Source organism: Pituophis catenifer, unplaced genomic scaffold (assembly GCF_029215685.1).
Source record: "Pituophis catenifer annectens isolate HBS135680 unplaced genomic scaffold, rPitCat1.0.hap2 SCAF_1, whole genome shotgun sequence".
In the NCBI taxonomy this organism is placed as follows: Eukaryota; Metazoa; Chordata; class Lepidosauria; order Squamata; family Colubridae; genus Pituophis; species Pituophis catenifer.
In genome coordinates, this window is record NW_027256881.1 from 313,307,730 (window position 1) to 313,423,961 (window position 116,232).

The window sequence follows — 116,232 nt, forward strand, 5'->3', positions numbered from 1 at the left end:
ATTGGTCGCATTGGTTGATGATCTCTGGAGAGCTCGAGATAGGGGTTGCTCTTCTATCCTAGTTCTATTAGATCTCTCAGCGGCTTTTGACACCATTGACCATGGTATCTTGCTGCACCGGCTGGAGGGGCTGGGAGTGGGAGGCACTGTTCTACAGTGGTTCTCTTCCTAACTCTCTGACCGGTCGCAGTCTGTGTTGGCAGGAGAGCAAAGGTCGACTTCAAGACACCTTATTTGTGGGGTGCTGCAGGGGTTGGTCCTCTCACCTCTTCTGTTCAACATTTATGTGAAGCCGCTGGGTGAGCTCATCCGTGGTTTTGGGGTGCAGTGCCATCTTTACGCTGATGATACTCAGCTGTACATCTCCACCCCAGACCACCCCAATGATGCCCTTGCAGTGATGTCCCGGTGCCTCGAAGCCATGCGGATCTGGATGGGGAGAAACAGGCTCCGACTCAACCCTTCCAAGACCGAGTGGCTGTGGCTGCCGGCATCCCGATATAGCCAGCTGATACCATCGCTGACTATTGGGGGCGAGTCATTGGCCCCCACGGAGAGGGCTCGCAACTTGGGCATCCTCCTGGACATGCGGCTGTCTTTAGAAGAGCATACGACAGCCGTGGCCAGGGGAGCTTTCTATCAGGTTCGCCTGATTCGCCAGTTGCAACCCTTTCTAGATTGGGACTCCTTATGCACAGTCACTCATGCCTTCGTCACTTCCCGTCTGGACTACTGTAATGCTCTCTACATGGGGTTCCCCTTGAGGTGCACGCGGAGGCTTCAACCGGTCCAGAATGCAGCTGCGCGGGTGATATTGGGAGCGACATGGCGCTCACATGTAACACCTCTCCTACGCGAGCTGCACTGGCTCCCGGTGGTCTTCTGAGTGCGTTTCAAGGTGTTGGTTCTTACCTTTAAAGTGCTCCATGGCTTAGGACCTGGGTACTTATGAGACCACCTTCTGCAACCAATAACCTCCCACCAACCAGCACGCTCCCACAGGGTGGGCCTCCTCAGGGTGCCATCACTAAAGCAATGTCGACTGGTGGTTCCCAGAGAAAGAGCCTTTTCTGTGGGGGCACCTACCCTTTGGAACAGGTTACCCCCAGGGATACGAATGATCCCAGATCTTCGTACTTTCCGTCGTGCACTTAAGACCTTTCTATTTCACCAAGCCGGGCTGGCATAAATCTCTTCTAATTGTTCTAAATCTTTATGCTGCAAATTCTTAACCGATGAACCAAATTGGCTTAATCATCTTATATTCACATTTTATATGTATGTTATTTTAACTGTTCACCGCCCTGAGTCCTTCGGGAGAAGGCGGTATAGAAATTGAATGAATGAATGAATGAATGAATGAATGAATGAATGAATGAATGAATGAATAAATAGTAACCCAGTTTTTAAGTGAACCTGTCTTCCCCATTGACTTTGCTTGCCAGGAGGTCGCAAAAGGGGGTCACATGATCCTGGAACACAGCAACCATCATAACTATGAACCAGTTACCAAGCATCAGAATTTTGATCAGGCAACCCTAGGGTTGTTGCAATGGTTGTAACTGAAAAATGGTCATAAATCACTTTTTTCAGTGCTGTTGTAACTTTGAATGGTCACTAAATGAACTGATGTACAAGTTGAAGACTACCTGTAGTGCATTTTGGTATGACAATTATTTTTTTCTTCACAATTTTTGCACCAAACTCAGGCTGATGGATTTTAGAATAGTAGTGTGTTTGTTTGTTTGTTTGAATAGATTCTACAGATCTGAAGTTTACTCACTCCTGATTTATGGAAAAAATTAAAATTCTGGAACAAAATCCTCTTGTTTTAATTTACTTTTTGGGTTAGTGGTGGAGTTCTCCAGATTAGTGGTTCTGGAATACTTTTATCTGCCTTCCCCAGAAATGCCGTCTGAGGCATGTTGGGAGATCATTGCAACCATGGGCTTATTCCAAGTCATCTAGAGCCCAACTCAGAAGAGTGATTACAATTTGATGTTCCCTTTGTCATGATTGGATCACCCCTTCATTCCTATGGGATTCTCTAGCAACACCACCTGCTACCAGTTCTGAAATGCGCGCGTACGCGTATGTCACATGCGATTTTGGACTCTCTGTGCATGACAGAGGGTCAAAAACAGGTTACTGTAATGACGTCTGGGCAGGTGGGCAGAGTCTTGTGCTGCCACCGCTACCGGTTCTCTGAACCACCTGCTGCCGCTACCGATTCACCCGAACCGGTGCAAACTGAGGTTGGCTTCAAATTGTAGTCGGGTATAATAAGGGAAAGATTCGGAGGGATAAGAAGATGGAGTAGCCGTAAAATGGGAACAATGTAGCCAGTGGTGAAATGTAAAATTTGTTACTACCGGTTCTGTGGGCGTGGCTTGTGGGGGGGTTAATGTGACTGGGTGGGCATGGCCAACTTTTTTATTTTTAAAAGCATTTTTTCGGCAGAAGAGGTAGAAAAAATGCTTTTAAAAGTAAAAAAAAAGCCTCTGATGATTGCGCGGCTCAGCTGGGCATGGGGGGGGCAGGGATTTTTGCTACCAGTTCTCTGAACCACCCACCGCCATCGCTACCAGATCGGGCGATCCGGTCTGAACCGGGAGCATTTCACTCCTGAATGTAGCCAAATCATTATTTCTCCTCAGTTGGAGATGAAGATATAAGTGGAAAGTCAATTTTTCTTCATTTTCTGATCCCAATTTGACTAACATTATTTTGGCTTTGATTTTTTCTTTGTTTTAATTAAAAATGAAATCTATTTTAAAAATTGAAATTTATTTTTTTTAAAGTGTTTCCATTGTGAAGGAATACTGGTCAAATTGGTCAATAGTCAACCAAGTCTGGGTGTCTTAGTGTGTGTCATGTAAACAAGCTCAAAATATTCTCCTATTGGGAATAAGTATAATTTGGACATTCTGTGTAGTTATCCTAGAATTTAGAAAGAATTCTGGAATTTAGAAAGAATTCCTTGTCATTTACTTGTAAGCGGTTCCCCAACTTCTATTCAGCTTTCATAGTTGCAATTTCATTCAAAAATACATAGCTCAGTTATATAGCTATTTTCTTACTTTATGCTAAGCTATTTTTCATAGTTTGCTGAATAAGCCATAATTGGCGGGAGTCACACATGAAAAGCAAGACAGAAATCATAGCTCAGTACAATGAACAAACTTAGATTTTGTGATTTATAAACCAAAGTTTACAATTTGCATTATTGGATTGATCCAATCAATAGCGGTTTATAGTATTTAGAAAACAATGTTCATTTTGCCCAATGCTGTATAAAAGGCCATTGATGCTCCCAGGTATGAATTAAATGTCACAAATAACTGTGCTACAAGTTAATTCAGAAACAAGTCCCATCTCTTAAATTAAGTTTTATATCAGTGCTTAATTACTACTTGGTAGTTGCCAGAATACAGTATCTGGCTCTCTTCGAGCTATTCTGCAATTCAGGAAGAAGCTGAGGCAGCAAGAAAATAAAGGTTTCTCCACATACAGCAAAGACAGTTCCAAAGTTGTTCCTAGCTTGTTAACCTTCACTCCGATATTGAGGAGTTGCTATGAATTCTGGGGCCAGCGATTTGGAATCATTCCTTCATCTTTGTCAAGATCTCTCAAGGAACACTGCATAAAGATTAGTTCTGTGTTTGGATCTCACATCTGTCCCAACCATAGTGATGCAATTACATTTTTCAGAATCCATTAAGGGTTAACCTTTGCTTTACCCTTTTCAGCATAAGCCTATATGAACTTAACAAACTTATTGTGAGATGTGAATTTGGCTGAAGTTAAAGCTAAGCAGAGATGGGTTTCAGCAGGTTCTGACTAGTTCTGGAGAACCGGTAGCAGAGATTTTGAGTAGTTTGGAGAACCCGTAGTAAAAATTCTGACTGGCCCCAGCCACATCTATTCTCTGCCTCCCAAGTCCCAGCTGATTGGGAGGGAATGGGGATTTTGCAGTAACCTTCCCCTGGATTGGGGTGAGAATGGAGATTTTATAGTATCCTTCCCCTGCCTCGCCCACCAAGCCACACCCACCAAGCCATGCCACACCCATCAAGCCACACCCACAGAACCGGTAGTAAAAAATTTTGAAACCCACCACTGAAGCTAAGGTTAGAGCTGCCTGATCTACAGGGTGTAAGCGTTTCTTCTTCGACCCAGAGGAAAGTCCAGAATAGAAAAAGAAACAGCCGCGGCATAAGTTGAAACCGAAGCGATTCCCACACTCCTATAATTAAAATGCAGACTGAAAAGCTAGCATACTAAGCATTCATCTTTTCTTCTTATGTACACTGAGAGCGTATGCACCAAGACAAATTCCTTGTGTGTCCAATCACACTTGGCCAATTAAAAAATTCTATTCTATTTCGTGATCTTTCCCTTTAGCGTGGTCTTTCTTATTGGCATCGGAATCAAATAATGCCTCGGGGGAGAATTGATTTTAGGATTTTACAAATCCTAATTGCGATTCACGTGTCTTCGGATGACTCACTCGCCAAGGACTCGATGGAACTTCGCCGCAGAGAAAAGCCGCTTTTCCCAGCCGCATAATTCCCGACTACACTTCCCAGGATCCTCCGGGGCGGCGCTGTCGCGAGGAAGGCGTAGTTAAAAGAACGGCGTCGTGGACGAGGCGGGGCTCAGTGCGAAGTTTCAGAACTCCGCTGCAGGGAGGCTCGGGAGTGCTTCGAAGTACGCTCCGTTCCCCCCCCGACAGCCGAGAAGCCCATCATCAGCCATGTCGGATTCGGGCGGCGGCGGCGGCGGCGAGGACGGCGGCGGCCTGGAAGCGGCCGGCTCGGCGGTGCAAAATGTGGCGGACGTGTCTGTGCTGCAGAAGCACCTGCGCAAGCTGGTGCCGCTTCTGCTGGAAGACGGCGGGGAGGCCCCGGCCGCCCTCGAAGCGGCGCTGGAGGAGAAAGGCGCCGTGGAACAGATGCGGAAGTTCCTCTCGGACCCGCAAGTCCACGCAGTGCTGGTGGAGCGCTCCACCCTCAAGGGTGAGTCACCCGCCGCGGGACGCCCCGGGGTTGCGTTGAGATGGGCTGCCGAAGGGGAATTGGCGGGGAGCGGAGGAAAAGAGCGACGGGATGGGGAAGAGAGCCGGTCTCGCCCAGCGGTTAAGCCCGCAGCTGCGCGGGGTTGGAAAAGGATGGAGAGGGTGTGGCCGCAAGCAGACAGGCGGCGGCTGTCAAAATGGCGGCCCGGCTTGTTTGCTCCTTTGTCTGCAGTCGTCGGCAGGGGAGCTGCCTCCGCCCGGAGGACTCGATGTCAGCAGCCCCTTCCCTTGAGGAGGGTCCCCGCGTCGCCTTGCTCCCCCTGTAGTAGTGGCCGTCCGGCTTTTTGCAGCCCTCAACCGTTAGCTCTAGAAGAAGCCCGACGCCGCCCTGGCCCGAAAGAGTTGTCTCTCTCTCTGCCTCTCTCCCAACTCCCACCCCGGCCTTGAAAGGATGTGTGTGTCCTTCGTTACATGGCTTTTGTCCCGCTTCGTTCTGGCGAATGCTGGCGGTAATTAAATATTTGCCAGGGCCTTAAAAGGATGGAGCCCCAGCTGACATAATAAAACACGGCTGGCCGAATCGGCCATGTTTGTTTTTATCAATACCGTAAATTATAGAGCCTTGGTAGCACAGTGGTCTAAAGCACCCTGTTATTAACACAGCTGCCTGCAATTACTGCAGGTTCGAATCTTACCAGGCTCAAGGTTGACTCAGCCTTCCATCCTTTCTAAGGTAGGTTAAATGAGGACCCAGTTTGTGGGGGCAATAAGCTGACTTTGTATAAATATACAAAAGTATGAAGGCTATTGCTTAACGCATTGTAAGCCGCCCTGAGTACCCGGAGAAGGGCGGCATATAAATCAAATTTTTTTAAAAATCAGTATTTTGTTTTTGGAAGCTGATTTACCCGCCAGATTATTTTCGCCTCCCAGCGTGGAAGTATTTGCTCTGAATGGTACTAACCTTTTGCTCACAATCCATGGCTGCTTCTATGACTCCTTGTAATGCTTCATACATTGAAGCAGGTTGTTTTCCCTGTAAATTTGGGGCATAGCCATCTGGGAGAGTTCCTTTGATCTGCCAAAGCCTGGGAAGAAGAGATCTGCCCCATCGCTTACTATCACTTTTAGGTGTGTCGAAGGATTCTGCCTTCCTTGAAGGCGGAATGAATGTAACAGTTTGATCAGTGTATGGGTACCGGTAATTAAGATGCAAGAGAAAATTGAAAGTGGACAATGGTACCTATTTTGGAATGAATTTTTAATAAACCACTCAGGATTATACTGCACTCTGGCCTTACAGTGAGAATAGTGTCATCAGATAGCTAGGAAACCAAACAATCTAATTTGCTTTGTCAATCTAGAACAGTGTTTCTCAACCTTGGTAGCTTGAAGATGGGTGGACTTCAACTCCCAGAATCCCCCAGCCAGCAGCACTGGCTGTGGGATTCCGGGAGTTGAAGTCCACCCATCTTCAAGCTTCCAAGGTTGAGAAACACTGATCTAGAATCAGTCATTGACCCTTCCACCTTAACGCTGCTTTAACTGATGAGTTGAAATATCTGTATTTTGCACAATAACCTCAGTTACATATTGTTTGTGTGCATTTTCATTGTAAAATATTTATAAGATTAAGAAATGTTTGGGGAAACATACTAATATTATGCATTTCCTAATAAATACAAAAAGGTTCTCAAGATGGAACACCAATAAGGCCCCCATAACATTATTGCAGTTGCATATGCACAGCAGTTTAAATATATATATTTCCATGGCTTACAGATAAGTGTCTTGCGATTAAAAGTATATTACTATAGCATAAAGGCAAACTTTCTGTAAGTAAAATTCAGTTTCTTTGTCCAAACATTTATTGGTTTTATAAAAGGTTAGAAATGAATATAAATCTAAAATCACACATTATGAAAGGCTTGGTTGAAGAGGGGAATTTTAACCTTTCTAAAAATGAAAATATTAATGGCCAAATACAATTACTAATTGATTAAATTTGATAACTTGGGGATGATAAGGAAGAATACAATCCAAATATCTGCAATTTCTTTAGGCAGGTTTAGAAGTTATTCAGGAAACTTCTAAAAGGAGACAGTTCCTTTGTAAAATCAGAAGTAATCATTTGCAGTATTTAAAATATAGATAGGTATTATTGAAATTTCAGAAAGTAGTTTAGAATGTTTTTGCTTTATATAAAAATACTAATTACTCCAATACAGTAAACACATGCTTTCTTCTAAATGTTCTTTGTGGTTGAAGAATTGTACAACTGTTTGTAAGCATTCTTTATTCAATTCCATGCACTGTTAATATGGTCTTTTACAAATAAAATAATTTTGATAAAGTTATTATTGACTTTGTAAATAGATTTACAGATTTTGTTGGAACTATCTTGTGCACTACATTTTAAATCGTGGTAATAATATAATTTATTAAATCACCCTTCTTATTGCCAAATGAACCTGTAATGAAAAGTAAGGAATTTTTAGCTTTCAGTCTTTCTGATAATCTAGGAAGAGCCTTTTTTTTAATGTGTTGTGCAGTAATTGCTAATATCACTTAAATGAGATCAACTAATATTAAATGATAATCAAAATAGTGCATTTGAATGCATTTTAATTCTGTTCATTACATCACTGACAAATGGCTATATCAAAAGTCTAGACTGTGTTTTTGTTGTAATTTAATAGATCCTTTGAAAATGCTGCAGAATGAGTTAAGAATCATATCATGCAAAGCTCTTAAGCTTATCAGGCAAATCTAAATTGTATGTCCCAAATTACTGACCTGAGATATAATACAATTTTGTAAAGTTTAAGCTGCAAGTTCTGGTATTATATTCACTCAGTATTTTATTTTCAAATGAACAGTCATGGTAGCTAACAAATATTTAAAAGGTACAGTTAAAACCTGAAATATTTTGTCAGTGCTTAGAGAATTAGGCCAGTCATGAAACCCATAGTAGTAATTTTCCTAGTCTGGGAGCAATTATAGGAAAAAAGTCTTCTCTTGTAACCCAGATAGATTCAATTCTGATAAAACATTTTAATGTCTACAAAGATTCATAATAGGACATGGTTTCTCAGATAATCAGGCTTAAACCATTTGGGGTGTTAAAAATTAATGACCACACCTTAAATTATGACCAATAAGCGATTGGTATGCAGTGCAGATACTTCACTACAGTAAAGACTCATGTAATCCTTATTACAATAGTTAAACCAGTCTCTGCATTTTGCAGTTTTCTGAGACTTTTCAGGAGTAATCTGATAATCAAGATGGGATTTTTGGAAAATTAATATCTGAATGACACCAAAATTTAATTCTCTTCTTTAATAAATTTTGTTTATTTTATTTCATTAAAAATTAAAACTTGATTTAGAATAAGCTATAAAACAGAAATAATACCAAATTATATTGGAGCACTTTAAAGAACAGTCTGTTTTTAGACACAAAGTATGTTGATTTCTGACAAAAAGTTATGCAGAACAATGGAGCATCTTTACTCCCTGGAAAGGCATCTTGCAGGATTTTTTTTTCTTTCTAAAACACAAAAGTCTAGTAAACATTACTAAAAAGTATTTTAGCTTTTTAATAAAAGAATAAGAACATTTGTCAATTACGTCAACTGAATATTCCCTTGATACTATGAAAAATGCTGAAAGTTCACTTAATATTTTTTTCCTCCAGAGATGTATTGTTCAAGCTCCTTGCTCTTTTCTTTCTGTTTCCCCATTTGGGTGTGTCTCAGAGAGCACGTCACTGTGCTGCATTGCAGTGGTGTCATTACTACAGCATTGTCAGCTAAGAAATTGATAATCGAGTCCCATTTTCCTTAAACTATGTTATTTTCCTGTATGTTTATAAAGAATCCTCTAATATTTGAGAGAATTATAACTTCTTTTAAGTGTAAATGTTATTTGTATTGAATCTTGATAATACAGAAGAAAACTCTTTATTTGTAAACTGTAAACTGTAAACTGGCATAGTTCAGATGCAAAAATATTTAGTGAAAAGACAATTTATGTAAAATAGTATAAATAATAACAATAAACAATTCTAACTTTAGAATCTTCATTTCTGGAGCCTTGCCCCCCCCCCCCAAACTTCCCAATCTCTTTAGCACTTTCCTGGCTTTTACACTTTTCTGAATTTAAGCCAGTACAAAGCAAGAAAAAATAATAGTCTTCAGTTTTGAAGAGATCGTATGACCCCAAGTTTGAGGTTTTAAATTACTGAAACATACTTGCTTTCTGTGTATGAGGTAATGGAAAGTGTTCTTTTATGCAGTGTGTGCTTAATGATCTCTTTTTAAAAATCACATGACTTCTTGTATTTTTTAGCTTTCTAATGTTTCCCTTTGTTCATTTTTTTTTTATTTTTCATATATCAAAATAAAAATGTATTAGTGGAGAAACTGATGGTAGTAAGGTTTCTTAATTCTTTGCAGAGGATGTTGGTGATGAAGGAGAGGAAGAAAAAGAATTTATTTCTTATGGAATAAGCACTGATATTCATTATGGTATAAAATCAAACAGGTCAGTCAAGATACGTCCTGTAAATATGCTGGTCAATATGAAGTCTGTGCCTTTAAATATGTCTAACATACATGCCTACCTGAAAATGACAGATCAGTATTCGGTGCAGATCATAAATAAAATGGAATTAAATTAAAAAGACAGAATTTCTGTTAGTCAATTAGAAGACAAATTAAAAAGCAGGATTATTCTACTCCTCTCCCCTTTGAAGAGTGAACTTTACAGGTTGGTTGTACTCTTATTATTTAGCCTTAAATTTAGATTTCTCGTGCCAGTATTGTAGTTAGATGATTCACCAATACCAATGAAGCATATCTCACTTTCTGACACAAAAATGTTAAAAGTGCCAATCATGACATATGTCATATGAGTAATGATCTTAATTTCCTATAAGGTCTGAATTGAAAAGAGACCTGGATAATCATCCTGCAATCAGAGACTACATTTATTTGGCTTTTTTTTTTGTCCAAGGCTGTAAAGAATTATATAGGAATTATATAATTATATAGAAAAAATAGGGTCAGGATGCTCAATCCCCTCCTTTTATAATGGGAGTCAATTACTTAGTAAAACTGTTAAGCACATCAAAGGCTTACATAATTATTTAAGGGTTTTATTTTTCTCAAAAATTGAAAATTCTAATAATTTGATGCTGAATTGTGCTATTATCATTTTAGGTTGCAGCACATGATGGTTTGGCAATTCACATTGGGAAAGCTTTCTTGTCTGATCCTGGTTTAAATGCTTTTTTAATAGTTTAATTTTTGTGGTCAGACTACCAGAAAATTCTATGGTTCTAGGCTAGATGGGAAGTCAAAACTTCCCCAGAAGAAGGCAGTGTCAAACCATTTCTATATTATGGCCAGGAAAACTGCATGAACCTGTTCATGGAAGTCAGTAGGATTGAGCATGGATTCAAGGATAATTTACTTCTCAACAGACAAATTGCTGTTATTAGACATGGGGCCTTTCAAGTAATTTGGTAGGATTTCATTGTTTCAGTTTTGTTGAATGCCACCCAATCACTTACTTGTGAGCTGAGCAGCCATATAAATTAGATGATGATTGATTGACTGACTCAGACAATATAAAATAGGTTCTGTGATACTACAAAAGTATTTAACCAATTTTTAGGTTTTGATATCTTTATTTAGTATTGTTATTAGCTAGTTGAGTACATGTTTGAAATGGAAATAAGATACAAACTTAACAAAAAATAAAACTGCCTAGAACTTGAATGTCTTCAAGTTAAACTGAGTAAATGCTCACTAATTTTTTTTTTTTTTTTTTTTTTTTGTAATCTATAGTTTGGCTTTCATTAAGCGGACACCAGTAATTGATGCAGACAAGCCTGTGTCATCCCAGCTCAGAGTTCTCACTCTCAGCGAAGATTCTCCCTATGAAACTTTGCATTCCTTCATTAGCAATGCTGTTGCTCCGTTCTTTAAATCTTACATCAGAGAATCTGGCAAGGCAGACAGGTAACTACTCTAGTTGGTACAATTTGTATTTCTGATATGGATGAGTGAATTAAAAAAGAAGAAATATGAGAAGATATGTGGAAAATTATTGATAGTCAAGATCCTAACTGTTAGAAGACATTTTAAGAGGGGGTGGTTTGTTGTTGTTGTTGTTGTTGTTTTGAAAGATTAAAGTTTTCAAACTGCATTTGATGCTGCTCCCATGGCTCCTTATAGGAAAGAGGCAACTTTCTCAAGTGTGTGATTCCCTGTGAAAACGTCGTAACAGCGGTTAATTGTGTGGCACATCTCATTCTTTTATCAAGTTTATTTTAAATTGTAGTAATATCTTACCTATGTTTGTGTTGGTGGGCAACATATTCTGGATTCAGTGGTGAAATCTGAACCAGTTTGCTATTGATTTGCTGGTTGCTCATGCGCGCCAAAAGGAGACTTGGGAAGGTAAGTAGAACAGTGCGGGAGGGGGGATCAGCTGTTCCGCACAATTTAGCTTTGCTAGAAAGCAGGATTTCCTGCTTTCTAGCAAAGCTAAACCACGCGGCACAACTGATTGTCAGAAATACCGGTTCAACTGAACCGGTAGCTTTTTTTTACTACCGGTTCACCCGAACCAGTAGTTTTTATCACTACCGGTTCGCCTGAACTGGAGCGAACCAGTAGCATTTCACCCCTGTCTGGATTGCATGCATATGTATTGTAAATGTCTTAATTATATATGTAGATTTTTATTTAGCCTGTTTTTGTATTTCTCCTAAGGGATGGGGATAAAATGGCTCCCTCAGTTGAGAAAAAAATTGCAGAACTTGAAATGGGACTTCTGCATTTGCAGCAGAATATTGAAATACCAGAGATTAGTTTACCAATTCATCCAATTATCACTAATGTTGCCAAGCAATGCTATGAACGTGGAGAAAAGCCAAAGGTTACAGATTTTGGTGATAAAGTTGAGGACCCAACTTTTCTCAACCAGCTACAATCTGGAGTTAACCGCTGGATTAGAGAGATCCAAAAGGTAAATTGGGAAATGTATTATTATTCTTATACATGCATAAAAATGTGAAAACGCAGTTGCCATTTCTTTAGCTGGTGTTGGTCTCCATACTAATCAACTTTTTTCCCAAGAACCTAGGGTAGCATAATATATTAGTGTAGTTTATATGCAGATCCAAGCAGTGTGGCCTTTTGTAGGTGACAGAAATTTTGTCAAAATGTATAATTTCTAAATGCCATTCAATATATTTATATGTATAATTTCTAAATACCATTCAATATATTCTGTGCCAATGGACAGATCACTATGGCCAATTTATGCTATAATATTTCAATTTTCAGACCTTGATACTTTGTGATCTTATCCTATTCTTTGTTTTCTATTCTACTAAATTCTGCTATTGCCACATTAACTCTCCACATTTTCTAGTTTTCAGCCACAGTTAAATCTAATGTGTTAGATTTTATCAGTTTGTATTAATATATCCCACAATATTTTAACCTCATTTTTGACTACTTTTTGAATTTTACCAAATTTTTATTACTTGCATACAATAAGTAAGGAAGGTTTTCTGGTATAATTGATTTTCTGTAGATAAGTTGGTGTTCACAAGTTCATATTGTTCTGTTCACTGTTGATATATATTAAAGCGACTGAAGCAGAATAAGGAAAACAAACACTATACACATCACACAAAATTATGGCTTAATTCATTAAATATGTTTCTTCATTTTGTTTTTCTAGGTGACCAAATTAGATAGAGATCCTGCATCAGGTACCGCTTTGCAAGAAATCAGCTTCTGGCTAAATTTGGAACGTGCTCTTTACCGTATTCAGGAGAAGCGTGAAAGCCCTGAAGTTCTATTAACATTAGATATTTTGAAACATGGCAAACGTTTTCATGCTACTGTTAGCTTTGATACAGACACAGGTAAGAGCTATCCAGAAACAGAATTTAGCAGAAGTATTTTTTTTTACTGCTTACACTTAAAAAAGCAAATCCATATTCTTTTTTTAACACCCAGGTCTGAAACAGGCATTGGAGACAGTTAATGATTATAATCCATTAATGAAAGACTTCCCTCTAAATGATTTGTTGTCTGCAACTGAACTGGATAAAATACGACATGCATTGGTGGCAATATTCACTCATCTGAGAAAAATCAGAAATACAAAATATCCTATTCAAAGAGCTCTGCGCTTAGTGGAAGCCATTTCAAGAGACTTAAGTTCCCAGTTACTCAAAGTATTGGGGACACGAAAACTGATGCATGTTGCCTATGAAGAATTTGAGAAGGTAAGTCTTGCTTACATAAACACATGATGAGGGAACAGGCCAAACATTGGGACAGAATATTAGCTTCAGCTCAGAAGACACACAGCTTATTTCCTACTGCACAAAAACCGTAGCATTGAAGCGAATTACTCATATTGACTGTGTGGTGATTCTGCATAACTATTTTAAAGATAGCTTTCTCACAGATTTCAATTTACAACATTCTGAAATTTTGGAGACATAATCAAACAGCCCTGAAATAGTATTTGTTCCATAATGGCTGATTACTAGTTATGTCTCTCTGTAAATCAAGAAGATGGATTTTAAGTAAACTATGTAGTGCATAATAAACTAAACAAAAAAATTAATATATTAATATATATAATTAAGATATATTAATTTCCTTTATTCAATACTATTTCAGGTCATGGTTGCATGCTTTGAAGTCTTCCAATCTTGGGATGATGAATATGAGAAATTGCAGGTCCTACTAAGAGACATTGTGAAAAGAAAGCGAGAAGAGAATCTGAAGATGGTATGGCGTATCAATCCTGCCCACAGAAAGCTGCAGGCTCGACTTGATCAAATGAGGAAGTTTCGGAGACAGCATGAACAGCTAAGAGCAGTCATTGTCAGAGTCCTACGGCCTCAGGTAATACATATTGCCATTTTTGTTAAAATATTGATAGGTTTTTCAAACCTTAAGCATGCATTTAATGTTGCAGGTGTTTGTTTCATAGGCTTCTGTGAAGACTCTTTTTAATTGAAAAGGGTATTATAAACCAGCTTCCCAAAAAATTGTTCGAATGGTGAAAAAACCTCTCCCACAATTGGCAAGTGAGGATAAATATTGCAAAAACATAGTAAAATAGATGGTGAAAACTCATAGCAAGCATGCTGGCATCTTGAATTTAAATGAATAGGTCATGGGTATTTTTTAGAAACCTTGTTGAATATTAAGACCCATTTTTTATTTGAGTATTAAAAGCCTACTTTTCTGAATACTGAATATCCTATTAACTGCTATGACTTTAAATAGGTTACCGCTGTGGCCCAGCAAAATCAGGGAGATGTGCCTGAGCCTCAAGATATGAAAGTAGCAGAAGCATTGTTTGATGCCGCTGATGCTAATGCAATTGAGGAAGTAAATCTTGCTTATGAGAATGTGAAAGAAGTAGATGGCTTGGATGTTTCCAAAGAAGGTACAGAAGCCTGGGAAGCTGCAATGAAGCGATATGATGAAAGAATTGATAGAGTTGAAACCCGCATTACTGCTCGCCTCAGGGATCAGCTTGGCACAGCCAAGAATGCCAATGAAATGTTCAGAATCTTCTCCAGATTTAATGCTCTATTTGTTCGGCCACATATTAGAGGTGCCATCCGTGAATACCAAACACAGTTAATCCAACGTGTGAAAGACGACATAGAATCACTTCATGACAAATTCAAAGTTCAGTATCCTCAAAGTCAAGCTTGCAAAATGAGTCATGTTCGAGATTTGCCTCCTGTCGCAGGGTCTATAATCTGGGCTAAACAGATTGACAGGCAACTTACAGCTTACATGAAGCGTGTTGAAGATGTTCTTGGGAAGGGATGGGAGAACCATGTAGAAGGACAGAAGCTAAAGCAAGATGGAGACAGCTTCCGTATGAAACTCAACACTCAAGAAATATTTGATGATTGGGCTCGGAAGGTTCAGCAGCGAAACCTTGGTGTCTCTGGTCGCATTTTTACCATTGAGAGCACTCGTGTGAGAGGCAGAACAGGAAATGTCCTGAAGCTAAAAGTTAACTTCCTTCCAGAAATAATTACACTATCCAAAGAAGTCCGTAACCTCAAGTGGCTTGGATTTCGGGTTCCTCTTTCAATAGTCAACAAAGCTCACCAAGCCAATCAGCTCTATCCTTTCGCTATCTCTTTGATTGAGAGTGTTCGTACATACGAACGTACTTGTGAAAAAGTAGAAGAACGAAATACCATTTCTCTCTTGGTTGCGGGTCTTAAAAGGGAAGTGCAAGCTTTGATTGCAGAGGGCATTGCACTGGTGTGGGAATCTTACAAACTTGATCCTTACGTTCAGCGATTGGCAGAGACGGTCTTCAACTTCCAGGAAAAGGTTAGTTTATTTTCATACTATTTTCAAGCCTGGGGTTTTAAATGGATGAGTGATCCAGTAATGTTTCAACGAGAGCAAAATATAAGATTGGGAGCAGGAAATAATCTTTTAAAAAACCTCATTACATCTTCTGTTTCTGAAGGCATTTCTCTAGAGACCAAAGTAATAGACATATCAATTCCTAAATATACTAAAAAGGTGACTACACTAGGTGATTTAGCCGATACAATTTATGCTACCTTTTTCCCCCTTCCTAGTATTTTCCTGCAAGTGCAGGATCCACTTTTTGGATTAACCAAGTGTTGTCACAGAAGCCTGGTGTCATGGGCTGGGAGAGATCCAAAATCATCCAGCCGACTTTCATGCCTAAGGCGGGATTAGAATCACAGTCTCCTGGTTTCTACCCTGGTGCCTTAACCACTAGATCAAACTAGCTCTGTAAATTATGATGATGATGGTATCCATTCAGTCAACTCTTGGCAATTCTGTTGGCCAGATCTCTGCACACCTTCTGATCTTGCACTGTGTCTTTGAGTTTTTCTATACTCCAGCTGGCATCAGCTTGGATCGTGTCCGGCCACCATGTTCTTTGACAGCCTGGTTTCCTTTTACCACTTACTCTTCCAAACATAATTGCTTTGTCCAATGACTATAAAATTGTTACGTAATTACATTTACAAAGTTTGGGGGAGAAAGATTGTTAAGTACTAAAGGCTTATTTTCTATCTTCTAGGTGGATGACTTGCTTATCATTGAAGAGAAAATAGACCTGGAAGTCAGATCCTTGGAAACATGCATGTATGATCACAAAACATTCTCTGAAATTTTAAACAGAGTTCAGAAGGCTGTGGATGATCTGAATCTTCATTCATATTCCAATTTGCCAATTTGGGTGAATAAGTTAGATATGGAGGTAAGCTTCACTGGCTGTATTTCTTCCTAAACTCTCTGAGTTATATCTTGGGGAAAAACATGAATAGGTGATTGAATCCATAGTTCTCTTTATTTCTATTCTAAATTCCAAGTTGATACACTTACCTGAAAATAGCCCACACTGTAACTTAGTAAAGCATATCTGCAAACATACATAATAGTACAATGTTACTTATGCTTAAATCTTTTTAAAATTCAATCTATTTGCTTATGATTGATAATACTATTTTTATTAGTTTTTCTGTTCAGATGATAACATGCATAAATGGATATTGAAGAGTGACTAAATGTTCTATGAGCTAAAGGCAATAAGAATTGAACAAACAGCCAGTTCTAGAAATATGTTTTTCCTTGGTTATTAAGTAGAAGCTAAAACTATTAAGCTACGTGATCCAATATAGCAGTGGCAAGGGTATATTTTGTGGGTGGTGAATGGAGGTTCCTAAAATTCTTTCAATTTTACTTAGGCACCTTTTCTAAACTGTTCAGACTTATTCAAATCATATTAAGGGTAAAATTTTAAAACTGTCAAATTTTATTCAATAACCCACAAATAATGTTTGGAAATATTATTCTTAACCACATTTTACTTTCAAATTTAAAGGGATTTTCTGTTCTCCAAATTTTTCAGTGGCACAGTTTTCATATAATATTCAGTCATATTGATACTTGTTTTATGTTAAGATAAATGCAAGTAGAAAAATAGGGACCACCTTTGGTGGGAAAGTAACAGCGTTTTGTGCACCTTTGGCATTTAGTCATGCCGGCCACATGACCACGGAGACATCTTCGGACAGCGCTGGTTCTTTGGCTTTGAAACGTTCCCGCCCCCTAGAGCGGGAACGACTAGCACATATGTCCGAAGGGAACCTTTACCTTTACCTAGTCCCACTTAATGGCCACAATTGAAACTGGCTATTTGGTCAATAAGCAACAGTCGTTAAGTGAGGCTTCATGCCACTACATAGATTTATAACCTCACTTCAGCTGCAGTTGTTGAGTGGGACACTATGTGACTATGAATTGCAGTTTTACTGTCAGCTTCTCCATTCACTTTGCTTCTTGAATCCGGCTATGTGTGAAGCGCACAAATGACAATCACATGACTATGGGACACTGCAACTGTTATAAACATCCACTAGTTGCATAGCGCCCAAATCTTTTTTTTTTTTTAATAAAAAAGTTTTTATTTTCTGATCAAACAAGTATACAATATAAACAATCATTCAAACTATCATCAAGAAAAAAAAATATCAATCCTTGGTAAACTCAATCTTCAACCCCTCCTCACCACCCCCCACCCCCGACTTCCCAGAACAAAAACAGGGCATAGGTTTCACCAAACATTCGCTAAAATAAACTAATAACTGCAAGATTTAATAACTCCCAAGACCCCTTAACTCCCCTTTTACAATTTCATCAACCTCCCTTTTTATAGACTCAAAGTAACATATAATCCAATAACTCTAAAAGTTTTAAAAGCATTAACAAATATTAAACATTCAAACCTTAAAAATTCTCTTAATATATCAATAAAGTATTCAATTCATTTGCAAAAACATTTTCCCCCTCCCACTTTTCTCAAAGTTCAGATATTTTGAAATCTCATAACAAAAAATAAACCTTAGATATTCAATAGTTAAATTTCTACATTTTTAAGTTTCTAAATTTTCCCCCTTCATTATTCCTCCCTCCAACTTTTAAAATTTTAAAAGATCAACATAATTAACCATTAATACATAAACTAGAAAACCAAAAAGGATTAATCTTAACATTCAACCATTAATGCATCGTATTTAAAAAATCAATATTTAACTTTATACTTTTTCCCCCTCAGTAGTTATAACACCTAAAACATAATCATTTTTAACCATGAGTAGAACAGCTGCAAAACCAAAAGGAAAGGTTAATCTTCCATTCTTGCTTTCTTTTTATATTTTTTCCAGTCTTTCTGCATCCCTCCTACTTCTATTTTGAGGAGGTTTTTCATTTTAATTTGAGGTTGATGTAACTGCAAAGATTGTCCCCTTTTTGAAAAAATTTCCTCTGATTTAGAGCCCCCAAATCGCCTCTTCTTGCTTATATAAATCAGTTCATTCCTTCGTCTGTAGGACCAAAGATTGTCAAGAGTTTGTGAAAAAAAGTTCAGTTGTTTCTTTTCTATTAAATGTATAAATACCACTGGCAAATCTCCTTCATCTTCTGAAACTTCGAAAGTCTGGTCATTTACTACTTTTTTCCAAACCAAGTCGTAATTTTGAGAGATTCTATCAATTTTTTCAAAAAGAGCAGAGAATAAGCTCGAAAATTCTTGAGAAGATTCTTCCACCTTCTCTGCTGCAATCAGAATATCTCCTGAATTGTCATCATGCTCCGTACTTGTTTTTGTCTCCTCAGTCATTTCTGTTGTTATCCCTTTAAGAATTGCTATTTGGTTACTTATAGCTGCAGTATGATTATTCATGGCTTCTTTTATAAATTCTGTAAGTTCTGCATCAAAATCCTTATAGCTCTGTAAATCAGACAACTGTTTCATTTCTGACACCTCCAAATAGCTTCCAGCACTTTCAAGATCTCCTTTCTTGGAAGCCATTTTATTTTAAAAAGATTTTCTTTCTTCCCACAACCATAAAATCATAAAGTCAAAGCCATCCTTTTAAGCAGCTTTCAGCAATTTCTTTATAAATCACCAAACGAAATAATCTTTTCCCAAACAGCTCTTCAAAATCTATTCCAGCAACTTAAAGCCAGTCTCTGAGCACGAGTCTATTAGCAAAGACTTTCCAACTTTCACTTTTAAAATTGCAACAAAGAAACGCCATCTTTACTTCCAGCTCAGAAAATCCAATTAGAAACATTGTATCCCCGGAGTTAAGTATTATACTTGCAAAAAGCTTGTCCTCCTGCTTCTGTTCCGCCTGCTTTTTTGAAATCATTTAATCTTCTGTTTGACAGCAGAAATTGGACGCAACGCCTAGCTCTGTAAAAAAAAAACAGAGTCCCCCCGGATCCGGAGCTTCAGTGGGCTGAACGGGGAGCTCTCGCCCTCCTAACCCCTGGAATTAATCCAGGGGTTTTCGGGGAGCTCTACCCTCACCCACCTGCTCTCCTCCCCTTCTTTTCCCGAAGGGGAGATTTTCAAGCCGTTTGACAGCTGATTAGCGCTGTCAGAACGGCTCAACGGGATCAGAGGGGCGGCGGTCTAAAAAGACCGTCCATGGCGCTGCAGAGGCAACCCGGAAGCTCCATAGCGCCCAAATCTTGATCACACGACCATGGGGATGCTGCAGTGGTTGTAAATGTGAGGACTGGCTATAGAATTACTTTTTCTGTACCATCATAACTTCTAACAGTTGCTAAAAATGGCAGTCACAGACCTAAGTCATTATGACTCCGTGTATTATGTGAACTGTGTCTAACTAGCCCTTCTGTTGCACATTCTGTAGCCCTTCAATGGAACCAAACAATGCAATGCAAACAAATTTCATTTAAAATATGAATAAAAATAAGCACTGTTGTCAAGTGATACAATTGTTGAACATATTTGCATCCTAGATTGAGAGAATACTAGGAGTTCGTCTGCAAGCTGGGTTGAGAGCATGGACACAAGTACTTCTTGGTCAAGCTGATGACAAAGCCGAAGTAGATATGGATACAGATGCTCCACAAGTCAGTCATAAACCAGGTGGAGAGCCCAAAATCAAAGTAAGTGAAGTGTTCATTTTTAACTATATCTGTGCAGTTTGAATACTATTAGTATCTGTTTATCTGTTGAAGAACACCAGTAGTAATTCAGTTGAAGTTTATTCATATTTGCACAAATGCAGTAAATATAATTTTTCAGAGAAGCTATCTTCCAGAGTTCTACTAGAAAATTTCTAGCATATTTAAAGTTTGGGGATAAAAGAAAAGTGAGATGCCTGTGTTCTACTACCCTGTATCCCCTAAAGTAAGACATCCCCTGATAATAAGCTCAATCGTGCTTTTGAGTGCATGCACTAAAATAAGCCCCCCTTCCCCCCACTGAAAATAAGCCGGTATTACTAGTCAATAGCTAAAAATTTTAATACTTTCCTTAAACATTCAATCTGGTTTCCAGCATGTGGATTATGTTAATTTCTTTTCATGTACCTCACATTTATTCACTTGTTGTGTTTATCTCACTGAACTTGCTTCAAACAAATGGAGATACAGTTTGAAGTAACATGATCTATCACATTGTAACCTATTCTCCAACTATAACATTGGAAGGTTTTTAAAATGAATATTATGCCTTTTATCTAGTATAGCAAAACTGAACATGGCTTTATACTTTTACAGAATGTTGTACATGAACTACGAATAACCAATCAGGTGATCTATTTGAATCCACCAATTGAAGACTGCAGATACAAACTCTTCCAAGAATTGTTTGCTTGGAAGACAATAATACTCTCACTTCCTAGAATCCAAAGTCAGAGATACCAGGTAAAACATACAGACATGTGCACACACATACATTTGACTCAAAGAATTCTTGAGGCATTCAAGAATTTTGGTGAAATTGCTAATTGTTTTAATTTTTAAAAAAATTGTTCTGTATTTAATTCTGGATTTGATTAGGTTGGTGTGCACTATGAGTTATCAGAAGAAGAAAAGTTTTATCGTAATGCTTTGACACGGATGCCAGATGGTCCTTCAGCTCTGGAGGAAGCTTATTCTGCTGTCAAGGGGATTGTAACAGAGGTGGAGCAATATGTTAAGGTAGGATTATAGTTCGTTTCTTGGGGGTTCATTTTGAGATAATGTATCAGTATTCTGTGTGGTTGATGTTATGATTGATTATTGATGAATGTTCTGCCTTTATGCTCTTACCATGTACATTAATTTTATAGATTGAAGAATTTGTATTTTGTTTTTGGAAGGACTTAAAATTCATAAAAGTAGTTTTCAATTTGTTCAGAAGTGATGACTTCCCTCTTAAAATTGCTTAAGTTTTCTTTCTGTGTGTGCTTGGTTTATAGGTTTGGCTGCAGTACCAGTGTTTATGGGACATGCAAGCTGAAAATATCTATAACAGACTTGGAGAAGACTTAAACAAGTGGCAAGCACTGTTGGTTCAAATCAGAAAAGCCAGAGGAACCTTTGACAATGCGGAAACTAGGAAGGAATTTGGGCCTGTTATCATAGATTATGGAAAGGTAAACATTTCCAAACATGCTATTGAGTAATATTGTTGGTTTGTTAATTTAGTACCTAATCAGATTGTAAAGCAAATTTTGAAAGTCAAAAACATAGATATTGCTGATTTTTTTAGTTACTTTCCCTTAACATATGCAAAAAGAAAAAAGAAACAAAGAGCGAGAATGAATGAGGAAATGCAATATAAATATAAAAATAAGGTTTCGTGATAGAGATAATAGATAGAAAGGTATAGAATAAAAGTATCATTATCTTCATTGTGTAGGTTCAATCCAAAGTGAACTTGAAGTATGATTCTTGGCATAAAGAAGTTCTCAGCAAATTTGGTCAAATGCTCGGCCAAAATATGACAGAATTCCATTCTCAGATTTCCAAGGTAAGAATATTCTATAGTAAATGTGATGGTCATTTATTATATTAAGTTATCCTAAACAAAAACAAAAAGAAGAGGTAAATTAATTAATTTATCCTATGTAATACTATACTTACAGATAAGATAAAAGTGTTTTTTTCCATAGTTTTTATTGATTTGGGAATCATAGGGGGAAAAAACAGTAACAGCGGCATCTCCTTTCTGACCTATCAATTTTTAGAGCAGGCTTCACTGTTGTAAGTTATTCTGATGTTTCCTGATATAATTATAAAGCTTTGTGCTTTATTCCATTTCTTGTAGTCACGTCAAGAATTGGAGCAACATTCAGTGGATACAGCTAGCACATCTGATGCTGTCACATTTATCACATATGTGCAGTCACTGAAACGCAAAATCAAGCAATTTGAGAAACAAGTTGAGGTAAGCTTATTTGGCATATTTTTTTAAAAAAAAGTTTTGAAAAGATACATCCTGATAATAAATTCTTTGTCAATTTTAGACTTTTAAAAAAACATACACCTTATTTTTCTTTAAGGGAAGATGGATTGTTTATATTTTTAAAACTTTTTAAAAAAACATTCACCTTTTCAACTAATAAAATGATTAAGTTCTTCATATTATAGTAGCAGCTGCTAATTTAAAATTCCAGCTTGGGTATCTTTTGATCTTACTATATATCTTCTTCTTCTTCTTCTTCTTCTTTTTTTTTTTTTTTTTTTTTTTTTTGACCATATAGCTATATCGTAATGGCCAACGCTTGCTTGAGAAGCAGAGATTCCAGTTTCCTTCATCCTGGTTGTACATTGACAACATTGAAGGAGAATGGGGTGCTTTCAATGATATTATGCGACGAAAGGATTCTGCCATTCAGCAACAAGTAGCAAACTTGCAGATGAAGATTGTTCAAGAAGATCGAGCTGTAGAAACCCGCACAGTGGACTTATTGACAGATTGGGAGAAAACAAAGCCTGTAACGGTAAGTTTCCATTAATTCAACCACTTCTTTTTTATCTTTTAGCTTAAATATGCATTTGGAGATCTATTTATTATTTTTACTCCATATTAATGGCTTTAATATTGTTTTGGGGACTCGGTGGCTAAGAAGCTGAGCTTGTCAATAGAAAGGTCGGCAGTTCAGTGGTTCGAATCCCTAGTGCCGCGTAATGGGGTGAGCTCCTGTTACTTGTCCCAGCTTCTGCCAACCTAGCAGTTCGAAAGCACGTACAAAATGCAAGTAGAAAAATAGGGACCACCTTTGGTGGGAAAGTAACAGCATTCCGTGCACCTTTGGCGTTTAGTCATGCCGGCCACATGACCACGGAGACATCTTCGGACAGCACTGGCTCTTTGGCTTTGAAACGGAGATGAGCATTGCCTCCTAGAGTCGGGAACGACTAACACATATGTGCAAGGGGAACCTTTACCTTTACTAATATTGTTTTGGTGACTCTTCTTGATGATACCACAAACCTATAATTAATTTTGGTGCTCTGGTTGAACACAGTGATAGAAACAATAGACCTAATACAATGTTCTTACTACCTGAGAAGTATACATTGTTTCAAATACACATCTCGTTCCCTGGGTAGAATTCCACAATACTTAATAGTTTCTCACTGTACACCTATACAATCACTAGGGCGGTAGCCTACTGGCTAAAAATGACCCAGATGGATGCCAGCAGACTCCCTAAAATATGTCTAGAGGAACAGCAGATTTCAAATCCTCAAAGGTATTCCTGGCTAACCCGGCTGTCAGAAATATTGAACCAATATGGCGTAGGGTTCCCGTTGTGTGACACACTGAACCAAGTTAAACAACGGATTAAAGATATACATGGGCAAATGGACATGGCAACCCTTTCAACTAATCATTCCCTTAAACTGCTGACAGCAGTTAAAACAACTTTCACTCTGGAAAAGTATTTACATTTAGAAATGCCATCAGTGGAGAGACAGTTATTTGTTAAGTTTAGATTCGAACTTCTAGATACCAACGTTAGATTCGGCCATTATCGGAAAATCCCGTATGACAAAAGAATATGCATATGTGGGGTAAACGTCGTGGAAGACACGGCGCATATAATATTCGAATGTAGTCTCTATCAAGAAGTAAGAAAACAATATCTGTCCCCAATTATAAATAAATTTCCCCACTGGAATATAAGCCAAAAATTAGCATTTCTGTTGAGGGCTGACTCTCCTCCCCTGGTAAGAGCGATCACTCGATACCTTAAAAGAATGACGGCAATACGAGCCAGTTATATCAAAAAAAATTTTTATCGATTGTAAGGAAGATGAGCTCAGTTAGAGAGGAGCTATCCTATTTGGGTTATTTAGTCTTGGCAATTTAGCTATTGAAATTTGATATTATAAAATTTTAATGTCATCTATCATATATTTTTAGATTGCTATTTTTGTAACTGTTTTATCTTTTTCCCTTTTTCTTTTCTGTTTTGTTTGAAAAGGCCTTCGGGCTATTCAATAAACTATACTACTTAATAGTATCCTCGGAATACATAAGGTATATCCCAAAATTAGTTAAGGGTGTTTTATAGCAGCTGTAAAGTTAAAATATAGAAAGTGCCAGGGTCAAATTATTTAATAGTGACTTCTAAAGTAACATATTTTAAATTTTATATTAAAATTTTGTAATTTCTTTCTTAAGGGCAACCTACGTCCAGAGGAGGCTCTCCAAGCACTTACCATCTATGAAGGAAAATTTGGAAGATTAAAAGATGACCGTGAAAAATGTGCAAAGGCCAAAGAAGCTCTGGAGCTTACTGATACAGGACTTCTCAGTGGCAGTGAAGAACGTGTCCAAGTAAGAAAAATCAGTTTGAACTCCAAGAATTGGAACATGAATGTTTTATAGTTATGAGATTCAAATTAGAAACACATATAAACATATGCCCTGCTATAATTACAGTGGTTCTTCAGAAATCATATTTTATCACTGAATCTATGCCTATTTTAATGTATTCAAATTTTTCACTTTTTCATCACAGGTTGCCTTAGAAGAGCTACAGGACCTTAAAGGGGTCTGGTCTGAACTTTCAAAAGTTTGGGAACAGATCGATCAAATGAAGGAACAACCTTGGGTTTCTGTACAACCCAGAAAGGTATTACTTCAGCTACTCATGTGAATGTAGAACTGGGGGGCAGGGGATGTCATCCATTCTTAAATATATAATATATCCTTTTTTATGTCCCTAACTCTTACAATGTAGAAATTTAAAACTTTTTTTTCAGATGTGTGGGAAAACATTCATTAGAACAAATTGGATAATCTCTTAATGAGAAGCCTAGGAACTTTAGTATGCCTGTTAAGAGTCCAAAAGGATAAATCACTGAACTTCAATCACTTTTCTTCTATTATTTAACCATATTAGAAACTAAGAACCTCTGGAAATAACCTATTGATGACTGATACTGCATGTCTCCATACTAGTTTCTTTTAAGTTCATACTTCCATCAGAATTGACTTTTTCAGTATAGCATTATACGTATTTAATATGAATATTGGTTGGGAAGGGTATTTGAACATTGCACCCATTTTTGGTGTTACATCCTTTGATTAACTTTTACTACATTGTTTATTGCCTATTGTTTTATTTTTAATACTTGCCTTACTACAAACTGTTCTGATTTGGCATATCCATGTCAAAATAATGTTTAAACAAGCCCAGGCTGGGGCCAGGACATTGATGGGGTATGGTTTTGTTTGATGTGTTGATAATATTTTTAGGGGCCTTGGCACAGTTTCTTTTGAATTGAATTGCTTTAATTTGGTTGTGTTCACTTATCTTCCCAGAGTTGTATGGGTAGTTGAATGATTATAGTAATTTGTTAAATGAAATAAAAAAATAAATAAATAGAAATGACACTATGGCCAGAGGGAAAAAAGTGGTTTTTAAAAAATGAAGAGCTGCTTTATGAAATGAAACATTTCAGTGATCTAGATTTTTTTAGATAAGTTTTCTTTCATTATTTTACTATTTACATATAGTTTATTACAAGAGCATTATTTTGACATCACCTCTGTTTTATTGGTTTGTATCTTAGATAAGACATCAGCTCCTTTTTTTCAAAAAGATTGGAACTGGATGATTTGAGTTAACTTTAACTAAGGGGGAGAAAGCCAGATGCAATTTTAGAGGCTCTTTGAGCTACAACTTTAGTATACACCTAGCCTTGCAAAGTCCCCTAAGACTCCAGAGTAGATTTGGAAAATTGGTTTGGTATATCTACTTTCTATCAGTTTGACAGTAGTAGATAACAATCATGTAAGTAGGGTTAGAATAAAGCCCAAATAAGACTGAGATATTTTACAGTGAATTAATTGATCATTTATATTTGCAAACCATAATAGGTATACAGCTGGTCAGCATCACAGATAAAGATTCCTTTAATTTAAAATATGTTAATAAGTATGTAATGAAGTATGAATTCATAGATTCATAAACTTAAAGATTTGCAATTTTTTCCAAATTGTTCTTGTTTTGACAGCTCCGCCAAAGTTTAGATGGCTTACTAAACCAGCTGAAAAATTTTCCTGCTCGGCTACGTCAGTATGCATCCTATGAATATGTTCAGAGACTTCTGAAGGGTTACATGAAGGTAAGGTTGCTTTTGAAAACTACTTCAATGTAGCTGTAGGTTGATTTTAAAAGAATGATTTTATGCTTTTCTTTTTTCTTCCAGATAAATATGTTGGTAATTGAGCTGAAGTCAGAAGCTCTTAAGGATCGTCACTGGAAACAATTGATGAAGAGGCTACATGTCAATTGGGTAGTTTCTGAACTAACTCTGGGGCAGATTTGGGATGTTGACTTGCAGAAGAATGAATTGATTGTGAAGGATGTGCTACTTGTGGCACAAGGAGAGATGGCACTGGAAGAATTCTTGAAACAGGTAGCAATTCATTTTTAATTTTTGTACCATTTCATAAATTTTCAATATATATACTAGTGATTTTAACAAAAATATGAATTAATTGTATTTTGTATCAGGTTTTTGTAAAGACGTTTCATAGTCCTTACTACTCTAAGCTCTAGGTCTCTTCCTTTTGTTTGTTTTGTTTAAAGATACGTGAAGTATGGAATACCTATGAGTTGGACTTGGTCAACTATCAAAACAAATGCCGTTTGATTCGTGGTTGGGATGACCTCTTCAACAAGGTCAAGGAGCACATCAACAGTGTATCTGCAATGAAGCTTTCTCCATACTACAAGGTAATGACTAGCTATATTTATTTTATCTTCTCCATATCACAGTATTTCTGAACCGTATATGTTAAACCATGCTTCAATTTATTCTTGAAAAAGTTTACAAGCATAAGCACAATGTGCAAGCATACAAAACTATATATATGATCATTGGAAGACCCCTAATAGCAGTAAAATGTGGCAGCTAGGCTACTCACAGTGAATGACAGACAATTGTTTCCAATCACAGCTCACAGCTTGAATGGTTTTATTGCCCAGCTATCTGAATATCTACTTGTGTCACTAGTTTGCCTGTTTTTTAAGATCTGTAAGAGAAACATCATTTGCAGTGCCTGTTTAATGAAATGTAGCAAAAGTACTGCACATTTTGAAAAACAATTAAATTACTTTGGCCGTTTAACATTCTAATTTCTGGCTTGAAATTGGCTTTAAAAGTTTTAATATTTATTATATTTTATTGTATATCACATTGTGGTCTTTATGGAGTTACAATCAATACTTCTACTGAATAAATATTGTTTTATTGTGATTCGTAAATTAATAGATGCCTTTATTAGTAGTTTCAGCCTACTGTGAATTTGTTTCATTAATTGAAGCTTATTATTTATTTTCAGGTATTTGAAGAAGATGCCCTTAGCTGGGAAGACAAACTGAATCGAATTATGGCACTGTTTGATGTCTGGATTGATGTCCAGAGGCGATGGGTTTACTTGGAAGGCATCTTCACAGGTAGTGCTGATATCAAACATCTGCTGCCAATTGAAACTCAGAGGTTCCAAAGGTAATGGTCTGACCCCAATTGTGGATGTAAACATGAGAATGTTAATATTGTATTTAATTTTGGAGTTTTTATGACACAGTTCAACAGTAATAATTATGTCACCATTGCAACAATCTCTACATATTTCCCTGTAAAGTCCACTTGGAAACTGGAACGGTACAAAATGGTTCCTGGTGTTGGCTACAGGACTATATATAATAATGATATTACAGAAACTGTATTAGCTACCAATAAGTTTCTGAATGCAGTTGAAAATGCTGATTTTGACCTATAAAATCCTAAGTGACTTGATACCTAGTATTTGCAGAACTGTATTCTTATCGTCCTATATAATCCTGTAAAAGTTCTATGGAATTATCACAGAAGAGGCTACTAGTTGTTCCCGACATCTATGATGGCAGGAGATCCTGTTTTTTTATTATGTGCTAATTTCTATAGACCAGCCTCCCCTTAGATCAGTTGTTAGTGTTCCATCAGGTTTATGTAACAACAGGTAGTCCTCACTTACTGAAAATTAATTAAGTGACTATCTGAATTTACAATGAAAATAGAGATTTATGACTCACCTGATCCCAATTCAGACACTTGGCAACCAGTGTACTTTTACGATGGTTACAGTATCTCTGGGTCATGTGATCAACATTTGCAACTTTCAGAACAGGCTTCACCAAGCAAAATCAATGGGGATGCCTTCAGGAAATTGCAAATTGTGATAATGTGACATCACATTTAATGACCACAACCAGAACTGAGGTAGTTAGTGCACTCACTTGGCATCACATTTAACGTCCACACCACTTAAGTTGACGGTCCCTATTGCAGTTGGTAAATAAGGACTGCCTGCATTTTTAGATCCAAATATTTTAAATTTTGGTTTATTTACTGTGAATGGTTTAATTTATATTACATCATGATGATCATTTGTTAACTGATCTGAGTCTTTGGTAGTCTAGTGGTATAAAAATATAAGTAAATATAGTGGAAAATATTATATGTCTCGTGCATCAGCATTCTCTCCTCTTGGCTTTTCAGCATCAGCACAGAATTTCTGGCTCTCATGAAAAAGGTATCAAAATCTCCCTTGGTGATGGATGTTCTGAATATTCAGGGGGTACAGAGATCTCTGGAAAGATTAGCAGACTTGCTTGGAAAGATCCAAAAAGCTTTAGGAGAATACCTGGAGAGAGAGAGGGCTTCTTTCCCTCGGTAAGCAATTTAGTTCAGAATTAATTGTCCATCTACATAAGTGTAAATGACTTCTAAATTCAATAAGCAATAGTTTAAGTTTTTCTTTTGCTTTGATTGATCAATTTGCAATGGAAAATCACAGATGGTTTGAGTCTGAGCTTCATTGTTTTGATGTGTGGATGTTGAAATACTGAACTTTATTCTTAAGGTTCTATTTTGTTGGTGATGAAGATTTGCTTGAAATCATTGGAAACAGCAAAAATGTAGCAAAACTGCAGAAACATTTCAAGAAGATGTTTGCAGGCGTGTCGAGCATTATCCTCAATGAAGACAACACTATTGTTCTAGGAATATCATCACGTGAGGGAGAAGAGGTATAAACGTGTTTTCTGGATCTGGTGGCATAAAACATTTTTCTCTTAAAACCAATAACAAGCTTACAATTCTGTTTCCAGGTGATATTCAAAACTCCTGTGTCAATCACTGAGCATCCCAAGATCAATGAGTGGCTCACACTTGTTGAAAAAGAAATGAGGGTAACACTTGCCAAACTTCTTGCTGAGTCTGAAACAGAAATTGAAATCTTCGGCAAAGCAACTTCAATTGATCCAGCTACTTACATCTCGTGGATTGACAAATATCAGGTATTTATTTATTTTTACTTTCAGCATTATAATAGGATAAAATGCTTTGAGAGAAAGGAAGCCGATAACACTTAGACATTTTTTTAAAAAAATTCTCTAGGCCCAACTCGTCGTCCTTTCAGCTCAGATTGCCTGGTCAGAAAATGTGGAGTCTGCTTTGAACAGCATAGGGGGAGGTGGTGATAGTACCCCTCTGCAATCTGTGCTAACCAATGTTGAAGCGACACTGACTGTGCTTGCAGATTCTGTACTGATGGAGCAGCCTCCTCTCCGCAGAAGAAAACTGGAACACCTGGTAAATCATCATCTTAACTAATTGCCAGACATTCATGTTACTTTACATATGCATTTCATGATCTAATAAAGTTTCAATTATGTGCCCATACTAAGATTGATTATTGCTTTTTCAAAAGATCACCGAATTGGTTCACCAAAGAGATGTTACAAGATCATTGGTCAAGAGCAAAATTGACAACTCCAAATCATTTGATTGGTTGAGCCAGATGAGGTTCTACTTTGATCCTAAACAAACTGATGTACTGCAGCAACTATCTATCCAGATGGCCAATGCCAAATTTAACTATGGCTTTGAGTACCTTGGAGTCCAAGATAAACTGGTACAGACTCCTCTCACTGATCGTTGTTACCTGACAATGACACAAGCTTTGGAGGCCAGGCTGGGAGGATCTCCATTTGGTAAATTGTTGCTCATACATTCTTTTCATGTCAAGATTATGCTGCTATTCTAGAGCAGAAGTAATCTGCCTCTTTTACATCTGAACAGGACCTGCTGGAACTGGTAAAACAGAATCTGTTAAAGCTCTTGGACATCAACTTGGACGATTTGTTCTTGTTTTCAACTGTGATGAAACATTTGATTTTCAGGTATATCATTTCCATCTATAATTAGATTATTTTAGAAAAGTTTCGAGTTGCATCTCTATCTCAAAAGTGCTAGGTGTTTTTGCATAAGTCTAGAAATACTATAATGTTTACATGATAGGCTAACTGTAAAGCCCTCACTGATTAAGATCAATTGAGTCATCTCTCCACAATTTCCAATCTTGATAATTTGAAAATTAAATTCAACATAACCCACTTTTAGAAAATAAATGAACTCCAAATAATATAATTCGTATTTTTAAGTCACATGGATTGTTGGAAAAGAACAACAATCCCAGCCAGTTTTATTTGTTCATTTTTTGATTTACAGATAGACATCAACCTACAATCATTTGATCAGTGACCATTCCAAGTTATGATGGTGCTTAACGAATGGTGATTGTGACCGGTCCCCAGCACATATGATCATAATCTGGGTACTTAGCAACCTGTTCACATTTATGACTGGTTACCAAGCACCCTACTATCAGGTGATTGTCATTTGTGCCCTTTTCTGCTGGCTTCCCCAGAAAGTCACTGGGAAGCCAGCGGGGAAGATCACAAGTCACTGGGTGTAATGGAATGTAGTAGGATAGATTTCCAGAATAGAGGAAGTGCGTTAAGAGACAATGTAGTCCAGATATTTTGTGTGAAAGAAAAAAGGTTAAAACAGGCCCCTCCCTGAGAGTTCTCAGAGTATTGTTCAGATAGTAAAGTGCTTCAATTTTGCAAGATTCTATCTTTGGTGCGGAAACGTTAAATAAATCAGCTTGAAAGAATCACCACATGTCATTCTTGGTTTTTCATTGTACAGGGTTAGGATCCCCACCTATATATCCTCCCTAACTTCTCTGCATTTGGACCGTACAGCCACTCATCTACCTCTCAACACCTCAAGCACCTTACCTGGCCCACACAATACCTCTTGCAGCCTCTTGCAAGTCCTCCCTGACTCGCACATTTCAAGCAGGCCCTGACTCATGCTTCAAATGCACCTCCAAACATGTGCCGTGCCTCAAATGCATCCCCTTGCATCGTCCCTGACAATCTCACACTCCATCACTGTATCCTCTTCAAAATAGGACAGGTAGAGATAAATGGATAATGAGTCCCTTAAATATCCTAGTCCTATACTTTGAAGAGATTTATAGATAGCAACCAATATATTGAATTATACCAAAAATTAGACAGGAACCAATGCAGCTCAAAAATCCACAAAGTAACATTAGGTGTGCTGAAAAAAGTAAAAATTGCATGCCTATAATTGCTTTTTTATTGCATTCTGGTACAATTGCAGCTTTCAGATGATTTTTCAAAGGTGGGGTATATGGGAGAAGAGAGACCATATAGACTTGATTTAGTCCAGCTCTTCTCCCATTCCAAACTGCAACAAGGCATCGAGTGAATTGTGCACCAAACCTTAAGAATAGCCCTAAGCAGTCTTTAAAATCCAGTAGGTTCCGCCAAGCACCATGAATATATCAGTGAAATAAATTCTGCCTCCCTGTGGCAAGGAGCAGCTCTGGAACACTCTAGGGTGATCAGAAACTAATCAGTCCATGACAGAATGATGGCAGTATCTATTAATTCTAAAGCCTGACACTCCAGCTGGAAAACCAAATTCAAAGCATGAGCATCATTGTGATCAGGCCTTCAGTGACTTGGGTCAAATCCATACCTGTCATGGTGGCCATGAACAACCACCTTGATTCTTTGCCTGGAAAAGCAGGTTGAAGTCCCTCAGGACCATAATCCTGCAGAACACCACCACCAATCAAACCACAGAGTTTTGAAGTTTAGGGAGGAAAAATGTTATACAGCAGGGAGGCTGGTACAATAACTACAATTCCAATTGTATCCTAGAATCTAAATTAACAGACGGGATCTTGCATCCAGTTATCTGTATCCAGTATCCAGTAATCCATCTGTATCTAGTAATGCTCTCTACATGGGGCTCCCCTTGAGGAGCACCCGGAGGCTCCAACTGGTCCAGAATGCGGCCGCGCAGGTGGTTATGGGAGCGACGTGGCGTTCCCATGTAACACCTCTCCTGCGCGAGCTGCACTGGCTCCCGGTGGTCTTCTGGGTGCGCTTCAAGATTTTGGTTACCACCTTTAGAGCGCTCCATGGCTTAGGACCTGGGTACTTACGAGACCGCCTTCTGCCACCAGTAGCCTCTCACCCGCCAATACGCTCCCATAGAGAGGGGCTCCTCAGGGTGCCGTCGGCCAAACAGTGTCAACTGGCGGCCCCCAGGGGGACAGCCTTCTCTGTGGGGGCACCTGCCATTTGGAACGAGCTGCCCCCGGAGATACAGAGGGTCCCCGATTTACGCACTTTCCGCCATGCCCTCAAGACCTTTTTATTTCAACAGGCTGGCCTGGCCTAACTTCCTCTTAATTGTTAATTTTAAATTTGTTTTAAAACAATAGGGGTGTTTTAATCTGTATGGGCCAAATTATTTAATGTGTTTTTATATGGTTTTTTAAATTTTCTAGTATGTGTGTTTTATCTTTTGGCTGTCCACCGCCCTGAATCCTCCGGGAGTAGGGTGGTATATAAATCCAAAAATAAAATTAAATTAAAAAATAAAAATAAAATTATTTTGTGCCTAAATTTTAGTGTAAGGGAAGCTCCTGTATATGTTTATTATTGTTTTATTGTTTCAGATTTCTATACCGCCCTTCTCCTTTCGGACTCAGGGTGGTGAACAGCCAAAATAAAACATTCGTACACAAAAGTTAAAATAGATTTAAAATAATTAAATAAAGTTTGGCCCATAATTTAAAACATTTCAATTAAAATCAATATCAAATTTTAAAACCAACCATAAACCAACCATAAAATCAGGACAGCCCGGCTAACTGAAAAAAATAGGTTTTAAGGGCCCGACGAAAAGTCCGGAGGTCTGGGATCACTCGTATCTCTTAAATATCTCTAATATTTAACAAAAGACTCAGACAATATAGCGGTTATGCCTGTTAAAAACCATGGGCAAAATGCCCGATTTTATAGATGATGAGTTACATCTAACATCTTACCGTTCCTTTTCAATTTCATATATGTGTATATATATATATGTTTCTTTTCTTTTTCTCTCTTTAGGCAATGGGCCGCATCTTTGTGGGCCTCTGTCAAGTAGGTGCCTGGGGCTGCTTTGATGAGTTCAACAGACTTGAAGAGCGAATGCTTTCTGCTGTTTCTCAGCAAGTCCAGTGCATTCAGGAAGCCTTGCGTGAACACTCAAATCCAAACTATGACAAATGTATGTATTTTAAAAAGAAAAGCTATTTTTTGCAATGCTTTAGAAGTTTTTCAAGTATATAGTTTCTGTATTTAAATACTGTTATTATTTTATGAAATATAATTACATTTTTGAAACACCAAAGTTAATATTTTGTTTAAATCCATTGGTTTGTAATATAATATAGCAATAGATGTATTTATAAAACTTTTGTGAAAAGAGGTATTTTATTCAAGAAAAAGTGCTATACAGTGAGAGAAAAAGAAAGGAACCTATTAGACCATCTAGAGGACACAAAAGACAAAAAAAAATCTTAGGAAATGGAAAAAGAAAAAAGCCACTACATATACATACACATACACATACACATACACATACACATACACATACACATACACATACACATACACATACACATACACATACACATACACATGATACCAGTAATCTTCCCCAGCCTTTCTGGATTCCTTTTCTGTCAGTTTTGAAAGGTGGAGAGATGAAAAGTGTACTTACTGACAGATGCTTGCTTTCAGCTGCTGCCCCCATTACCTGTGAATTGCTGAACAAACAAGTGAAAGTGAGCCCAGATATGGCAATCTTCATCACAATGAACCCTGGCTATGCTGGTCGATCAAATCTCCCAGACAACTTGAAGAAACTGTTTCGTAGTTTGGCCATGACAAAGCCTGATCGTCAACTGATTGCTCAGGTGATGTTGTATTCCCAAGGATTTCGGACAGCTGAAGTGCTTGCCAACAAGATTGTCCCCTTCTTTAAGTAAGTATCATTGTTAACAGAGGGATGTAGGATGATTTATTCTTGGATAATTATGTTAAATCAGATGCTGGCATTACCATTCTTATTTTATTATATGTAGATCATATCACATGAAGAAAGTAGTTCAAAATTGCTAACTAATTGCCTACATTGCAATGTATTTTCTAGAGACAGATGAAAAGTATCTGAACTACTTAATAAAACAGCTTGAAACATTGTGAAGTAATGTTCTAGAATGTGATAATAATGTGTCTTCATCTCTAAAGCCAATGTTTTTATTTAAACATAGTGGTGAGAGTGACATCTTTATATCCTTAGACTGTGTGATGAGCAGCTCTCTTCTCAAAGCCATTATGATTTCGGCTTGAGAGCTTTGAAAAGTGTACTGATCAGTGCTGGCAATGTGAAAAGAGAAAGGATTCAGAGAATAAAACGAGAGAAGGAAGAGCGTGGTGAAGTTGTTGATGAAGGAGAAATTGCTGAAAATTTACCAGAACAGGAGGTATGCTCTACAATTTTAATGGGATGTGATGCGGTGGCTAAGACACTGAGCTTGTCGATCAGAAGGTTGGCAGTTCAGCGGTTTGAATCCCTAGTGCTGCCTAACAGGGTGAGCTCCCATTACTTGTCCCAGCTTCTGCCAACCTAGCAGTTTGAAAGCACATAAAAATGCAAAAGGAAAAATAGGGACCACTTTGGTGGGAAGGTAACAGCGTTCCATGCACCTTCAGCATTGAGTCATGCTGGCCACATGACCACAGAGATGTTTTCAGACAGCGCTGGGTCTTCAGCTTAGAAACTGAGATGAGCACTGCCCCCTAGAGCCAGAAAACGACTAGCACGCATGTGTGGGGGAACCTTTATAGTTCCCTTTACATAACCTTTACAGTTATGTAAGACGCTGATCCTTAAATGCAAAATGCAAAAACATACAAGAATTTTGAATTAATTTGGATTGCAATTAATATTCAGTACAAGTGTGCATAGCATTTCAGGTTCAATTCATTTTGAATTCAAAGCACCCAGATTGGAGTGCAGAACAACTGTTATGTGTTTGAGGCTTGGTTTTGAGTTTTACACACTTCAAATACAAGGTAGCTGGCCTATGTTTGAAAATTTCCAAAATGATTAGAAGAACCCATTATTGTTTTCCACTTGAAACAGATCCTATTTTTGCATGCACTACTATTTGCATTCTTAATGCTCTGAACTACTATAAATGTTAAGTTAAGTTAAGTAATTTGTTTAAACAAAAATGCATCTGGACCAACCATCCAAAAAAATAGTATTTGATAGTATCTCAAGTTATCTTAAAAAAAACAACGAAAATATAATATCCAGTTTAAACTTCAGTATAGTTACAATATCCAGTCTTTGAACTCTGCACTATTAAATAACTACTTTGCTTCTTAGTTTGTCTAATAAATGTTTTTCCCATGTAGATTCTGATCCAGAGTGTCTGTGAAACTATGGTACCAAAACTGGTTGCAGAAGATATACCACTGCTTTTCAGTCTCTTGTCAGATGTGTTCCCTGGCATTCAGTATCACCGAGGAGAAATGACTGCACTGAGAGAAGAACTTAAGAAAGTTTGTCAGGAAATGTACCTCACATATGGTGATGGAGAAGATATTGGTAGCATGTGGGTGGAAAAGGTATGGCTTTGCAACCGTTATTGACAACATAATATAAAATCTATGAGATTTGGCTGTAAATAGTCCTCTAAAAATTTAAACAAGATTATTGTAACCATTGTCATTCTAAATTAAAGATCATCTCCCATTCTACTCCTTTTTATAGGTTCTTCAGCTCTATCAAATTACCCAGATCAACCATGGCTTGATGATGGTCGGTCCTTCTGGAAGTGGAAAGAGCATGGCTTGGAGAGTACTTCTGAAAGCTCTGGAGAGACTAGAAGGGGTGGAAGGTGTTGCACATATAATTGATCCCAAAGCTATCAGCAAAGACCATCTCTATGGTACTTTGGATCCCAATACCAGAGAGTGGACAGATGGGTTGTTTACCCATGTCTTGAGAAAGTAAGTGTGAAATATATAAGATGTGGTGAAAGTGAATAGAAAGATTCCCAGAGAAGGTGTTTAAACTGATTCAACATTTGCCTAACTTGTCCTACGTTCTTATCTTATTTAGAATTATAGATAATGTGAGAGGGGAACTACAAAAACGACAGTGGATTATCTTTGATGGAGATGTTGATCCCGAGTGGGTTGAAAATTTGAATTCTGTTCTGGATGACAACAAGTTGCTGACATTACCAAATGGGGAACGTCTCAGTCTTCCACCAAATGTAAGCCTATCTATAGTAAATTCATATTTAAGGTGGAATTTCCATGCGATTTAATGTAGCTAAATGTGGACAACAGAGTATCGGAATATTGACTCAATTCTTATACAGCAGCATGCTGATGTATTCTGCTTAGAAAAAAAAAATCAAAGTAAAAGCCTTTCTGAATTTCAAATATCAAAGTGCAAAAAAAAGGGTAACTTCAGAGTTACCCAACTCATGGGAAAGCAACATTGATAACTTGATTAAAAAGAGAAAAGAAATAAAATGAACCACTCTGATCATAAGATGCTACTAGTCTGCTGCAATTTGCCTTTTTATCGTTCAACTACAACTTAACAAGGGAAAATGGTGACTTAATGTCTATAAAGCTATATTTATGAATACAAGCTGTATGATAAATGTGAGGAATCTACACTATTCCCCAATTTATATGCAGATGGTCCTCACTTAACGATTATTTGGATGATCAATAATTATTATAATTAATATAATCAATGATCACTTGACCATTCGAAATAGCAATGGCATTGAACAAAGGGACTTAGAACCCATGCCCAAAGTTAACAGCTGTTGTAGTGCCTCTGTGGGCACATGATTGTAGTCTGGGCACTTGGCAACCCATTTGCATTTAATAATTGTTTGCCAAGCATCCTGCGATCATGTGATTGCCATTTGTAATCTTTCCTGCCAGCTCTCCAGAAAGTCAGTAGGGAAACTGGCAGGGAAGATCGCAAGTCAATGCAAGCTGCCAATAGGAATCTCCCTGGTTTATGGAGGCTGGCTATAAAGGGTCCATGACAAAATCCAACCAGTATTTTGGCACAGAGCATTCGCAGCACAGGGCATTCACAGTCAGCCCCCAAAGACGAGGATTCCACCTGGTTTCTGGGGGCTGGCTGAAGAAGAGTCAAAAAATTGAGATGGGATTTTCATCCACGAAGGATTTACAGTCTCAGAGCAGGGAGGCAGCGTTGTAAGGCAAGGAGGATGGGAGGCCTCGGTGGTGGCAGAGGCACTGGGAGGCAGGCTGTGCACAAGTATTTACCTGCTCAAGCTTTTAATTTCGACAGAGAGAAACTTTAGTTTATGAGCAGGGAGACACTTGCACATGGCCTGCACCATGCCTCTAAGGGTCTTCCCTGAGGAATTCCACGCACCTTACCTTGGTCTCCATCTGCTTAATGACTCATGAAATCACGTAACAACCAGGTGTTGAGACTGCAATTGTTGAGCAAAGAGATCATGTGATATCCTACTTAATGATCACTTCACTCAGTGATCATTCTGGTCCCAATTGTGGTCCTTAAGCGAGGCTTACCTGTAGAGATATGGCACAAGTAATCACACAGATTTAATCAGTACACATATATCAATAAAAACTTCAATATCAAATTCCTGCTTAAAACCTTTACCTACAGAAATAAACAAGGCTCTTGAAAGAGGCATTCCTGTTGCTTCTTTTACCTGAGTTTCTGTAGAAGGTTCAACCAGTTAATTCTGAGGCTGTGGGAAGATATTAAATCTCACTTGTTTCCTATATACTAAAACAGAGAGGGGCTTAGGCAGTGTCTAGCATATATGTATATATATATATCTTTGGTTATTCGGGTTTTCTCCCATGTAAAATTGGAAATGTCTTGGCGACGTTTCGACAAAGTCTCATTCGTCATCTTCAGGCTGGTGTTTTCGGCTTCATGCTTCTAGGAGCAATGAAGCCGAAAACACCAGCCTGAAGATGACGAATGAGACTTCGTTGAAACGTCGCCAAGACACTTCCAATTTTACGTGGGAGAAAACCCGAATAACCAAAGACCTACATACAAACACCCGCGAAAACCTCAGAAAACATACACACACACACACACACACACACACACACACACACACACACACACACACATATCTGTTCCTTGGGAATATTTAGATTCTGTGTCCAGGATGAGTCTGCATTCAGAATGTCTACTCCTTCTAGCATGTACAGTCTGGAGTGCTGTACATGCAGCTTGGCTTCCCAATATCTTGAAACAAAGCTCTCCCACTGAGTTTGCTTTAGTAGCTTTCACTGCCCATGGCAGGAGATTCTTTCTCTGATTCTTTGCTTTTTGCTTACCTTAAACTCAAAAGGAGGAGAGGGTAGTTGAAGAAGGGTATTTTGAACAGAAACCATAAAGAGGTCTGGGTTTAAATGTTTTCAGAAATCACCCTTTTGTTTTTTTCCATAGGTGCGCATCATGTTTGAAGTTCAAGATTTGAAATATGCCACTCTGGCCACAGTGTCGCGATGTGGCATGGTTTGGTTCAGTGAAGATGTTTTAAGTACTGACATGATTTTCAATAATTTCTTGGCCCGACTGAGAAGTATTCCTCTGGATGAAGGTGAAGAAGAAGCTCAGCGCAGGAGAAAGGGAAAAGAAGATGAAAGTGAAGAAACAGCCTCTCCAATGCTGCAGGTAAACCTAGGAGGTCTAGATTTCCTTTACTTCACTACACAAATTAGTAGTTGTCTAGCTCTGTTTTCTGGTATGGTAATTTCTAGCTGTAATGTTACTGAAATGGTTCATTGACAGATTCAAAGAGATGCAGCTACAATTATGCAGCCATACTTCACATCTAATGGATTGGTGACAAAGGCACTTGAACATGCTTTTAAACTGGAGCACATTATGGACCTCACCCGACTACGGTGTCTCGGTTCTCTCTTTTCCATGCTTCACCAAGCGTGCCGCAACGTAGCACAGTATAATGCAAACCACCCAGACTTTCCAATGCAAATAGACCAGCTAGAACGCTACATCCAGGTAATTCTTGTTTGCCGCCCCACCCGCTCACCAAAAGACTATAATCCTGAGGCAATAAAATTATCGGGCTTTTTAAACTCCTGCTGCTGGTTTCCATGTGTTTCTTAAGTACAATCCTGTTTCCTCACATCAACACTGATGATTTACTGTCATTTCAGAGATACCTAGTGTATGCAATCCTGTGGTCGTTCTCGGGAGACAGCCGTCTGAAAATGAGAGCAGAGCTAGGTGAATATATCAGAAGAATTACAACAGTGCCCCTGCCTAGTGCACCAAATATACCCATAATTGATTATGAGGTAAAGACAATTATATTCTTATGGTACTTTTCTTTAAATATCAACCTTACTGTGACTGCTGTTCTGATTGCAATGCTTGAAAAAAATGTAATCAATACCACAAATCAAATACAAGTAGTCCTCAACCTATGACCATTTGTTAAGACTGTGGTAAATGAATAGTGGTTTATGACCAATTCTCGGAGTTCAGCCATCCCATCACCTCATGGTCACATGATTGTGATCTTGACTCTTGGCAATCGGTTTGATAGCAATGATCTACAAACAGTGATCCACAAAAAGTCAATGGGGAAGCCAGCAGGGAAGTCTCAAGTCACTGGGAAAGTCTCCCCAACCCCGCAGCCTTTTCCAGCTCCTCTGCATTCATGCCGGTTATTCATAGATCCCTAACTTCGCCACACCTACTTTGTACCCTTGTGCACACCCTCACATTCTCATACACCCTTCCCAGCCCTTGGCATCCGTCCTTCACACAGCCTCCTCAACCTGCAGTGTGCCTCCCATGCATCCCCACATACCCTCCTTTTCATGCACTCTCTCACAAATCCTCCTTCACATATCTCCCCTACACCCTCAAGCACTCTTCCCAATCTGCGCCTGTCACACAACTCTGCACACACTCCCTGACTTACGTTGTGCCTCTCCCACACCTTCTTGCGTATCCTCCCCAGCCCTCCCCTATTCCCCTCCCATGCTCCCTCTCCCATTCAGCAGCAGCCACTTAACCTGCTTTCAGCAAGGGAGTCACAGCTTCCTTACAAACTTTGGTTGTAGGAAGAACTTTGGTTGTAAAGAAGACAGCAGGAAGTTGCTTCACCTAATGATTGTGGAATTCAATTAACGACAGCAACTGGGACTGCTGCCAGTTCCAGAAATGCTTTACAACCATATCACTTAGCGATAGGAATTGCTATCATAAGTCGAGGACTAGATGTACCGTATTACAAGTAATTCCAAAGGCCTAGCAACAGTGTATAAAATATTTGTTACTTAATTTACCATGCACACCTCTATCTTTTGAGATCATGCACTTAATGAAATTAAGTTTTGATACTAATTAGAGTATCAAAAACATTCCTGGATTTGTTGCTTAAGCACTATAAAGTGATATATGAGAGTAAGTAATTCTTTAAAAAAATATCTCGTTGGTCATTTTGTGTCTATCTTGATGACATGTCCTCTACACAGAAAATAAAGCCTCCTCAGAACTGGGAGTCATCCAAGTACATTTTATTTGGAATCATTTTAAAAGCCTTTTCAACTTGTTGATAATTTATTGGTGACATTTCTTAATTTTTGAACAATTAAAAGTTCAAGTTAGAGTTAAAATCTTTGGCTGCAACAAAAGCAGAAAGTAGCAGATTCTTTTTCTCTTCGTATAGGTCTCCATTACTGGCGAATGGGTGCCTTGGCAGTCAAAGGTCCCACAGATCGAAGTTGAGACTCACAAAGTTGCAGCTCCTGATGTTGTTGTGCCAACGCTTGACACTGTCCGCCATGAAGCATTGCTGTATACTTGGCTTGCAGAGCACAAACCACTGGTACTCTGTGGCCCACCAGGATCTGGAAAGACCATGACTCTCTTTAGTGCACTCAGGGCCTTGCCTGACATGGAGGTATTTCTGCATTCGGAATGTTTGAAAATATTTTAGTGAGTTACTCTTCCTTCTAGCAGAAGGAGAAAAATAATTCTTTAATCAGAAAGTAGTAGTTCCAATAATGATTGAGAACTTGTTCCAGAGCTCCATTCATTTCATTCCAGAAAATTGGATGCCCTTGATTATCTCAATGGATCGATTTTGAGATGTATTGATCATTAGTCACTTAAGGTTTTAAAGTAAAACCGACACACTGAATTAGAATCAAAAAGAGGAAAAATTGCTGATTCAAGACTGTTAAGATCTGTTCTACATGCTCAGTTAACACAATAGAACTACTGGTTATAATTATAATAGCCATATCATCTTCAAAGGACATTATAAGCTGATGCAGAATACTGCCACAGTATGAATTAATGTGGCCTTGTTATACATAAAATCGATATTGGAACCCATTCTTCAAAAACCAGACTTTTAAAACATACACATAGCTTAAAATATTTATTTTGAAATAGTCAACCATCAACAATAGATTGCAGCATTTTCTAAAATGTTATGCAGGAGAAGGATGTTTTTGGTTCTTATTTTTATTTCCTGTTCTCAAATTGTTTTTGCCTTTCCAGGTGGTTGGCTTGAATTTCTCCAGTGCTACCACTCCAGAACTACTATTGAAAACATTTGATCACTATTGTGAGTACAGGCGTACACCTAATGGTGTGGTACTAGCTCCAGTTCAGCTGGGAAAGTGGCTGGTCCTCTTCTGTGATGAAATCAACCTGCCAGATATGGATAAATATGGCACACAGAGGGTCATATCCTTTATCAGACAGGCAAGTATTAATAAGTGAAAAAAATTAGATTTTTTTGTGAATCAGGATTAAATTGCAAAACAAAAGGCAATGTATGGGGTACAAGCAAAAAATAGAAAAGTGTGAAGAAAAGGTATAAAGTTTTTACTAAAAGATTTAATTAAAAAAATACTTTGTCTCCATTTTTTCTGCTTTTCTCCATGCTTTGCATATAATGTTTCAAGGTGTTGGTTCTCATCTTCAAAGCGCTCCATGGCTTAGGACCTGGTTACTTACAAGACCACCTTCTTACGAGACCACTTTCTGCCTCTGATAACCTCCCACTGGCCAACACGCTCCCACAGAGAGGGCCTCCTCAGGGTGCCGTCTGTCAGGCAATGTCGGCTGGTGACCCCCCGGGGAAGAGCCTTCTCTGTGGGGGCACCCGCCCTCTGGAATGAGCTACCCCCAGGGATACGACTAATCCCGGACCTCCGGACCTTCCGCCGGGCCCTGAAGACTTTTTTATTTCAGCAAGCCGGGCTGGGTTAAAAATCTTTTAATTGGGGAATTTTATGGGTAAGGGGTTTTAAATTGGAGAAGCCAAAGATAATTTAATTTCGTTTTAATGTATTTTAATATTTGTATTGTGTGTTTTTAATTCTGGCTGTTCACCGCCCCGAGTCCTTCGGGAGAGGGGGCGGTATAAAAATTTAATAAATAAATAAATAAATGTGTTTCCCAAAAGGGAACAGCATGGTATGTCCATCTCTTTTCTAACCAAGACTCTTAACTTCATCAGATGGTAGAGCATGGAGGTTTCTACCGTACATCAGACCAGACCTGGGTGAAATTGGAACGAATTCAATTTGTTGGTGCCTGCAACCCACCTACAGATCCTGGAAGAAAGCCTCTTTCACATAGGTAATATGCCTATAATACAATATGAATGTTCATGCTAACTTAGTCTGATGGGGTTTGTATGAAGCACAACAGTTTTAAACAATGCACATTTTAATGGCACTGAACAGAGGAGTCAATAGCAAATCTAACATCCTCCAACTGCTTTCTCCTACAGCCAAGTTTTTAGTTCTCTATGTAATATTACAGAACCTGTGCCCTGTTGATGCAATATAATACTGCATTCCTGTAGTTTGGACTCTGGAATGATATTTTCATTAGAAAGTCTACTCACAAAGAGAAAGCAACGATGAAATATCTCATCCTGCATGATTCTCAGGACCTTCTGTGAACAATTTATTGTGGAGTATACTTGTCAATTCTTGGAGTCCATGTAGTCCAGGGGTGTCAAACTGGTGGCTCACAGGCTGGATGCATCATGCTCAGGTCACACCCACCCTAGTTCTGTGAATGGGAAAAAGTCACCAAATGTCACATGACGGCAATGTGATGGCGCAAGTTTGACACCCATGATGTACATTTTTTGTGTATGTGTGCCTTGAAGTCTGTCTTGATTCCTGGTGCCTGCCTGTACAAGTTCCTGAAGTTTTCTTGGCAAGATTTCAGAGGTGGTTTGCCATTGTCTCCTTCCTTGGACTGAGAGAGAGTGACTGCCTCAAGATCATCCAACTGGCTTTGTGCCTAAGGCAGGACTAGAACTCACGATCTCTTGGTTTCTGACTGACTGACTGCACCAAATTGGCTCTCTATTCTAATAAAATACTATTAGATAGTTTTCCTAAATTAATCCCTTTGAATATCTTTTCAGATTCTTGCGCCATGTTCCTGTTGTATATGTGGACTACCCTGGACCAGCTTCACTCACTCAGATTTATGGCACTTTCAATCGTGCTATGTTGAGACTTATTCCATCTCTCCGTACATATGCTGAGCCCCTCACTGCTGCAATGGTTGAGTTCTACACAATGTCACAGGTAACAAGGTTGAAGGTTTTTCATAGATTTTAATTAAGTGATTAAGTGGTTGGGAGGGGAAATGCTAGTAAGGACACATTGTATATATATGTTTTTTCACACAGGAAAGGTTTACTCAAGATACTCAGCCACACTATATCTATTCACCTCGTGAAATGACTCGGTGGGTGCGAGGTATCTTTGAAGCTCTGAGACCGCTGGAAACATTGCCTGTTGAAGGACTCATTCGAATTTGGGCACATGAAGCCTTGCGTCTGTTCCAGGACAGGTAAATTTAGGGATGCAAAGTTATATGCTTGTTTTAATTTTATTTGCTAGTATTAGAGTTAAGACTCAATAAGACTTACTGAGGTTGTAGCAAATAAATATTCTGTACTAGACTTCAGTTTAAAAGAATTCCCCTTTTTAAAAAAAAAAATTATAGGCATGTCTTTGTAGATGGATCCCCTAAGAACTGTCCAGAAAGGATAAAATCTAAATATTTTCTAGGAAATGCATGCTGTCAAAACCTTTCCTTTCTTTTTTAAGATTTTTCTAGAATATTTCCTGCAATGTAGTTGGTAGGCAGACGATTGTGAGGATTGTCTTCAGCCTTCTTCCTTCTTCTCAGAGCTCTATTATGCTGTTATTTCCCTACTTTTATCCTGGTTAAGTCCTGTCTGCTTCTTCTCTCAATCTCTGTGTTTATCCAGGCTTGTGGAAGATGAGGAGAGACGATGGACTGATGAAAATATTGATATGGTTGCTCTGAAACACTTCCCCAATATAGACAAGGAGAAAGCCATGTGCAGGCCCATTCTGTACAGCAATTGGCTTTCAAAGGTAAAAGAAAAACTTAGCTTCTCTGTGGTTGAGTTGTACAATGTTCAGTTTATGGCATAGAGATATCTTAGGATGTGGAGAATCTTTATTGTAAATAGGTATTTTCAACTAAACACAATTAGGTATATTTAAAAGATGTAAAATTACTATCCTGTATCTGCCATTTATACAGAAATTTAAAATTCTGTCTGGAAAATTTTTCACTTATTAAGTTGGTCAAAAAGGATAATAACTACAGTTAATCCATTCTGTTCTGGTTGAGGCTACTAGACGAGCAAAAACCAGAACTTTATATTTCCTTGACACCCAAAGCAATAAAAGAGAAAGTAAAAAAGAAGTCTGTTCTTAATAGATACATGCCATGTAAACTTGATTTAGACAGCTTCTTTGGTGAACACATAAAGATCACCTTTTTAGTTTTACTCTGGTATGTTGGTTTGAATATTAGTTGACCAGTTTTACTATGAAATGTTTGCAGAACTGAGCTTGTGTAGCTGAACATGATTCTTGACATGTTAAAATTTAAATTTAATTTAAGTAACTACTTCATTCTTATATCCTTGAGGAAGAAAGTTAACCTAAATGAAAATATGGGTCGAGATTTTATTTTATATTAAAGTGGTTTTATCTTTTTCTTTATATAGAATGAATTTTTTTTTTTTAAATTTGATTTATATGCCACCCTTCTCCGGAGACTCAGGGTGGCTTACAATGCATTAAGCAATAGCCTTCATACTTTTGTATATTTATACAAAGTCAGCTTATTGCCCCCACAAACTGGGTCCTCAATTTACCTACCTTAGAAAGGATGGAAGGCTGAGTCAACCTTGAGCCTGGTGAGATTAGAATTTACAGTAATTGCAGACAGCTGGTGTTAATCACAATGCTATCAGTCTGCTGAGCCACCAGGCCCTTTTTTTTAAAGGATTGTTTAGAATTTCAATGCTAATTTTTTATTATTTCTTATTATTTTGCATCAGTACTTTTCTTGCAGCATCATGATTTGGAAATAAATGTTACATTCCTGCCAGCTTTGTTTATTTGGGGGGAAAACCCAAGACAATGATTGCTTAATACAAAACAGTTTTTAATGGGGAATCAAACACCTTCACATATGAACATTTTATGCATCTTAAGATACTACCCTAAGCATAGTCAGATTCGGCATTTATGTGTGTGTATATGTACATACAAAAATATTTGCTCGTTCTATTTTTTGTTAGGACTATATCCCAGTTGATCAAGAGGAGTTAAGAGATTATGTGAAAGCAAGACTGAAAGTTTTCTATGAAGAAGAACTAGATGTGCCACTTGTTTTATTCAACGAAGTGTTAGATCATGTGCTACGAATTGATAGGTATGTTTATTACTAAGAAAAATGTATATTAATAAGTTAATCTAATTTTCATTTTAAGAAGTAATGTTATTTAATGTTTTCTTGGATAACTGAATACTATAGAAGAATCTCCAATAATATTATCTTTTGTAATGGGAAAAGGTTTATAAAATACCATAAGACTATAATTGCGTGTATGTTCATGTGTAGGAAAATTCCATTGAATGTAATGAATAAATAACTCCAACGAAGGAAAATGGGTTATACTGGTAGCCTGCATTATAGTCACTAAATGAAGTATCTTTTCAGGATCTTCCGCCAACCTCAGGGGCACTTACTTCTCATTGGTGTCAGTGGAGCAGGAAAAACAACTCTGTCTCGATTTGTGGCATGGATGAATGGTCTAAGTGTCTACCAAATTAAGGTTGTTACAACCACTCTTTCAAATAGTAAAACTAAAAGCATTTTATGTTACTTTCCTTTTATAGACGACATAAAAACAAAAATTGACCCACAATTGTGATTCACAGGTACATAGAAAGTACACTGGTGAAGATTTTGATGAAGATCTAAGAACAGTATTGAGGCGGTCTGGCTGCAAGAATGAGAAAATTGCATTCATAATGGATGAATCAAATGTACTTGATTCTGGATTTCTGGAGAGAATGAACACTCTACTGGCCAATGGAGAGGTAATTTAATGAAAAGCTTAGGGAAAAGCCCAGATATAGATTTCTGTATTTTAAAAATGGAAAAGGCCGTTGACCCATCAGTTACCATGATTAGTTGAAATTTAATCTCTGATCTGAAGACCAGCCAGTCTGCAGTAAAACAGTTGTATAATTGTATGTATTTGTGTTGCCAGAAACTTGGAATTCAGCCCTTCTCTAACAGTTTCCAGAATCAATTAGATTTCTAATGTGCATTTTCTAAATATAGGTCCCTGGACTGTTTGAAGGAGACGAATATGCCACACTTATGACTCAGTGTAAGGAAGGAGCCCAGAAAGAAGGCTTAATGTTGGATTCACATGAAGAACTTTATAAGTGGTTCACTAGTCAAGTGATCCGAAATCTCCACGTAGTCTTTACCATGAATCCATCTTCAGAAGGGTTGAAAGATAGAGCAGCTACATCTCCAGCTCTCTTCAATAGGTAGTGCACCATTAATATACTATGAATGAATAATTTTCATGCATCCATTTCAAAAGGTGATAATATTGTCTTATCCTGTTTTAGGTGTGTTTTGAACTGGTTTGGAGATTGGTCCACTGAGGCACTTTATCAAGTTGGTAAAGAATTCACCAGCAAAATGGATCTTGAGAAACCAAATTACATTGTGCCTGATTACATGCCAGTTGTCTATGACAAGCTGCCACAGCCACCATCACACAGAGAAGCTATTGTAAACAGCTGTGTGTTTGTTCATCAGACACTTCATCAGGTAGGTTCAGCTTTTCATTTTGATATGTCTTTTTGTGCTCTATTGGACAATAGGGTGCAATCCTAGAAGAAGACATTGCATTCGTGTTTTGTGGAGGAAATTTTAAAACCTACTGATTTGTACTAACATTTTATTTGATGGCAGGCTAACGCTCGACTAGCAAAACGAGGTGGCAGAACAATGGCCATCACTCCTCGTCATTATTTGGACTTCATCAACCATTATGCAAATTTATTCAATGAAAAGAGAAGTGAACTGGAAGAGCAGCAGATGCATTTGAATGTCGGACTCAGGAAAATCAAGGAAACTGTGGACCAGGTAGAAACCTAAATAAAGGACAATTTTTTTGGGGGGGGGATTATTCTTGACAATTCCTAGAACTTATTATAGCACTTTTCATTAATGCATGTTGACATTGTTGAGAATCTCTTACCTATTCCAGGTAGAAGAACTGCGCCGTGATTTAAGAATAAAAAGCCAGGAGCTTGAAGTAAAGAATGCAGCAGCTAATGATAAATTAAAAAAGATGGTAAAAGATCAACAAGAAGCAGAGAAGAAAAAGGTGAGGACCGTGATTGGTTTAATAATATGAAAATAACTATTGTGTGCATGGTTGAGATTCTAATAACACTTAATAACTTTCCCTAGGTTATGAGCCAAGAAATTCAAGAACAGTTACACAAACAGCAAGAGGGCATTGCGGATAAGCAGATGAGTGTGAAAGAAGATCTGGATAAAGTAGAGCCTGCAGTTATTGAGGCCCAGAATGGTAGGCAGATATAATGAAAATGGGGTGGGTGGGGGTGGGGCAATTATATATCAGCTTGGGTCTGCAGCATGCTCTGCTATCTGCGATTCAACAAACTCTTTCAGTAATTGCTTGGTTTTGGTATATCTCACAGAAATTTAATTGGAGCAAAGAAAATATTACATTCTAAGCTTAAATCTTTGGGATAATAATTGAAACAAACAGTAATCATGTTCTCCGCTGATTGCACACAAAGCAATAATTGCACAGCTTTTCAGAATACCTGCTCATATTGCCACTTAAGCTGTTGTACCTATTGATGGCTTTATTATGAGTTAAAAATACAAAATATTACAACGTAAAATGACTTTTTTTTTAAGATGGCCACAGTGAAAGTTACTGGACCATTAAATGGTTTGTGGTAGCTGATGGTATATCTGAAAAGTGAGAAAAGTGATTTTTTTCCCCTGTGCTTTAAGGGCACTACTAGAGCTAGCAGAAAATCTTACTGATTTTGCCCATAAATTGTTTAAATTAAAATTAATTTGTGTGTGTGTAAAATTAAAATAGTTTAAATCATCTCTGAATTTGCTTTTTGCTGTTTTCTCTTAAATCGTTTTCTTTCATGCCTGGCTGATTGGGTTTGTTCCTGCTTAGCTGTTAAATCAATAAAGAAGCAACATCTGGTGGAGGTCCGTTCTATGGCAAACCCACCTGCGGCAGTGAAGCTGGCACTAGAATCGATCTGCCTGCTTTTGGGTGAAAGTACAACTGATTGGAAACAGATACGTTCCATCATAATGAGGGAAAACTTCATCCCAACCATTGTAAACTTTTCTGCTGAGGAGATCAGGTGAATAATTTGGAAATGTATTTTAGCTGCTTCTGGGATCGGAATGAAATTGTTCACAGAGACTTCTGAAAGATGACCATATTACAAATACAAAATATGAAGAACCAATTTTTGCTTCATATATGTAAATAAATCTTTTTGGGGAGAAAGAGTCATTTCTTTACCATATCTCTTTCTTGCCCTGCATCTCTAACCTGTATCTGGTTGAAGAAGGCTGCTTGAGGCCTGTGAGATCCATTAAAATGAAGACTCTTGTTTAGAGCAGGACATGTATTACTACAACAGTGACAAAATTGCAGTCTTTGAACTAAATTTCATTCCAATAAAGGAGAATTTCATTCTCCGTTCCCATCAGCAGCCTGAAGTGTATGTTGCATGCTCAGTGCTTTTTTCCATCCCTTAAAATAGCGGTGAGCTCTATAAAGAAACAGCATCTTATTGAAGTAAGAACCATGGCCAATCCACCTCCTGCAGTAAAACTGGCTTTAGAATCAATCTGTCTCTTGTTGGGTGAGGAGACAAGTGAATGGAAAAAGATCAGGCCAGTTATTCTCAGAGATAATTTCATCAGCAGCATTGTCAACTTTAATATTGAAGATATAAGGTATTTGTAGTTTTAGCTCTACTTAATGTGGTGATGGTGATAGTCGCACAATTGGAATTTGTATATTGAATGACTATTTGCCTGTATGGTTCTTCAAACTCTTTTGCTCTTCTAGTGATGCCATCCGAGAGAAGATGAAGAAGAACTATTTATCAAATCCAAGCTACAATTATGAAATTGTGAACAGAGCTTCTCTGGCTTGTGGACCTATGGTAAAATGGGCTATTGCACAGGTAAATAATCTTTTCAGAAGGATCATATTTTCAAAATAAAGAGATATAAACTGGGTCTGCAGAGTGATTTTTGGTTCCTGCAAATTGCTAAAACAGTAAGAGGAAAGCAAAATGTTTTGTGGAAAAAGCAGTTTTGGATAAAAAAAGAAAGAAAGAAATGAAAATGTTAAATAGGATAGGACCAAAAGAAAGAAAAATGCTACAGTAAAAAAAATGGAAAACAGTACCAAGCAGGTTTTGTAGGACAGAAAAGGAAGTATTTCTTTCATTGCCATTCAGAACTGGTAAACCAGCTCTCTCTGTTCTATTCTATTCTATTCTATTCATTTCAGTTTTTTATAGTCTGATTTAGTGCAGAAGTATATCTATCTTCCTTAATCATTCCTGCTGTCAAAATCAAACGGTGAAGTTGCAGACTTAGATTTGGGGGGGAATTTTCTCCTCCAATTTGTCCTCCCCACAGAAATCCATATCTCTGCATACATCTTCAAAATCCGAAGATACCCCCTGCTGGAATTGGTGTGTTTCTATGGGAGAGGAAGAATTCCTCCCTTTCCATTTCACAAACAGAAAGTATTTCTTCAGTTAAATTAATCCACTGGATTTCACCTTAGCAACTTTCTCACATCAGACTATTGACATGAGGGTTTGAAATTGAATGCCTGGTCTTTTTTTTCTAGTTGAACTATGCTGACATGTTGAAGCGAGTAGAGCCCCTGAGGAATGAGCTGCAGAAACTTGAAGACGATGCCAAAGACAACCAGCAGAAGGCCAATGAAGTTGAGCAGATGATTAGAGACCTGGAGACCAGCATTGCTCGTTACAAGGAGGAGTATGCTGTATTGATTTCTGAAGCTCAGGCTATTAAGGCAGATCTAGCTGCTGTGGAAGCAAAGGTGAGACTGCCACTTGTTAAATGTTTGTTAATATTTGTTGAGTTCTGATTAGACCAAAGTCAAGAGTTTTACTTTTTCTTGTGAGCACTGAATTCCATTTTAAATTACCACCATGAATCTTAGACGCTTGTTTTGACTTCTATACTGTTGAGTCAGTATAGGTAGGCCTCCCTTAACATTCATTCAGCAACCATTCAATGTTAATGACAATGCTGAACAAATGGACTTCAAAGGTCCTCAAAGTTTTAACCCCCATGATCATGTGAACAAAATTTGGGCACTTAGCAACCAATTCACACTTAAAATCAGGTTGCAGTGTCCCACAAACGTGATCACTATTTATGTGATTTTTCCCTGCCAGCTTTCCACAAGCAAATTCAATGAGAAAGCTGACAGGTCACAAATCAGTGGGATAAGTCTCCCCACACCCCTGAGTTTTCTTCGCTCATACCCATTATGTATTCCTTTCCCTCCTTTGCTTGCATACACCACACCCGACCTCTTACACTCACACCTCTCAGCAGCGCTGCCCTTCCCCCAATTTGTGTGTGGCCTGCACCAAGCCTCCCAGACCCTTCCCTCCTACCTTTGCACTCCTGCATTTCTTAACTGGGACTTGACAGCCTACACATATCAGTTACTGATCGGAGGCCTCTTTGAAAAATAGAAAACTAATGGGGAAGTGTAATATTAATGCTAATCACAGTTTATATGTTGCAGAACTTTTTTCAACTATGATTAAAAATTTCTTATCGTTTTTCTGGAGCTCTATACTTTGCTCTTGTTTCTCTCTCACCTCCCATTTCCCACTGATATTGTGTTAGGACTGCGTTTTTAATAATAGTGTTTTCCCTGAAATGATATCAAAATTTTTAAGTTTGGTTTTTCTTTGAATATATTCATTGCTTCACTTCCAGGTAAATCGTAGCACAGCTCTTTTGAAGAGCTTGTCTGCTGAACGTGAAAGATGGGAGAAAACAAGTGAAACCTTCAAGAATCAGATGTCCACAATTGCAGGAGATTGTTTGCTCTCAGGAGCATTTATTGCTTACGCTGGTTATTTTGACCAGCAGATGCGGCAAAACCTGTTCACAACATGGTCCCATCACTTGCAACAGGCAAATATTCAGGTAAAAAAAAATCCATGGATCATAAAATCATTCACCACCATATATTACCAACAGTTGAGTCACTTATTGTGTTGCATTATGCGCAACAGTTTGGAGCTTGGAACGTCACTTCAGTATCTTGTTTCTTGATCTATAGTAGCCTTAGTATTAACAGCTGAACAGCCTGGATCATTTGAAATATGTTTCTCCAGTACTCCCCCATTTTGATTAAAGATATGCATACTTGGACCCAAATTGCAATCGATGGATAAAGGGTATTGTGAAGTATTAACAATATTTTATGAGGGTAAAACAAATCACAGGGTAGCATAGTTCAGGAGTAGTAGAAAAGGAGCAAATACATTTATTAACCCATGTTTGTCAATTCTTGGCTTCTCTTGAGTAAATCCTAATGCTCATTTTACAGTTCCGTACAGATATTGCTAGAACAGAATACTTGTCGAATGCAGATGAACGTCTTCGCTGGCAAGCAAGTTCTCTCCCTGCAGATGACTTGTGCACAGAAAATGCAATTATGCTCAAGAGATTTAACAGGTACTTTACTCTTCATCAGGCGAATTTTCATCCAAAAAACTGTACAGGAAAACAGTATTTTAACAATTGTGTTAAAACAAGCTATTTCTAGGGGAAAGAACATTAATTTTGCTATATTCCTAGGACAGAATGTTGTATAAATATTCTGATACTGTGGCATTTCCAAGAATCTTTTGATGTAGTATGGAGAGAATGGCTAATAATTGTAAGCATCTTTTCCCCTAAGAATAGCACTGGGAATAATGCATTTATATATCTTATTTCATATATCATGAACGAAAGTCATTCCCAGATAAATATGTTCCAAAAACATAGTGTGCATAGCTATACCACTGTTTTAATAAACCAGTGAACTGGTTTTAGTAAAGAAAAATATGCCATCTAAGTATCTCTTGCATAAGATGAAAATTTCTAAATTCTTGTCCCAAAAGTTACCAGCAATTCTCAGCTATCCCTTCCCATATTATTAATGGTTTCAAAAAAGTTCAAGATAAGATATCAATCAGTTTAAGCACTGTTCAAGAATAATTACAAAATGTCTAGGCTACTTGAAGATTTATAAGAAGATGGACAAAATTATAATAAGTAGTCATTAGGTACAGTGGTGGGTTGCTACCAGTTTGCCCCGGATCAGGCGAACTGGTAGCGGCAGCAGCTGGAGGCTACACACACACACACACACACACACACACACACACACACACACACACACGGATATCTCTGCATACGCAAGCGCCCATGAGCGAACCAGTACCAGCCGAAATTGAAACCCACTACTGATTAGGTATGTGAAGATTATGTTCTAATAGATTAGACATTAGCATAGTTTAAAATGGAATTTTCAAAGTTATATCTTACATGCTTTGAATAAATATTCACTATTTCTGCTGAAAAACTCCCAAGTGCAGTTAGACGGTGTTTGACTGTAGTATGTCTGTTAGAAGGGCAAGATCCAATAGAATAACAGATTAAATAGAAATTTGGAAGCTCAAAGAAATAAAAACGTAAAGGCAACAGAACTATTTTTGGGGTAAATAATGGATGAGGCTTTTATAGTTCAGTTTCCAACATACATCATGAATTCAGATTATGAATTTAGTACCGTAGCAATGGCATTGAAAAAATAACTAATACAACAGTGTTAAACTACCTTTTTAAAAATGATTCCAGTGAATATATGGAGTAAAATATCCTTCTGTTAGCTTCGTTAAAAACTTAATAAGAAATTACGTTTTAGGTATCCCTTAATTATTGATCCTTCGGGCCAAGCTACAGAATTCATCATGAATGAATACAAGGACCGTAAAATAACTCGTACTAGCTTTTTGGATGATGCGTTCAGAAAGAATTTGGAAAGTGCCCTGCGATTTGGTAATCCTCTGCTTGTCCAGGTTTGTTGCTGTTACATGTTTTAACTTCAAAAACTAAGGATAGTTCATATAATTTTTACTTTTATGAAAATTAACAGCACTTATCTGTAATTCAAATGCAGAAAAAAATGCAAGTACAATTGGTAATATGGAACCCATGTAATATTGAAAAGAAAAAAGATCTAGAGTTATCTGAATCTACCTCATGAAACCACTGAATTAAAAAGCACTTAGGAACCAGGACTAATAAAAGACATTGACAAGAATGTCCCCTTTTGTCCTAGGCCATATTACTTCTGAACTTACTTAAAATTAATATCTTAAAGTTTGTGCTGTTTCTTGTAATTGGTAAGCAAAATTTAGGTTGTAGAATAAATGTATTTTACAATAGTTTCCATCAGTGAACAGTTATTGAAATTATCACATTGGAAAATGTAAACATGTGAACAAAAATTTTGGGGTCATCAAACCATAAAATTTTGGTTGCAGTTTTGCGATTGGAATCCCCCCTCTTATATTCACACATGCTACAAACAACAAGTCCATTACAAAAGGGGCATGGCTTGGATCATGATGTCACAACCTTCATCATGCCTGTTTTCCTTTCCATGTTTTGAAGACAGTATATTTATATCTACATTTTTAAAAGATTCAGCTTATTCAAATGCTAGATTTCTCTAAAAAAAGATGAGCCTGAATTTAAGACATGTACCTATCTAAATGGAAGACAAGATAAGAAAAACAATCTTCATTAACTTATTGTCAGCAAATCGGAGTAAATTATTCTGGGGGAAATCTAGTTTTCTTCAAAGTAAATAGAGTATCTGAAGAAAATCTAGGTAATCCTTGATTATTACCACATTTGGGCCCAGAACTTTGGTCACTAAGCAATGCAGTCATTAAGCAAGTCATAGCTTTCTTTCAGAAACTAGTTTAAGATTTCTACTTGATTCCATATATGCCTGATCACTTTGTTATCTTGTCTAGGATGTGGAAAGCTATGACCCTGTTCTGAATCCTGTGCTGAACCGTGAAGTCCGTAGAACTGGTGGTCGAGTTCTTATCACTTTGGGAGACCAAGATATTGATTTATCACCATCGTTTGTAATATTCCTCTCCACCAGAGACCCAACAGTAAGTAATAAACTTGTTTTACAAGGCCAGTAGTTGATGGGAGAGGCTATTTAAAAGTTACCTTGAATGCTTTGTGTTTTATAGGTTGAGTTTCCACCAGATCTCTGTTCTCGTGTGACATTTGTCAACTTCACAGTAACTCGTAGCAGTTTACAGAGTCAGTGCCTGAATGAGGTACTGAAAGCTGAAAGACCAGATGTGGATGAGAAACGTTCTGATCTCCTGAAACTTCAAGGTATAGTCACTGAAAAACTGAATCCCCAACCTTTCTCAGTACCTAGAGAGCGGCAGAAAGAAAGGAATAGAATTTTGTTTCTATTCTATAGCAGGATCAATTTCATTAGCAAATAATTGATAATTATAATTCTGCAAAATTGAGATTCAGTTCTATTGGATATGGCTACCAGAACAGAACTCAAAAAGTCAGATTCTTTGTTTTTTTTTAATTAATTAAGAAGCGTACAGGAGCAGATCTCATTCCCTTGTTAGGTCTTTTTTTTAAAAAAAAAAATTTCCTAGACAAACAAACTTCCATAACTAAAAAAAAAAATCCTTCATTGTTAGCATTTATTTGCACAGATACTTATGCTTCTAGAAAAATTAAATTTACTTAGGCAGGATATTTAAATTACTTTGTGTTGTTTAAAATTATTCTTGTAAAATCAACTCAGAGTTCAGATTAAATACGATACAAAATATATATGTATGTACGTATTTTATATGCTTTTCTCACTATCCGAAATGACGCTGGGAGGCACATAAACTTAATAAATATAGGAATTGTACAGCAATTGTCAGCTCAGACTCATAAATTATTCTCATCTCTATTAAAAAGTAAAACTCATTAGTATTGTTTTGCTGTTGCTTTCTGTCCTCTCTATTAAAAGGTAAGCAGGTCAGAAAGTGATTCAAGTTTTGTTCAAAGGTCTGTATTATTCTTAAAGGTGAATTCCAGCTGCGTTTGCGGCAACTAGAAAAATCTCTTCTCCAAGCCCTCAATGAAGTAAAAGGACGTATCTTGGATGATGATACCATCATAACCACTTTGGAGAACTTAAAGAGAGAGGCAGCTGAGGTTACTAGAAAAGTGGAAGAAACAGATATTGTCATGCAGGAGGTGGAAACAGTGTCTCAGCAATACCTCCCACTTTCTACTGCATGCAGCAGTATTTACTTCACAATGGAGTCATTGAAGCAGGTACAAGAGGTTTTGATTTAGATTTCCCTTTCTCAGATTTCTTTTTTTTTTTTAAATACTGCAAGACATCATTTCCATTCAAGTTAACATGTTGCTTTTAACACTCTTATTCCATTTGAATTCTACCTTAGATACACTTCCTATATCAGTATTCTCTTCAGTTTTTCCTGGATATCTATCATAATGTCCTGTATGAGAACCCAAATTTGAAGGGAATTACAGACCATACTCAACGTCTTTCTATTATCACAAAAGATCTGTTCCAGGTTAAGTAAAAGCATTTTGTACTTCAAAACACTTCATTTTTTTTTCCTGTTCACAAACTTTCTACAAAGCTGATCTTCCTAATTTTGTATTTCTAGGTGGCATTCAATAGAGTTGCTCGTGGCATGCTACACCAGGATCACATAACCTTTGCAATGCTGTTGGCTAGAATAAAACTGAAAGGCACTATAGGGTAAGCAAATTCACTTATTAAACAAGTCAGTATTGAAGAGTGAAGTCTTTCGAAAATTTAAGTATTATAGGAATTTCAATGAAAGCAAAACTAAAAGCACTCCAAAAGTTAGACTAAAGTTGTATCCAGCAGTAGCATTTATAAATTTAAAGTTAATTCATGCAACCTAAGATGACAGAGGAACACAGGGAATTCCATATCTCTGTTCAAATCAATAAAAATAATGTCAGAAAGGCCAATTTAGATATGCTGTAAAAAAAACTGCATGAAAAGCATGGTTTAACCTTTACCTAAATATCTTGCAAAAGATTATTTGTCAATTTTAGACTGCTATTCATACAACAGACATACGTACTTAAGCAGAACTAATGATTTTCCCCGGTTTCTTGTACACATCAGTAAACCAAAGTATTATACTTAGGGAGTAGTTAGGTTTCTTTATCTTTGAGAGAATTGTTCTCAGTGTGATTTTCTTCTGTTTCAATTGAAGGGAGCCTACATATGATGCAGAATTCCAGCATTTCCTAAGAGGGAAAGAAATTGTACTCAGCAATACAATTCTCCCCAAAATTAGTGGCCTGACGTTAGAACAGGCGGAAGCTATGATGAGACTAAGCTGTCTTTCTTCATTTAAGGACCTTGTTTCTAAAATCAAATCTGATGATGTAAGACTACTTTTTAATATGTCTAAACTATTGAATTTTAAAGTGAATTATTAATGCAAATAAGAACATTTCATTCTCTTTAGGTCATTGTATATATATATGCAGCTTATATCCAACTTCATTTCATACACATTGTTACCAATATGGTGGGTTGGATAGCTTATGCTGACTGAGCTGTATATTAATCAGGAAAGTATATCACTATGTATAAAAACATGTTCTTCTCACACAGAGAACATATTCCTTAGGGAAATATGATATCCTTGATTTGTCTTCATGTGAAGAAACTCATTGGTCTTAGATCTATTACAAGATTCTTATGTATTGCTCATAAATAATAATTTTTAACTGAATCTGACCTACAGCAATTCTGCATTTGGCTGGATAGCAGTTCACCAGAGCAGACTGTACCCCATCTTTGGACAGAAGACAAAACTGCAAGTAAGTTCATATATTTCTTCCATCTCTTAGATGTTTGCGGAACACCAGAAGAAATTGTATGAAGAAGACAAACATATAATGTCTGGAAAAAGATAATATCAAATTAATTTGTAAAAAAATAGTTTGTGAAATTGTTGGTTTTGAATATTGAAAAATAGTTCTTTAAAATCGTATATTAGTATTATATCAGCAAGTAATGTCTGATTTTGAAGGTGACATAAAGGGTCCCTTGGCAATGGGAAATATATAATTCAGGATCGTTCAGACTTACTAATAGCCTACAATAAAGCTGTTGTCAATAGAAAGGCAGGTGCATTGTTGTCAGTGCGCTTAAGAGTGAATTCTGATAAAAAAATGGAGTCGACATGGATTGTTAGCCCATGGATTTTGGAACTGGTGAATTTCTGACTCTGAATGGAACAGTATTTTCCTTAGAGGAATAGGTGTGCAGAGTTGGTGTTCTGATTCATCTGTCACTCAAGGGCTGGTGGATTTAGAAAACATTTAGCCAAACATTAGCTGGCTCACAGGGTGAGCTCCTTCTGTGAGGGCATCAATTTGTATTACCTGCTGGTTAGAAGTGGTACAGAGCTGGTGCTAGTGCTTGGAACATCATTCCTAAAGAAATTGCTCTAGCCTTGAGTAATAGCTAATAGATAACATCGAGGATAGCTCACCATCCAGATCTGCATGTGGGACTGTTGCATACTTTCACTAGCACAGGGTTCTTTCTCCTTTTCCTTTTTTCCCCACTGGAATTCACAAAAGTGTAATCCCACTTGCCCAAGGTCATTTGTAAAGGATCATTTGGTCTTATGGCTATATAACACACATACACACACACACAGTTGTTTAGAATGATAAGAGGAATGAACAATTACAATTGCTAGAAAGGGTCCTGCATTTGATAGCTTTATACCCGATTATCATAAAGAAGCTCTTAGAATATTTTTTTTTTTAGTCTTCATGTGAAATGCTATAGAACCTACGTGAAATGTATCGTATTAGATCAGTGCTAGACAATATTTGCAGGATCACAGGCTGTTATGTAGTTTTGTGGTTTTCTAGAAAGCTGGACAAGAGCTGTTAGTGACATCAGAAATAGCATGTTTTTGGACCTGACTTTTCTATGGAATGTATGAAATCAAATTGCACAATTTCATGTGGAGGGGAGTTAAGATGGAAGCAGTTTTATTCCCACACCTCCTGTTTCCTTACCCATCCTTATTTTCTTGGAGAGAAAGAAGCAGAAACATATCGGGCGTGTTGCCATCATCTTAATCTTGAATTGCCTGGATCAATCCAAATACTACATGAACGTTTTATTTTTCCTTTTTCTATATCTCAGCATCCATTGGACAAGCCATTCACCGCTTACTTTTGATCCAAGCTTTCCGCCCTGATCGTTTATTGGCAATGGCACATCAGTTTGTTTCCACAAATCTTGGAGAAAATTTTATGTCCATTATGGAGCAGCCTTTGGACCTGGCACACATTGTAGATACTGAGGCAAGTAAACATTTTAATTACATGCACAAACACACCTGGCTTGGCCCCTAGAATCACAGAATGATGCAGGTGGTGCTTTAAAGTCTGCTATTAAATGCTCTTAAATGTTGCATTGAATGCTGATTTTTTTAAAATTTATTAAATGGCAGAGGATCTAACTCATGCTGTCATTCTGTTTTAGCTTTCTGAAATTGAAATTGTGGTCCTTTTCTGGCACTTTTGACATTTCAGAGTTGACCTGGAAACTCCTTAGCAAACCTTGAAACAGAGAGAAGAACTGTGTCTTCCTGTAAAGCAAACATACCTGATTTTTCCCTTTTCTTTCCTATTCCTTTATTTTAGGTGAAGCCTAACACACCTGTCTTGATGTGCTCTGTACCCGGCTATGATGCTAGTGGACATGTTGAAGACCTTGCTGCAGAGCAAAATACACAGATCACCTCTATTGCTATTGGTAACATTTTCATATATTTTGTCAGACCAAATGTTGCAGAAGACCAGTAGGTACACATTTTTAAACATGGTAATGTTGTCCTTTTAGGTTCTGCTGAAGGATTTAACCAAGCTGATAAAGCAATTAATACAGCCGTGAAGTCAGGCAGGTGGGTTCTTCTTAATGGTATGATTTGCAATTTATCAATTTTGGGTCTGTATGATAAGAGACTTCTAAAGCATTAATCTCTTTGGGTTTGTCTTTAATATGCTTTTCAGATGGGTCATGTTGAAGAATGTCCACTTGGCACCTGGATGGCTGATGCAACTGGAAAAGAAGCTGCATTCCCTTCAACCTCATGCATGCTTTAGATTGTTCCTTACAATGGAGATAAATCCAAAAGTAAGCAATGAGAGTTAAAAGAAATAATAATCATCACATTTCTTTTCTAAACACTGCTATTGTAAAAGAGGTTTATCTTCATCTTATGAGGTTTCTGTCCTGTTATGCATAATTCATTTTCTCTTTATTAAATGAGAGAAATTAGTACTTCTAAGTCAAGTCAATATTAAGTCAAGTGTCTTAATATGGAACCAACCCTAAAATACTATGTTCACTTCTTTAGATGTTTTTGTTGTCTAATCATGTTAGATCTTGATCTTCCATCAAGTTATGTTATTTTTATTTCTGTTAGTTACTTCATGCTCAGGTGATAAATTAAAAGTTCACAGCGGAATCATTTTAGTTTGTCCAGCAGTACAAGTTTGGGAGCAAAGAGCATTTCCACAAACAAGGGATTATTAAAAGTGCTCCATGGTCATTACTCATGAGATTGGTGACTATATAAATCTGATTAATACATTTCTCACTGTACATTTGAATAATGTATTTTGTGCTCAGGTGCCAGTCAACTTGTTACGTGCTGGAAGAATTTTTGTCTTTGAACCACCACCTGGTGTAAAGGCCAATATGCTGAGAACCTTTAGCAGCATCCCTGTGTCTAGAATGTGCAAAGTAAGTTTTTAAACTAATTACTCAAAATTTCACTAATACGGTTTTACTAAAAAGTGCTAGTGAATGAATCCATTAAGAAGCTTTACTCTAAGCTTTACTCAGAGTACCTGTTGCTAATCTTGCAACAGTTTTCATTTGCTTCATAGATACAAATGCCCCAGCCATTTTATATTCTAACCAGTAAAGATCAGACTGTTTTAAGCTTGGAGAAATAACAAAAGTAAAGTAAAGACCATTTGTTTATTTAACACATGATTTGACTTTTGTGTTATTATCAACTTCTAAAAGCCCTTTCTTCATCTAAATGGGTTTATACATTACATCAAGTACCTTAAAATAAAATACAGCAAGTAAGGAAAAGGGCCGATTCTTTCGTCTGAAATAAAAGATGCAAAATTCGAAAATATACTCAATCTCAAACAAAGTCTTACTGTGTTCTGTTAAATAGGTTGCTCTTTTTTTCATTGAACTCAAAATAAAAACCCATTGGTTTTTCTCCTCTCTAGGCACCAAACGAGCGTGCACGTCTCTATTTCCTTCTTGCATGGTTCCATGCTATTATTCAAGAGCGGCTGCGATATGCTCCTCTTGGTTGGTCAAAAAAGTACGAATTTGGAGAATCTGATTTAAGATCTGCCTGCGATACGGTAGATACGTGGCTTGATAATACAGCAAAGGTAAGTGATTTCCCATACTTCGTGTGAAATGATTAGAAAAATTCTACTTCTTAAAAAGGACAAATCCAATAATTATAAGTTAGCCAAATGATATGAACAGTTTTGATTATATCTTACCTTTTATTCAAAAAGCAGAAGGAAATATATATCATTCCTATACTGGACTTAGGATCACCCATATCCATTGGATTTGATTGAAACTGATAGCCAAGGCCTGTTGTAATTCATATATAACCCCCCTCCCCCCCCTCCCAATTTTGGCAGTAAAGTAACTAAGGATCAAGCAAAATAACAGCAAACCAGTAAAAACAATTACCATAACCAAGCTAAGGCAGCCCAAATGTCATTAACATCCAGATACTCTGCAGATTCTGAGAGCATCCCTTATTTCAAGAGACAAAATCTTCTAGTCATGGGTCAGCACTATTTTATTAAACTAGCTCTTGTTTATACCACTGCCCTTGTAGACTTTATAATGCGTTAGCTGTTCCTTTTACCACAAAGATGTCTCCAATCTCAGGGTCGTCAGAACATCCCGCCTGACAAGATTCCATGGTCTGCCCTGAAGACGTTGATGGCTCAGTCAATTTATGGCGGCCGCATTGATAACGAATTTGACCAGCGGTTATTGAACACTTTCCTGGAGCGACTCTTCACCACACTAAGCTTTGACAGTGAATTCAAATTGGCTTCCAAAGTCGATGGGCATAAAGCTATTCAGATGCCAGATGGAATCCGGTATTAATATTTTCTTTCTAGAACTAAGCGTGGGTTAAATTTGAGTTATTGCATGTATTCCTTGTAGTTAGGAATATCTTGATCATAATGTGGCATTGTTGATTTGACAGACGTGAAGAATTTGTACAGTGGGTGGAATTGCTGCCAGATACACAAACTCCCTCCTGGCTTGGATTACCAAATAATGCTGAGAAAGTTCTTCTCACCACACAAGGTAAACATCTTGCTTCATAAGCAATAAAGCTTACATATATAAAACAATTTTCTGCATGTTGGAATAACGGACCAAGAAGCATTGTGGTATTTTTTTAAACAATTACATACAATGGTATACATTTGTAAGCCACTTCAATGAGGTATGTATATTGAAAATTTGGACATAAAATGGGTAATCAAACAGGGAATGAATTCTGAAGATCAAGATAATAGCATACAAATCTCATTAGACAATGCATGGCCAAATACGAACAGTATATGGTAAAACAGCTGAAGAGTTTTGCAGTTTGCATTTTAAAAAACTGAATTATGCATTAATTAAACTGAAGTAGTAATACTTAAGACAGAATAGCTACACATATGTTAAAGATCTCTCTAAAATTTTGAAGCATTTTACTGTGATAAAGGGGCACTAATATTTTGTCTTCTTCCTTTCAGGGATTGATATGATCAGTAAAATGCTGAAAATGCAGATGTTGGAGGATGAAGATGATTTAGCCTATGCAGAGACAGAGAAGAAAGCACGAACGGATTCTACATCAGACGGTCGCCCTTCCTGGATGCGAACGCTGCACACTACAGCTTCCAACTGGCTCCATCTCATCCCACAAACCCTCAATCATCTAAAACGAACTGTGGACAACATTAAGGTAAAAGCTCATTATTTATTTTATTGCAACATTATTCTTTGGAGGTTTGTACGAAAGTTTCATTTTAACTATGAAATGGACTATTTCAAACTTGAACCTTTCAAGAGCAAATTTTTTTGCACATCTGTACTGTAAAAGAACCAGAAGCAATATACAGAAACGCAGGGTGATTCTCCATGCAGGAAGGTTTTAACTCTAATTTGCACATCCCCACCTGTTTAAGCAAATTAGAGGAATTATTTATTTACAGATACCCTCTTCTATACTACAAGAAAGCAGAGGAGTCAGAGTGCCATGTTTTTTAAAAAACGGAACTGTTAAAATTATCCTCCAAAACAGTCTTACATTTAAGAAACAGATACCTCTCATTACATTTGCCAGGCTTTTCTCAGTAATATAAAATCATCTTTTCAAATTATGTTAAAAGAAAAATCTAAACTACACAACAATTAAACAGTCTATGAAAATAAAAATGCTTAAAAACAACAGCAACAACAACAAACAAAAAGGGGGGGGGGACCCAAAAAATTACATTATACTTATAGACACTGGTTTACAAAAACTATCATATAATCCTAAATTATAATCAGGTACAAATATTATTTTAAAATATCGTAAAATGTACAACAAAAAACATTTCTCCATCCTTTGATTAGTAGAAAATGGTGCATTTTCCAGAACATATAAGGTACACATTTCCAAAAGCCAAAGATTTAGTCCCAAAGAATTGAACGTTCATGAGTCTTATTATCAAAGCATATTTATATTATATATTATTATTATATTAATATTATATTATATTTATTATATATTACATTATATTATATTTATTATTATATTATATTTATTATATTATATCATATCATATCATATCATATCATTATATTTATTATATTATATTATAATAAAATATCTTATTTTTCTCCCTGAAACCAAGGATCCATTATTCAGATTCTTTGAAAGAGAAGTGAAAATGGGAGCAAAACTCCTTCAGGATGTTCGCCAAGATCTTGCAGATGTAGTTCACGTGTGTGAAGGAAAGAAGAAACAGACCAATTATCTTCGGATGCTTATTAATGAATTGGTAAAAGGTAGGCTTTTCCAAATCTTGTACATTAAAGAATTACAGTCCTGCTAGTTATGAAAGGTCTATAAAACCTTGTTTTACACTGAGGGGTAATTTAACCCAAATTCTTGAGGTTTTTTTAAAGTTATGAAACTAAACAAGATGATTTTTATATATTGTGATGTGATAATTTTTTTTAAAAAGACAGGAAAAAGGCCTGAAAATTATATATACAACAGAGGGTACCAAATTGTTCAAAAGTCTTCCTTGCTTCTTTATCAACATTTCATTTTATTACATCTTTACAAATAACATGATGGCAATCCACTGTCTGTTCATCCTTTACATCTTGCATAGTGATGGTTTTTGGCCCAAATTTTGTTATAGCCCAAATACAGGGATATAGTTGAGAATATATGCTTTCTTAATCTAGGCTAATAATTCAATGACTTTCAGTCAAAAATGTGGCAATAATAGAACAAATCCAAGTAGATAAATGCTTACAGCATAACATTTGTAATCAACCTTCTTCAAAGAAATTAATTCCACATTTTGAAAACAACTTTTACTTTACAAGAGGTTATGTATAATATCACATTCCACAAACTCATTATAAAACTTAGTTACTGGTTTATATGCCACTGTTAGTTATTCTAAGATGTCTAATGATTGTGACACTTTAAAAACAGCAATGGTATGGAGTCCATTGTTCTGATTTTTAGCAAATGTTTTTTACAGCAAGATTATCCCGTAAGGTGATCTTCTCTTCGGGCAAAATTATTTCTGTAATCCAATATTTCCTGCACCATTAACAATTCTCCCTACAAACAACAATATCAGCACTTACTGAAGTTTCAGTTGGATCAAACTGTAGATTTAAAGTTAAGTTGAAAGAGGAGCTAATTACAAGTTGTAGGGTGTCTGCCTCTGAATTTGAAATTCCAGCCCTTCTGTTTACAAAAAACACACTATATTTTTTCTTTTAGGTATATTGCCTCATAGCTGGTCTCACTATACAGTGCCTGCTGGCATGACAGTCATACAGTGGGTGTCTGACTTCAGTGAACGAATTAAACAGCTGCAGAATATTTCACAGGCCGCAGCTTCAGGTGGTGCAAAGGAACTAAAGGTAGGTTGGAATTGATTTTCTGCTAAATGCAGTACTGTTCATCCCAAAATGCTACAAAGCGGTAGAACATATCCATTTGAATGTAGTTTTACTATTGGAATGAGTACATTTAGTCCTTGATAGAAAGCTTGAATGAAAGACAGGAAATAAAAATTGTAAGAATCCTTTAAAATGTGCGACTATGACAACAAATCTCCCAATTCTGGCTGCAATTTCTAAAGTACATGTATTCTAGAGGCACAGGGCAAGCAATCATACTTAAGCAAAATGCCTTTGAGTTGGGAAGGACAGCCCATCAATTGCATATGCACCCAAAGCCACTTTATTTATTTTTTTCACTCCTAAAACAGTTCTGATCATATTGTCAAAACACTATTTATTTGTTTGTTTGTTTGTTTGTTTGTTTGTTCAATTTATATGCTGCCCTTCTCAGGAGACTCAGGGCAGCTTACAATGCGTTAAGCAATAGCCTTCATACTTTTGTATATACCTGCTTAGTAGGGATTTTGTCCCCCCCCCCCAAAGCGGTGTTCTTTTTTATACAAAGTCAGTTTATTGCCCCCACAAACCGGGTCCTCATTTTACTTATCTCAAAAGGATGGAAGGCTGAGTCAACCTTGAGCCTGGTGAGATTTGAACTTGCAGTAATTGCAGGCAGCTGGTGCTACTTAACAGCACTTTAGTCTGCTACGCCACCAAGGCTCTCACTATGTTCTTACAAATTGTGCTGCTTAAACTTAAAATGTTTATATTTATCAAATTTAGATACCATTCATCTCACTAAGTAACTCTTGAGTGGTTTATAGGTAAAAGTATAAAAACTATGTAAATAGTTTTTACCAAATTCAGTAACCTGGGTGCCAAGAAAAAAGATTTAAAAAGTTAAAAATTTAAAGGTGGTAGGAGTGTCTTCAGGGCACTAAGTATCCCCAGGATTGCATGCCTCTCTTGGAGTTGGCACTTCACTTCAGGGGGAAGATGGGGGGGGCAACAGCAGAGAAGGCTAACTAACCAGTTATTTAATGGACTATTAAAAAAATTACCAGCAAATCTTGATTCTGGCCTAGGATTCCTATGAAGGGGATAATAAAATTTGGCAAGTGCTCTAAAGAAATTAAACCAAAAAAGAAGGAAATTGGGGTATATAAAAAAATATGAGAAAATTTCAGATTCTAATTAAAATTGCGTATCAGTATTGATTTCATGCGACATCCATCACGTTAACCTACTTACACGTTTGTTCCACAGAACATCCATGTCTGCCTGGGAGGCCTGTTTGTACCCGAGGCCTACATTACTGCTACAAGGCAATACGTAGCTCAAGCTAACAGCTGGTCCCTGGAAGAACTCTGCCTGGAAGTCAATGTAACCACTACTCAGAATGCAGTATTGGATGCCTGCAGTTTTGGAGTAACTGGTTAGTTGCCCCCAGCTTTTTGTTTGTTTGTTTGTTTGTTTGTATGTTTGTTTCTCCAGTTAGAAGAAAGCAAACTTGTTAACTTTCTCTTGTTAAGCTGTATGTGCCTTATGTTGGTGGCTGGTTTCAAGGAATATTGAAAGAGGAAAACGGCCTCATTCCCAAGTGGCTGCTAAGAAATCATTTTCTCTTTAGAAGCTTCCTGAGCAAATGGTCCAAATGAAGGCACCAGGCTAAAAAGGGGAGCCTGTGAGTTCTGGTCTCGCCTTAGCCAGGAAAGCCAGCTGGGTGACCTTGGGCCAGTCACTCAGTTACAGAGTTTTGGGGGGCAAATGGAGGAAGAAGGTGTGTTGGATATGCTCACTGCCTTAAGTTATTTGTAAAAATAATAAAGGTAGGATCCAAATAAATAAAAGAAAATTATCTGCCAACCACAGATGTTTTCAGTAGGTATAATTTTGGAAAGCAAACTTTTAAAATATCACAATTTACTAAAATATATGTTGACAGCTTCAAGAAGAATTATTGCTTAATGCATTGTAAGCCGCCCTGAGTCTCTGGAGAAGGGCGGCATATAAATCAAATTAAAAAAAAAAGAAAGTAAGTTGGCACAGCACTGGAAAAGAGAAACCTTGCAGGGAATATTTCATACGGAAATTGGAGAATATGCTGCCATGGCTGAACTGATTATACCCATAAGAGCCAAATTTAAATAGCAATGGCTCCCTTATATAGAACATATCACACAACAAGACAAAATTAGACATTTGGAATATGGTTTATTGGACTTAAACTGAAATCAGCAATGAACTCTTTATCATTTTATGTATCACTTTGGCCATCAATTGGAGATACATACGGAGGAGACAAGCCAGAAAGGCTTCATAATGCTCTTAATATATATTCAGTAGCTGTTCTTTTGTTCTATCATATTTTCTTTGTTTTTGTTTATATTTCACTATTACAGTATTTTTTTTAAAAGAAAGATCAACTACCATAGGGATATTCGGGCAGAGGGCCTTACACATTTTAAAATGTGACAATTACAAGCTGAGAATTTGAGAATCTGTGTATCCTAATGCAGGTAGTCCTCAATTTATGGCCACAATTGAGCCCAACATTTCTGTTGCTAAGTGAAACATTTTAAAGTGAATTTTGCCCCATTTTACAACCTTGCTTCCCACAGTTGATAAGTGAATCGCTGCAGATGTTAAGTTAGTAACACAGTTGTTACATCAATCTGACTTCCCCATTGACTTTGTGCTTGTCAGAAGGTCACAAAAGGTGATCACACGATCCTGGGACACTGTAACTGTCATGAATATGAACCAGTTGCCAAGCATCCAAATTTTGTTCACATGGCCACGGGGATGCTGCAATGGTTGTCAGTATGAAAACAGTTATAAGTCAGGGTTTTTTAGTGCCATTGTACCTGTGAACGGTCACTTGATGAATTGTTGTAAGTTAAGGACTACCTATAATCAAAGTACCAGACTGAGAGCGATGGAGAACCAAATTGACAGTGGAACTCACTGGGTGTCTGTGGGTTAGTCGCCACCTCTTGATATAAAGTATCTTACAAGATGGTTGTTAATGTAGAATGTGAGGATAATGAATGAACAATGTGCATTGAACTGATTTGAGGAACTGAATAAATATATGAAAGCTATTGCATGCTCTTTCAGTCAATACATTTCAGCCATTTTAAATTGGACAAGGGGAAACTGAACTGAAAATTGCTGTTGTTCGGATGAAATGCTTCGAATGTCATTCTTTGATGTTGGATTAGTTCCTTCCGTTTATTGAAATGAATATGTAACCTATTCATTAACCACACACTCTCATAGATGAAGTGGTACATTTGAACATTGCAAAGTTTTAGTGTACTTCTGTGCCATTTCAAATAGCATTCTTCTACTTCCTTTGCAGGACTGAAACTTCAAGGAGCCACTTGTAATAACAACAAGTTGTCACTTTCCAATGCTATTTCAACCGTACTGCCCATAACTCAACTTCGCTGGATTAAACAGACAAATGCCGATAAAAAGTCTAATGTGGTAAGAAAAGGGCCTTTTCACTCATGCTTTCCAGCTAGGCATGCTGTTTTCATTCTCCTTGTGTATTTCCATCCTCCTAACCAACTTCTGAACTTATTTTACAGGTGACCCTGCCTGTTTATCTGAACTTTACTCGGGCTGATCTGATCTTCACTGTTGACTTTGAAATTGCTACCAAGGAAGATCCTCGTAGCTTCTATGAGCGTGGTGTGGCTGTCCTGTGCACTGAGTAAAATGGTCCTATATTAATGTTGAATTAATAATTAAATGCAACTTTACAGCATTATTTCTAGTTTGTACTTTCTTGAACAGATCAATTGTAAATGAACAGCTAAGATAATACTAATTAATGACATTCTGTAATGCAAGAAGGCATTCAAACCTGGGTTGATTTCCTATACTAAACAGGAAGGAAGAAGTCGCATAACAAAACCTTTTCCTCAGTTCTGTTTCTTGCCTACACCTAGGTTGAGCTTCAGAAAAAAAATATCCTACATTACTTTTAGATTTTATGTATTAAACTTCATTATTTTAAGATATTCATTCATTGCCGTTTGTTTGCTGATACTCTCCAGTAGTTTTATATTCATGTAATAAATGTATAGCAAAAGCTAGGAGCAATAGGGCAAATATAAGACTTGGATCTTAACTTTCTCCATTGGGCCATCTAATCTGGATTTTTCTCTTCCAATAAAAGCCAGCATTATGTTACAGGTTATATTATTCAAGTTTTACTTGATTCTGGGGGTACCTAGAAACGAGTTGCTTATAATAAAAGCTCCTTTTAACTAAAAATGGCTTATGGATTTATGTACTATCCATTAGATTGCAAGGAACTTTTTTTTCTCTCATTCAATTAATTTCTTGCCTACTACTTACTTTTCTCTTACAATCACATATCCATTCTGTCCTTTACATGGTTCCCACTCATAGTGCCATTCAAAAAATGTATATCAACTTTAAGGTAGCTGCTGCTTCCTCTGATTTTTCAATCTTAAGCAGCAAGACAAAATAAGCAATGGTCTAGTATTTGGGGAAGAGTGCAGTGGCTCAGTGGTTAAGACACTGGGCTTGCCAGCCGGCAGCCCAGGTTCAAGACCCAAGCGCCATGTGACGCGATGAGCTCCCATTCTCGCCCCAGCTCCTGCCAACCTAGCAGTTCAAAAGTATGCAAATACAAGTAGATAAATAGGTACCACTTCCATGAGAAGGTAACAGCACTTTGTGATGTCACGTAGGCCACATGACCACATAAATGTCTTTGGGCAATGCTGGGTCAATGGTCTTGAAACAGAGATGAGCACCGTCCCCTATAGCCAGCAATGGAGTAAAATCTGCAGGGATTCCTAGTATTTGGAGCACTATTGTCCTTCGTATAGAAATAGTACCTGATCAGGTGTCTGGTCAACCTGTTTTTAAAACTCTCTCAAGAGAGAGAACTCAAATCTCCCATTGGCAGATATGAAAGTTTTTTTTCTCACATTTAATGAAGATTAGTTAGCTGCAATTTACAGCTTTTTAATGCTTGTTGAGCTTGGTAAAGCCTGCCAACCTTTTTCTTCAATCATCTTTCATCTCTTACCTAAGAATTCTGTGCCTGAGAGATGAATTTGGAGTATCTCTCCTTTGTCAGATACCTTCTTTACTCACAATAATCTGCATATGTCTGATTTATATCAAGAAGGAAGAGCATACAAAGGATCAGGGTCCTCCTTGATTCATTCATACTAATGTAAAAGTTCCTCTTCCTCAGCTTCCAAATATGAATGAGATAAAAGACAGAAATAGTTCTTATATTGACCTGATTGGAAGGCATACTTTCAGAGGAGTGAATTACTTAAAGATTAAAAAACAAAACGAGATGGGTTACATAAATCTAATAAATAAAAGATACTTGAACATTTAAATTTCTACCTTATTTATTTGTGCCACCAGTTTGCCCTTTGCAGTGGAAATATTCAGCAACATAAAATACCTGTTCATCCCTGGCCAAATTCACATTCAGTTATACTAAATGAAGCCATTTGACACCTCAAATCACCCGCAACCTCTTTCTTAATTTTTCTCCAGATTCTGGAGCAGGTCGTCTTTGCTTTTTGTTGCTATTTAACACTTCGCATAATTTGTAGTCAGAATCAACTAACATGGGCTGCAATGTATCTTCAGAAGTTGACATTTCAGAATTTGGTGTCGCAAACCAGAGTGGTTCTGATTCTGTAGTCTGAAGCAGTTCAGATGAATTTTGCAGCAGATGGTATTTTCTTGCCTGTCCCTCTATGATGGCATCACTAAGAGAAACCACTGGTGAGTTATCAAAATCCAAATCATAGTCTGAGTTGCTTGAGAGTTCTTCATCGTCTCCATCGTAAGGATCCACAAACTAAAGCAAACAATTGTTATTGCATATTTGGTATGCAACAAATGGTAAACTCTACAAATAGCTAAGTTGCTAATTAACATCCTACATTTTAAAATGCTAATTCAATTTATTCTACACATAATAAAGTAACCTTATTGAACTATCACCTCTAAATTTCTCAAACGTCTCCTTGAGTTCATTAGCCAAATTTGCATTGGGGGGGTTACAAAATTATCCCATTTAATTAACCCCATTCCTCCAGATAATCAGGCTTTGTGAAAGCATAGCTTGCACAGCCTGCACAATAAGCCCCTGGAAATAAAATGAAATAAATGAGGACTGCTTCAGTTCTGGATGAAAAGCCATGGTTGAATGTCCAACCTCAAGTTTTAAGATTGATTTTTTAAAAAAGAGTATATTGGTGGAAACACTTCACCTATTGATCGTCCTACCACAGAAATGTTATGTAATAAAATATGATTACTAGGTGGAATCAGAATGGGAAATATATAGCCTTTCAGTCCCATGGAGAGGTACATTACATTCACTCATCAATTGGGCAGCTTACCTCTACATTAGCATCAGAGTCAGATCCGGTGCTGGAGTCAACAGAACATTTTTGCTGTGAAAGAGAGAAGCAAAGGGAATGGGAAATTTTATTTTAAAAGCATGAATCTCATTTCTTAATCCTAGTTCTTACTACAAAAGGTGATAACAGTATTGCTAAAGTTCCCAATTCAACCCTCTAACATAGTCTTTTTATTTAGATTTAAACAATAGGTAAGAAAGCTCCATTTGGACATTCCTGTCTGCTGTCACTCAACCATTGCTAAGATCCCAAAGCGCATTAAATTTTGCTTAAATCTGAACAAAAACACACACCGGGGGGGGGATGTCATATGGTACACCAAACTCTCATCTACGATCTACCCTGGTTAGATTCACAAAATGATGAGAGGACCTCCATGTTTGTTTATTCAAGAAATAAATGATGCACCATTCCCATCTAAAGAAAAGATGGGAGGTCAAACATGTATCATGTTGTTCAACTTAAGCTTTCAGGAGGGATATTTTAGCGATATTAAAGTCAAGCTTAATACTTAATAGTATTAAGTCCCTATCTAGATCGGGACTCCCTACACACAGTCACTCATGCCCTCGTTACTTCTCGTCTGGATTACTGCAACGCTCTCTACATGGGGCTCCCCTTGAGGTGCACTCGGAGGCTCCAACTGGCGCAGAGTGCGGCCGCGCGGGTGGTGATGGGAGCGACATGGAGTTCCCATGTGACACCTCTCCTGCGCGAGCTGCACTGGCTCCCGGTGGTCTTCCGAGTGTGCTTCAAGGTTCTGGTTATCACCTTTAAAGCGCTCCATAGCTTAGGACCTGGTTATTTACGGGACCGCCTGCTACCACCAATAGCCTCCCACCGGCCAGTACGCTCCCATAGAGAGGGGCTCCTCCGGGTGCCGTCGGCCAAACAATGTCAGCTGTCGGCCCCTAGGGGGAGAGCCTTCTCTGTGGGGGCACCTACGATTTGGAACAAGCTCCCCCCGGAGATACGTAGGATCCCGGATCTGCGCACCTTCCGCCGCGCGCTTAAGACTTTTCTATTTTATCAAGCTGGCCTGGCCTAAATCGTCCCCCTTTTTAAATGTGGAAATTTTAAATTTTTAAATTTTAAATTCGTCTTTTTATAGGGGTATGGGTAAGGCATTTTAAATTGGGGAGCCATTTTAGATTTAATTCTGTTTTAAACGTATTTTAATTGTTTATATTGTATGTTTTTAACTTTGGCTGTTCACCGCCCCGAGTCCTTCGGGAGAGGGGGCGGTATAAAAATCTAATAAATAAATAAATAAATAAATTAAGGACTTTGCAAACATGTCCAGATAGTCTCCCTGGCCATAAGAATAAAGTGGATTTTTTCCTCAGGTTTTGGAGTTCATAGAGGTCTCTCATCCATGTACTAACCAGGTTCAGACTTGTTTAGCTTCAATAGATCATTCTACTAATAAGCTAAGAAGGCCATTGAGTTGGCCTTGAAGGCTATGAGTTTATTGACTCTTGGAGGCAGGCAACATCAGCATGTTATAAAAGTAGCAACAGAGCTTGATATTGCACAAATACCCTACAGCAGGGGTCTCCAAAGCTAGCTGGGGAATTCTGGGAGTTGAAGTCCACCAGGCTTAAAGTTGCCAAGGTTGGAGAGCCCTGCCCTAGAGGGCTGCTTTCACCTGCCCTCCTCTACATTTGCAGATGGTCCCATGGCAGCTGCTTCATGCAAGCCTCACATTTGTGGAGGTGTAGACATTTTAACCAATTCACTTAAAGCCAAGAATAATCCAGGTGAAATAAATCAATTTTTAACTGGGTTTGTTTTTGAAACATCGCATTTTAAAATGACTTTACCGTGTATCTGTAAGCTAGTCGTTCTATATCAGCAGATTTTTTCTCTGCATTCACTAAATCACATGACACTATTGAAAAAGAATAGAAAAAATGGTTAGAAAAAAATACACTCCTTGATTTAATGGTTAATGGAAAACATCGACCATTGTTATTCAATAACCTCTTGTTATTCTGTAGTCCCAGTTATAACTGATGAGCAACCAAGCTATGAAATAAGAGTTTTCTCTGTTGCCATCTAATGATGGATATCTGCAGGCCATGTATATGTACAGATATGTATACATATGACATATACTGTACATACATATTATAAAGAAGTACTTACTTGCCATTATTTAACTTAAAGCCTAAAACAACAATGTACTTATCCATAAGGCATAAGATACACAAGCGTAACTTCATCTATTAGACAAACTATGGCTCATATTTTTATTTGTCTTAAAATACTCACGTATTGCCTATCATGTAAAAAAGTATAATTTCAAACAATTATAAACAATTATAAAGAGCAAGATTGTAGCTAAATTACTAAATTAGCCTAAATTAGCTCCAAGCATATTTTTTGAAGAACAAACAAAAGAAATACTGTTTCAAAAGAATTGACCGACTCCTAATATACCTATATGTAATAAACATAACATGGGGTTTGAAGCCTTAATATTAAAACAGCTGTGTATTTCTTGTAACTTATTATCAGCCCATAAAAAACAATCTTTAGACCAAGATTAAACTCCTTTAAAACATTGCAAGAATAAAAATGGCCATTGGCAAAGTTCATGGTCCTACTCAGCCCTACTGAGGGCTGAAGGCCTCAGCATTGCCTGGCCCGAGTCTAAATAGGCTGAAACCAACAATCCCCAAATTTTTGGAGGGAGCAGGAACGGCCACTGTCCAAGAAAGTTCAGTCACAGAGAGCTCTTTCCCAGACTTAGCTGGAGAACCCAGATTTTGAACTGAGGGTTTTGGTCATACATACATACATACATACATACATACATACATACATACATACATACATCTAAAGGAAGCAGTGTGGTATTGAGCACTTACCTTCCATGAGTTTCCTACTTTTTATCTTCCTTCTCCTTTGTGTCCTTTGCTGCAAGGTTGCCATTTTCTTTTTTTTCTTTTCACCTACAAATGTAGCTGCTTCTCAATCTGCCTAGCCTTCCTGCCTTAAGTTATTATCTTAAGTGTCTGCACTTGTGCTTCCTTCCAAAAGCTCTAGAGTTCAAAATGGCCAAATGTAAAGGGAAAAAGAATTTCTTGAAGTTTTTACGTGAACTTCTTTTTTTCATGGGAAGCTGAAAAAAAGACCCCAGTTCTACTATGAAAGGTTCAGGAACCTTCTAGTCTTCAGATGAATCCAGATAATTTAATTCCCACCTCTATAGTTAGAAAAACTATGGAAGAGGGAGGAAATGGATGCTCTTCCTATCATGCTTCCCTCTACTCTATGACCTCTTGGAACTAGAAACTCATGTTTATGTTTGCTTTCCTTCCTTCCTTTGTGATTTCTTTTTTCACTTTATGTCATGCCAATATCATAACTATAGAACAAAAATTTTCAACCTTGGCCTCTTTAAGATGTGTGGGCCTCACTTTCCAGAATGCTGGCTGGGGGATTCTAGGAGTTGAAGTCCATCCATCTTAAAGTGGCCAAGGCTTGCTAGCTTGTTTGTTTGTTTGGTCAATCATTGTTTGTTTAGCATATGTCGATGTTACTTTATCCAGGAGACTACAATACCAATGCAGAGTACATAGTAGTTTGGCTGTCTAAGATTGGTAGTCCGTTTGGTTCATGCTCGCGCACTTTCCAAGGTGCACCCCAGGGGATGAGCTAGCTCCACACCAGAAAGAAAAACGAACAGCATTCAGGGACCTTCTCCCTCCAACAAAGCCACCTCACAAATGGACATTGATCCGGGAAGGCCCAGCGCTGGCAGGCTTCTGACCATCCGCACAAAGTGCTGGCTCATCTTCCCACTTAAGTAATACCTGTTTATCTACTCGCATAAAACATGGTTTCAAACTGATAGGTGGGCGGAAGCTGAGGCAAATGTTGGGAGCTCATCCTACCACACAGTGCTAGGACTCAAACCACAGGAGCACAGCGTTCTCCAGCATCATTAAGCCACTGAGCCATCATTCCTCTTGGCCAAGGCTGAGAAACACTGTTATAGAAGGTGTTCTTTGGCTTAATATATTAACCAAATATCTGTAGCAATTTTTTCACAGCCCCATGCCAATTATGATTCCCATTTCCAATTGACAACAGTTACATTGGACTGATAACTATCTCATCCCTATCATGTCAGCCCATCCCATTTGGCCAGGAAGGGAAGGTAGGGAAGATACGTTATGGACTCCTTTGATTAAAGAAATTTGACTGACAAGAGTCCAGGAATGGGGCCTTCTTTGCTGTGGCTCCCACATCTGGAATACTCTCCCCCCCAGAGGTGGGGCAGGCTCCCTCTGTCCTAGCCTTTTGTAGCAGTTTGAAGGAGTTTGAAAGCCTGGCTCTGCCCACTGGCATGAGGCTTACTTAGTAGCACACAACCCTTGGAGGGGGAGGGGTTGGTGCCTTCCACCCACCTTTTGACTTTCAACCTATTTTATCCCTGCTTTTATCTTTTTAAAGGTATTTTATTTTTATATGGTTTTTATGTTTTAAATGTACACTGTCCAGAGTCACTCTGCGAGATGGACAGTATCTAAATTGAACAAATAATAATGTCTTAGTTTGATTTGTAATAGTTATTCTTTTACGTAGATCAGAATTCTATCAGTAAAGGCATGAAAATGTTACTCTGCTCTCCTTTCTCCCTCAACTTATTTCTGATATTAATTGAAAACATTTTAATGACAAATAATTTTCTGACTAACTTCAAAATGGCTGCAATTCCTAGGCAACAGTATTCATTTTCCATCTTTGTTACTACAAGTAGGAATTTTAGGAGATACAAATTGTCATTTAAAAAAAAAATAGCATGCAAGTCCACCTACCTTAGCCATCCAGATGCTTCCGATGCACCCCAAGCAGAGCAATTGAGCAAATTATAATTCAGCACATCTGGACAGCATCAGATTGGAAAAGATGATAAAAACTCCATACTTGCAAACTACTGCAAACGTTTGTCAAGAGACTCAGAATGATGTTATTTAACGATCATCGTAAATTAGTCAAGAAACTGGGAATTAATCTCCCAAACTAGAAGATGAGAAGAGATATACAGGCAGGGGGTGCTATTCAGCAGGTTCTGACAGGTTCTGGAGTACTGGTAGCGGACATTTTGAGTAGTTCAGAGAACGGGCAAATACCACCTCTGGCTGGCCTCAGAGTTAGGAAGGAATGGAGATTTTGCAATATCCTTCCACCAGGAGTTGGGAAGGAATGGAGATTTTGCAATATCCTTCCCCTGCCACTCCCACATGCCACGCCCACCAAGCCACACCACGCCCACCAAGCCACGCCCACAGAACCAGTAATAAAAAAATTGAATTCCACCACTGTATACAGGTAGCCCTTGATTTATAACCATTCATTCAGTGACCATTCAGAGTTACAGAAGCACTGATGAAAGTGACTTATGACTGGTTTTAAAAAATATAATCATGTAGCACCCCCATTATCACGTAATCAAAATTCAGATGCTTGGCAATTGGCATGTATTTATGACAGTTGCATTGTCCTGGGGCCATGTGATCATCATTTCTAACCTTGCCAGCCGGCTTCTGGCAAGCAAAGTCAATGGGAGAAGCCAGAGTGGCTTAATGACTACATGACTCACTTAACTGCACACTTAACAACTGTGGCAAAAAAAGGTCATAAAATGGGGCAGAGTTCTCTTAACAACTGCCTTGCTTAGCAACAAATATTTTGGGCTCAATTGTGGCTCAATAAGTTGAGGACTACTATAATGCTAAGCTTTTTCTAGATGTATAATATCTTGCATTCCAATGATAGTGTTGGTCTTGATTGTTGTTGTTCAGTTACTAAATCGTGTGCGACTCCTCACAACACCATGGACCACAGCAAGCCAGCCCCCCACCCCCACCCCCGTCCTTCACTGTCTCCTGGAGTCTGCCCAAAGTCATCCCCACTTGCACTGATGACACTATCTAACCATCTCATCTGCCATGCCCTTCTCCAATTGCCTTCAATCTTTCCCAACATCAGGGTCTTTTCCAATGAGTCTGAATCAGAATAGAATCAGAATCAGAATAGAGCTGGAAGGGACCTTGGAGGTCTTCTAGTCCAGCCCCCTGCTGAAGTAGGAGATCCTATACCATTTCAGACAATTGGTTATCCAATCTCTTTTTAAAAACCTCATGATGAAGGACCTACAACTTCAGAGGGCAAGCTGTTCCACTGGTTAATTGTGCTCACTGTTAGCAAGTTTCTCCTTAATTCCAGGTTGCTTCTCTCCTTGATTCGTTTCCATCCATTGTTTCTTGTCCTGCCCTCTGGTGCTTTGGAAAATAATCTGACTCCATTCCTCTTTATGGCAGCCCCTCAAATATTGGACTACTGCTATCATGTCCCTCCTAGTCCTTCTTTTCTCTAGACTAGCCATATCCAGCTCCTGCAACTATTCTTCATATGTTTTAGTCTCCAGGCCTTTAATCATCCTACTTGTTCTTATTTATTTATTTATTTTATTTGTCAAAAACATATTTGGTAATAAGTATAAGCATGGATTGGATACATAAAATAGGTATAAATAGAAGAAACAGTAGGACAGGGACGGTAGGCACGCTGGTGCTCTTATGCACGCCCCTTACAGACCACTTAGGAATGGGGTGAGGTCAACAGTAGACAGTCTTAGGTTAATCTTCTTTCCATTTTTCGCAAAGTCTCAACATCTTTTTTATAATGTGGTGACCAAAACTAGATGCAGTATTCCAGATGTGGCCTTACTAAGGTTTTTATAAAGCAGTACTAATACTTTCTGTGATGTTGATTCTATGCCTCTGTTTATACAACCAAGGATTATATTAGCTTTGTATAGGGTCTCCTGCTTGGGCAGGAGAAGACCTCCAAGGTCTCTTCCAGCTCTATTCTGATTGATTGATTGATATTTAATCTCTTTTTTTCACATACATACACAAAAACTCAGCTATACATTTGTTCCCCATCTTTTTTTTTATTTCACCGCAGCTATTTTAAAACGTGTCTATTTGTGAAGCTGTGAAAATCCATTTATGCTCATCAGAGTTAAGCATTCACAGACAGTAGAAAAGACTCCGAAGGAGCCGTGTGATTCATTTCAACATCACTGCAAAAATGGAAAGTGAGACAATAAGCCATTTTCAGTATTGTTCCATTGTCACAAAATTAAAACTATTAAGAATATGCAGAACTTTGGTGCTTCCTAATAGTAAAACTGCACTCAGTAAGAAAAAATCATAGAAAAAGGCAACTAAATGTAGGATGCATGTAAGAATGTACACAGCATGCTTAACATAACATACACTGTGTTCATGTTTGCTTATCAGAGATATGGTTAAAAAAATCCAAAAATGCATCATTTTGAGTTTGCATGACATGGTAAGTCTGAAACCTTGGATAAAATTTACGGGACCGCCTACTACCACAAACAGCCTCCCACCGGCCGGTACGTTCTCATAGAGAGGGGCTCCTCCGGGTGCCGTCAGCCAAGCAGTGTCGACTGGCGGCCCCCAGGGGGAGGGCCTTCTCTGTGGGGGCACCCATTATCTGGAACGAGCTCCCCCCTGAGATACGGAGGATCCTGGATCTGCGCACCTTCCGCCGTGCTCTTAAGACCCTCTTATTCCAGCAAGCCAGCCTGGCCTAATTTTCTCCCCTTTCTTTTAAATTTTTTAAACTGAAATTTTAATTTGTTTTAAATTATTGGGATTTTAATGGTCGTGGGCTAAATTATTTAATTTGGTTTTAAATTGTTTCTAACTTTTGTATTTCTGTATTTTATCCTGTGCCTGTTCACCGCCCTGAGTCCTTCGGGAGTAGGGCGGTATACAAATTTAATAAAACAAAACAAACATAAAACATAAACATAAAATATGTGCTCAGAGGAACTGTGGGTTAAAAATGGAAATGTGCATGTTGTTGTTAGACAGACGTTTTCTCTCTGAGGATGCAAACCAGAGGTGGGTTTCAGCAGGTTCTGACCAGTTCTGGAGAACCGGTAGCGAAAATTTTGAGTAGTTCGGAGAACCAGTAAATACCACCTCTGACTGGTCCCATCTCCATCTATTCTCTGCCTCCCGAGTCCCAGCTGATTGGGAGGAAATGGGGATTTTGCAGTAACCTTCCCCTGGAGTGGGGTGGGAATGGAGATTTTACAGTATCCTTCCCCTGCCATGCCCACCAAGCTATGCCCACCAGGCCATGCCACACCCACCAAGCCACACCCACCGAACCGGTAGTAAAAAATAATTGAATCCCACTACTGATGCAAACATAGTCTGGGTCCAATTTAGTATAAATACACAAATAAGAGACTTCTCTTTAACTGTTACACTACTAAAGAAGAAAACATGAACATTCTCATCAGTTGGAACCTCAACATCATTACAACGGCTAACACTTGGCTAACAGTGGCTAATACTTGGGATTTTGTTCTCCTATATTGTTTGTGGGGGGGAGAGAGAATGGGTTCTAATAACAGTTGCCACCTTGCTAAGTCAGTTTATTGATTCTATGTGGTTGTATAGATATTTTCTCAACAGTCCTCAATCTTCTGCTCTTCAATTACTGTATGTGGGACTGAAACTCCCATCATCTCCAAGCAGGACTAGAATTATTATCCAAGACAGTTGGAACAGTCTGTAGCTCATTCAAAAGTCTTAGGGTAGGGCAGCCAAGGAACTGGGAAGGAGGGCTACTTTTTATTTTCTGTCCTCCAGTAAACTTGGACGGGGCCTGAAAGGAAATGTAGGGGTCTGCCCAGTTACATGTCTGCTATGGAACACACACAAAAAATGGACAAGTTTTCTACTTACAAAAGGTTAGTAGACAGAAAAGAAAACAGCAAGAAAAAAAAATGAAAGGAACAAAATGTGGGAAAAAAAATTTTTTTTCTTCCATTGCACTACCCACCACATATTGTCACTGTTCTTCTATTCTATGTAATATTAACAAATATCCATTTTCTACCTCAAGCCTGGGTGACACGCAGTTTTTTTTGCCGTAGTGTTTCCCCAACTCGTTCTAGAATTGGTATCCCTTTTGACTTCCTGATCATTGTTTCATCATGCATCACGATGTCACCATCAGATCCTGCGAGCAGGGGCAAAGGAGCCACCGCAGGAGTTGATGTCAGTCCTTCAGATTCTGAAAACTCAACATCCATGAGCAAGGGGTGATCAGGTATCAGTCCTGCTGCATCAGTAAAAGCTCCCAACCCTGTGGAAGGTTCTGCAGTCCTGGAATATCTTTGGGGAAGATTCATCATCTCATTTGCTGTTTGGAGATCACTGGTGGGTTGCATATCAATGTCGTTGGGACTTTCTGTTGAAGGAAGCCGCACTGCAGGCAGTGCAGACAGGGAATTTTGGTCCTCTATTTTCAATTCCTCTATCAGATCAGTGACGGAAACATTGGCATTTTGATGCCTGGAGTACTTAGAAAAGCTTGTGGTATGATCAAGATGAATTGAAAATTCTTCCCAGAATCTGCCACCAGAATCTGAAAGCTGTTAGAAGAAAGCACCATTAGGTATATTATTATATAAATATTTCAACCAAAAGGATGAAGCACAGGGAGAAAAAGGAATCTAAACCATTCAGGTAATCAGAAGTTCAAATAAAGAGCATGTGGTAAGAGCAATATTTTCTGGTATGTATTTAGGAGAAACAGCTCAACAGATCTTTTTACTCAGTGTTCCTACCATTAACAATATATTCTCCGTGCGGCAGTTATGATATGTAGAATCAGATATTTTATTTCTTTGGTGTATGTTCTTGTGAATATTCCTAACAAAAATGTTTCCAGCTTTCTTTCAATTGGTTGATCAATTATTTTTTCTAGCCATTTCTTTATAGTTGTCCAAAATATGCACAAAATTGGAAACAGGAAAAGATACCAACAGACAAAGAAATGATAGAAAATTTTTTAGAATGTGCCGAGATGGATAAATTAACAAAAGAAATTAAAGAAAAAGAAGAAACAGATTATTATATAATTTTGGAATAAATGGTATGAATGGCTTGAGTCTAGAAATAAAGAATAATATACACAGGGAAGAATTTAAAAGTATAAATTATGTATATTATAAATGTATAGAAATGTAAAAATTAAGATTATGAGTGTTAGAAAATACAATGTAATCAAAGAAAAAGGGACAATGTAGAAAAGGAAATAGTACTAGAGAGATGGAAGGATAGATACAAAATGGAAAGAAGACCACGAAGAAACACTGTTGAAAAAAGAAGAGATATTTATATGTTGTATGTTATATGATTGTTATATTGTGTCATAATAAAACATTTTTTAAATTTAAAAAAACCAACAACAATATATTCTCCATCAGCCAGTGAATATCTACTAAATCAACCTGTAGGGAAAACCAGTGATGTTACTTGCAACTCTACATGTTGCATTTTTAATGAAAACCAAAAATAGTTGCTGTGATAATTGCCTATCACTCAATTAGGGCTTGATTAGACGACAAATGTCTATTTGCATGCTAGACTTATCATATTTAGTTGCTGCTATGAATTTTTTTATTCAAAGTCATCTATCGACATACTCCAAGTGACTAATGACAAAGGAGAAGACAAGGGGCGTGTGATTCAGTTGAACTTGCTTCTGTTCTCAGGAGAGAGGAGGATAAATATCAAATAATCTTCCATTATAAATCTGGACAATTTGGATACTTAGCAAAAGACAATTGTGCCATCATTTACAGATTGGCATCTGGCAGATATTCTCAAATGGGTCTTTGCCTGTGGTGACACTGTCCTCTGGAATTCTCTTTCCCCTGATAGTTAAGAAGTCTCAATTATTATTTTTCTGTTTTAAAAGTGGGTATGAGCTTCAATGTTTTCTTAGAGGAAGTAATACAAAACTATATCAAGCAGGTTATAACAAACCTACTGGTATTATATAAACCTGCATTATCATTTTTCCATGTTGCAATATGGCTGAAGTCATAGATGTCTAGTACAAAGCTGCTTTTTCAAGAGGCAACTGGACTTTCTGGTTTTTCTTTGAAGCTGTTTTGCTTCCCATCCAAGAAGCTTATTCAGCTCTGATGAGCTTCTTGGATGAGAAGCAAAACAGCTTCAAAGAAAATTCCGAAAGCCCAGTTGCCTCTTGAAAAAGCACCTTTGGGACAACCATGACCTGGATGACTGAGAATCTCCATAGCCATGTCCAGTACAACTTGTTCCTACCCTTCAGATGCCCATCAGGAGATTGGGAGGCAATTCTGGAGCTAAAGATGTTTCCTCCAATTTTGTGCCACCGAGATATGTTGTTCCTAACTTCCATAATACTGAAACAACCCAATCAAGACTTTCCTCTGGAGGATGACACCACACCGGGGAGATTTATTTAAACAGTTCCAAGTTTGAATTAATTGCTTTAGTTATACACTAATTTTGACTGTAAATATGTGGCTTTTACTTCTGTGTTTTAACCCCTTTTTATGTACACTGAGAGCATATGCACCAAAGACAAATTCCTTGTGTGTCCAATCACACTTGGCCAATAAAGAATTCTGTTCTGTTCTGTTCTGTTCTGTTCTGTTCTGTTCTGTTCTGTTCTATTCTATTCTATTCTATTCTATTCTATTCTATTCTATTCTATTCTATTCTATTCTATTCTTCTATTCTATTCTAAGCATTCTACCTTGGTGTAAGGACTTACAACATACCAACTTTGCTGTATTATGATGTGAGCAGAAATGATTTGAAAGAAAACAACATTGGGGAGAGGAGGAGATTTCTGGCACACAAGACTTGCCACTATCTGTATCTTTCAGGTATGACCAGCCTTATACCCTTTTCCCTCTCACCCAGCAAGAGAAAGCCCTTAAGGCACCTTGTGGGTCAAGTTTGTCCTTCTTTTCCGCAGTTTCATGGATCCAGTTGTGGCAATGACATTAAATGCTCCTTTGGTGCAGTTTCTTCTCTTCCACTGTTGATCTGCAAAGAACCAGAAAGGAAATGCTTTGGTCATCATATAGTTATGGTTGTGCAAAGAGATTATCTTTGTCTTTAGCCTTGGAAGTTTTTTAACAAGTGCATTGAGGTAAGAAGTTATTTCATTGGTATTTTAAATGGTCAACGGTTGTAGGCTTTTTTAAAAAAAAAAATACAACTAGCTGCTAAATTTTGAAGTAGAGAAGGTCCTTCCAAGCTGGCCATTTCTTCTCGAATGGCTAATCTTTGTTTCGTTGCTTTTGATAGAGAACCCAGGACCCAAGTATGGATTCTTGCAGAGAGGGGGCTTCATGCACTGATAGGAAGAAGATTTGGTCTCACATAGCTGCACTTGCAATAGAGTCTCTCTGATCTAGTTATCTAGATCAGGGGTCTCCAACCTTGGCAACTTTAAGACTTGTGGACTGCAACTCCTAGAATTCCTCAGCCGGCTTTGCTGGCTGAGGAATTCTGGGAGTTGACGTCCACAAGTCTTAAAGTTGCCAAGGTTGGAGACCCCTGATCTAGAGGAGCTTAGCAATGTGCATGTTATTGGTGGACAGACATACTTGACATAGCCTTGCTCTCGTTTTGGGGGTACAAACTTTGTTAAATAAGGCTTGAGTAGAACTCTTTCCATATGTAAAGCATATGCTAATTATCAAATGTAAAAAATAGTGTTCTATTTATACAGTTTTAGAGCTGTGGTGGCACAGTGGTTAGAAAGCAGTATTGCAGGGTAATTCTGCCTTCCACTGCCACAAGTTCGATCCTGACCGGCTCAAGGTTGACTCAGCCTTCCATCCTTCCAAGGTTGGTAAAATGAGGAGCCAGATTGTAGGAGGCAATATGCTGACTCTATAAACTGCTGAGAGAGAGCGCTATAAAGCACTACAAAGCAATATATAAGTCTACATGCTATTTCCATTTGTCCATGTTGCTTTCATCTTGATTTGGACTCAGTTGGGGATATAATGGAATTATGAACAAGAACCATAAAAAGGCTGTTAAGGCTGATCAGGCTTTTGAATATGTTTTGATTATGATTCTATGGTACCACTTTCCAATGATCTATCAAGAGAAGAGTTAGTAATTTCTCCTTCAATAATAGTAAGTGTTTCTTCTGCAAACAATGAGATGGGGATTTGCTTTCATTCAATTTATATTATTTTATTAAAAAGAAAGAATAGCAAACATAGAGAGAACTTAGGTGCTATTTTACAGATATCCATTTTACACACCCCATTTTATAGATGGCCAAGGAGATCCATAAACATCAAGCACCATGATACATATTTCAGACTTTCCCATGCTAATGCTCTTCGGTTACAATTTCCAGAGTTCCACTTCATCTAACGTATAGAAACTGAAATTTGGCTTCAGCTGTGGAGTACCAGGATAGAAATATTTGATAACAAACTTGTTCCTGGTTCCTAGAATGGGGAATGCTGAAATAACTCCAACTCAAAGAAGATAAAGGCTTTCAACCCCCATCCCTTTCTTTTGACAGATCTCAGGAAGCTTGATGGGGCAGGAATCTAGCCTGCTGCCTTTGCCCCATCATCAGAATCTCTTCCGGGTACCAGCAATGGGCAGCAAGGACCTTGGATTGCAAACCTAATTCTAAACTTGAAAACCTACATTTGCTTCGGTGTTACATTTCTCCTGCTTGGAATTTTCTCTTTTTATCTTTTTATAATTTCTTGTTCTGACACTACGCAAATATCTTTCTCTGAAAAGTAACTCACTCAACTTGGGCCCAATTAAACTTTGATTTTTCGTTACCTTTCACTACAAAACTAACGGTCCAAACTGGCATCTCGTTTTAAGTACTGTCTTGCATTAAACCAAACTACCATATTCTCAATGCAGTCAAGATTTTCCTAGCAGTAATTCTGACAAAATGCAAGAACGCTATCCAAAATGGCCATTTTTAGAACATCAGCTCTAGTCACTTTCTCCAAGATAGGTCTGGTATCCAGGTCTTTGCAAGAGGAGAACATTGTCAAGGCTTCGTTACCTCACTTGCCACTTCCTCATTGTCCAGGGAGGTAGCAGTGAGCATGTTTTACAGTCAATCTGTGTGAGGGAGACGGGCGTTGGCAGTAAGTGCAGTCCATGAAGAAGCTCTCTGTTTCTGTGGGTTTTCCTCTCCTCCTTGTCTTTGATGATTAGTAATTGGCATACCATGCAAGCTAACAGGAGGTAGATATTTCTCAATTGATGGAGTTAATTCAATCCTGTGCATAGTTAGGGCTCAATGTAATTCCAGGGTGTGGATCAAACGAGCCTCCCATTGATCCAGCTAAGCACTTGTGGGAACAAAGACACAGAATAGCAATAAATGGAACTTGCATTGGAGAAAGGCTCTGTTAAAGAAAACATTTATAAAAAATATTGGAGTGATGGAAGAATTACAGTAATGGTCCAGCATCGTTTTCAAAGCCATTGCAATGTGATACATGCACATATCTGGATCCCAGTCAATGTGCAATAAATCCCATTTTCACATTTTACAATCTGTTTGTTTATAGCGGATAGAAGAACTGGACTGGAAAAGGAGAATTATAAAGGAAGCTTAATATAATTCAGGAGACGGTAAGACTAACGGTCCAGAGGCAAATCAGGTTTTGTGTCTATAGGCCAAACTCATGCTTGATGAGCCACAATTGATGCAGACTGAGACTTTATAACAGGGATGCTCAGGTTTTTTTCTGATTCAAGAGCTATAGTTGCTCTTTAAATAGTACTGTATGTCAGAGGGAGGCCTCTTGTGAATGAAAGTAGAACAAATACTAAATTAGCTTAATTTTGTTTATATTTAAGCTAGAAAAAAATGAATTGGAGTTAATATGATTACCCTCCAGACATACATTTAATATATTTTTTTCCTTTTGTCACATTAAAAATTACAATTTGTTAAGACATTTTATAGATCTATGGTAACCAGCCATTTAGATGTTGACTTGGGATCTAAGAGCTATTCACATTGGAGGTTTCAGAACTGGCAGGCATTTCCTGGCCTTTGCTGCCAAGAAACCCTGATGATGCAGAGAATAAAATGCCTGTAATTGGTTGCCAACATTCTTGGCGTGAAATCCTCAGATGGAAAGCATATGCACTGTCCACCTACATTCTTTGGCAGATGCAATTTGGTAGTTTAGTCCTACATCTTCAATCCTGATTAGAGAATACCTTCTAACCAATTTACTTGCCACAAATGACTCCGTTGTGTTGTACCTATAAATCCAAGAATTGGAAAGTGTGCTGGAAAGGAATTCTAGGAGCTATAGTCTCAACACAAACTGGGGAAGAAAGTTTCAGATGGCAAACAAGAATGCAAATTTATATGTATATGTCAAAATCCCAGCTTTGTCCTAATTACTCATGTTAAGAAGGACGAGCACATGGTTACTCATCTCCTGCACTGTTTCAAACACATCCTATGATTATAATACAAGGCTCTAAGCTCCATTCAAGCCTTGGTCCAATTATAAAATTGACAATGATTGAAATATTATATAATAAAGCTGAAAAATATACAAACCTACTTCATGTGCCACATGACCTGTTTTTTCTTGGAGTCCATCTGGAGGCATATGCAGCATAACCTGTTTCACACAAAATTAGTTCATAAAAACTCACAAGAATATTTTAGAGCTATTTTTAAAACTCCGTGATCTGTTCCTGCCTAAAATTACTCTGGAACCTTGCAATAATATACTGTTACATGAATTGCTTGAAAAGGTACCATACAAATAATAGAACCACTGAGCTGAAATGGATCCATTATTTTCCTGTTTTTTCAAAAGACTGCAGATCCCATCAACACATCTCAAATGTGCTTTTTCCCCCCCTTCAAAAGGCAACTGGACTATGTTTTTTTCTTGAGAAAGAAATGTTTTTTCCCCCTTGAAAAGGGCATTTCGCTTCGCATCCAAGGAGCTTCATCAGTTCTGATGAACAAGGCGAATAAAAGAACTAAAGTATGCATGGGGTGGAGGTGGGATGTCTTATTAGTCTACTAGCCACTTCCAAAATTCCCTGACACGACAGAATGTTCCAAAAGGACAGGAGCCAGAGCACACGTGGCTCTTCTCCTAGATCCTGCCAGCTGCTATTCCTTGGCTGATGGGATCTGGAGCATGTCCCTTCTACCAGACAAAGTAGGGCAAGTCAATGCAATCAAGCTGAGATGGCTCCTCATTCCTAAAAATGCTATTTAAAGGGGCTACTTAAAACCTATGATATGAAACCTGCACAAAAATCTGAATCATTTTTTCAAACAGTTGGAACATTTATATACGTGTGTGTGTGTGTGTGTGTGTGTGTGTGTGTGTGTGTGTGTGTGTGTTTTCTGAGGTTTTCGCGGGTGTTTGTATGTAGGTCTTTGGTTATTTGGGTTTTCTCCCACATAAAACAATTTTACACGGGAGAAAACCCGAATAAACAAAGACCTACATACATACATACATACATACATACATACATACATACATACATACATACACACACATACACACACACACACACACACACACACACACACAAACACACATACACTGCTCAAAAAAATAAAGGGAACACAAGCAGAAGATATCCGAGATCTGAATGAATGAAATAGCCTTATTAAATAAGTTGTTCGTTACATACAGTAGTTTTGTGTTCCCTTTAGTTGTGTGAGCAGTGTATAAAACAGATTTGAAATAGTAATGGAAGTAGTAACTGCAGCTGCTGCAGAAGACCCCTTGCATAAGCCTGATGATGGCAGATGAGATTCTCCTGAAATGTTGCCAAAGTGCTCTCAATCTTACACGGGAGAAGACCAGAATATACCAAGACTTGCACACCTGTACCCGTGAAAATCTACGAAAACAAATATATATATATACATATATACATACACACACATATATATATATATACATACATATACATAAACGTTCCGGAGATCATGATGTCTATCGCCTCTTCTACATACACACACACATATATATATATATATATATATATATATATATATATACATATACATATATATACATATATATAAAATTTATAATTATATATATATAATTTATAATTATATATATATATAATTTATTTATTTAATTTCTATAGTCATCCAACTCAACCAAGGTGACAGTTTTAACCAATTAAACCATGTAATTCTTGTTAATTTCTTTTGCATTTTTTTTGCATTTGTTAATAACAACAAAGCATAAATCAGGGGTGGGCAACTATGGCCCTTTTATGACTTGTGGACTTCAACTCCCAGAATTCCTGAGCCAGCCATGTTAGCCCACCTCTGGCATAAATAGTGATGGTGATACATACATTGCCAAAGATGAAAAAGGGAACACATAAAAAGTGTTTTAAACAAAAAATGTGATATATGACAAAGAAAAAAAAATATTAGTAACAATTCTGTATATATTTGCCTAATGCAAATATTATTCCAACACATATATATATATATATCTAATACAGGGGTGTCAAACTGGCGGCCTGCGGGCTGGATGCTTCATGTGCAAGCCACATCCACCCAGCTCTGCAAAGGGGGAAAACGTCACGATGTGACACCACAAGTTTGACACCCGTGGTCTAATACATATAGATACAAACCATATAATTCTTATTATAAAAGAATAACATAAAATTTATCACCATAATTTTTACAATTGTCCCATTTGCATCTTACTTCAGAGTAGGTAGATACTCTGAACTTTACTTCCCTTTAGATTAATAACTCTGATAACAAAATATTGGGTGCGCTTGAAAATCTCACTGTGGAACTTTCAAAGCAAAGACTTTCCCCTCTACTTCCTCCAACCTTCAGGGCCAGGAAGGGTTGTAGTTAGAAGCAGCATTCTGTACCTTAAAATTGGCTTCACAATTTGGTCTTGTCCCAGATTCCACTGTACATTTCTAATTTGGAGAAAAGAACCAATAACTTGGTTAATGGCTAATAACTTTATTAAAATACTGTTTTTTAAAATAAGTTTATTACAACATATTTCTAACAGTGCATAACTATTGTTACTTTTGATTACAAGAAAGTAACAGATTTTAAAAAATATTTCCACCACTTGGTATTCAGAAAGTGATCTTCCAGAATGTAAGCTACGTATAAATACCATATTGGTTGACCGAGTTCTTTTCCATGAATTTCTATACTGTTTTTAATGTATTATGTTGTAATATCTTAATGTTACAAATGTTTTTAATGTTTTTTATCTTAATTCAGGAGAGGTTCATTATACTATTGGAGTCCAGTTCCCATCAATCTTGGACACCATAAACCATGGTCAAGATAACAAAATTGGACAACTACGGTCTGTTCATTGTATCTGCCCTATAAAGCTGGAAAATGATATATACTTTCTATAGCTGTTGGTAGCCAGTTCTACCCATTAACTAGCTGTGAAATGAAGTCCTCTTTTCTTTTGCCTGTACTATATCTACTCTACTGGTCGACATAGGCCAAATTAGATAGTATGGCAAACAAATATACATGTCCCAGGACAATGTTGCAGGATCCAATCTGGATGGATTACTGGGGCTAGAGGTTTAGTCTTCCAAGTTTTCAGATTTAGGAGGGCTTGATTTATTACCAGTTTATCAAGTATTTAGGAGGCAAGAGCTTGGCAACACAAGGAAACAACAGTTAATGACTTAATAGCTGGCCAACAATAACTCAATCAATAACTCCAGATCAATAACTAAAAAGCCACACACAACCAGGCACTGTATACATGCCACATACAGAATAGCACATACTCTGCTAGAGAGAAGTTCCTTGAAGATGGGTTCCAGCATGAGTCCAAAAGCTTGAAAGACTAAACCTCTGGTCCCTAGAATTCGGTCTCCCGATTTCTAGCTTGGTGTCTTAATCACTATACTAAACTGGGTCTCTGCCAGATAATACAAAATATTATTGTACTTCAGTATGTAACACTGAATGTAAAGAAATATGATTTGTTTTATAAATTTTGAGGAGTATTATATGTTTCATATATTACCAAATATATTAACTTAAGGGGGAAATTTAAGGACAGGAAAATAAACTATTTACCATGAATCTGTCTCCGAGTCCCTCCATATAGTCTGGAAACTTCGTAAAATCCATTAGAGTTGACGTCTAAACAAAATTAGGGAGGGGAAAAACCTTGCTGAAGGATGACCTTCTACCAGATTCCCATATCCCAAGTGATGGTGATTTCTATAGCCTTGTCATGTTTTCATCCATTATTGCACATAGCTGGAAGTTAACCACTGAAAACCAATGGCCTTATTGTCTACTTGTGCCTTTCTTACACCAAAGAGGGGTTTGGAGAAGCCAAATACCTGAAAGAGGTTTTAATGTTACTCCCACACATTGTGGCTACAGAATCGGCCCAAAATAGCTTGTAGGTCCTAAGCAGGTCATGTTTTGTAATTGTGTAGAGGGGATAAAAGCAGAAAAGCTTTTCCTCTCAAGTTTTCATGAAGCCTGATCATACTCAGGAAAGAAAGTAACTGGCAACAGGTGTAGTAGTGAGAAAGACACGAAAAACAAGTTGGAGCAGAATTGCACGAGTTGGAGGGAAAGACAAGCACTTTCCTGCTGTGGCTTCTATACTTCACTTTTATGCTCTCTCAAAACTTTTTTGGGTGTGTGAAAAAGGAGCTGGCTATTAGTAACACCTAGTTTACACTAACACTCGATTTTTTTTGCAGAGAATGAAGCAAATTGTCTCCCAGATGAGTTAACCTAACTCCTATCTATCTACTAAACTGTGAATGGTAAACTAATGTATTCATATCAGAATCATTCCAACTAGAATGAGCCTACCTTTCAGTTAACTTTATGACACTCCAAACTCAAGACAATGTATCTAACTTGCAAGACAATCAGGCATCTAAATGCAAGCAAGGTATCTAACAAGACAATCATTCCATGTCATGTTATAGTTGTTGCTATAACAGCATATGCTATGGAATATTCTCTATTATGACATCACTCATCAATATGAAGTTACCCTCCTGAGTATCAGTATTTTGTAAGAAAACCATTTGAAAACTACTAACAAAAATATGAAACATGTATCAGGGCAAGGAGTTGTAATTATGGCCTCTGAATACAGTATTTCCCATTTTCCCTAATCACTTCACTAAGGGTTTACAATAGAAACGTAAAAGTAATGCATGCTGCGTATTCTTAAACTGGGCCAAATTCCTTAGCTTTTTGGTCAAGGTGCACTAACAATTTTCAATATTATATATGCACTTCAGCCATTTTAGAAGACACTTTTGCATTGATTTAATAATATAAGATTTATTCTGTTTTACTTAACTCAACCCTGTTAAAGTATCACTTTGATAACTTTGAGCAGTGATTTATAGTTGCAAATTCCTGTCATGTAGCAATGAAGCCATGTGGGAACAGTCCCCATTAAGACCACAATGAAATGTTAATATTGAACATTATTTAATAATATATTTGATTTCTGGTCAGGGACTGGCTTGGTTTAAACCATTTCAAATTTTAACTGCCAGAAAAGTAGAATGCATGAAAGGACTTGGCACGGTAGATTCGTGAAAAAGCATGGTACAAATGCACATGATGCAAAGAATTTAAATGAAACCATATTATTTTTTTCTATTAGGATTTATAGCCAATTAGAAAAGACCTGTAAGATTAGATTTGGAAAAGCAAAGCTACTTTTTGTGCAAAGCTGGAAAAACAGCTTTATTATCCACAATGGACTATGACAAAACCAGCAAAAACAAAAATAGGATGTTTGATCATGGATACAACTGGACATTTACTGAAATTGGAAAAAATGGCTTGATATCTGGAATGGTTGACTGAAAAGGGTTGAATATGGGAAATGAATTGAGATGGTGGGGAAGGAGTGACATGTAAACTACTATAACATTTTGTCTATCATACTTTTTCTCAATTTTCTTTATTTTTCATGCTAAACTTTTTGTTAAAAATTCTATGGTAGTAAAATATAATACTGTCATCACGCATAGCCAGCAGTTGCACTAGTGCTACCAGCTTTCATGTAAACTATCAGAAAGGAATTCAGGTCCCCTTATCCTGCCAGTAACCAGTTCTGTTGGCTGCTTTGCCAAGGTTTGTACAGTAGGTACATGAACTACATGAAGCACATTTTAGAATTGTTATTAATCTATGATGGCAAAAAAAGTCAGGAATCTGTTAGTTATAGATTCACTATAAGGTACTAAGTAAAATTCATTTTATTTTGGAAAATAAAGCAGAGCAACTTATTCTCACTAGCTACTGCAAGATTGAAGATTTGAGTCCAGGACAAAAAAAATAAGGGGGGGGGGGGGAAATCACACAATATTTCTTACATGGATCAATAACTAACTTAAGATCATTGAATTATTAGAATTTTGTAATGCCACTTGGAATACTGATCTAGTTTTGGTTATCACAATATAAAAAGAACAGTAAGGGAACTGGAGGCTAAAACATGAATGGTTGCAGGAATCGGGTATGCCTAGTCTTCTGAAAAGGAAAACTAGCAGTATTCCAAAATCTTAAGGGGCTGCCACAAAGAAGAACCTCTTCTCCAAAGCACCTGAAGGCAGGACAAGCAATGGATGGAAACTAATCAAGGAGAAGTGCAACCTAAGGACTAAGAAGAAACTTTCTGACAGAACAATTAATCAGTGGAACAGCTTGCTTTCAGAAGTTGTGGGTACTAAATCACTGGAGGTTTTGAAGAGACCGGACAGCCATTTGTCTGAAATGGTGTTGGGATTTCCTACTTGAGCAGGAGGTTGGACTAGAAGACTCCAAAGGTCCCTTCCAACTCAGTTACTCTTAAATAATAAATAAATTTACCTATGTCTGTTTTGAGGTACCAGAAGTATTTTTAGAATATTTTCCTGACTTTTTTAGGAAGCAAATTCTTGATTCCTTTACAAGGTATTATCTTCCACTCTTATTTTAAATGAGATGCAGTTAGTTAGCCCTAATAAAAAAGCACTAGTTATTAAATACATAAATAATAGTCATTTGTCTCAAGTTCATTTTGAACATTTTTATTTCTACTAGATAGTTCCAGAGTAGAACCATACATGCAAAACTGCATTAGACACAATAGATTTACAGTAGATTCTATTCTATGTTAAGTGTGGAATTTAGAATCTTTTTTTTTTACAGTATAAAAAACTAAACATCAACAGGTTGGAATTCTGATTTTAAATATTCCACAATATTCAGTTCCAAATACCTAGTTACCAGGTACTGTATGATACAGGTGTTCAATTGTGTAACTTCAGAGACTTAACCATAACATTTGCAGAACTAGATTTCTCACTTACTCCCTTTTTCTGTCCACTAGCACAAAATCCTGCCATAAACTACCCAAATATTTATTTGCCAATGTACAGTTATATATATCAAGAAAAGACATTCCCTCAATGGCATCCCACATTACCTAAAAAAGCAAATGTAACAAAAATAAAAGAATAACATCTTCAAAAAAATAAATATAAAGAGGGAATGCAGACAAGTGTCATGAATTTTTCAGCAGGTTAACATTCATAATATACAAAACATAACTTATTCAAAGCCAAGGACAAAGGGAATATCCACATTTCTTTCAGGTAATTGGGTATTTAATCCACTTCTTCCATACGTGAAGTGTCATCATCTCCTTCCAGTGGTGGCATTTCTTCGGTTACTGCTGGGCTTGCTTCCTCGGTAGTAGCATCATCTTCATCTATGCCTGTATAAAGTGAACACAATTATTAACTTTTCCCCATGGACACACAGCACTTTTCCCAGCACACTCTTAAGACATCCTAATTTTTACTAATATTAACTTACCGAGACCAAGTTTTATCATTCTATAGATACGGTTGGCATGTGTCTGTGGGTCCTCTAGACTGAAGCCAGAAGACAAAAGTGCAGTCTCGTACAGAAGAATGACCAGATCCTTCACCGACTTGTCATTCTTGTCTGCTTCTGCCTTCTGTCTCAGTGTTTCAATGATAGAGTGGTCAGGATTTATCTCCAAATGTTTCTTTGCAGCCATGTAACCCATTGTGGAGTTGTCCCTGAGAGCCTGGGCTTTCATGATCCTCTCCATGTTTGCAGTCCAGCCATATGTACTGGTTACAATGCAGCATGGAGAAGTAACCAGTCGGTTGGAAACTACAACCTACAAGAATTAAGAGTATTTTAATCAGAGAAAAGCCCAACCACTATAGAAAGAAACAATTAGTTCACTTCCTTTAAAAAAAAAAAACTATTTCAATTTTGAAAAAAACCTCAGTTGCTTCTTGACTAATCCATATAGCATACTGAATTTGTCAAAGATAGCATGTTGTTTTATAAAGGGGCTGTCAGCAAAAACTTCTATTCACTTACAGCGGGGACTTAAATATACATACCTTCTCTACTTTCTTTTCAAGTATATCTTTCATGATCTTGCAGAGACTTTCAAATTTGGCTTTCTTCTCCTCCTGTTTCTTTTTCTCTTCTTCGTCTTCAGGAAGCTCCAGACCTTCTTTTGTTACTGACACCAAAGTCTTCCCCTCAAATTCTTTCAACTGTTGTACACAATATTCATCAATAGGTTCAATCATATAAATTACTTCCAAGCCATGTTTACGAAGTCGCTCCACAAATGCAGAATTAGCCACCTGATCTTTTGTTTCACCTAAAAGAAAAATTTACCTTCAGCAAAGTTCAACAGAATAACCAATTTATGTATCAACTTTTAATGTGAATCTGCCCGACAACTATGATCATGATAACCTAAGTGGAGACACTTACAGTCAAAAATAAAGCTCTATAAGAGCTATGGCGGTGCAGTGGTTAGAATGCAGTATTGCAGGCTAACTCTGCTCACTGCCAGGAGTTTGATTCTCATAAGCTCAAAGTTGACTCAGCCTACAATCCTTCTGAGGTGAGTAAAGTGAGGACCAAAATGTTGGGGGCAATAGGCCAACTCTGTAAACCACTTTTACCTACCGAAGAGGGCTGTAAAGCAGTATAGAAGTCTAAATTCTAGTGCTATTCCTCATTTAGCAACCATAAGCATAGTTGCTAAGCATGACTGTTCATGATCTTACTTCAAGTTTCCTTTGCTTTAGAGAGATTTGCAAACGTTATTTTTTTCATCGTAATGACAAATAGTTGCTAAAAGAGGACTACCTGTAAACATTATGATCCCAGTTAAACTCCAATCAGAAGTAGAAATGAGATGATCTGAAGGTACTCACCAGTAATGTAATACACATGCTTCTGATTTTCCTTCATCCGAGTGCAGTAATCCTTTAGTGATACCATCTCATCCCCAGAGGCAGAAGTGTAGTATCTTAATAACTCTGACAATTTCTTGCGGTTTTGGGAATCTTCATGAATGCCAAGCTACAAGAAAGTTCCATTTTTGTAAGCTGCATGCAAACATTTATGGCAAAATTTAAGTAAATATTCCAAACCAACTAACCTTAATATTTTTGGAAAACTGCTCATAGAATTTTTTGTAGTTTTCTTTATCTTCTGCCAGCTCAGTGAAGAGTTCTAAACATTTCTTGACCAAATTCTTTCGAATCACTTTCAGGATTTTGCTCTGCTGAAGCATTTCACGTGAGATATTCAGAGGCAAGTCTTCTGAATCAACAACACCTCTCATGAAGTCTGTAAGAAAGATTAAATTATAACCATGTTTTTATTTCTCAGGGTAGCTTAGAAAACCTCTTAAGATACGCAGGTTTGTAAGGTAAACTTGAAAAACTCACTTAGGATATTAAAGTGGAACAAGTTTTCCATTATAATAAAATGCAAACTTCCCTTTCAGAAAATTTCCTGCCTTCATTCCATTATCTTGTCAATAGTGTTATCCTTTCCCCTTCTAGAAAGAGAATACTGACTCAATTTAAGTTTTGTTTGTGCTGATTTTTTCAAATAGCTGCTGCATTTAACTAGATTAACTATGACCTGACAGGCCCTCTACTTTAAGCACAAAGAGTAACTATTTTTGACCTTGTAGCAACCTGCAACTTTTAACAGATAACAAACTACTTACTCAAATATTCAGGGATTAACTCTTCACAATTATCCATGATAAACACTCTGCGTACATATAACTTGATGTTATTCTTTTTCTTTCTGTTTTCAAATAAGTCAAAAGGTGCACGCCTTGGGACAAACAAGAGTGCTCTGAATTCAAGCTGTCCTTCCACGGAGAAGTGCTGCAACATAAAGGAAATTAATTAGCAAAAATCTTTGGCATAAAATATCAAATACTGTTATAAAATAAAATTTACATCAAAGGAATCAATTATTTGAATTTTACAGTAATAGTATCAGATGGAAAAGGTTCTTCTAAATTTATGTTTAAACAATGGGGACTATTTCCATATTATTTTAAAGTGTTTACTTAGAAAAAGGGTCAATATATTTTAAACACAAGCCACTTTATATTTTGATATACCACCAGTTTTGTCAGTTTGAGTTTTACCTAAAACTCATATAAAGAACAAATAGCCCATTCCCAAAAGAATAAATAATCTTACTTTGACTGCTAAGTGATCTTCCCAGTCATTAGTCAGGCTCTTGTAGAATTCACCATATTCCTCGTTAGTAATATCATCTGGGTTTCTGGTCCAAATTGGTTTGGTCTTGTTCAGCTCTTCTTGGTCAATGTACTTCTCCCTGATTTTCTTCTTCTTTTTCTTGTCTCCATCCTTCTTTTCTTCTTCCTCATCAGAACCAACATCTTCAATCTCTGGTTTATCTTCAGGCTTTTCTTCTTTTTCTTCTTTCTCTTCCTCTTTTTCTTCTGCCTCATCATCACTCACCTCTTTGTCACGCTCTTTTTCTACCTATATTACGCATATAAAAACAGAAAAAGGTGAGCCTGATAGAGCAAATCGAATAAACTATTTTCTGAAAGTTAATCTACTGATAAATATAAACAGGCAAAATTATGCATAAACTCCAGGAAAATCCTTAGTTCGTATTAAATGCTTACTATATCACATTATGAATTTAATTTGCTTCTAGTATTGCTAATGTAACCTAAATGTAGGACAGTTGTCAAATTGCTCCAATTAAGTACATTAGCCTCTATGCAGTTAAATTTAAAATTATCATGATCATCTTCAGAGCAATTCTTCATTTATTTATTTATTATTTTATTTTATTAAATTTCTATACCGCCCTTCTCCCGAAGGACTCAGGGCGGTGAGCAGCCAGAAGATAAAACACAGGAAATACAAAATCAAAAATAAATTAAAACCAATTAAATAATTTAGGCTGAATTTTAAAATACCCCATAATTAAACAGATTAAAAATTTATGTTTAAAATTTAAATTTAAAAGAGATGATTTAGGCCAGGCCAGCTTGATGAAATAAAAACGTTTTAAGCGCGCGACGGAAGGTGCGAAGATCCGGGATCCTCCGTATCTCCGGGGGGAGCTCGTTCCAGATCGTAGGTGCCCCCCCAGAGAAGGCTCTCCCCCTGGGGGCCGCCAGCCGACATTGTTTGGCTGACGGCACCCGGAGGAGCCCCTCTCTATGGGAGCGTACTGGCCGGTGGGAGGCTATTGGTGGTAGCAGGCGGTCCCGTAAGTAACCAGGTCCTAAGCCATGGAGCGCTTTAAAGGTGGTAACCAAAACCTTGACGCACACTCGGAAGACCACCGGGAGCCAGTGCAGCTTGCGCAGGAGAGGTGTTACATGGGAGCTCCATGTTGCTCCCATAACCACCCGCACGGCCGCACTCTGCGCCAGTTGGAGCCTCCGAGTGCACCTCAAGGGGAGCCCCATGTAGAGAGCATTACAATAGTCCAGACGAGAGGTGACGAGGGCATGAGTGACTGTGTGTAGGGAGTCCCGATCTAGAAAGGGATGCAACTGGCGGATCAGGCGAACCTGATGAAAAATCCTCCCGGTCACGGCCATCAAGTGCTCTTCTAAAGACAGCCGTGAATCCAGGAGGACGCCCAAGTTGCGAGCCCTTTGCGTGGGGGCCAATGATTCACCCCCAATAGTCAGTGATGGCACCAGCTGACTATATCGGGATGTCGGAAACCACAGCCACTCAGTCTTGGATGGGTTGAGCCTGAGCCTGTTCCTCCCCATCCAGATCTGTACGGCCTCCAGGCACCGGGACATCACTTCAAGGGCATCGTTGGGGTGGTCCGGGGTGGAGATGTACAGCTGGGTGTCATCAGCGTAGGTAAATACAAAGGTTCAGATACTGTTTTATTGAGAACAAGTTACTCACAAACAGTGTTATTGGATAGCCAATGAACTGGGAATGTTTCTTGACTATTTCCTTAATTCGTCTTTCTTCCAAGTATTCAGTCTGGTCTTCTTTCAGATGCAGAATAACCTTTGTACCACGACCTAGAGGCTCACCTGTAAAATAAATTATTCTTAATCACCGTTTCACCAAAAGATCCATAAAACAAGGGATCAATTAAAAAAAAAGAACATTACTGGTTCAAAACATACACTAATCTAGATTATGGCAACAGCAAAAATATCTGGTTTTTAATGCTGCATTATTCATAGCACTATTCTTTTGATGTATACAGTAAGGTTTCCTATTAGATTTAAGCAATTATTATAGGATATAAATTTAGTAACAAATTATTTTATTTCCCCATTACTTCTCTCAATGCTTTCAAACCTGACCCGACAGCTGCAGTTTGGATTTCCCCTCTTAATGTTAACCCTTAAATTACATTTATTGTAATTGGACTCTTACCATTGTCCAATCTGACGGTGAACGATCCACCAGCTGAAGATTCCCAGGCATACTGTTCATCATCATTGTGCTTGGCAATCACTGTCACTTTTTCAGCCACCAAGTATGCAGAATAGAAGCCAACACCAAATTGGCCAATCATAGAAATATCTGCTCCAGCCTGCAAAGCCTCCATAAAAGCCTTGGTGCCAGACTTGGCAATGGTACCCAGGTTATTTATTAAGTCAGCTTTGGTCATCCCAATGCCAGTATCCACAAGAGTTAAAGTACGGTCCTGTTTGTTAGGAATAAGACTTATCTTCAATTCCTTTCCAGAATCCAATTTGCTTGGGTCTGTCAAACTTTCATACCTGATTTTGTCAAGAGCCTGCAAAACATCAGACAGCCATTGAAAATAATGATGATGATGATGATAATAATAATAATAGTATTTTCTAGATCTTTAGAAATTGTACTTACATCAGAGGAATTAGAAATCAGCTCCCTGAGAAAAATTTCCTTGTTGGAGTAAAAGGTATTGATAATCAGAGACATCAACTGAGCAATTTCTGCCTGGAAGGCAAAGGTCTCCACCTCCTCCTCCATTGGTTGATCCTGTGTCTGTACTTCCTCTGGCATCTGTCAAAAAAGGAAAGCAAAAATTGCTTTTTTAACAGGTTAACATATTGCATTGCATAACATAGAAATATTATTTCTCACATAGATTTAAAAGCAGTTAAAGCAGTTTTCGACAGTGGGGAAAAATGTAGTTTCAGTATCCGCTTCGATAAAAATGAAGCACGTGGGTTGAGAGCATACTATTAGGCTTATGGCTGTTGAACTGAAACATTTGGGTAGACAAGACGTGGAACAAGTTCCATTTTACAAGTTATTGGCAAGATGGGAGCGTTTACGCTGGAAACGAAAGGAAAAATGACTTGCTTCGTACGCCAGTCAGTATAAAGAAATGTCTGGTCCCTTGGTTTAATCCACCCACAAAGTAAGCTGAACGCTCAGGCGAGAAGCCTCGAGGTTTCCACAGCCAACCTCTGCGCCACCTGCTGGCGGCCGAGCCAAACGAGTAAGAATTCTAGAAATTGCTAGAGTCTTCTTGCTCCCACACATCCGTTTGCCCCCCCCAACTCCCTCCCTCTCCAACCCCCCCCCATACGCCGCCAGGAGCCAATTCTCTCGTCGACGCGGAGGCTGGTAGGTCGCGCGCCGCCAAACTCAGGAGAGCGGCTCCTCTCTCTCTCTCTCGTCCGCCTTCCCTCTTCCCCACGACAGCCGCTTTCCTGGCCTCCCGCCTCTTTTCCCGGCCGAGAACATTCGTGGTCCTCCCCTCCCCTCCTCACTCCAGGCGGCCATGCAAGCTCTTCCATTCATTCCTCCGTCCCACATTGCTTCTCCTTGTTCACCCGACCCCCTTTCGCTTCCTTTGTAAGCAAACCTTGTCGGGAAAGCAGCAAGGTCGCTCCTCATGCCCGTGTCCCCCACCTTCTTTTTAAAATAAAGTAACTTGTCTTAAGTCGTCCCCGCATAGCGACCGCCTCGTTCCCGTTTTCTCCAACCCGTCGTCGGTCGGTCGGTCGGTCCCGTGAGGCGTGAGGGCCAAAGCGGCCGCTCCGTCTGGGCTTTTTTAGGTCTCGCTGTTTGGTTTCCCTCAGCTGTTTTAAGGCCCAAAGTAAACCCGGCGTCCTTGGGGCTCTCGCCGCCTCTAGCCTTTCACCCCGGCCTTCTTGAGGGAAAGGCAGCTCTACTTTATGAGGGGGGTGGGGTGGGGGAAACCCTGGGCTTGAGCGTCCTCACCTTAACGGTGTGAAATCACCAAGCTGCACGACCGTTCGCCGAAAGAACCCGCACCTCTCTAACTCTTCACCAGCTGCACTGCGCGAAGCCCCCGCCTCCCGCGCGCCTTATATACCCGCGCCGCCGCCTCTTTCCAGAACCATCGGGAACCTTCACTGACAGGGAAGGGAGGGGGGGCGGAGAGAAGGGCGGGCCTTCTTCCGAACTTTCTCCAGCGAAAGAAGGGGGAGGAGCCAAACGAAAGAGTGGGTGGGAAAAGGGGCCTCGGTGACAGCCTACGTACAACGTCAGTTCAATTTCTTAGTCTTTATGCGCGAGGGAGCTCGCTCTCCCTGTACTGGACGGTCCGGAGCTTTCTCCACCTGACGATTTAAGTATGCACCCGTCTACCCCCTCCCGCGATCTGGCCGTGCGAGTGCTTTTTTTTTTCCCCTCGCTGCCGTTCTTAGGGAAAAAAACAGCGCATGCGTGAATGCTAACCGCTCGCGTTCTCTATGCCGGCTCCCTGGCCATTGATTGGCGCCTATTCAAGGCGGGAGGCTTGGCAAGGGAAGGGAACTCGGCAAGATGACATAATGACATCATCATCACCGCTGCTCAGATCAATCTCGCTGGCCCCGCCCACTTGGACCCTGGTGGGCGGGGGAGGAAGGATTAAACTTTCCGTTTTTTTCCAGAATGACCTTCCCTGCTTAGAAGGGATTGACGTTTCCTTTCTCCCCACCCACCCTTCGGATCCCTCTAGAATTTTCTAGACCAGGGGTCTCCAACCTTGGCAACTTTAAGCCTTCAACTCCCAGAATTTCCCAGCCAGGTTGCCAAGGTTGGAGACCTCTGGTCTAGATTAGCTATTTGAAGGCGTGGTGGCGTTTTTTTCCAGCAACTTGAAAATTAGCCTTTTCTTTTAGATGTCTGGCTTCGGTGGGACTTTCTCCAGCCCAATCGATTGCCCTAAACTTCGATCATTTACTTAGGAAAAGAGTACAGCTAGTCCTCGACTTACAGCAGTTCATTTAGTGACCGTTCAAAGTTACAAGGTGCTGAAAAAAAATGACTTATGACCTGTAAGAAGAAATATCCTTCTGGGTTCAACTCCAAGTGGGGAAAAAGACCCTGGAAACATGGAGACTGCTTGGAAAGATGGTTTAATGGTGGACAGGATCACATGGTTTGAGTTCCTGAACAGAAAAGGGGCGAGATGATGCGAGTCCCCGGGTTTTATGCCCTCTCTGGCTTTGGACTTCCTGGGGCCCAGAAAAAGTATCCTGATTGGTTGTCAGACTCTCAGGGGGTGGGGGTCTTAGCTGGCCTTGCTGGCTGATGTAATCTTCCCAGGTGCCATGTGGTGAGTTTCTGTTGCTAGATGGGTCCTATTGTGTTGCAGATGATGGTCCATTGACAAAGATTGAGTTTCTGCCTCTGGCCCATTGACAAAGGGTGAGGGCAGGAAGATGGGAGCTGCTTCGTCTTTATATATATATATATTAGAATTTCTATACCGCCCTTCTCCTTTCGGACTCAGGGCGGTGAACAGCCAGATAAAAAACATCTATACAAACATCACAGTTAAAAATAAAGTTAAAATAATTTATAAATTTGGCCCATAATTTAAAACTTGTCAATTAAAATAAATATTAAAATTTTAAAACTAACCCTAAAATCAGGACAGACCGGCTAGCTGAAAAAAATAAGTTTTTAGGGCCCGACGAAAAATCCGGAGGTCGGAGATCACTCGTATCTCTGGGGGTAGATTGTTCCATAGGGTAGGTGCCACCACAGAGAAGGCTCTCCTCCTGGAGGTCGTCAGCCGGCATTGTCTGGCCGACGGCACCCTGAGGAGGCCCTCTCTGTGGGAGCGAACCGGCCGGTGGGAGGCTATTGGTGGCAGAAGGCGATCCCGTAAGTACCCTGGCCCTAAGCCATGGAGCGCTTTAAAGGTGATCACCAACACCTTGAAGCGCACCCGGAAGTCCACCGGAAGCCAATGCAGCTCGCGCAGGAGAGGAGTCACATGGGAGCGCCCCGTCGCTCCCATAATACCCCGCGCAGCCGCATTCTGCACCAGTTGGAGCCTCCGGGTGCACCCCAAGGGGAGCCCCATGTAGAGAGCATTACAATAGTCCAGACGAGAAATGACGAGTGCTTGAGTGACCGTGCGTAGGGAGTCCCGATCCAGAAAGGGGCGCAACTGGCGTATCAGGCGAACCTGACAAAAAGCCCCCCTGGCCACGGCTGTCATATGCCCTTCTAAAGACAGCCGCGCATCCAGGAGGACACCCAAGTTGCGGGCCCTCTCCGTGGGGGCCAATGATTCGCCCCCAATAACCAGCGATGGCGTCAGCTGGCTATACCGGGACGCCGGCAGCCACAGCCACTCGGTCTTGGAAGGGTTGAGTCGAAGCCTGTTTCTCCCCATCCAGACCCGCACGGCCTCTAGGCACTGGGACATCACTTCCAAGGCATCATTGGGATGGTCTGGGGTGGAAATGTACAGCTGAGTATCATCAGCGTACTGATGGAACTCCACCCCAAAACCACGGATGATCTCACCCAGCGGCTAAACATAAATGTTGAACAGGAGGGGCGAGAGGACCGACCCTTGCAGCACCCCACAAACAAGGCGCCTTGGGGTCGACCGCTGCCCCCCTGTCAACACAGATTGCGACCGGTCGGAGAGATAGGAGGAGAACCACCGCAGAACGGTGCCCCCCACTCCCAGTCCCTCCAGCCGGCGCAACATGATACCATGGTCGATGGTATCAAAAGCCGCTGAGAGGTCTAATAGGACCAGGATAGAGGAATAACCCCTATCCCGGGCCCTCCAGAGATCATCCACCAACGCGACCAATGCCGTTTCCGTGCTGTACCCAGGTCTGAAGCCGGACTGGAGCGGATCCAGATAGACAGCTTCATCCAGGTACTGGGGAAGCTGTCGCGCCACCACACTCTCAACAACCTTCGCAATAAAGCGAAGGTTGGAGACTGGACGATAGTTAGCCAAAATAGCCGGATCCAGGGATGGCTTCTTGAGGAGAGGCCTCACCACCGCCTCTTTCAAGGCGGCCGGCAGAACACCCTCGCTCAAAGAAGCGTTAATAATCCCCTGGAGCCAGCCTCGTGTAACCTCCCGGGAAGCCAGCACCAACCAGGAGGGACACGGGTCCAATAAACATGTGGTTGCGTTCAGCCGTCCCAAGATCCTGTCCACGTCCTCGGGAGCCACAGGATCGAACTCCTCCCAGATAACACTCTCAAGGCCTGCCTCAGTCATCTCGTCTGAACTAACCCAGTCGGCGGCCAAGTCTTCCCGAATCTGAGTTATTTTATCATCCAGATACTGTACAAAATCCTCAGCTCGGCCCTGCAAGGGGTCCTCCCGCGCTCCCAGATGGAGGAGGGAGCGGGTCACCCTAAACAGGGCGGCTGGGCGGTTATCTGATGACGCGATAAGAGCGGCAAAATAGCTAGATTTAAAACATGCTTCTCCATTTCTCATACAGGGAAACATAATATTTTGCCTTTTTAATATTTCCTAAAATATTTCATTCTTCTAGGAAAGGGGTGGGTGCTAACTTCCTACAGACCATTTTTCACACTTACAACCAGTGGTGGGTTGCTACCAGTTCGCCCTGGATTGCGCGCGTCCACAAGCGAACCAGTAGCGACAGGATTTGAATCCCACTACTGCTTACAACCTTTGTGGCAGCCCCATGGTCACGTGATTTATATACAAATACTTGACAAGTGGTTCATATTTATGACGGTTGCGGTGTCCCGGGGTCATGTGATCACCTTTTGTGACCTGACAAGAGAAGTCAATTTATTTATTTATTTATTTATTTATTTATTTATTTATTTATTTATTTATTTATTATTCAAACTTCTATACCGCCCTTCTCCTTTCGGACTCAATGGGAAAGCCAGGTTTGCTTAACAACGGTTTACTAATTTAACAACTACAGTGATTCACTTAACAAAGTGGCAAGAAAAGTCGTAAAATCGGGCAAAGCTCACTTAACAAATTTCACTTAGCAACCTAAATTCTGGGCTCAGTTGTGGTCGTAAGTCGAGGACTACTTGTATGCTTTTGTCCAAACTGGCTAGAGAAACAAATTAAGAAAAGCTACTCTAGGGAGTTTTCTTAACCTGGCATGGTGGGAGTTCTACCTGACCTTTAAGGCTTCATTATTAACTTTTTAATACAGGTGATATTAGCATTTTTTAGCAAGGCATCTGTGGTTTGTTTTGAAATTTAGGAAACCAGGATTTTATTAGTCAAAACCATTTCCTTTGATGAGCAAAAACTAACCTATTTATATAGGGAATATATTCTGGAGTCTTTTAGGGTTGCAAGTGTTAAAAGAAACATGTTTGGATGGGAAAAGAGTAAATGCAATATATTTTAAAGGTATTTGTTTTTTCTCATATCTAATCAATGTCTTTTGTTACTTAATTTGTTGCTTTGACACATTCTATTCACACAGACTGGGTTCAAGCTAGATTAGACCTGGCCAGTTTATAATTCAGTATGTTGCTGAACCTCAATTTAGGAAATTTAGGAAAAACAATGCTAATCAACTAGTGAATGGATGATGTAGCTGCTCCTTTCAACACCCAGGTACTGCATCACTGAGAAAATTCAAGTAAGAAGTGAGGTACCTGTTTACAATTTCTAAGCAGCACCATAGGCTCACTTTTGGTCACAGAGAGGATAATCAGGAGAGGAACATCTGTTGCTTTTCTTTCATGACTCCTCAGGGAAGGACTATTAAGACCATCTGCAGAATGGGGATTCCAAGGAGCTTCCTGGCTAGAAATGGTATTTCCTTCATGTTGTTCAAATATTTATTGCAAAATAAGGGACTGAAGGAGAGATTACTGTTTATTGTTTTATGATATACCAGACAAAAACTAGAAAAGAACATGTCACCCTTATCAAATGCAATAAGCATAAAAAAAAATTGAAAATTGTACTTGAGATATCTTTTTTTCTAAAATATTGTGCAATTCTCTTGTTCCCCTTCAAAAACAAATTGTGTTGAATTTAAAGTGGCTTACTTCATTGGCAAATAAATATAGATTTGTAGGCTTACTACTCCATTTTCCCTACCAAAAATTTTATTTTACATAGGAAACCATCAGAATAAACCGAAAGAATTATTCCTTTTTCCTTTTTTAACTGAATACTAAATTTAGAAAGGTATTAATAAACTGTCTTATAGAAATTTTGAATTTTGATTCACCTACAATGGATGGTAGTAACTCTTCAGGATTTCATAATGTTAGCAAAATTCCTAGGCTCATGCCTCAGCATTCATAGTTTCCAATGAAACAGACCAAGACAGGAAGATCATTTTATTACTATTTATTCAGAATGTTCTGATTAAAAAGGATTCCTCTCATTCAGAGGGAACTTGATCCTCAGCTCTCAGTTCTTATAGTTAACACATCAAAGAAAATGCAAGAGAAACATTGATTGGACAGGACAAAAGTAACCTCTCCTTTGTATAGTAAATAAGCTACATGGAGTCAAACAGGAATTAAATATATTACATATGAAAAACAATATGTCAATTTAAATGAGATCTGACAAAAGGGTGTTAAATTTAAGATGCTAATGAAGAAAAACAATTATAAGTTTGTTTGGAGTTCACTGAGAGACAAACCAGATGCCAATTATTGCTGACAAACTTTCTTTTATCAGAAGTCAGACTCCAGAAATCCCGTCCTATCCTGACCTGAGGGACAAACACTGTTTTTTGATGTTTAGAAACGTTAGAAGCTATCAATCAAACTATTAACATCTTTTAAAAAGAGAGAAAAATAAGTCACATAAAATACAAAATAACTATGTTAGCAAGTACAACAATACTACAAAGTCCATGTTGTTGATACTACAAATTAGATCCTGTGTGGCCCTCTATAGAGAGACTTCTACCACCCACCACCCACCACTTCTATCTGGAGATGCCAAAAATTACATATGAGATCATTTGTATGCAATGTTCACCTCTGAGTAGTCTGTCTTTGCTCTTAGGGATTCCCATCCTAACAAGAAATGGGATATGAAACTACATTAGTGCAACCGTGTTGGCTTTTCCTAATAATTTATATCCCTAATTCTCATTATAAGAGATCTACATGTGGATTTCAAAGACAATTCAGTGTATCTAGAATTTCAAGCACACCTTATGTGTATATGTTATGTGTGACTCTTATTTTATTCTACATATGTATTATAAGAAATCAGCAATCTGTTAAACTTCCCGATGCATGAATACGGATGAATGCTTGTTTGGAACATATCCTGTGTATGTACACTGCTACATGGAGATACTATATAAAACTTACATAAATCAACCCCAACGAATCAGCCCCAACAGAAAGGGAACTGAAAAAAGTACAGTATGTTCTTGAAATTGCTGCACTGCTTTGAAATTCATTCAGACTCAGCATTATTTGCTATACCTAAAGCTGCCAGACAAAAACATCAGAAATAATGAGATGTGTGGAGCCAAAGTGTCTGGAACAATATATGTGTGTGTGTGTGTGTGTGTGTGTGTGTGTGTGTGTGTGTATAATTTATATATATAAAAGCCACAGATCTTCTAATGAATGTTTTCCTGGGTAGGGAATGGCAGCAGTGATAAAACTTGAAACCCTTTTTAGCTGATGTGATGTGTTAGGGGAGAATTAGATGGGATGCAAAACTGCCATGGATATGTTTGGTATCAAAATCTGCTTCCTACCGTTCCTATAACATATAAATAAATAATATGCATGCCTTGTCTCATTTGGCCCAACTGGCAGAGTATTGTCGCAAAAAGAATTAAAAAGTAATAGGAAGCAAAGCCAAAGTTTGTATAGGGTAGTTATTTTAACTAGTCACCTCTAGGCAAGATGGGCAGCATATACAGTAAGTCTACTAAATAAATAAATTTGCAGGCGTGCCTAATTTTTGATAGTATGGTAGATTAGATCACTATTTTTCAACCTTGTCAGCTTTAAGATGCATGGATTTCAACTCCTAGAATTCTCCAATCAGCTAGCTGGATTAGGGTTAGACAATATCAATATGAGCTATTATTTTGTTGGGGTGAAGGTGTTGGATTAGGTGGGGATATCCAGGTCCATGGAAATGTACTTGGTTGTGGGGTCAGTTCACTTTTTCTCAGCCAGCATTACTGTTTTGGGCATCTAAGGTAAAGGATCTCCTGCACATGCGTGCTAATTGTTTCCGGCTCTAGCGGTGGTGCTCATCTCCATTTCAAAGCTGAAGAGCCAGCGCTGTCCGAAGATATGTCCGTGGTCATGTGGCCGGCATGACTAAACGCCGAAAGTGCACGGAGCGCTGTTACCTTCTGACCAAAATGGTCCCTATTTTTCTACTTGCAGTTTTTAAGGGGTTTTGAACTGCTAGGCTGGAAGAAGCTGGGACAAGTAATGGGAGCTCACTCCGTTATGCCGCGCTAGGGATTCGAACCACTGAACTGCCAACTTTCTGATCGACAAGCTCAGCGTCTTAGCCTCTGAGCCACCGCGTCCCGTTTGGGCATCTAGAAGCCCTCAAACTATACATCTTTATTCAAAAGGAAACTTGAATAGCTACATAATTGCAAGCCTTTAAATAGTTATTGAAGACATGTATTTTCTTGGTAAATATATGCTGGTAGTGTTAATTGATCTAGTTTTAAATTATTTCATTAGCTGAAATTATACTGGACTATTAGAAATTGGTACTTTGTCTTTTCTATCCTTTGTCTTTCATATACTTCTATTATTTTACTCTTTTAACTCTGTTTAATGGTTTTTGGTATTTATTGTGCTTTCTTTTTATACAACAGAGTCTTGTGAATCTTGTCACAAATCCATAATATAACCTTTTTGGAGAAGTGGATCTGAACTGATTTCTGAACAGCCCTTTGAGAATTGTACAAATGGATAAGAGTGGTGGTGAGTGGTGTAAGGCCAGAAAATACACACACGTTCTCACTCCTATACTTTTCTCTCCCACCCCAATCCAAAGTAGCTATTTGGGCATCATAGTTTCATATTATGAAACTCTCCCACTCTTCATTCACTCTCCCACACATACTGTATTTCTAATACTCTCAGATTCTCACTCATATAAAAAACATACTGTCTCACATCATGCCATCAGTATGCTGATCAATATGGTTGTTTCCCACTGCTAATAATAGAAAACAGCAATGTTTTTTGAAGCTTTCTTATAATCATAAAATATAAGGGTTTGTAAGATATTTTGGAGATGATTTAATACAATACTGTGCCCGGAATATGGATTGTATGCTATGGAATCTGGATAGATAACCATCTGGTTATTGTCTAAACATCTACAGCAAAGGAGCGTTTACTAGTTCTCTTTCAGATTTCCAGATAAAATTTGTTTCCTTGTATTTTAAGTCCATTATTTTTATCTTCTGGATGAACTCTAGTCTGTGTTCCACATGACAGCCCTCAGGTGACTTTACCTATATATACCAGGGTTGAAATTCAGCTGGTTCTATCCAGCCCAGGTGAACTGGTAGCGGCAGTTGCGGGAGGCTCCGCCCTCCCGTGCAGATATCATGACATTGCTTTTTTGCAACAATTTTAAGCTTCTGCGCATTCACAGAAGGCTTTGTACATGCACGGATGACGGATGTGCAGTGTGCGCACATTTGCAAACGGGTAGGGAAGGTAAGTGAATTTCACCACTGAATTATACCCAGTATTCAACTATACCCTAGCAATCCAACTAATGCAGAATACAGGATCAATCTTTCTCTTGGATTTGACCCTACTGCTGTTGATACAGTGTAGGATTGCATTTGCTTTTTTTTTTGCCACTGTACCATATTGTAAACTCATGTTTACTTTGTGATGTTTGATTGGAAAATGGATATGAAATATCCCATAATATTATAAACTTGTAATAATGTACTAGAATTTTTTAGTTGTACATTTTAGATTTGTTGGCTGTAAGTGTTGATGCTTTTTAATCAGGACAATCTGGTTCCGCTTTCGCCTTTCAGCCTCAATCCAGGAGCTTTCGCAGGCAGTCGCTTTCATGACAAACTATTTTTTGTGTTAAATTTATATTTACCAACAAATAAATAAAGGGGAGACTGGTGTAGATCTCTATTTAGCTCTTATCAGCTAGCCATACGCTTCTGGGATTCAAACCTGGGCTGCTTACATATTAGGCAGATGTATTAACCTCTAAGCCACAGGCTCTCCTAGCTTTGTTAGCTATACTAGGGGAGAAATTAAATATTTTTTGCTTTTATCAGGACAACCTGGTCTACCCAAATATGGGACAGAGCATACTGCTTCTGCTTGGCTGTCTAAGTTTTAGTATTTATTTACATATATTAACTATTTTTATATTCGTTTACATTTGTTTACATTTTCTTTTTCAGTTTATATGACAACAATAATAATTGACGGATGCTTTCAATACTCTTCACAGGAGTCCTGTGGCTGTTCCTCAGGCCTCTCCTTATCTAAGAAGGACCAGGTCATCTGGAACAGGTCTACTGGCCAACTGCCTCTGGGCAAAATAAGAGCAGGAAATTATTTTGTAAATACTTTTATTACCACAGGGTAACCCTTAATAAAGGATCTTACCCTTGGTTTATTACATTTGTTCTCCATTTTCTTCCAGCAATGCTGTAGTAATATCTTCTGCCACTTTTTCTCCTATACTACCACTTCTGAGAACCAAGACATTCCTAAAATCTACTAGCAGAGTGAATCTGCAAAGAGAATACTGATAGGAATGACAGAAATGAAACTTTTCGCTTCTCCCACAATCCCGATGTAGGAAAGAGCATTAGTAATCAAGATCGTATTGGCAGTTTTCCTACTATTGAGAATAATGTGAAAAAGTGATCTGTTTCCTAATAAACTAGCTGATGCTTTATCAGTTGAAGAGTGGGGTGAGTATAACTTTAGAGGCTGTATAAAAGATCTGCACAGTCCACAATTATGTCCTAAAATATTGTGAACTAATGAAGAACAGTTCCAGCCAGAGAACTCATTTGATGCCTAGTGGCAGAGAGACAAAAGGAGGAGGCAGAGAGAGATAAAAAGGGGGAAAAAAAGAGGGCCAGCTGGTTTAACCTGCTCTTAGGTCTCTCCATCATTGTCTCAGCTTCCAATAGGCTTTTCTTGAGGATGATCAAGCCATCTGAGGAAAAAAATAATCTTACCTGTGCCAAGTCAAACTCTTCAGCAAAATGAAAAAGTCATTATAACACTCCCAGACACACAGTAGAAAAGCGAACTGACTGAATTGAATCCTGAAAATTAAATTGTAGATCCAAAGCAGAGCAATACAAATAAGGGTACATTTGGATGTTAGTTTGTTCATTTCTTCATGGCAGGGGTGAAATGCTCTCGGTTCGGACCGGATCGCCTGATCCGGTAGTGATGGTGGCAGTTAGTTTAGAGAACCGGTAGCAAAAAATCCCTGCGCCCCCCCCCCCCCCCACCATGCCCAGCTAAGCCACATGATCATGAGAGACTTTTTTTAAAAAAAACTTTTAAAAGCATTTTTTCTACAACCTCTTGACGAAAAAATGCTTTTAAAAGTAAAAAAAAAGTCTCTGATGATCGCAAAGCTCAGCTGGGATTGTCAGAGGCTTTTCAAAGCATTTTTTTCTGCAACCTCTTGGCCAAAGAGGTGGTAAAAAAAATGCTTTGAAAAGTCTCTGACGATCCCAGCTGAGTTGCCTGATGTCAGAGAGGCATTGTTTAAAAAGCCTCTCTGACGATCCCAGCTGAGTTGCCTGATGTCAGAGAGGCATTGTTTAAAAAGCCTCTCTGACGATCCCAGCTGAGTTGCCTGATTTGCAGAGGCTTTTCAAAGCATTAGAAAAAATGCTTTGAAAAGTTTTTTTTTTTTAAAGTTCGCCACGCCCACCCAGTCACATTACCCCCCCCCAAGCCATGCCCACAGAACTGGTAGTAACAAATTTTACATTTCACCCCTGCTTCATGGTTGATTTAGTCCTTTTGCTGTCGTCAATTCACATCTACCAAGGCTAATCTGCAAACTCTCTTCCAAGATAGGAGTCTAAAAATAAGTCCTTTAATTTTGTCTAAAGCACTAAGCCAGTGCCTCTTATTCCCTCTCTGTGAATGTCTCTGACCTATCTGAAAGGAGCCATGGCATATTTCACATTTTATAATCCCCAGTTACCCAATAGCAATTCCAAGTGTTGGCATAAAGAGTTTCCATAATTTTATAAAAAATATTATTTTAATCCTGATCAAATAAGTCAACTTTATAGTCCTTTCTTTTGCTTCTAACAACCTTGATCTTTAATTCATCAAGTTCCTGTCATAGGATTGAATCTCCATTGAAACATTGTTTCTTCCATCTCAAAGATTACTTCAAGGCTTTGGAAACCCTCTTTTGTAAATCTAATAATAAGTCATTTTATTCATAATCCTTCTATTTGCTCCTCAACAACAACCCAGTGAAGTGAGTTGGGCTGAGAGAGAATGACTGGCCAAAGTCATCCGGCAGGCTTTCATACCTGAGAGGAGTAGAACTCATGGTCTTCTGATTACTAGCCTGATGCCTTAACCACCAGACCAAAGTGCTATTTTCAGCATTCTCCTATCTAAAAGTTACAGTTCTGTTTGAAAGAGCTACAAAGAAGTAGACAAAAGGAAATTAGAGACAGCATGACTAGTTCATGTCCGTTCATTGATATGGCCTAGATCCAATCCAGTATTACCCATCAAAGTCCAAGGCTATCAGTTGGAGAACCTCCCTTCAGTTCTGCAACATCAGATGTTGCAAGCTCGGATAACAATTTTTGAGGTAACTGATACATATCTGCAAATATTTGCAATTAATAGATCCTGCCGTGATCTATCGTAGGCTATAGTCACAAATTCAGGATTATATGTCCACTTGTGAGTCAGATGATGTAGAAGTTCATTGAAGAAGTTGACAAAATGTACTGCCGAGATAATTAAAAATGACAAGCAGACTAAGACAGATATCAATGGTAAAGTTCATCACTTTTTTGAAAGCATAAACAAATACGCCCATGTAGGAGAAAAGCCACTTCCTTAATATTATGCAGTAAACCTATGCATCAAAGTCTGCTCTACACCACAACCACTTTGTTCAGACCCACTTGAGGGAGCGGCTCAACTGATGGAATTAAACTAGGCATTCAGAAGACAGAACAACCCATCCAACAAAATCAATCAATATAGCCTGATCAATTCCCAGGGAGAGTGGATTAAAAGATAGACTATAAATATAAAACAACGGAACACCACTAGTTGTCACCTACAACTCACAGCTCAATCCATTCCAATAAATTATTAATAAATGGTCCATGCTAGACAATGACACTGCATTTTTTCAGGCAATCAGTGTCAGGCCTGTACCGTATTTGAATACACAGAACCACTCAGTCTGAAGAAAATTCTCATAAATATTAAGAAAGAACAAGGCAATGTTGGAGACCTGATCCTGCAACTAACTTAGATGTACTTCTGGGTACAGCATTAAAATTGGTTGTCTGAATGGTAGGACATAGATGGAAGTAATGCAGCATCCTTTGCGCTCTTTGATCCACTTTGCTGCCTACAGTGGCAAGGAATTGGAGGTAAGTTTAATTTGTGAGGTATTCTTGCCTAAGAAACTCAGGCACCAGAGAATGGTGTGGAGCTAGAAAGAATTCAGTCCTTGAATGTGGGAGAGAAACATTACATCTATGTAGTCTCTCTCTCTGCCCCTCTCTCACCCCCCCTCCCTCTCACACACACAGAACTTTAGGCAAAGCAAAAAGCAAGAGTGTTTCAAATCTTTATATAGGGTACAGAAACAAATGCACATGCATATGTGATATGGCAGAAAACAACAAATCAATAAAGGACATTGATTAGACCAAGAAAAGACACTCTTAAAACATGTTACATCTTCCACTTTCCCACCTGGGTTTTTTTCTGTAACATTTGCAACACTCAGGACTTTAGAATACAACCATATTTACTTTCTGAATAGGCTACTTTTTGAACATCAAAAGAAAGGCTTTGGCTAAACAGAAAGACGTGTTTCCTAAACTTCAAAAGGGGCACAGATGACATGCTAAAATACTAGCATCACCTTTATTAAAAAGCTGACAATGAAGCCTAAAATTCCAGAATGCAAATCCCCCACTTGGTTTGTAACCTATTAATTGTTTACTGAATCACTCTTATATTTAGTAAGCAAGTGAGAAATTAACATCTGAAATTGCATGGGAGTGTTCCTTGGGGCAGAACTAAGAATAATGGCAACACTGCCTTACAGATATTGAAGGGACACATTGAAGAAGACAGCATCCCGGCAGGCTACAGGCAATCTTAGCCATTTCCACAAGCAGTAGATATTTCATTCATCCCAATCTGTCAACTATGCCCCAAGTGTTTTGGTTTTCTTGAAAGGTTTCCCTGTTTCTTACCAGAGTAGAAACAATTTTAGCTAATTTCTGTTGCTGGGTAACAAAGCCTTCATGAAACATACAGCAGCTTTGATTCATGTACATATAGACCACACCTCCTTGTTCCACTAGGCCAGCCTATTTTGCAGTACTACATCTTTCAGAAAAAGGATTTCATCCTGAAATAGCTCATGGCTTTTTTCGGTGTCATTTAGAAAGCTTCAAAAGCTATAGACAGATTTGCAACAAATTCAGCCAACTCATGAATTCCTTTATAGTTCATAGCAACTCCAACAGCTGTAAATATTGCTCTCCAAATTTATTTTCTTCTGTGTAACTGCATTCCAGGAGCTGTCCATGTTCAATAATTATGTCTAAATTATCATTTAATTTCTTCTGGTGGGACCGGATGAATCTCTCCTGGCCATAGACAAGATATTGTACAAATTCCTTGTCAGAACTTTGGTAGAGTTTTAAAACCATGAATGCTGCAAGTCCACCAAAATCCATCAGGTAATCTGATGCCGTCAGGTTTATATGCCAAGGTCTGAACATTATTCAAAGCAGAAGTGCAATTTTGAATACTGTAGCTATTTGCCCCTTGCAGGTTTGCATTCTATCATCCCAAGCTGTTTAATCATTAGCTGGATCATTACAAAGATGACAGAAACACCACGTGTATATTCACTATGTAATCACTGTATCATGATGAGATAATTTCCATCATTCAAGACTTGCTGTGTGAAATGATGCATATGGTTTTGCTAATCCAGCAAAAAATTATACGGCTTCTTTATCATTTAATTGTGTCCCCATTTAATTCTGTTGCATATTTATAGACCTGGAAAAAGAGAGAGAGGAAGGTGAGACATGGAAAAGCAGAAAAAGAGAAGATCTTGCCTCTTATTTCTGTCAATACACTACTGTAGCGTAATTTCTTTTAAAAATAAAGAGACGTTAATGTCTTGCAGTTTGACACAGATTCAGCAGAGGGAGCCAAAACAGTACATTCAGATTCTGAGGGGAAAATTCAACACATTTCCCCCCTGCCCATCTCCACCATTAACATTATATTCTCCTTGCCGTTTAGATATATTTAACCCAGACGGTGCATATATAAGCATTCCTTCTCATCTAGTTGGTTTAATAGTCATAGCATAAGCACAAAGCAGCCAATCATATTTAGGCTATCATATTATACAAATCCAAGCTGAATGGAAG

The 116,232-nt window shown here is 38.2% G+C and overlaps 3 protein-coding genes across 3 annotated transcripts; 1 reads left to right on the forward strand and 2 right to left on the reverse strand.

The window, feature by feature from the left end:
* The first annotated feature begins 4,741 nt into the window (after nt 1–4,741).
* DYNC1H1 (dynein cytoplasmic 1 heavy chain 1) lies at nt 4,742–69,400 on the forward strand. The gene is made up of 78 exons (XM_070941990.1): nt 4,742–5,018; nt 9,477–9,564; nt 10,872–11,045; nt 11,802–12,057; nt 12,781–12,967; nt 13,062–13,333; nt 13,737–13,964; nt 14,352–15,428; nt 16,162–16,341; nt 19,917–20,066; nt 20,682–20,828; nt 20,964–21,104; nt 21,365–21,541; nt 21,808–21,918; nt 22,216–22,335; nt 22,652–22,891; nt 24,583–24,738; nt 24,923–25,036; nt 26,424–26,534; nt 26,619–26,828; nt 27,002–27,148; nt 27,757–27,923; nt 28,956–29,129; nt 29,320–29,485; nt 29,567–29,755; nt 29,856–30,050; nt 30,169–30,451; nt 30,540–30,640; nt 33,743–33,902; nt 34,418–34,661; nt 34,980–35,163; nt 36,104–36,316; nt 36,462–36,700; nt 36,813–36,969; nt 39,192–39,419; nt 39,537–39,767; nt 39,926–40,066; nt 41,449–41,682; nt 42,288–42,494; nt 43,255–43,376; nt 44,182–44,347; nt 44,452–44,615; nt 45,040–45,169; nt 46,393–46,526; nt 46,815–46,929; nt 47,036–47,197; nt 47,445–47,659; nt 47,744–47,948; nt 48,093–48,266; nt 48,391–48,510; nt 48,597–48,717; nt 49,354–49,549; nt 50,269–50,386; nt 51,067–51,282; nt 52,200–52,412; nt 52,819–52,946; nt 54,184–54,337; nt 55,304–55,450; nt 55,535–55,685; nt 56,395–56,648; nt 56,780–56,914; nt 57,011–57,105; nt 57,596–57,770; nt 58,136–58,211; nt 59,560–59,720; nt 60,063–60,174; nt 60,262–60,322; nt 60,432–60,555; nt 61,054–61,167; nt 61,674–61,844; nt 62,365–62,582; nt 62,693–62,796; nt 63,237–63,448; nt 64,386–64,539; nt 65,501–65,643; nt 66,892–67,060; nt 68,990–69,117; nt 69,222–69,400. The coding sequence occupies exons 1-78, from the start codon at nt 4,757–4,759 to the stop codon at nt 69,348–69,350; spliced, it is 13,947 nt and encodes a 4,648-aa protein (XP_070798091.1). The 5' UTR covers nt 4,742–4,756; the 3' UTR covers nt 69,351–69,400.
* Nucleotides 69,401–79,030: 9,630 nt separating this feature from the next.
* On the reverse strand, nt 79,031–91,268 carry LOC139308118 (uncharacterized). The gene is made up of 6 exons (XM_070931566.1): nt 91,095–91,268; nt 89,897–89,947; nt 87,567–87,630; nt 83,919–84,022; nt 81,030–81,567; nt 79,031–79,167 (listed from the first exon to the last, which is right to left on the reverse strand). Exons 1-5 carry the CDS (start codon nt 91,146–91,148, stop codon nt 81,031–81,033), a joined length of 810 nt encoding a protein of 269 aa, XP_070787667.1. The 5' UTR covers nt 91,149–91,268; the 3' UTR covers nt 79,031–79,167; nt 81,030.
* Nucleotides 91,269–94,098: 2,830 nt separating this feature from the next.
* On the reverse strand, nt 94,099–101,661 carry HSP90AA1 (heat shock protein 90 alpha family class A member 1). Its single transcript, XM_070942001.1, has 11 exons — nt 101,558–101,661; nt 100,229–100,387; nt 99,770–100,136; nt 99,284–99,417; nt 97,568–97,876; nt 97,078–97,243; nt 96,499–96,689; nt 96,272–96,419; nt 95,438–95,706; nt 94,872–95,205; nt 94,099–94,770 (listed from the first exon to the last, which is right to left on the reverse strand). The coding sequence occupies exons 2-11, from the start codon at nt 100,385–100,387 to the stop codon at nt 94,661–94,663; spliced, it is 2,187 nt and encodes a 728-aa protein (XP_070798102.1). The 5' UTR covers nt 101,558–101,661; the 3' UTR covers nt 94,099–94,660.
* Nucleotides 101,662–116,232: the final 14,571 nt, after the last annotated feature.

What these genes read in the sequence shown, in the direction of transcription:
- DYNC1H1 (XM_070941990.1), top strand. Translation starts at nt 4,757, where the DNA reads ATGTCGGATTCGGGCGGCGGCGGCGGCGGCGAGGACGGCGGCGGCCTG. An exon ending in CGTGGATTGACAAATATCAG is followed by an intron (nt 29,756 to 29,855) that starts GTATTTATTTAT and finishes AAAATTCTCTAG; the next exon opens with GCCCAACTCGTCGTCCTTTC. An exon ending in CAATGGAGATAAATCCAAAA is followed by an intron (nt 60,556 to 61,053) that starts GTAAGCAATGAG and finishes TTTTGTGCTCAG; the next exon opens with GTGCCAGTCAACTTGTTACG.
- LOC139308118 (XM_070931566.1), bottom strand. Translation starts at nt 91,148, where the DNA reads ATGGATTTTACGAAGTTTCCAGACTATATGGAGGGACTCGGAGACAGA. An exon ending in GACTCGGAGACAGATTCATG is followed by an intron (nt 89,948 to 91,094) that starts GTAAATAGTTTA and finishes TCTCCAAATTAG; the next exon opens with AAATGTACAGTGGAATCTGG. An exon ending in ATTGTGAAGCCAATTTTAAG is followed by an intron (nt 87,631 to 89,896) that starts GTACAGAATGCT and finishes TGTGTGAAACAG; the next exon opens with GTTATGCTGCATATGCCTCC.
- HSP90AA1 (XM_070942001.1), bottom strand. Translation starts at nt 100,387, where the DNA reads ATGCCAGAGGAAGTACAGACACAGGATCAACCAATGGAGGAGGAGGTG. An exon ending in GCTATCCAATAACACTGTTT is followed by an intron (nt 97,877 to 99,283) that starts GTGAGTAACTTG and finishes TGCGTAATATAG; the next exon opens with GTAGAAAAAGAGCGTGACAA. An exon ending in AAGATCACTTAGCAGTCAAA is followed by an intron (nt 97,244 to 97,567) that starts GTAAGATTATTT and finishes TTTATGTTGCAG; the next exon opens with CACTTCTCCGTGGAAGGACA.